Source organism: Neofelis nebulosa, chromosome 8, assembly GCF_028018385.1.
Source record: "Neofelis nebulosa isolate mNeoNeb1 chromosome 8, mNeoNeb1.pri, whole genome shotgun sequence".
In the NCBI taxonomy this organism is placed as follows: Eukaryota; Metazoa; Chordata; class Mammalia; order Carnivora; family Felidae; genus Neofelis; species Neofelis nebulosa.
The window spans coordinates 74,287,668-74,423,324 of NC_080789.1; the positions used below are offsets into that span (position 1 = coordinate 74,287,668).

The 135,657-nt window shown below is 37.2% G+C and overlaps 1 protein-coding gene and 1 non-coding gene across 2 annotated transcripts; both read right to left on the reverse strand.

Moving 5' to 3' along the window:
• Window positions 1-997: 997 nt before the first annotated feature.
• MUC19 (mucin 19, oligomeric) lies at window positions 998-109,568 on the reverse strand. Its single transcript, XM_058682238.1, has 85 exons — window positions 109,349-109,568; window positions 109,131-109,247; window positions 107,305-107,355; window positions 105,938-105,997; window positions 105,082-105,310; window positions 103,999-104,116; window positions 103,492-103,552; window positions 103,169-103,266; window positions 99,340-99,550; window positions 98,492-98,614; window positions 95,968-96,091; window positions 94,028-94,163; window positions 92,693-92,785; window positions 91,644-91,728; window positions 91,338-91,475; window positions 90,230-90,379; window positions 87,218-87,312; window positions 86,456-86,582; window positions 84,679-84,925; window positions 82,926-82,978; window positions 82,728-82,828; window positions 82,336-82,487; window positions 81,480-81,618; window positions 80,339-80,443; window positions 80,050-80,244; window positions 78,819-79,058; window positions 78,592-78,748; window positions 77,511-77,636; window positions 76,083-76,224; window positions 75,419-75,450; window positions 74,840-74,869; window positions 73,552-73,593; window positions 72,964-72,996; window positions 72,532-72,576; window positions 61,861-61,899; window positions 61,002-61,097; window positions 58,880-58,998; window positions 58,367-58,465; window positions 57,885-58,086; window positions 57,071-57,136; window positions 50,949-51,044; window positions 34,081-48,158; window positions 33,781-33,898; window positions 33,494-33,568; window positions 32,916-32,969; window positions 31,296-31,331; window positions 30,178-30,231; window positions 29,396-29,449; window positions 29,197-29,250; window positions 28,252-28,305; window positions 27,507-27,560; window positions 27,068-27,121; window positions 26,413-26,457; window positions 26,098-26,151; window positions 25,921-25,971; window positions 24,115-24,159; window positions 23,636-23,680; window positions 22,878-22,931; window positions 21,778-21,831; window positions 20,248-20,301; window positions 19,801-19,836; window positions 19,503-19,556; window positions 18,692-18,739; window positions 18,393-18,443; window positions 17,761-17,814; window positions 17,574-17,671; window positions 17,315-17,453; window positions 16,550-16,603; window positions 14,209-14,262; window positions 13,882-13,935; window positions 13,707-13,760; window positions 13,021-13,074; window positions 12,358-12,411; window positions 11,291-11,344; window positions 11,115-11,165; window positions 10,854-10,904; window positions 10,633-10,680; window positions 8,393-8,422; window positions 6,255-6,286; window positions 6,006-6,168; window positions 5,623-5,660; window positions 3,695-3,805; window positions 2,782-2,821; window positions 2,030-2,138; window positions 998-1,357 (listed from the first exon to the last, which is right to left on the reverse strand). Exons 1-85 carry the CDS (start codon window positions 109,554-109,556, stop codon window positions 1,174-1,176), a joined length of 21,582 nt encoding a protein of 7,193 aa, XP_058538221.1. The 5' UTR covers window positions 109,557-109,568; the 3' UTR covers window positions 998-1,173.
• On the reverse strand, window positions 15,104-15,210 carry LOC131484127 (U6 spliceosomal RNA). Its single transcript, XR_009248038.1, has one exon. It is a non-coding gene; the product is annotated as a U6 spliceosomal RNA (small nuclear RNA).
• Window positions 109,569-135,657: the final 26,089 nt, after the last annotated feature.

A 135,657-nucleotide genomic window follows, 5' to 3' on the forward strand; every position in this document is an offset into this window, starting at 1 on the left:
CATGATGAAACTTTGAAGAATTGAAATTTGAAGGACTGGCAAAAGTGAGGGCAAGTCAAGAGCCTTGGGAGCTCCACAAATGTAGGAGCACTATTAAAACTGATGTCACAGTGGGGCACCTAGCTGGCTTAGTAGGAATAGTGTGCAACTCTTGATCTCAGCATAGTGAGTTCGAGCCCCACATTGGGTGGAGAGATGACTTAAAAATAAAATCTTTAAAAAAATGATGTCACAAAAAAAGCGAGAAAAATGTTTTAAGTGGGAAAGAGTGATGGGTGTGTGGGTAGGTCAATAGGATAAGCGTCTGACTTGGGCTCAGGTCAGGATCTCATAGTTCATGAGTTCAAGCCCTGTCTCGGGATCTATGCTGATAGCTCAGAGCCTGGATCCTGCTTTAGATTCTGTGTCTCCTTCTCTCTTCCTCTTCCCCACTCGTGCTTTGTTTCTCACTTTATCAAAAATACATAAACATAAAAAAAAAAACTTTAAAAAAAAGAGTGAAAATAGCATCAGACCTACTTATTTATTTATTTATTTTTGAGAGAGACAGAAACAAAGTGTGAGCGGGGGAGGGGCAGAGAGAGAGGGAGTCACAGAATCTAAAGCAGGCTCCAGGCTCCAAGCTGTCAGGGCTTAAACTCATGAACCTCATGAACCGTTAGATCATGACCTGAGCCCAAGTTGGACACTTAGCTGACAGAGCCACCCAGGCGTCCCAATATCAGACCCTACTTAAAGAATTTTGAGGCTGCTGGTGTCCTAAGCAGAGAAGTTGTCATAGAATGAAAGGGGTGATTTAATTGGCATAGAAAAGTGGGGGAAGGGAACAAAAACATAGTTTCAATAAGTTTATCTGTGAAGGGAAAGGACAAAATAGGATAATGGCTTCATGAGATAAAGAGCAGAAGAAAAACATTTTGGAGAGGCATGATATGACTCAGTTTCTCATTGAGTTGTAGCATTCTTATTATTATCAATAAAAACATACGCTCATGAATTGCTTGAAAACTTGTATTTATTTTTCACATCCAGTCAACAAGAGAACAAAATGCCTCAGAATGAGAATTCACACTTTGAGTGAGATACAAATGTTTAGTTATTCTATTTTAGTGATTTTTGTGCATTTATAAAATAAATACCTGGTCTGTTATACTTGGAAAGGTGATATTGGCGTTAACTGACTGTTGGGAGTGTAGACTGTTTGCACATATCTAAGCAAGAACATGCCGTGATGTGCCTATATCTGTAAGGTATTGTACTGCCATTAGGACAGTCAAGAAAAATTTCCCGGAATTCGTACTTATCTTCTTGGCAGCAAAGACATGAATTTGCCAGCTGAAAGATATGATAATTGTACCTAAAGGAAAAGAATATTCAGCAATAAATATTTTTGGGATATCTTCTGAAACAAATTGACATCAATGCTCAAATTATAATTGTCTAAGCGATTTAGCAATCCTTCCAACCAATTATTCTTTACCTATACTTTGCATTTCCCCCTCACCATGAACTTCTGATGTGGATCAGTGATAATTGGTATGTAAGACAAAAGAAATCCAAAATGGAAATTTATAATCTTATAATTAGAATGTTATGGTGAAAAAATATAAACATATTTTTAAATATACAACTTCATACCAAATTATTATTTTCTATATATTAATCTACACATGAAAGTGTTCATGAAGGAAAAACAATATATATTATGTCTAAAATGCAAGTGACAGTTTAAAAACACATTTTTAAGCAAGACTATCTGCTTAAGTACTATCAGTAATTACTGTGTGAAAATAAATACATTTGCTATGAATGTATTAGGTTTGATTTATTTAGAAGGCTACTTTAAAACCATTCATTACTGTTGAAAATGTTTATTTTACTTCTAAGATCTTAATGTCTTAGATATTTGTTTCATCAGGTTTTGATCATTAGCTCTCACGTAAAAAATGTTCCATGTAATTTTTAAAACTTAATTTCCTCCACAATGTTACAAAATTAATGCACAGTACACATTCAAAGAAACACTCACTTGACAGTGTTCTTACATTCCCCTACACATCTTGCCATCTCAAGTTTTTTCTGGCAACCACGGTACTTAACAGTCACATTCACAAGTGAAGATCTACAATTAGTATTACCTAAAACAAAATGAAAACAGAACCAGAAATGAGGTTTAACATTAGCCATTGCTAAGTCTCTGTTTTCTGAACCTTTAGTGGAGAATCATAACAAAAAATACTTCATAGTGTTGTTGAAGGGATTAACTACTTCAGCACCCAACACAAGGTACCTGATCAGTATTCAATAATTATGTTTAATAAATGTTATCTTTTCATTAGTGCTATCATTATTATCATAGGAGAAAGAGGAGGGAGGGAACAAGGAGGAAGGGAGGAGAGAAGGGGGGAAGGGAAGATGGAGCTGAATGGATTGTTTCTGACATCCATTTCTCATTGTTGACCATTCTTATTATCTAATGTATCAGTTTACAACACAACCTGCTTATTAGAGAGCAAACTATATTTTTTTTCATGAGAATCAAATTTCTTCCTTGTAAACACCATTGTTTTTTACTGGGAAGAATGTTTCAACCAACATGAAAAAGTATAATACATAACGGAGACATATCAATTGTTAGTTTCTGCATATAGGTTAGATGACCTGTTATGTTAAAAACACAGGAGACTTTCTATTAATGATCTGACATTTTGTTTTAAAGAAACACTAAATTTTTGTCAACTGTTGACATTCCCTCTACATGTGGAACCTAATGTTACTTACATGTATAGCAACATTTGTTTGAATCATAGACTCTGTCTTCCTATAGGGGAAGAGAAATAGAAAAAAGACTTAAAAACGTAAGTATTATTTTATAAATAATATAACATTACTGAACTTACTGAAATTACAAAGGGGAAAATGGAACAGATAAATATGCTGATCTCAGATCCAGGAAGCATGGATGAGGGAGCATAATAATAAAAATGAGTCTGAATATTTACACTAAAAATTTTCAACCATAGGGAGAAAGGGAAAAAAATATCTAAAATGAAGTCTTCTTTAAAATAACATGCAAGAAAGTAAAAAAATAATCTTCCCTTATATTAATTGAAAAATACTTTAATACTGATATTACTACTAGACACTAGACTAGTTTGAACTGGTGAGCATTTATTATTAACGAATTTAATTAAGACTTAAGCTTAAAACTTAGCATTTACTAATACAAAATCCTCACCATATGGTGGGGGACAGTAAAAATGAAGACTGTGGCATAAAGAAAGATCTGAAAAGTACACTTAAATGTGATTTTATGAAAACTTTGTATTTTTATAAGAAATGATTAACCCGAATCCATGAGTCTTAAAAAAAAAACAAGGTTGGTGTGTTTTGGGTTTTTTTTTGTTTTTTTTGTTTTTTTTTGGGTTTGTTTAAAAGTAGCAAAATGCTTTCTAAAGTAACATACTTCTTCTAGAATAGCACTAGATTAAGCTTCACGGAGACTGCAAATATAACTTTGATATGAAAAATATACTTGGCAATAAAAGGTGTGAAACAGATCTGGAATGGAATCCATAAGAAATTTATGTCTGTTGGCCAGACAGACTTTTCCAAATGAGAAAGAAGACAGATTGTGTTTATATTTAACATAAGAAGTGGATGTTGTTGATCATTACTTAAGAAGATAACTTACTTCTGCACACCAGGTCTGCTTTGGGCAGTCCTGGACCACTGCGATGAAACCAGTGCTATGGCAGGAGTAGGAGATGCATGGATTGCTGGGGTCATCAAATGAAGCACCAATCTGGGAGGCAGAGAGGAAGAAAGAAGAAAGGAATTATTCATCTTGATTTCTTGTTGAGGTTGAAAATAAAAATCTGTAAAAAAAAAAAAAAATTCAAATTCAGATTGTTAAGTGAATTTCCAGAAGTACCTTCAGTCACTAACTAATATTTAAGAAAAGTGAGTTAAAAGCTGCCTACTTCCATGAATAAATCAATATGCCTCCTTGAGAGCACAGACTGTGAGTCAAGATTCTGAACCCTCAAGTGAAAATTCACATATTCTATTCACCTACTCAGTCACTGTATTATATTTTAAAAATATTTTCAAGAAAGGTTGTATTATGATAACAGGAAATCAACCAATTGTTATGCTCTAAATTTGAGGGAAAAGAAGTAATCTAAGTAGAAAAATTGGCACAAAATAGTTTTATCAGATTACTACAAATGATAAATGATAACAAATGATATATCCCACAAGACATCCTACCTCTACTTCTGCTTGTATACTTGTAAAGTTCTCTGGATTGCTTTAAAAATAATTTATGTTCGAAATTCAAATGCCAGTTTGGGAAATTGTATTTATTTCAAACTGCAAAATGAACTTTCTGATAAACTGGAATTTTATTATTTCAACTATTTTACATACAAATGGTTAGAGGTAAAACTTTTCCTTTGTTCTTTAAACATCATCATATTTTATGTTTAAAAACTTGCATAGATTCTATGGGGTGCCTAGGTGGCTCAGTTGGTTAAGCATGTGAATCTTGATCTCAACTCAGGTCACGATCTCATGGTTTGTGAGTTCAAGCCCTGCATTGGGCTCTGAGCTGACAGCCCGGAGCCTGTTTGTGATTCTGTCTCTCCCTCTTTCTGCCCCTCTTCCACGCCACTCTACTCTCTCTCTCTCTCTCTCTCTCTCTCTCTCTCAAAATAAAAATAAAACGGGGTGCCTGGGTGTCTCAGTCTGTTAAGCATCCAATCTTGATTTGGGCTCTGGTCATGATCTCATGGTTCATGAGCTCGAGCCTCATATCGGGCTCCATGCTGATGCCATAGAACCTGTTTGGTATTCTCTCTCTCTGCCCCTCCCTCCTCACACTGTCTCTCTTTCAAACCAAATAAATAAACATTTAAAATAAATAAATAAACTAAGAAAAAAACTAGAATAGATTCTCAAATCACATTACCTTTGGAAACCAAAAATTAAGAAACCAAGACAGAAATGTGAACATGATAAATAAGTTAAAACACTCATCAGCTCTGTTTTATATATTTCTTAACATACCACATAGATTTTATGCTAGACTCTTAATATTTAGTATCACCAGCTCAAAAGGATTATCAATTTGAGAACCATGTGGGTTTTATGGCTTCCTGGTACCTTTTTTAAAAAGTTAAATTACTTTCCAAAATGCCAAATCACTTGTCAAAATCTAGCCCTGAATATGTGTTGTTATATTCACATAATGGGGTTCCGGTCTTTTGGGGTTTTTCATTTGATCTCTGACAGGTTGGCCATCTGATATTTCTGGCTATAATTACAGTTTAACTCTGTTCATTGATTTGAATGTCACAGAGTGTGCCTTCTCCATCTGGTCAGACCCCTGGGAAATTTTATTCAGAAGTTAGGTAGTTAATGATCAAGTACATTTTCCTCCTTTGAAGCGAGCCATGCTGAGTGTTATATTTGACGCTCCTTTTGAAGTGAATATGGGGGGAAAAATGAACAGATTCTGCTCCACCATTACCAATGATTTTTTGAAATTATAAACTGAAAAAGCCTACATTTATTCATAATTATATAAATAAAAATATTTTAAAGTAAAAACAGCCTTACCTTATACTCAGTATTGTTAAATAAGCACGTTCTTGGTTCTGAAAAATAAATACATTCTTTTACCCTAAAATAAACATTATAATTCTGTTTTTATTTATAAACCAGAAATTGCATATGGAATCATATTTATCAACCAATTAAAATGTTTCTTCCCACAACACCATCATCTTCCTTTAATAAACTCATTATATTCATAATTATTAATTCTAGGTTTCCCCCACTCCAAAGATAGTGAGTTTTAAGAGATCAAGTATGATTCTGTTTTATTTATCACACTCCTCTAGCATGGAGTTTAACACGTATTAGAAGCTCAATGAATATCTCTTGAATATGTGAATAAGCAAACAACTATTCAATTCAAATAATGTATTGTGAATACACACCACAGTATCCAATTTCACAGCAGGAATCATTAGCTTTGAACTTTACAAGCCTCTCTCCGGTTTTGCATGTGGGTGCAGAAGGGCACTCCTTGGGTTTACAGTCTACAGCCTTTGCATCAGTACAGGTGCATTTGTGGCAATTGGCAGTCCATATATCTCCAGGCTACAGACACAAACCAAGTTCAGCCTTCTATTCAGATACAGGAATGACAGCAATTGGATTAAAGCAGAGACAAAGTGTGTACTTACAGATTTCTCTTCTCCCAGCGGACCATGACAAACTGTTAACATGAGATGATAAAAGGTAATTAAATTTGGCAAAATAGAACCATCTGTTATACATAGATAACCACCAGGTGGCCAATACAGAAAAACAGAATTACGGAGAATTGTATGGTGTCTTCAGGTAGGTAAATCACATCCACCTACTTTGAGCAAACTGTCTCTAATGAGTATAGATATTTCCTACTTTACAATCCCAGCACAGGTTAATTATTAATTTCTGCTGGCAGTGGTCAATAAATCTTATGACTGTTGTTTTACTTACTGTTTTACAGTCTGACTTCTGCTTCCATAACCCTGCAAGTCACCAAGACTTTGTAATTACCAGTCCCTAAGGCCCTTTATCAGTTTTTCAAGTTCCCTACAATTGCTGACATTTTTAACTCTAACCTTCTTGAAAATGTTCTCCTCCCTTCAAATTCAACACTCTGAAATTCCTTTCTTTATTAGCAACTTTTTCTCTTCCTTCTCATTGTCTCTGTCCTTTCCTGGTACTTTTCTTCTATCTCCAGTATCCACTGTAATGTCAAGTGGATGACTCTCAAACTTGTAGCTCCAGTACAGACATATCTTCTAGACTATGGGCCCAGGTTTCCCTTGGCCTAATAAATAGCATTGCAGACCTAATAAATGGCATTATTGAGACCCTCAAACTCAATAAGCACAAAACAGATTATATCATCTTGCCCCTAAAACCAGTTTCTCATCTAAACTGACTTCTTCCTATTGAGAACCAAAGTATTCTTTCAATTATTTGAGCTTAAAACTTAGGAGTCATTTTGATTCCTTCCATTTCATCACTTGGCACCCAATCGACTGCAAAATTCTGTATCTTCATCTTTACTTCATTCCCTTCCTTTCCTGGTTGTACTTGCTACAGTACTACTCCAGGATGTTGTTATCTTTAATCTAGCATATGTGGGCTTTTCCAGGGGTAACTCTGACTCAGATTCCTTCCTGATCCAATCAATTCTCTATACCACCGGTAGAACAGTTTTTCTAATGTCTGGTTTTCACCTCATCTTTGCCTTGGTTAAAAACTCTGGATGGCCCCTAATAGACTTATAAAATAAATACCTAATTTCAGCATTCTAGCTTCTGAGGTCTGCCACAATGTGGCTCCAATCTATCTTCTCAACTTAGTCTCATTCTCTCATTTACATGCCCTGGACTAGCCTACATGTTTCTCTCAAATTCCAATTCTGTAGTGAAATACCTAAAGGTTCCTCCAAAGTATACAATATATGTAATATATACATGACAGATAATATGTGCTCTCTATATAATACATATTTCAAGTCTTTTTTATTGTGAAATTTATTTTCAGCCTTATATGAAAACTGTTTTTCTTTAAAAAATATCCCTTCTCCCACTATGTCCTAAGATTAGAGAATGATTTTTTTTTTTTGCAAGGGGGGGGTTAACTTCTGTCACTTTCTAAAAAGCACATCACATTGGCTGGAGAACAGTGGGGACTCAAAATCCTCTAAAATTATCGAACTTTGGTTAACTTTAATTTCCCTTACTCCTCAAAAAATCTGGAATTATCTGGTTTAAAAAAAATACTATTTTTTAACCAATTTTTTGATGATAATTTTTTGATGAAGCTATCATATAATTAAATAAAACACTTTATTTAGTAAGTAAACTCTATTTTGAGTAAGTAACAAGAGGTATTTGTTTGGTTTGGCTGCATTAGTCTGTGGATGAGAAAACAGACTACCATTTGCTATGTATTTGGTGAATAAAAGCTAAATTCCTCCATTTCCAGTTTTCCTATTCTGAAACATTTCCACAGCTAGCAACTTTCAGAGGCATGACCTCTGATATTTGATTTACAAGAAGAACCATTAATGTAGAATGGTTGATTTTCAAGTAGAAGTATTCTTGTTTTTTTAAGTTTGTTTATTTATTTTGAGAGAGAGCGAATGCATGCAGGAGAGGGGCAGAGAGAGGGAGAGAGAATCCCAAACAGGTTCCACACTGTCAGTGCAGAGCCCAATGCAGGGCTTGAACTCACGAACCATGAGATCATTGCCCAAGCTGAAGTCAAAGGCTTTACTGACTAAGCCATTCAGGTGCCCCTTGAGTGGAAGTATTCTTACCTGGAAGTGGTGGAAGTGATGCTAGACATCCTGTGTGAAAACAGGCACCTCATGTTAGCTTCTAAAGTTATTGAAATTGTTTCGGGGTAAAATAGTTATCTAATAACTGAAAATAATTGGCTACATTGCTAGTCTTACAGACTTATTTCTATCTACCTTCCTGTGGGGAATAAGTTTAGGAATTCCCTGAGCCTGCACTGATGGGTTAACAAGGCATAAAGAATTACAAAGCCATAGGATGCTAGCTCACACCCAAGTTTGGGTAAACAAGATTAGGTAAATAGGTATAGAGAGGGCAGGGCAGAGGCCCCAATATAGAACAAAGGTATATGAGGTAAACAAGATTAGGTATTCAGGGTGGAAACACCCCCAATTTAGTACTATAGCAGAAAGCTGCTTTCACAGGAAGGAAGGAACAAATTAGGTAAACAGGTAAATAGGGCAAAGGGGAAGTTGCCCAGAGCGGGACTAATTAACAAAAGAAAGGTTGACCCTGAGGTTGAGTGCTCTGTCTTTCTTGTCCCCTAGACCAGTTTAGTTAAACAGAGGTGGTGCCTCACCTCTGCTGTAAACAACCTTCTGCCTGACCTCCTGGCACCAGGATTTTGTTTTGTATTAACCCAAACCCCTAACCCCGCATATTTTCAAAACCCCCTTTCCCTCATGTCCATGAGTTAATGTTGACAGTTTCATTATCCCTTTGTGCATGTCCATCACCATGTTTGTAAGCCTTCCGATCCTAATGAAAATAGATGAAGGACCCTTAATTGGGGCTCTTGTCTCCCGGACATTAGTCATCTCCCACATTTTAATCCTGTGTCCCATTTTCTTGCTAGACAAGAAAGAACTCAAGACCCAGAGTCTATGACACTTTCCTTTTCTGCTCCTCATGGCATTTCAAATTCCACCTTAGAGAAAAATCCCTTTGGACTTCAAATTTGAATGGGAGGGAATATGGGAGCCTAAAGGAGAAATGAGAAAATATCAAGGTAAACTACTCCTTGATTGTTTTTGGCAAACACCTCCTATTAAGAGGACAGTAAATATGCATTCAGAAAGGAAAAGGATAATTCAGGTATAGGAAAAGGTGTTATTAGTAATCTAGTTTTAATCCTTTAAGAACTTTTATCCTCTTTTTAACTTCCTGAAATATTTCAATCTTATTCCATCTCCACCTGCACCAGATGGCGTAAGCTGGCCATATGTTTCTTTTTAAGTCTTCACATATCACATATTTTGGTCAACCCAACAATTCACTCAAAAAGTTCAAATTGTATTTCCAAACTTCTAAAAAATCAAATTAATATTTTAATTCTACCCACCAAGCAAGAGGCCAGCCTAGAATATTTGAAAGAACTTAAAATTGTTACATGTTGAGGTAAAGGGGCCACAACAACCAATAGGGGCAGAAGAAACAGAAAGGAAATTAGTTAAAGATGTGGGAGCTTGGGGATCAAATGTCTCTTTTAACTGAGGGAGGCTAAACTAATCCCCAGTTATAAATGCTTAACAGATTAGCAGAAAACAGCAACCAGAGAAAGAAATGTCCTATTAGAGATAAATACAGCAGAAAATCTTCCCTGATCAGAATTCCAAGGGTTCATTGAAGACATTTGTAAGAGGAGCCATAAAGAAAAATCTCCTAATCTCCACATTGCTGTCAGAGTCAATTCTCTAAAACATCTTTCTGATCATCTCATTCTCTTGACAAAATCCTTAAGGGGATCCCATTTAGTATATGGATAAAGTCTCATTTAAATTTAGAAATAAGGTTTTTCTTGAACTTGCTTCTACTTTCCAATCTCATTTATCCCCTGAACCTCATGCATTCATGACCGATACCTGGCTGATTCCTGAACTCATTCATGATATCACATGTCTCCGTCTTCTCATGGCTGGTTGGCAGGAATTCCCTCTTCACCCCAGCCAATATTAAACTCAGTCATCTCCTTTCTGATGCCTTCACTCAACATTACCAACTAATAAGCAGAAATTAATATTCTATTCTCACTATACAACTGGGACCATAATGATTATACATGTTTGGGGGCTAGCTTTAAATATACTGTAATGATAGTATCTGTGCCCATCATAATCTACCTACAAATACACAAAAGTAATAAAACAGCAATGACTTTATTTTATCGATATTTTTGCTATTAGCTTCTGCTACAAGTCTAGCATATATAAAGAAATATTAGTTAGATAAGTAAAGAAATTGGGATTTGCCCCATACTGACCTGTTTTATTTTCAGTTTCTTGGTCTCTTGTTGTGACTAGAGTGGTTTCTAAAGAGAAATAAACTAATGGTATTGTCATTTTATTTATTAGGATAACACGTATGCATATCAAGTCTCTCTCTCTGTGTATATGCACAAATGACAGTGCAAAGTCATGCTCAAAGGAAGCTTTGTGTGAAATAAACAAGTCATTCCAGCACAGTTGGGTCATTTCATTTTACCTGGGTAGGATACTTTGGGTCTTGTGATTTTAGTTGACATGGAGGTGGAGCCTGCAAAAGGAAATACAAAAAAATTTCAAGAATAGCACATTTCATAATCCCATTCCCAGAGATTTCAAACTCCATAATTAAGTCTTCAGATGAGGAATTTTGGTGAAAGCCTAAACAATACTGATCATTGAGGAATTTGTACTGCCAGCAGTACAAATTTTTGCTATTTGTACCTGTTTGCTATTAGGTACAAATTTTTGCTATTTGTACCTGTTTGCATTCTAGTTCCAGAGGTTTCCTTGACTCCAATGGAAGCAGTGGCTGCTAAGGGAGTTACAAAAGCAGTAAGTATAGGGGACTGGAGAAGCTAGACTTTGTCTTCAGATAAGCTGGTCTGTCTTCTGAGATGTCACCAAGAAAAGTTCATTTATTATTATTTTACTTACCTGTGGTAGAATTTCCAGGAGCAGTGGTTGTTTCAAATACTTCCCTGGAGGTACCTAAAATAAAGACAGGAAGAACAATGCACTTTTTCTTGTCTCAGAAGAAAATGTCCTAAGACATGTCTACATGAGACAAGAGTTTTGAGCACCTAGCATGTACCAATGCATCTACTAATGCTAGGACATCCTCCTGCAATTGAAACATAAGAGGCCCCTATCTTAGAAACTCCTTGATCACAGAAATGAATTGAATATTTTCCCATGACCCAGGTAAATTTCACACTTATAGGTCTCCTTCTCTAAATGATAGAAATTTTTTTCACATCTAATTCTTTTACTTCCTATAACTTTGTTTCCTGGTTCTCTTCTATTAGTTTTTGGGACAGTGAAGTTATGAGAGTAAAAAAAAAAAAAAAAATGAGAAAACATCTGTGTTGATCAAGATGGCCTAAACATTTCCCTCAGCTTGACTAAATTTATAGACGTATCTTCTTGATTAAAGGGCCCTGGACTCTCTTTTCTTAGAGCATTTACTTTAGAAAACTTGTGGCTATAAATTCTTTCTCTGTCCTCTTGAGATACAAATCTTTCCCTAGTCTCTGGACAGTTTTACAACCCAAGAATGTCTTCCCCAAAGACCTTGGAGCCACCTCTTTGAAATATAATCACTGAGAATAACAGTAACCCTATCTCTTTGTCTCTGTGGGAAGTTGGAGCCTAACTTTATTCTATAAGCACCAATTAGCAAACTTAGGTGGCTTAATCGTATAGACCAGCCTCCCCTCCAGTACTTTTCCCACTAGCTCACCCCAGCCCTTAAAATATCCCCTGGATTTTATTTCAGAAAAGAGGAGGTAAAACTTCACTGCTATTGCAATGGGCTTTACAATAATTACAATAATCTTAAATAAAGTCTTCATTGCCATTTAAATTCCATCTGGTGCAATTTTTCTTTTCGAGTTCAAGTCTGGCATTCATTCATAGAGATAAATATTGGTTATCTGAAACACTTAGGTGTGAAAGAGAAGAATGTCAAGGATATAAACTTCATTTGAAGTCATTTCCATTACCTTGGGTGGGACTTTCTGGGACACCAGTAATTCTACTTGATGCCACACTAGTACCTACAAAGGAAAATGAAAAACATTTCATATCAGACACACCTCCTATGGCCATCCCCAAAAATTAAGTGAGAAGAGAAAGTAAGCCGGGTGAAAGTCTGGGTCAATACTGCATCCAGCCCATAGATTCCCCTTGTGAATTACAAAACACACCCTTTTTGGGCAGATGTGGCCTCATAGATTTATGCCTTTTTAGAGGAATGTTGGCTGGATTTCAGCATCTATTCCTCCTTTTAGCATTGTGTCCTGTGTACCTACCTACACAAACTTACCTGGGTGCTCTGGTCTGAGTCCAGAAACTCAGAGCAAGAAGATAACAATGGCTGAAAAAAGTACATTCCTAATGAGATTCTGCCCCATTTCCTGGCCCTTTATTTTTACTCTCAACATTCCCCTACACCGAAGTGAAGCTTTAGGAGTCTTTAATGAGAATTCAATAGATTTGAATCACTGACTCTTACTTATTTACATTCCAACTCAAGTGGTAGCCCCTAAGAGAGGCAAACAAGAATGAGGTCAGGACTGCTCTGTTGATGTTGCAACAGTTAATTCTAGAGAAAGGATTTTTTTTTTTAACTTAGATACTCTGCCACTTACTAAATATTTACTAACCTGTATTGGAGCTTCCAGGAATAACTGTTGTGCCAGAGGCTACCCCAGTGGTACCTGCAATAAGAAGGAAGGATGAGCCTCAAAAACCCTTTCTCACCCTAAGAAAAGTGTAATATTGGCAAGTGCTCCTATTTCTCTGAAGCAACAGAAAACAATTTAAAACAATTTTTCTTGTATCATGTGTTAAACCTGACATGTTTTCCAATGCACTTTCTCATGATTGAAATGTTCAAAGAAAATATGAGGAAAAGCTACAATCGTGTCAAAAATCTTATTTCTCTATATCCAGAATCATCTAGAATCTTATCAGTAAAGGAGAGAATGTCTGTCTTATATTCACATGATTTACTTCCAGTGACTTAACTCTTTGACTCTCCAGTGGAAGAAAACCCCAGAAAAACAACTGCATCTATACATATCTTGGCTGGTGGTGACTTTCACTAATTCTGGAGTATTGCCTGGCAAAACAAAGGGGGTAAAGTTTCTTTAAAAAAGGTGTGTCTAGAGAATTACATCTATGGTTATGTTTCCTAGGAAAACTCAGGGAACTAACCTAATTTTACCCTATGAGCTATTATTAAAGGAAAAGGAACCACTTCCAGTGATGTTCATTTTCATTCACAATCTGTGGATAGTGAGCTCAAATGAAAAAAACCATGGAGAATCCAAAATCCAGTAAAATTCACCTGATGAAATTCTTGCTTCCATAGTTCCAACACCTTCTTTAAAAGTTGTGGTTTCTGTAAGAGCAAAGAAGAAAAAATTGAGAAGATTAAGAATTTGAAAATACGAGAATATACGGCAGTGTGCAATTTTGTCCATAGGCCCTTAAAGGGGAATTCCTTTTATTTCCTGATTTACCTGCTTGGAAACTTCCAGGTGATGATATATTTACAGAGCCTGTCCCAGTGGTAGCTGGGATGTGAGAGAGAAGAAAGAGACAGTAATGTGAGCACTGTCTTTCTTATTGGATGGGGATGATCATTTAGGAAAAATTCATGTGTTTCTGTGAAACAACATATTCCTTCTCCAGGATTCCTTGCCCGCAAAAGTAAAATAAACATTTTTTCTTGCTCTGTTTTATCCCCTATGGTAAACTCCATTCTTCTATGATCCCTGTTTTCTGGAATTAGTATCATGGAGATAGGTGCCTTCCCCATTTCGCCTTTTTCACTTCCCCATGCTTACCTATTTTTCTTCCAGTAGACTGGCTCCCTGGAATTAGGTTGGTGACTCCTGAAGCTTAAAAAATGAAAAGAATTAAGAATCTTGACATTTTGATTATTTCAATACAGTTCTCCCTTCCTATTTCAAAGTTTTATATCTATTAGGTCAGGCCCTCTGAAAAATGAATCTTACTAAAAATTACACATGTTGTCTGAAAATTCTGTTTGCTCCTGTTTGATCTGGGATTCTGAATCCCCAGATTAGAAGCAGAACAGTCTCCTGAGTCATATCCCAGGACTCCAGCACTCTGTCTTATAGACTTGACTTAATCCATACTGGCTGAGCCCAAACTATCCCCTTTTCCAGGCTCCTCTGCCTTTACAAAGCCCTTTTTTTTGTAACACCTTTTAAATTTACTTCGAATATGTGTTTTTGTTTTAACTTTTTAAATTTGAGTATAGTTGACTCAGTTTCATTAGTCTCATGTGTACAACAGGGATTCAACATCATGCTGTGCTCACCACCAGTGTTGCTACGATCCATCACCATACAACACTGTCACGATACCATTAACTATATTCCATATGCCGTCCCTTTTATCCTCATGACATATTCACTCCATAGCCGGAAGCTTGTTATCTCTCACTCCCCTTCCCGCGTCTTTGCCCACCCTTTGAAGCCAAGGTATCATGTTTTACCTTCTTGGTCTTCTGACTATGTGTGTTTACCCTAAATAAACTCACCAGCATCCACCACTTAAATATCATTTGTAAGCAATCGGCTGACAAATGTGCATCTTCAATGTAGGCCTCTCTTCTGTACTCTAGTTGCACTTAACAGTTCTCCTGAGCATACTACTGAATACCTCAGAGCATTTTATTTTATTTTGTTTAATTTTATTTACTTGTTTGTTTATTTAAATATGGAATGCTTCTTGAATTTGCGTATCATTCTTGCGCAAGGGCCATGCTAATCTTCTCTGTATCGTTCCAATTTTAGTATATGTGCTGCTGACGCGAACACCTCAGAGCATTTTAAATTCAAACTGCCCAAATTTGTCCTCACTATATCGTCTATCAGTTATCCATTTTTTTTCCTCCTCCAGTATATTCCCAAATTTGGGGATGGCACTTCCATCCGTCTACCTAAGCATCCAAACTATGAGCTAGATTCACCCAAAACATCCTTCTCTCCTTCAGCTCTCCATCACATCATAATAAATGCCAACTTGCCGGGGCGCCTGGGTGGCGCAGTCGGTTAAGCGTCCGACTTCAGCCAGGTCATGATCTCGCGGTCTGTGAGTTCGAGCCCCGCGTCAGGCTCTGGGCTGATGGCTCGGAGCCTGGAGCCTGTTTCCGATTCTGTGTCTCCCTCTCTCTCTGCCCCTCCCCCGTTCATGCTCTGTCTCTCTCTGTCCCAAAAATAAATAAAAAACGTTGAAAAAAAAATTTAAAAAAAAAATAAAAATAAAAATAAATGCCAACTTGCCAACATATTGCACGTTCTTTGTGACCTCCATTTTCCAACATGATTGCCTCTGTAATCTCTCTGTAATCATGTCTTACCTCCAACAGTCTCAAACTGGATGACATACCTCCAACACTTGCTTTCTTACTCCCCTTTAAATCATGCCTAACTTATGCCTAGTTAATCTTCCAAAAAAGTAAATCTATGCATGACAGTCAATCTATCCAAAAACCTTTCAATTTCTCCTTATTGTCAATGGAATCACAATTTAATTTTTTTCATAACTGAATCCTATAATATTATGGAATACAAAACTGATGGGTGATCTCCTTTTTTTCCCCCTTTTCAGGACATTTCTGTCACAACTTTGACAACCAGAAATTTTGACAAACCTCCCAACATCTGCTCTTGCGATGGTTTCCCAGTATCTCAGTTGTATTCCACAAGTTTGGATTATTATAATTTCTTATTTTATACTCCCATGCTTTTTAATAAATGTTTCTTTCCTTGATCATTTTCATTGAGTAGACAAAAAATATTAATGTGAGATTTTGAAAAATGCCCTAAATTTATTTTAGTCATCTTAATTTACTTGGGTTGGAAACTTTTGAGTAACCTGTGATTTCACCTATGACCATAGTACCTATAAAGACAAGTAGGAAAATATTTTACCAAAAAGACTCCTGTTTTCATTAAGAAATGTACCACTAAGAAACTACGTCCTAATAAATGTGCATATGATGAAGTCTGTAGTCCAGGAGATTCTAGTACATTAAGATCACAACCCCAATTATCTCATAAGTCTTCAAATTAAAAGTTTTATCATCTCCTGTCACTACCAATATCCTATGAGTAATCAGTGAAATCTCAACAATTCTGCAATGCCATGACTGACCTGTTTGAATTACATGCCCAGTGGTGTCACGGCTTAGTCCCAGAGTTGTAGCCCCTGTGAATAAACAAAAATTTAAGGTGATTTTAAACAATTTTGAAATCTGGAAAAAAGTTGTATGTTATGAAATTAGAAGACATACTCTCAAAGAAGATGGCTTTTGACTGAGATACTAATAAAGAGTATTAGTCTCTTTGTAACTTTGACTAACTCATGTTGGCATTTCCAGAAATAAGTGTGGTGAAAGACAATCCTGGCGGAATTTGAAATGGACATGAAAATGAGATTTAAAAGAATGAGAAAGATACTGTGAAATTGAGAGAGAGAGAGAGAGAGAGAGAGGAGAGAGAGAGAGAGAGAGAGAGAGAGAGAGACCATAGTAATACTTTTTATGCCCTTAAAATATCATGGACAAGATAAATTCACATGTTTCTAATAAGCAATAAAGGGGCTTCATTATGCACAGACAAGCAAACACCATGCTCTCCCACAGACTCTTTCATTTCTCCAAACCAATATATGGTAAAGTTTCATTCTGGAGCCCTTTGTTCTCTGTGGTTTAATGCTTTTTGTAATAGCGTTTTTCCTCTGCTCATTTGTTTTCCCTCCTGTGACTTGGCTTCCTGATGTTTCAGTGGGGATTCAGGTGTGTGAAGGAGCATGTAAATTTTTTTTAATTTGTTGAGACCTTAGTTATGAGGAAAACCTGAGAAGAAAGGGTTTTATGTGCAAGATAAGTCTAAGACTGATGAATTAAATCCTACTAACCAGGACTAGAATTTTCTGGACCCCTGGAAACTTCAGCTGACTCTGAAGCAGTATCTGCTAAGGCAAGATGGATAAAGAATTGAGAGTGATATATCATTCTTAGCTTCATAAAATATAAAAGGCTGGTGTATAGAGAAAATCAATCTGAAGAACAAAATCCCACGTCGGATTGACCTAACATATGGTCTCTTCAAATGGAATACAAAACCCTATCTTAGCTGGTCTGCTCACTCATTCATCATCTAACACAAACTTAAACATAAAACTGTTGAGAACACAAAAGGTTGAAAGCAAACCACTCACTAGTGGCCATTCCAAATACAGTGGTAGCTTCAAATTCTGTAGAAGTTGTAGCCTCTGAGAGGAAATAGGAGAAAGCAATATGAAATGCAGAAATGTGGCTAAAGTTCATAGAAGCAGGTTTCCTCAACTTTTTCACAACTTACTTGTGTTGGAACTCCCAAGTGCGATGGTTGTACCTGTGGTTATCCCAGTGGTAACTGAGAGCACAAAAGGAGATAATCAATGTATTAATTCATTTTTACTTAAAATTAGGATTTAGTTTAGAAGACATTGATGGGTTCCTCTAATCAACTAAAAGGTTTAGATCAGGAACTTCCTTGTCTTAAGTGATATATCAATAATGGTTTCTATTATACCATTTTATTACAAGTCTACAAAATATAAGACAATTCACATGGGATAAAGAGTTAACATCCTGACAATTTGTACTCAAAGAGAGATTAAGGTAAGGTAGAATAGAATTCCCTCTAAGTTCATTACAGTCACTGTGATTGACTAAGACATAGAGAAAAATATTATTTGACTGCTCATACTCATTTATTTTAATTCCACCCTTGGTGTTTCCATCACCTCCAAAAGAAGTTGTGGTCCCTAAGTGAAAGGAATAAAGGAGAAGGAAAGTAAATTCAGAAGGATCATATAAATGAGAAATGGTGGTTTCCCAGGGAATGGTAGGGAAAGTGTGTGATTGGGAGGAGATGTTGAAGCAGGAGGCAGGGGAGTGAGTTTTCCATTACTGAAGCTCGTCACATTCCCTGTTAGGTTATTGATTTACCTGTGTTGGAACTTCCAGATGCTGTTGTGCCAGTGATTACACCTGTAGTGCCTGCAGTAGAAAAGAGAAAGACAGAATCCAAATGGTGATGCATTTACGTTTCTGAGAAGAGCATGGCCAACCAGACTGTCTGTGACTGGAAAGCAGCAGATCTTTTTTGAGCTATCCTGTCAAGATGAAGTTCATTCTCTATTTTTAAATTCAGGGCCACAATAAACATGTTGGCTTACGTTCCAACTTTGATGACTAGCTTCCCTAGGATTAAATATCAGGAGTCTCCAGGCTTTTCCAAAGCTTACCTGTTTTACTTCCAGGGCTTGGTGTCTCAGATGCACCAGCGGTAGCTCCTGATGACAAGAATAGAAACAATATTTGTGTAAATGTATTTATTTGTATTCAATGAAATAACATCTGAAATTCAAAATTTGCTACACCTAAACTTCCAGTTATTTCTGTCATCTTTGCTTCCCTAAATAGAACTACATGGACATACTGCCTCCAACTGATACTGGGGTAATATCTTCAATATCAAAAAGGGACCTTTCTGAACTCCCCTTATGGTAATAAGAATTACCATATAAGGTTTGCCCCCAGAAGAAATGAAATCATTTTCATAAATATAAACTTCCTCTAACAAATGTCCCCAAGAAAAGGCAAAGACAGAATAAATCATCAGGAACTCAAGAATTGCCAAATCCTGGGGCACCCGGGTGGTTCAGTGGGTTAAGCATCTGGCTCTTGATTTTGGCTCAGGTTCTGATATCAAGGTAGTGAGATTGAGCCCCGTGTTGGGCTCAACATGGAGCATGGAGCTTGCCTGGGATTCTCTCCTCCCTCCCTTCTCTCTCTCTCTCTGACCCTCCCCCACTCACGCCCATGCTTTCTCACTCACACTCTCTCTCTGTCTCAAAATAAATAAATATATTTTTAAAAAGGAGTTACCAATTCCACTTTCACTGGTTATACTTCCTTGTAATGGAAGTTGTAGCTTCTGACAGTGAAAAGAAAGTAGTGATGGCTAATGGAAAGTCATAAAAAAGAATCACATGCTATTCCTCCAGAGCTAGTCCCAAGAAAGAAATTATAGCACATCCTTCCTCGTTGGCTTACCTGTGTTGGAAATTCTGGGTGAGATGGTACTTTCTGGGGTCACTCCAATAGTACCTGAAAGCACAATAGAATGATATGATCATGTGAACTTTACTCCTATAAGAAAAGCATATTATAGAAAAGGGTGGGGAAGCTACACAACTTCTTTATTATGCAAAAAAGATTATTTTTGGCAATAGCTTGTTTCAGAGTTGTTTTGTGCACTTTCTAATGTTTCATTCCCAAAATAGTGGTGGGAGAGCACAATGTGGGATAGTGGTGGAGAGTCTCAAGACAAAGGTATTTTTCCTTTATTTACCTGTTTGAATGCCAGGGACTTGGCTACTGGATCCCCCTAGAAGAAGAAACAACAGGATTGATCACCAATTAAATTTACGTTTGGGTGAAGTACTGATGTTATAGAAATTTTAATGTTCTAGAAATGTTTAGACATGTGACAAAGAAATCTAGTGATATAATGTAGTAGTAATATAGTATCATGATTAAGAGGTTAGACTTCTGAACCAGACTGCCTGAGTTGAAGCCTGTTTGTTTGCTGTATGACTTTGGGCAAGTTGATTCATATCTCTAAGCCATGTTTCCTCATCTGTGAAAATGATTGTACCTCAGTTTGGGGTAAGGTTTAAAATAATAGCAAGAAGGGTGTAGGATAATGCCTGGTACATACTTAGAGCTTGAAACTGTTAATTGTTATCGCTGCGCTTGTATGTGAAAAGTGGCAAGGTTAGGAAGCTTATGAACTCACCTGTATTAATTTCAACTCCTGTGCTTCCACTGCCTCCAGGGAGTGTTGTAGCTTCTAAGACAGAGGAAAGGTAGAAAAAATGTGAGGTGAAGAGGATTTAATGTTTTTTTAAAATATAATTTATTGTCAAATTAGCTTATATAAAACACCCAGTGCTCATCCCAACAAGTGCCCTTCTCAATGCCCATCACCCACTTTCCCCTCTCCCCCACCCTCCATCATCCCTCAGTTCTCTGTATTTAAGAGTCTCTTATGGTTTGCCTCCCTCCCTCTCTATTTGTAACTGTTTTTTTCCCCTTCCCTTCCCCCATGGTCTTCTGTTAAGTTTCTCAAGATCCACATATGAGTGAAAACATATGTTTTCTGTCTTTCTCTGACTGACTTATTTTGAGGATTTAGTGTTCTGAGGCAAGTTAATTATGTACTTTTCTGGGCCACTGTACCATGAGAGATACTTTACTACTAGAAGTTTTCCTGTGGAAGACTCTCTTCAGCTGGCTGGCTCACCTGTATTTGAACTCCCTGGTGCAAGTGTAGTGCCAGAAGATACCCCAGGGGTACCTACAACAAGAAGGGTGGCTTTCCCCCTCATGGAGTTGGGGGTGGGAATTCTGCTTATCTTGTGGGCCTTTTCAACTGGTGATAAATTATTTCTGTTCTCTTATGCATAGTTTTATTCCCAAATCAAATGAAGATAGAAATTCCTCAACAGAGAAGTCCCCTTTTCTGAGATTTAATGGCAGAAAAACAAGGGTTATTCATATTCTGCCTCTTGTTCTTCTGATCCGCTTCCCACCGGAGCCACCTAATGTGCTTCCAGTTCCTTTATTTATGGATACTTCTGTAGTAGCTCCTATGAGAATGAAAATTTTTAAAACTTAAGCATGAAGATAGATAGTTACTGGGATAACCACTGCACATTTCAGTTATTTCTATGCTCAAAGAAGAACATAATGAATAGAGATAAATTTTCTGTGTTTGTTGTGGCCTTCTGTTTACCTGAAATAAAACGCTCTGCCACTATCTTTCCAGCAGCTAATATCATGGTGATACTTAAGATGACAAATAGAAAAAGAAAACTCCCTAGACAATTATCACTTTCACTCTCATATTCAGGGAGGTATATATGGAGGCTGGACCATGAAAATGAAGATATTTCAAAAATCTGCCCCAACTGATTCAAAATCAAGTAAAAAAGGAAAACACTGTTGATCTTAGATGTAAGTTCCTTAAAAGCCCTCCTCAAGAAATTATCCTACTAAGAAACAAAAAAGTAATTTATAATCAACCAAAGTCTCCCCTGCCACACAAACACACCTACACCCACACACACTAATTTCCATCTGTTTCCTAACGGACTCTAGTAGTAGTATGGCTTCTAGAAGAAAAAAAGAAGAAACAGATAAAGGTTGGGTATTTAGGAAGAAAAGAAAATATGGTGCGGTGCTCTTACATGAGAAGATCCATGTGAAAGACATTTTTTCACCTTATTTTTAGGAAAGATGCTTTCTTCCCAGCTTGTTAACCTACCACTATGGGAACTTCCAGGTGCAACAGTTGTACTCGAGGCCACACCAATGGTACCTGAAATAAGAATGTCATGGGATCATCACAGAGAATGTTCTGCATTGAGGCAATCGGAGTATAAAGTAAGTGTATATTTCCAGGGCTGTATCTTCAGTTATATTACACATGGACAACTCCAGGAAGGACCATTCATAGAGACTATTTTGTCCATATGGAAGCTCTATGAACATGCCTTTCTGCTCCTGGATTGAATCGTGTAATTTTTCCCATGTATCAATTATTTCATTCATTCAAAAATATTTATTGAGCCTGTTGAATACTAGAAATTCACCAATAAATAAAATAAATGAAGACTTTTTTTTCCCTTAAGAAGTCTATCTTCTAGTAGGCTTACTTAGCAAATATTACACTATTTTCAACTGGGAACAGAAGAGTTTTTCACCATGTTTACCTGTTTTACTTTTAGCGACTTGATTGATACTCCAGAGGTAGTTCTTAATGGTTGAAAGTAGGAAAAATATTTTGAGTATGTTATCACTTTAATCAACCTCTGAGGCAACCAGTCATTAAGCAACTTAGAGTTTAAAGTTCAAGATAAAAAGTCAAATGGGAGGCAAAAAATTTCTACTTTCATTTTAGTCATCTACTTGCCTGAGATAGAAGCTTTTGGGACAGTGTTGACTCCTGCCGATTCTGCAATAACATCAATCATGTCCAGTGGGTTAATCTTCCAGGAAATTACTACTACCACCACCCTATTCAGAAATCCACACCACATGGCCAGGCACTGGAAAAGGGTTCTCCAGAAACCAGCAGAGGAGTCTGAATCAATAGCACCATTGGCTGGGTGTGCGATGGAGGACATGCCCTTCCTGTATAACAATCTTTCTGATCCAGAGGCAAACTCATGATCGTAATCAATGGCAATGCTAACATCTGGCACTCCTAATTCTCACTGATTTCATCACAGGGTCTCTGATGCTTTCTAAGGAAGCTTTGGCCTCTGGAAACAAAAAATTAGGAAAGTAGAAAGTATGTTTGGGGTGACATATTTCTGCTTGATGTTAGACAAGGAATGATTGCCTCTGAATACATTCACTTACCAACACTGGATCTTCCAGATTTAATAGTTGTGCCAGAGACTACTCCACTGGTACCTAGAATCGCAAAAGGGAAGGGATTGATATGTTATTTCCTTTACATTAAAAGAAAAGCTAAGAAGAAAAATGTTACAAGCTTCTTTTAATTCATAGAAGGCTTATTCTAGGGTTCCTCATATATCTTTTCACAAGAACATTTCTTTCCAAAAGAAAAAAAAAAGCTGTTTCACATTATAATTCTCATTCTGAATATTGGTAAATATCAGGGAGATATTCACATTTTCTCATGCTTACATGTTTGAATGTCAGAGATCTGGCTACCTGGTATGGTAGTCTGGACTCCTGAGGAGGAGAAAAGAGATGGGGGTGGGGAGAGATATTCTGCCTTATATAAACTTAGGGATGATTAGGGTAAACCATTAACACACTGGAATTTTGAGGTTTAGATAAAGACTTCCATAGGTCAGAAATCATTCTGTGTTTATTTCAGCCAATTTAAATTACTAGAAGGAATTCACAAAAAAGGGAAAACTTTCTGGTGCTATTTGCAATACCAATGGAGAAATCCCATCATATCTTCAGACTTAGAGCAATGAAACTCAGTGCTGGAATTTATAGATTTTCAAAAAGATTTTTATCCCTACTATTAAACCTATTTTGACTCACTTGCAATACCCCTAAATTAAATGCAAACTCTCCAAAGGAAAGCCGAGACAGTCCTAAATCTGTTGACCCCCAAATCATGGGCTCTTCATGCTCACCTGTTTGGGCTCCAGTTCCAGTCATTTCTGTGGAAGTTGTGGCCTCTGAAGAAAGAAATAGGAGAATGATGAAATCTGGGAATTTGAAATATTGGGAAAATATATTGTGCTATTTCTTTATTATAACAGCCCTGAAAGCGAGATCATGACATCTGAGATTAAATAAGCGAAATTTCTTCCTTGTTAACCTATCTGTGTTAGAACTTCCAGATGTAATGGTTGTTCCAGACAATTCTCCAGTGGTACCTAAATTGCAAGAAGGTAAACAGAGTAGTAGAGCATTTCACACTCCCAGTTCATCTTAGAATCATTAATGTGGCCCTAAAGCACTGAAGCTCCTTCCTGAAGACTATGAATAAAATTGAAAATGAACAACTTCACAGCATTGTATTTCTCAGGTCAAACTGGGATGGATGTGTTGCTATGGATTTCCCTTTCACTATGTGTTAAAAAGAAGCAGGTCTTTAAATCACCCTTACCTGCCTCACTTCCAGGAACGTATCCACCTGTTGTGCCAGAGGTGCCTAAGGATGGGATTAAGCATGGTTTTAATTTTTATAAGTAGTAACCTTTGATGTAACTTGGAGCATTTTGATAATCAGTTGTCTTTATGAAGCTTTCTAGTGAAAAAGGATAGAAAATAAATAATAAGCATCATGTATACGAGAGAGATGATAGGAAGTGGCAAGCCCTGGGGAGAAGGTAAACTGGGTAAGGAGGATTAGGAGGATTGGGGGTTAGGATATATTCAATATGCACTCATACCTTTCTTCAGAAAAACAAAACAAATCAACAACAACAACAACAAAAAAAAAACACCTCTGTGAGTCAGAACATAGAGGACAGCCTAGGCCTGTAATTCCCAAGCTGAATAACTTGAATATACTCTCATTGGTATACTACAATATTGTTAGAGGAGGTCATTGAAAGGACATGAATGTCAATTGACCTATGAGCTGGACTCTGGAAATGAGAGTATGGGATGTATGTTCTGCCTACATTTCCACAGCTGGAGCCGTTTTCAAGGAAGCAGCCTTGAGAGGGAAATGTGTCATTGAGACCATCTGGATGGTATAGAGTGACTGAACCCACTTAAGATCTCCACATAAGCTTTTAAGATTCTAGTGGTGGGTGCAGAGATCTACTCATCTTGCGGCCACCCAGGACAAGGCTCGGAGGTAAGTTCCCTTATTACACCTGCCACCTACCAATCCAGAGTGGCCTGCTTCTTTCTTCCGTTCTCTCTGCTGTTTGTGTACAGGGCCAGGCTCAGACTTTACCTGGGAAACTCCCTAGTTTTGCAAACCAACAAATAGGGCCACAGGGAAAATGTAGGACCCTTTTTCACATTCCCTCCCATTTCCATGCTTAACCCAAACAGAGAAATAATGAGAGACTTAGGCCTCCACTGAAAAGCTCACTGCCTGGCAGTACTCCTTGGGTGATCTCGCTCCCTCCTGTGAAAGTTGTGGCTTCTAACAGAAGAAAAAGGAAAAAGAAAATGTAAAGGCTAGGGACACATGGGTGGTTCAGTCGGTTAAGCATCAGATTTGGCTCTGGTCATGATATGGTTGGGAGTTCAAGCCCCACCTCGGGCTCTGTGCAGACAGCTCAGAGCCTGGAGCCTGCTTTGGATTCTGTGTCTCCCTCTCTCTGCTCCTCTCACACATGACCTCTTTCCCTCTCTCTCTCTCTCTGTCTCACACACACACACACAAATAAATAAATAAACATTAAAAAAAAAAGTAAAGACTTGGCGTGTGCACAGGACATTCAGGTATAATACCTCCTAGGTATACATCCTGTGTATAACTGTCAGGTAATGGACCCCATAATGCCCTGATGAAGGCTCCTTAGAGCACAAAGAGGAAAAATTAAAGTGTCTGAACAGAACTTATTGATGTCAAATATTGAACAACTGCTAAATTTTTCACCAGTCTGCTAAATATGGAACATCCAAAGAGTTTTGATATATAATTTCTTATTCTTTTTTTAACTTTTTTAATGTTTATTTATTTTTTAGAGAGCGACAGAGCATAAGTGGGGGGGGGGGGGTTGGCAGAGAGAAGGAGACACAGAATCTGAAGCCAGCTCCAGGCTCTGAGCTGTCAGCACAGAGTCCGATGCAAGGCTCAAACTCACGAACCGTGAGATCGTGACCTGAGCCGAAGTTAGATGCTTAACCGACTGAGCTACCCAGGCACCCCAAGAGCTTTGATATATTTCAGCCAGGACCTTTTGCTGAAGTTATTAGAAAGTACCATTAGTGCCTTAACAGCACTCACCTGTGATGATCCTCATTCTTGTTCCACTTTCTCCCACAGAAGTTGTGGCTTCTGAGAGAAGAAAACAGGATAGAGTTGATTGGAAACTATTTAAGGACCACAGAAAGGAGCGTGTAGAGGAGACATCTAATTTGTGGGAGGGCATGTGGAAGATTCCCTGTTGTCTTGTTGCCTCACCTGTAATAGAACTGCCAGGGGCAACAGTTGTACCAGGGGCTACCCCAGTGGTGCCTGAAACACAAAGGTCTGAAGTCATCACAGTGATTCATGTTTATCTCCTGAATACCTGTCTCTAGAAGGAAATCTCGATGTATCTCATATCAAGGGGCCCTTTCACTGCTTCCTGATGAAAGTGAGAATCATATACCTTTCCTGTGACCTATAGCATTAAGAAAGCAATCAAAATAATAATTTTTCCAAGTTGAGGCAACCTCCTCAAACATCCCATGATTTCAAAACAGAGAATAAGGTGGCTTTCTTCCAAGTGTTCACCTGTCATACTCCCAGTTGCTTGGCCTCCCGGTACTGCGGTGGTGCCTACCGTAAGACGAAACAAAAAAAAAATGAATTTCCCAAGGAAAATACTGAGCATCAATACTGTTTCTTTGAATAAGAAAATCTTTATATAGGACAGGCCTATTTAGGAGTTCACATCATTTTCACTTCTTCCCAGGTGTATAATACTCCTCAGCTCCCCCTGACATCTTAATGATATATAAGCCATCACAGGAGAAACCTATCATACGGTTTACATCACCAGCACATCTTTAAAAAATAACCGCTGTGAGGCTAGATGCTGGTGTTAAGAGCTCTTCCATATATTAAATATGTGAAATCTAAGAAAATGCTGAAAAGAAATACAAACTACTCTGTAGGAGAGCACACCTCCCAACAGGTGACTTCAGGGAGAGCCATAATTCACACTAAACCCCAAACTGTAAGCTAATTATTCTAAATGCATCTGGATCCAGTTCCAGAAGTACCACTGCCTTCTGTTAAAGTTGTGGCCTCTGAGGGAAGAAAATGATGAACGATGAGGTCTGAGGATTTGGGATATTAGGGAAAGAATTATGTTGATATTTTTCAGAGCAGGTCTACTAACTATATTATGAGGTTAAATATGGAGATTTATTTCTTATTAACTTACCTGTGTGGGAACTTCCAGATATAATAGTTACCCCAGAGAATTCCTCTGTAAAACCTAAAAGAAGAAAAATAAAGGGGTCAACACAGCATTATCTCCCTGATCAATATGGCGTTGAACCACTGGAAGACCTTTCCTGAGGATCTTTGTTTCTGAAGGAAATGAATCATCAATTACTTCCCACAATTTCTTTTCCTGACCCACCTACTAATCCTTGTTCTACTGGAGTTGCCTTTCCATACATCCCACTGAAAGCAGAAGGAGACCTTATGTCACCCTCCCAGTTTCTCTTCCAGCCCCTGGACTCCCAGGAGTGAGAGGTGACTAAAAGAATCAAAAGGCAGATGATCAATTATTTGAGGTGTTTGGGTAGTCAGATGTTTAAAATAGCACTCCTTAACTCTAATACTCTCATATGATGAGTTTATTTAGTCCATTATACCTGGCTTGGAACTCTGTGAACTTCTACTAGCTCCAAGTGAAATCATGGTGGTACCTATTAAAGCAAATAGAGTGAAGCTTTAAAGTAAGTATACATTTTATCATTACTCTAGTATTTATAGACATCTCTTATGTGCAATATTGTTTTTGGCCCTTGAATGTATCAGTGAGCAGGATATTCAAAGATCCCTCCCTTGATGCAGCTTATATTCTAGCAACTGGAAACCATCAGTGAACAATCAACAGGACAAATAACACAGTGTGACAGATACTAGGAAGTGGTATGGGAAACAGCAAACTATGTAAAAGCTCTGGGGCTTTGGAAGGCAGGGGCTGACCAGCATGTTGCCTTCATCTCTGCTATCCAAAGACTAGCTCTGCAGCACTGGGCATCTGGAAATCCACATGGAGATATCTTGAGGGTATGGAATTTCTAAGCAGGCCCAGGTGTGTGACTCTTGGCATGTTATGTTTCCCAGATGAAATGCAAGGCCCTTTCCCAGGTCAGGTGTTCACTGTAGCCACACAAACAGATTTGATAAAACCCCCAAAGCCTCACACTAAAACAGCTCACTTCCTAGAAGTTCTGTTTGGGTGGTCCCACTTCCTCCTGTGGAATTTGTGGCCTCTGATAGGGAAAAGGAAGGAAAGAAGGAGTAAAGACTAGGGTGTGGGAAAGTACACACTGTGCTGTTGTCAGAATCTATCATCCAATGGCCCAATTTTGCATGTATTTTCAGACTTACCTGTGCTGTAATTTCCAGGTTCCACAGTTTTCTCAGGGACTATACCAGTAGTACCTAAAACAAAAAAAGGGGCAGCAGTCACTCAGTTCAATTGCTTGTCCACTATGGGATTTAAATAGGAATCTAAAGTTTCCATATAGCAGTAAACTATAACCCCGAGACTTTGAATTCCAAGAACTAATTCATATATACCCCGTGTAATATTTCTTTCTACAATAATTTTACTGAGAAAGTTCTCGACTATCATGTCCCTTTCTTTGGGAGGAGAGATAGGAAGTTTCCCTCCACATTACCTATCCATCTGTCGTTAGTTTGACTTCATGATGGTGTACTGAAGGTTCTTGTAAGCTCAGGAGATAAGGAGGCAATGTAATGACTGTCCTGTCCTTTTTTCTGAATTTGCTTAATATAACATATATAAATAGTGTAGATTTTTTTCAGAAGACTGTTTTTTATATCAATTCTTAGCATTTTATTTTTTTAATATGAAATTTATTGTCAAATTGGTTTCCATACAACACCCGGTGCTCATCCCAACAGGTGCCCTCCTCGATACTCATCACCCACCCTGTCCTCCCTCCCACCCCCCATCAGCCCTCAGATTATTCTCCATTTTTAAGAGTCTCTTACGGTTTGGCTCTCTCCCTCTCTAACTTTTCTTTTCCTTTCCCTACCCCATGGTCTTCTGTTAAGTTTCTCAGGATCCACATAAGAGTGAAAACATATGGTATCTGTCTTTCTCTGTATGACTTATTTCACTTAGCATCACACTCTCCAGTTCCATCCACATTGCTACAAATGGCCATATTTCATTCTTTCTCATTGCCAAGTAGTATTCCAATGTGTATAGAAACCACAATTTCTTTATTCATTCATCAGTTGGTGCTCAGAAGACTGTTTTAAGAAGTTATTATGAAGTGCAGGTATTAGATTAGCAGCACTCACCTGTGGCTATTCCAACTCTGGTTGTTTCATTTTCTCCTAGGAAAGTTGTGGCTTCTGATGGAGAGGAGGAAAGAGTTAATTGGAGAATATTTAGGGTCATGGAAAAGATAGCTGGTACTCCTGCAAAGATGAATACCAGAGGAAACATCTAACTTATGGGAGGACATGTGGAAAGTTCCCTACCATCTTGTTGACTCACCTGTGTTAGAATTTCCAGGGACAACAGTTACGCCAGAGGCTACCCTAGTGGTGCCTGAAACAAAGGAACAGCAGTGCTCATGTTTCTTTCCTAAAAACATGCCTCTAAAAGTAACCCAAGTATATCTTCTTTATAGCTAACTGGCTCACTCTCTGGCCCTTCTCTGATGATGAGCCCTATGTATTTTCTTTTCACCATTTTATTACCAAAGCCAGAGTCACAATGTTGTCAACCTAAGATAACTTTTCCAGAATTCTATGTCTCGTCACGCTCACCTGTTTTACTCTCAGTGACTTGACTTGCTGATGCTACAGTGGTACCTGCTGTGGAGTGGCAACAGAAGGTATGAGTGTGCTCAGAACCCCAGACATTGGGAAAATATCTCACTCTTCATTGCTTTCTTGTGAAAAGCAAACATCTATCTATATAGGGCAGACATGTCTCCAGGGTCCATGTAGCTCTTCTCCATTTCTCCACAATAGAAAATTTTCTTACCTTTCCCTCTTCAAATGCTTATAAGGTTTATAATTCCACAGGAAATAATTCTCAGAATAATTAGTACAATCATCCCATCTTCAGGGATTACAGCTAAAATGGTGGACTCTGTTATTAGTAGCTTTTCAGGAAAAAATAGTTCAAAACTGAAAAAGAATTAGTTGGCCAAATGTGCAATATTAATAAGGTAAATATGGACTGCTCCCCAGAAACCCTCTCTCTCTCTAGGCTCTCCTACAAATGCCACAATTAGTGGTAACAAGAAGACAGGAACTGGTCCCTCTCACCTGTTCTGAATCCACCTCCACTGGTGCCAACACTTTCTGTGGAAGTTGTGACCTCTTGAGGGAGGAAATGGAACAGTAAGTTCTGGGTGTTTGGGTGGGTGGAAAGAGATATTTTGTATTATTTAATCACCACAATCCTACAAAAAACTTCATGTCCAGAGTGTCCAAACAGATGGCTTTCTTATTATTTCAACTTTAACCTGTCTTGGGAATGCCTGTTTTAACAGATTTCTCTGGTGGTAGGCACTGAGTGGCTCACTGAGTGATACATGTTGAATGGTCCTTAATCAACAAAGGGAGAATCTAATGGATCAAGTGGATAAGTATTGAAATCAAACACTTCATCAGATAAGGACCCCAAAGGAATTTTATATCAGTGAATGAAATAAGACAAAAAAGCCTGTCTTCAAGGAGCTAACATTTGAACGTATGTACTGAAAGAATGTAAATGAGAGCAATTGAGAAAAAGTGAGATGTTCTAAAGATTAAACTTCTTTTAAAACTGTTAAGTCTAAAAAGAGATACCAGGATGCAATAAAAGCTAAAAATTTTCATGGAAAGGATAGGTGATAAATAACACTAATAAGCTGAGAAAAAAAGCTGCCTTTTTTTAATAAGGGGCATATTTCAGAGTTATTTTCATTTATTTGATTGATTTTGCACATTTGTACATAACTGGTGTAGAATTTAACTATTATGTAAGGGAATCAATATGACTTTGTTATGATTTAAGAAGGCATAAGAATAGAAAAATCAAAAGCCCTATGCTACCAGAATCTAATTTGAAGTTCATGTTTTATTAATCTGATAAAATTGAGATTTCTATTATATTCTCTAGTCTAGTTACTGCAATACCAATTTTTTTCCAAATGCACATTTACAATTTCATATTTTCTCACCTGTTACTGCAAGCTATTTTGACATCACTAAAACTTAAAAACAAACTATATTTATAAATGCACATTTTAAATTTTTCATGAAAAGATTAATTTATATTAGATTATAATTTGGGAAGAATATCACAGTCTCATATATTTTTCAGTGTCCAAATGGAAAACATAAAAATGCTGAAGCCACATCCTACAGAGCATATTTTTGTCATTTTAATGTTGACTTACCTACAATTAATACTGGTGGAATTCTCTTATCTGAGCCTAAAAAAGGAAAGATTAAATTCATGTTTCCATTAAAGAATATACTTGAATTCCATTTTTAAAAATCCCTTTGGCACTTCAACTGCCATCATATATAATTTTTTTATTAAAAAACAGAGGTATGGTATTTTCATACAGGCTGATCTTAGAAATTGAAGTCGGAGTGCGAGATCACTTGGGAGAGAAGCTGCGAAGTGCTCTGTAAGGAATCACCTATGAATTACAAATTATCAAACTGAAAGCAAAACCATTGCCTTTTTCCCAAGTAAAATATTTACACAATGTAATTCTTGTTTGCTGCCATTTAATTAAAGATTAAGGTCTTGAATTTGGAAAATGCAAAAGTACTATTGTCAATAACAATAAAGTACATACTATGTCCAATAGTCACATCCTAGTAGCCATGATATTAATTTATAATATAATTATGGTGTTCAATATATAATTTGAAACATTTCAATTTATTTCCATTTACATAGCCATAGATTGAATAAAGAATAATTATAAATTTAGTCTGAATCAAATTATTGAACTATTTTCTAGTGACTAGTTTGTAAAATAAATTTATACAAGCCATCTTTGTAAAAGTAGTTAGAATAAGTGTAGCATAATACTTTACAAGAAAAAAAGCATAAACAATCTTTTCCTTAAATAATGGACAATTTCATCATGAGCAGCTAGGTTCGGTGAGATAACCTACAAACAGAAATAATGCCTTTCTCAAGTACTATATTACTAGTCCAAAAATTTAAATATTAATGTGCTATCGTCTTTAATACATTTTCATTCATTTATTGTTAAGAAAAAAATTGCCCTATAAGTTGGAATGATTGTAAAAAGAAATGAAGTGATAAAGTTTTTATTTATAAAGCAATAGTATTATAGTTTTTGCCAATGTTTTAGAATTGACAAATGCCACAGTTTGTCATTATATATAAAATTTTAAACCCCTTTTTAGTACTTGCTGCTGTAGCTTGGAAATGGAGAAAATTTAAGCTTTATAAATATTAAAAGCAAGGTCTTATTGATGGATCATCAAAGACCATTTTATATTTGCCTTACAGGAGGATGGACATTGTGGGTAGGAGCACAGTCTTTGGAGTCGGTATAGAATGGATAAAAATATTGGCTCCAATATTTGATTTGCTGTAGAATATGAACAAATTTAGGTCGTATCTTTTTTTTTTTAACGTTTATTTATTTTTGAGACAGAGAGAGACAGAGCATGAACAGGGGAGGGTCAGAGAGAGAGGGAGACACAGAATCTGAAACAGGCTCCAGGCTCTGAGCAGTCAGCACAGAGCCCGACGTGGGGCTTGAACTCACGGACCTCGAGATCGTGACCTGGGCGAAGTCCTACACTTAACCGACTGAGCCACCCAGGCGCCCCTAGGTAGTATCTTTTCTAAGTTCCCCATGAGTAAAATGAGATAACAAAATTTATTCTAATAGTTAAATGAGAGAATATATTTAAGGACACTATAATTATGTAACTGGCATTATTACTAATTATTTTGCCATTTTTAATTAGACAATAAGCATGAAAAGTGTAAAAAAAAAATCTGACATCCCCTGCTTACTTACCAGTAGTGGAACTTTCTGGTGCAGTTGTTGAACCAGGGGCAGCTTCTGTAAAACCTGAAATTAAAATGAAAAGTAATGGGTCGCCTGTGTAACCCAGTCAGTTAAGCAGCTGACTCTTGATTTTGGCTCAGGTCATGATCTCACGATTGGTGAGTTCAAGCTCCTAGTCTGGCTCTGAGCTGACAGCACAGAGTCTGCTTGGGATTCTTTCTCTCCCTCTCTTTGCCCCTCCCCTGCTCATGATCACCTGTGCTCTCTCTCTTTCTCTCTCTCTCTCTCTCAAAAATAAATAAACATTTTAAAAATTAAAAAAAAAACCACCAGAAAGTCATGAGCAGTGTTCTTATTTTATGGGGACACTACCTGGACATTTAACAATGTAACTACTTTGAGTTCAGGTGTTACAGTTCCAGTACCTGGTGTAAACACACCTAACAAAATATAAGGTCCTAAATGCCAGATGACTTGGATCTGATTTTCTGATTTCTACTCAAAATACACTAATATTCATCATTAGATTTATCAGGAAACCTTATTGTGTGTTACAACCTGGGCCAATACCTTCCCTTCCCACTCACCTGATTTTCCAGGTGTGGTTAAACTGGTTATGCTTTCACCTGATTCAGTTTCTCCATATGGTTCTTCAGTTGTACCTGATTAATGAGATAATTGAAAATTATCTTTATGTGTTTCATTTTAGGAAAAACAAACCTACCACTATTTAAGTATATTTAAAATTTAGATGTTAATACTAAACCTAGAATATCTCTTAATCTTTTCTCCAAATATTTGGTGCTTGATCAATATAACAAACTCATTATCATGATGAGTCTAAGCTAACTTGCATTGGAATACCAACAGATACCCGGGTAAGTCTTGACTGCTTGTTTCCCAGCAGTGGTGGTTATAGAGCCTGATGCTCCAGCTGTGCTTCCCCTGTCTGAACCTGTTGTAGCTCCCACTGACACTCTGGTTGCACCTGGTCAAAAATAAAAGCAGGAGGGATAAAAACATAAACTTCTTAAGAAGTCTGTGGACTCACTTCAAAACAATAATGTTCTACAAAGCTCCCATCTTTAGTAAACAAGTTGAGTTCTAAATATTCTAATTCTGACAAATGTATATAGTTCAAAAGTAGAAATCTGAACAAAATTAAAATTGCTTACAATAAATGGTCTATTTTCAGTGAACTTGACTTGCCTTCAGATGTGGTAACCTCATTCCTTAACATCCCAGTGGTTATCCCAGTTGATGATCCACTTGTCCCTGATCCTTCTGGTGATGGTCCAGTTGTCCCTGAAACTTCATATGATGGTCCAGTTGTTCCTGATGCTCCAGATGATGGTTGAGTTGTCCCTAAACCTAAAATAGCTGATCTAGTTGTCCTTGATTCTCCATTTGGTGGTCCAGCTGTCACTGATCCTCCAGCTGGTGATGCAGTTGTCCTGGATCTTGCTGGCATAGCTGTATCTGAAACTAAAACAAGTAGTCTAGTTGCTCCTGCTCCTCTAGATGATATTCCAGTTACTCCTGGTGCTCCAGCTGATGGTCCAGATGTCTCTGAACCTATAACAGATGGGGCAGTTGTACCTGATCCACCAGATGTTGATCCTGTGGTCACTGAACCTTCAGCTGATGGTCCAGTCCTCTGTGATGCTACAGATGGTTCAGTTATCCTTGAATTTACAACAGGTGGTCCAATTGTCTCTGCTCTTTCAGGTAATCTTACAGTTGTCCCTGATCCTTTAGTTGATGGTCTAATTGTCCTTGAATCACTGACTGATGATATAGCTGATCCTAATATTTCAATTGATTCAGTGGTCTGTAATCCTGATGATCCAGTTTTGGCTGATCCTTTGGTCGATGGCCCAGTTGTTCCTGGTTCTATAGCTGGTGGTACAGTTGTCCCTAATCCTTCAGATGATTGTGGAGTTGTCCCTGAACCTAAAATAGATGGTCCTGTTGTTCCTGATCCTCCAAAAGATGGCTGAGTGGTCCCTGCTGCCCCAAATCCTTGTACAGTTGTTCCTGCTTCTTCAATTAATTGTCCAGTTGTCTGTGATTCTCCTATGGATGGTCCAGTAGTCTCTGACCTTACAACAGAGGTTTCAGTTGTTTCTGATAATCCAGAAAATATTCCAATTGTCCTTGATCCTTCAGCTGAAGGTCCACTTGTTCCTAACTCATGTAATGTTCTAGATGTCCCTGTAAATCCTGCTGATGGCAAAGATGTTCCTGATTCTACAACAGATGGTCCAGTTGTCCCAAATCCACCCATTGATTGTCCAGTTGTCTTTGATATACCAACTGATGATATACTTGTTCCTAATAGTTCAGATGGTGGTCCAGTGATGGATATATCTCCAGATGATGATCCACTTGTCCCAATCACTCCATATGATGGTTCAGTTGTGCCTGAACCTATAACGGATGGTCTAGTTACCCTTGATTCTTCAGATGATGGCAGGGTTGTCCCTGAACCAAAACTTGATGATCCTGTCATTCCTGACAATCCACTAGATGGTCTTGAGGTCTCTGATCCTAGGGCTGATTGTACAGTTGTCTTTGATTCTTCAGTTGATTGTTCAGTTGTCCATGATCCTACTATAGATGTTGCAGTAGTCTCTAACATTGCAACAGAGGTTTTGGTTGTTTCTGATACTCCAGCTAATGATCCAGTTGTCCTTGATCTGCTAGCTGATAGTCCTGTGGTCCCTGATCCTCTAGCTGCTGTTTCAGTTGTCCCTGATCCTAAAACTGGTGGTCCAGTTGATTCTGTCAATCCTGGTGCTGATGAAGGTATTCCTAATCCTACAACGGATGGTGCAGTTGTCCCTGATCCTCCAGCAGATGGTTGACTTGTCCTTGATATTCCAACAGAAGATCTAGTTGTTCTGAATACTTCAGTTGATGATCCAGTGGACCCAGATTCCCAGGATGACAGTCCACTTGTGACTGATCCTGTAGCAGATACTCCAGTAGAGCCCGACTTTACCGATAAAGGTCTAGTTGACCTTAATTTTTCAGAAGATGGTAAGGTCGTCCCTGAACCTAAAATAAATTGTCCTGTAGTTTCTGATCCTCCATGGAATAGTCCTGTAGTCCCTGACCCTCCAGATTCTAGACCTGTTGCCCCTGCTTCCTCAGCAGATTGTCCAGTTGTCTGTGTTCCTCCTATGGATGTACTCATAGTTGCTGAACTTACCACAGAGATTTCAGTTGTTTCTGATCTTCGAGAAAATGATTCAGTTGTCCCTGATCCTTTAGCTGATGGTCCAGTTGTTGCTAAACTAGCTGATGGTCCAGGTGTCCCTGCCAATCTTGATGGGAGAGATGTTCCTAATCCTACAGCAGATAGTCCAGTTGTCTCTAACCCACCAGATGATAGTCCAGTTGTCCTAGATATACCAGGTGATGATCTAGTTGTTCCTAATTCTCCAGCTGATGGTCCAATTGTCCCTTTCACTTCAGATGATGGTCCAGTTATACCTGTCACTCCAGATGATGCCCCAGTTGTCCCTGAACCTACAACAGGCAGTCTAGTTGTCCCTGAAACCAAAACAGATTGTCCTGTTGTTTCTGATCCTTCATGGAATTGTCCTGTGGTCCCTGAACCTCCAGCTGTTGGTCCTATTGTCCCAGCTTCTTCAACAGATTTTCCAGTTGTCTGGATTCCTCCTATGTAGGGACCACTAGTACCTGAATTTATAATAGAGACTGATGTTGTTTCTGATCTTCCAGAAAATGATCCAGTTGTCCCTGCTCCTTCAGCTGATGGCCCAGTTTTTCCTAACCCATGTGACGGGCTAGATGTCCCTACCAATCCTACTGATACAGATGTTCCTGACTCTACAACAGATGGTCCTGCTGTCATCCCAGATCCACCCATTGATAATCCAGTTGTTTCTGATATACCAGCTGATGAACTAGTTGTTACTAATTCCTCAGCTGATGGTCCAGTTATTCCTGTCATTCCAGATAATGGTCCAGTTATGCTTTCCACTCTAGATGACGGCACAGTTGTCCCTGAACCTACAACAAATCTTCCAGTTGTTCCTGACCCTCCTCGAAATGGTCCTGCTGTCCTTGCTTCTTTAGCTGACAGCCCAGTTGTCTGGATTCCTCCATTGTAGAGACCACTAGCACCTGAATTTACAGTAGAGGTTGCTGTTGTTTCTGATCTTCCAGTGAATGATCCAGTTGGCTCTGGACCAGACATCCCTGTCAATCCTACTGATGGTACAAATGTTCCTGATTCTACAAAAAATGGTCCTCTTGTCATTCTAGATCCACGTGTTGATGGTCCAGTTGTCTCTGATATACCAGCTGATGATCTGGTTGTTCCTAATACTTTAGATGATGGTCCAGTGGACTCAGATACTCCAGATGACATTCCAGTTGTGGCTGATCCAGTAGCTGATACTCCAGTTGTGCCTGTCTTTACCAACGAAGATCTAGTTGTCCTTATTTCTTTAGAAGATGGTAAGGTAATCCCTGAACCTAAAGTAGATTGTTTTGTTGTTCCTGATCGTCCATGGAATGGTCCTGTGGTCCCTGATTCTCCAGCTGTTAGTTCTGTTGTCCCTGCTTCTTTGGCTGACAGTCCAGTTGTCTGTGATCCTCCTGTAAATGGACCAATAGTCTCTGAACTTACAACAGAGGTGGAAGTTGTTTCTGATATTCCAGAATATACTCCAGTTATTCCTGATCCTTCAGCTGATGATCCAATTGTTGCTAATCCAGGTGATGGACCAGAGGTCCCTGTCAATCCTACTGATGGTACAGATATGCCTGATCCTACAAAAGATGGTCCTGTTGTAACCCCAGATCCACTCATTAATGCCCCAGTGTTCTCCGATATACCAGCTGATGATCTACTTGTTCCCAATTCCGTAGTTGATGATCCAGTTATTCCTGTCACTCCAGATGATGGTACAGTTGTTCCTGAACTGACAACAGATTTTCTTGTTGTTTCTGAACCTAAAACAGAATATACTGTTGTTCCTGATACTCCATGGAACAGTCCTATGGTCCCTGAAGCTCCACCAGCTCGTTCTGTTATACCAGTTTCCTCAGCAGGTGGTCCGGTTGTATGAGATCCTCTTGTGGACAGACCAGTAATCCCTGCACTAACAACAGAGGTTTCAGTTGTTTCTGATAGTCCAGCCAATGACTCAGTTGTCCTCAATATTACAGATGATTGTCCAGTTGTTACGAATGCAGGTGATGGACCATAGGTCCCTGTCAATCCTGTTGATGGTACAGATGTTCCTGATCCAACAACAGACATTACAGTTGTCCCTGAACCTCCAGAAAATAGACGAGTTGTACTTGATATATGGGTTGATGATCTAGTTTTACCAATTACTTCAGATGATGGTTCAGTGGACTCAGATACTCCAGATGACAGTGCAGTTGTGGCTGATCCTGTAGCCAGTACTCCAGTTGTGCTGGACTTTACCAATGAAGGTCTAGTTGTCCTTATTTCTTTAGAAGTTGGTAGAGTTTTCTCTGAACCCAAAACAGGTTGTCTTGTTGTTCCTGATCGTCCATGGAATGGTCCTGTGGTCCCTGATCCCCCAGCTGCTTGCTCTGTTGTCCCTGCCTCTTGGGCTGACAGTCTAGTTGTCTGTGATGCTCCTGTGGATGGACTGGTAGTGCCTGAACTTACAATGGAGGTCACAGTGGTTTCTGATCTTCCAGCCAATGACTCAGTTGTCCTCGACCCTACAGATGATTGTCCAGTTGTTGCTAAACCAGGTGATGGACCAGAGGTACCTGTCAATCCTGCTGATGGGACAGATGTTTCTGATCGTACAACAGATGGTCCAGTTGTCCCTGACCCACCAGGCAATGGTCCTGTTGTACTTGATATACGAGTTGATGATCTAGTTGTTCTGAATACTTCAGATGATGGCTCAGTGGACTCAATTACACTAGGTGAGTGTCCAATTGTGGCTGATCCTGTAGCTGATATTCCAGTGGTGCTGGACTTTAGCAAGGAAGGTTTAGTTCTCCTTATTTCTTCAGATGATGGCCCAGTCGTCCATGAACTTAAAACGGATCGTCCTGTTGTTCCTGAACGTCCATGGAATGGTCCTGTGGTCTCTGATCCCCCAGCTGCTTGTTCTGTTGTCCCTGCCTCTTTGGCTGACAGTCCAGTTGTCTGTGATCCTCCTGTGGATGGACTGGTAGTGCCTGAACTTACAATGGAGGTCGCAGTGGTTTCTGGTCTTTCAGCCAATGATTCAGTTGTCCACGATCCTACAGATGACTGTCCAGTTGTTGCAAACCCAGGTGATGGACCTGAGGACTCTGTCAATCCTGCTGATGGGACAGATGTTCCTGATCCTACAACAGATGGTCCAGTTGTCCATGAACCTCCAGGCAATGTTCCAGTTGTACTTGATTTTTGAGTTGATGATCTAGATGTTCCGAATACTTCAGATGATGGCTCAGGGGACTCAGATATTCCAGATGACTGTCCCGTTGTGGCTGATCCTGTAGCTGATATTCCAGTGGTGCTGGACTTTACCAATGAAGGTCTAGTTGTCCTTAATTCTTCAGATGATGGCCCAGTCGTCCATGAACTTAAAACGGATTCTCCTGTTGTTTCTGAACGTCCTTGGAATGGTCCTGTGGTCCCTGATCCCCCAGCTGCTTGTTCTGTTGTCCCTGCTTCTTTGGCTGACAGTCCAGTTGTCTGTGATCCTCCTGTGGATGGACTGGTAGTGCCTGAACTTACAATGGAGGTCGCAGTGGTTTCTGGTCTTTCAGCCAATGACTCAGGTGTCCTCGTTCCTACAGATGACTGTCCAGTCGTTGCAAACCCAGGTGATGGACCTGAGGACTCTGTCAATCCTGCTGATGGGACAGATGTTCCTGATCCTACAACAGATGGTCCAGTTTTCCCTGACCCACCAGGCAATGGTCCAGTTGTGCTTGATACACGAGTTGATGATCCAGTTGTTCTGGATACTTCAGATGATGGCTCAGGGGACTCAGATATTCCAGATGACTGTCCCGCTGTGGCTGATCCTGTAGCTGATATTCCAGTGGTGCTGGACTTTACCAATGAAGGTATAGTTGTCCTTAATTCTTCAGATGATGGCCCAGTCGTCCATGAACTTAAAACGGATCGTCCTGTGGTTCCTGAACGTCCATGGAATGGTCCTGTAGTCCCTGATATTGCAGCTGCTTGTTCGGTTGTCCCTGCTTCTTTGGCTGACAGTCCAGTTGTCTCTGATCCTCCTGTGGATGGACTGGTAGTGCCTGAACTTACAATGGAGGTCGCAGTGGTTTCTGGTCTTTCAGCCAATGACTCAGGTGTCCTCATTCCTACAGATGACTGTCTAGTCGTTGCAAACCCAGGTGATGGACCTGAGGACTCTGTCAATCCTGCTGATGGGACAGATGTTCCTGGTCCTACAACAGATGGTCCAGTTTTCCCTGACCCACCAGGCAATGGTCCAGTTGTGCTTGATGTACGAGTTGATGATCTAGTTGTTCTGGATACTTCAGATGATGGCTCAGTGGACTCAGATACTCCAGATGACTGTCCAGTTGTGGCTAATCCTGTATCTGATATTCCAGTGGTGCCTGACTTTACCAACAAAGGTCTCGTTGTCCTTATTTCTTTAGAAGTTGGTAAGGTCGTCCCTGAATGTAAAACAGGTTGTCTTGTTGTTCCTGATCGTCCATGGAATGGTCCTGTGGTCCCTGATCCTCCAGCTGCTTGTTCTGTTGTCCCTGCCTCTTTGGCTGACAGTCCAGTTGTCTCTGATCCTCCTGTGGGTGGACTGGTAGTGCCTGAACTTACAATGGAGGTCGCAGTGGTTTCTGATCTTCCAGCCAATGACTCAGTTGACCTCGATCCTACAGATGACTGTCCAGTTGTTTCAAACGCAGGTGATGGACCAGAGGTGCCTGTCAATCCTGCTGATGGGACAGATGTTCCTGGTCCTACAACAGATGGTCCAGAGGTCCCCAAACCTGCAGAAAATCGGCCAGTTGTGCTTGATATACGAGTTAATGATCTAGTTGTTCTGAATACTTCAGATGATGGTTGAGTGGGCTCAGATACTCCAAATGACTGTCCAGTTGTGGCTGATCCTGTGGCCAATACTCCAGTCGTGCCTGACTTTACCAATGAAGGTCTCGTTGTCCTTATTTCTTTAGAAGTTGGTAAGGTCGTCCCTGAATGTAAAACAGGTTGACTTGTTGTTCCTGATCGTCCATGGAATGGTCTTGTGGTCCCTGATCTTCCAGCTGCTTGTTCTGTTGTCCCTGCTTCTTTGGCTAACAGTCCAGTTGTCTGTGATCCTCCTGTAGATGGACTTGTAGTGCCTGAAGTTACAATGGGGGTTGCAGTGGTTTCTGGTCTTCCAGCCAATGACTCAGTTGTCCTTGATCCTACAGACAGTTGTCCAGTTATTGCAAAACCAGGTGATGGACCTGAGGACTCTGTCAATCCTGCTGATGGGACAGATGTTCCTGATCCTACAACAGATGGTCCAGTTGTCCCTGAACCTCCAGAAAATAGGCCAGTTGTGCTTGATGTACGAGTTGATGATCTAGTTGTTCTGAATACTTCAGATGATAGCTCAGTGGACTCAGATATTCCAAATAATGGTCCAGTTGTGGCTGATCCTATTGATGATATTCCACTTGTGCTGGACTTTACCAATGAAGGTCTAGTTGTCCTTAATTCTTCAGATGATGGCCCAGTCGTCCATGAACTTAAAACGGATCGTCCTGTGGTTCCTGAACGTCCATGGAATGGTCCTGTAGTCCCTGATATTGCAGCTGCTTGTTCGGTTGTCCCTGCTTCTTTGGCTGACAGTCCAGTTGTCTCTGATCCTCCTGTGGATGGACTGGTAGTGCCTGAACTTACAATGGAGGTTGCAGTGGTTTCTGGTCTTCCATCCAATGACTCAATTGTCCTCGATCCTACAGATGATTGCCCAGTTGTTGCAAACCCAGGAGATGGACCTGAGGACTCTGTCAATCCTGCTGATGGTACAGATGTTCCTGGTCCTACAACAGATGGTCCAGTTGTCCCAGACCCACCAGAAAATAGGCCAGGTGTGCCTGATTTTTGAGTTGATGATCTAGTTGTTCTGGATACTTCAGATGATGGCTCAATGGACTCAGATAATCCAAATGACTGTCCAGTTGTGGCTGATCCTGTATCTGATATTCCAGTGGTGCCTGACTTTACCAATGAAGGTCTCGTCCTTATATCTTTAGAAGTTGGTAAGGTCGTCTCTGAACCTAAAACAGGTTGTCTTGTTGCTCCAGTTCGTCCATGGAATGGTCCTGTGGTTCCTGCTACTCCAGCTGCTTGATCTGTTGTCCCTGCTTCTTTGGCTGACAGTCCAGTTGTCTGTGATCCTCCTGTGGATGGACTAGTAGTGCCTGAACTTACAATGGAGGTCGCAGTGGTTTCTGGTCTTCCAGCCAATGACTCATTTGTCCTCGATCCTACAGATGACTGTCCAGTTGTTGCGAACCCAGGTGATGGACCAGAGGCCTCTGTCAATCCTGCTGATGGGACAGATGTTCCTGGTCCTACAACAGATGGTCCAATTGTCCCTGAACCTCCAGGCAATGTTCCAGTTGTACTTGATTTTCGAGTTGATGATCTAGTTGTTCTGAATTTGTCAGATAATGGCTCAGTGGACTCAGATACTCCAGATGACAGTGCAGTTGTGGCTGATTCTGTGGCCAATACTCCAGTTGTGCCTGACTTTACCAACGAAGGTCTCGTCCTTATTTCTTTAGAAGTTGGTAAGGTCGTCTCTGAATGTAAAAAAGGTTGTCTTGTTGTTTCTGATCGTTCATGGAATGGTCCTGTGGTACCTGATCTTCCAGCTGCTTGTTCTGTTGCCCCTGCCTCTTTGGCTGACAATCCAGTTGTCTGTGATCCTCCTGTGGATGGACTGGTAGTGCCTGAACTTACAATGGAGGTCGCAGTGGTTTCTGGTCTTTCAGCCAATGACTCAGGTGTCCTCGTTCCTACAGATGACTGTCCAGTCGTTGCAAACCCAGGTGATGGACCTGAGGACTCTGTCAATCCTGCTGATGGGGCAGATGTTCCTGATCCTACAACAGATGGTCCAGTTTTCCCTGACCCACCAGGCAATGGTCTAGTTGTGCTTGAAGTACGAGTTGATGATCTAGTTGTTCTGGATACTTCAGATGATGGCTCAGTGGACTCAGATACTCCAAATGACTGTCCAGTTGTGGCTGATCCTGTAGCTGATATTCCAGTGGTGCTGGACTTTACCAACGAAGGTCTCGTTGTCCTTATTTCTTCAGATGATGGCCCAGTCGTCCATGAACTTAAAATGGATTCTCCTGTTGTTCCTGAACGTCCTTGGAATGGTCCTGTGGTCCCTGATCCTCCAGATGCTTGTTCTGTTGTCCCTGCTTCTTTGGCTGACAGTCCAGTTGTCTCTGATCCTCCTGTGGGTGGACTGGTAGTGCCTGAACTTACAATGGAGGTCGCAGTGGTTTCTGGTCTTTCAGCCAATGACTCAGGTGTCCTCGTTCCTACAGATGACTGTCCAGTCGTTGCAAACCCAGGTGATGGACCTGAGGACTCTGTCAATCCTGCTGATGGGACAGATGTTCCTGATCCTACAACAGATGGTCCAGTTTTCCCTGACCCACCAGGCAATGGTCCAGTTGTGCTTGATACACGAGTTGATGATCTAGTTGTTCTGGATACTTCAGATGATGGCTCAGGGGACTCAGATACTCCAAATGACTGTCCCGTTGTGGCTGATCCTGTAGCTGATATTCCAGTGGTGCTGGACTTTACCAATGAAGGTATAGTTGTCCTTAATTCTTCAGATGATGGCCCAGTCGTCCATGAACTTAAAACGGATCGTCCTGTTGTTCCTGAACGTCCATGGAATGGTCCTGTGGTCCCCGATCCCCCAGCTGCTTGTTCTGTTGTCCCTGCTTCTTTGGCTGACAGTCCAGTTGTCTCTGATCCTCCTGTGGATGGACTGGTAGTGCCTGAACTTACAATGGAGGTCGCAGTGGTTTCTGGTCTTTCAGCCAATGACTCAGGTGTCCTCGTTCCTACAGATGACTGTCCAGTCGTTGCAAACCCAGGCGATGGACCTGAGGACTCTGTCAATCCTGCTGATGGGACAGATGTTCCTGGTCCTACAACAGATGGTCCAGTTTTCCCTGACCCACCAGGCAATGGTCCAGTTGTGCTTGATGTACGAGTTGATGATCTAGTTGTTCTGGATACTTCAGATGATGGCTCAGGGAACTCAGATATTCCAGATGACTGTCCCGCTGTGGCTGATCCTGTAGCTGATATTCCAGTGGTGCCTGACTTTACCAACAAAGGTCTCGTTGTCCTTATTTCTTCAGATGATGGCCCATTCGTCCATGAACTTAAAACGGATTCTCCTGTTGTTTCTGAACGTCCTTGGAATGGTCCTGTGGTCCCCGATCCTCCAGCTGCTTGTTCTGTTGTCCCTGCTTCTTTGGCTGACAGTCCAGTTGTCTCTGATCCTCCTGTGGGTGGACTGGTAGTGCCTGAACTTACAATGGAGGTCGCAGTGGTTTCTGGTCTTTCAGCCAATGACTCAGGTGTCCTCGTTCCTACAGATGACTGTCCAGTCGTTGCAAACCCAGGTGATGGACCTAAGGACTCTGTCAATCCTGCTGATGGGACAGATGTTCCTGGTCCTACAACAGATGGTCCAGTTTTCCCTGACCCACCAGGCAATGGTCCAGTTGTGCTTGATGTACGAGTTGATGATCTAGTTGTTCTGGATACTTCAGATGATGGCTCAGGGAACTCAGATATTCCAGATGACTGTCCCGCTGTGGCTGATCCTGTAGCTGATATTCCAGTGGTGCTGGACTTTACCAATGAAGGTATAGTTGTCCTTAATTCTTCAGATGATGGCCCAGTCGTCCATGAACTTAAAACGGATCGTCCTGTGGTTCCTGAACGTCCATGGAATGGTCCTGTGGTCCCCGATCCCCCAGCTGCTTGTTCTGTTGTCCCTGCTTCTTTGGCTGACAGTCCAGTTGTCTCTGATCCTCCTGTGGATGGACTGGTAGTGCCTGAACTTACAATGGAGGTCGCAGTGGTTTCTGGTCTTCCATCCAATGACTCAATTGTCCTCGATCCTACAGATGACTGTCCAGTTGTTGCAAACCCAGATGACTGACCAGAGGTCCCTGTCAATCCTGCTGATGGGACAGATGTTCCTGGTCCTACAACAAATGGTCCAGTTTTCCCTGACCCACCGGACAATAGTCTAGTTGTGCTTGATATACCAGCTGATGATCCAGTTGTTCCTAATTCTCCAGCTGGTGGTTCAATTTTCCCTGTCACTCTAGTAGATTGTCCAGGTATACCCATCACTCCAGGTGATATTCCACTTGTTCCTGAACTTACAACTGATGGTCTAGTTGTCTCTGAACCTAAAACAGATTGTTCTGTTGTTCCTGGTACTCCAGGGAATGGTTCTGTGGTCCCTGATCCCTCAGATGTTGGTCCTATAGTCCTTGTCTCTTCAGGTGATAGTACAGTTGTATGGATTCCTCCTATGTAGGGACCACTAGTTCCTGAACTTACAATAGCAGTTGCCGTTCTTCCTGAATTTCCCGCAAATGATCCAGTTGTTTCTGCTCCTTCAGCTGATGGCCCAGTTGTTACTAACCCAGGTGATGGGCCAGATATCTTTGTCCAACCTACTGATGGTACAGATGTTTCTGACCCTACAACAGATGGTCCTTCTGTCATCCCAGATCTACCCGTTGATAGTCTAGTTGTTTCTGATATACCAGCTGGTGATCTAGTTGTCCCTAATACCTCAGCTGATGGTTCAGTGGTGTCTGAATCTCCAGATGATGATCTCATGGTCTCTGTGTGTCCAGGTAATGGTCTGGTTGTCTCTGAACCTAAAACAGATGGTCTAGTGGTCCCTGATTCTTCAGATAATGGGTGAATTGTCCTTGAAACAAAAACAGATGACACTGATGTTCCTGATCCTCCAATGAATTGCCCTGTCGTCCCTGATCCTCTAGCTTCTTGCCCAGTTGTTCCTGCATCTTTAGTTGACCATCCCATTGTCTGTGATCCTCTTACAGGTGTTTCAGTAATCCCTAATGTTATAACAAAGGTTTTTGTTGTTTCTGATCCTTCAGCTAATGTTCCAGTTTCTCCTGATGCTCCCGCTGACAGTGTTGTGGTCCCTGATCCTCTAGCTGCTGTTCCAGTTGTCTCTGGTCCCCCAATTGATGATCCAGTTGACCCTGTCAATCTTGTAGATGATGTAGATTTTACTAATCCTGCAATAGGTGCTGTAGTTGTTTGTGATACTTTTGTTGATGGTCCAGTTGTTCCTAACCCAAATGATGATCCAGATGTCCCTGTTAATCCTACTGATGTTACTGATGTTCCTGATTCTGTTCCTGAACGTCCAGTTATCCCTGACCTTCCAGTTGATGGTCCAATTGTCCTTGACATACCAGATGATGATCTAGTTGTTCCTAATTCTCCAGATGATGGTCCAATTGTCCTTTTCACTCCAGATGATGCTCTGGTTGTCCCTGAACCTACAAAAAATAGTCTACTTGAAGGTATAGTTGTTCCTGGACCTACAACAGATGGTCTGGTTGTCCCTGAACCTAAAAGAGATTGTCCTGTTTTTCCTGATCCTCCATGGAATGGTCCTGTGGTCCCTGAACCTCCAGCTGTTGGTCCTGTTGTCCCAGCTTCTTCAGCAGATTGTCCAGTCATCTGTGATTTTACTGTGTAGGGACCAGCAGTCCCTGAAATTACAACAGGGGTTACTGTTGTTCCTGAATTCCCAGCAAATGATCCAGTTGTCCCTGCTCCTTTAGCTGATGGCCCAGTTATTCCTAACCCATGTGATAAGTCAGATGTCCCAGTCAATCCTACCGATGATACAGCTGTTCCTGATTCTACAAAAAATGGTCCTGTTGCCATCCCAGATCCAACTGTTGATGGTCCAGTTGTCTCTGATATACCAGCTGATGATCTTGTTGTTCCTAATGCTTCAGATGATGGTTCAGTGGACTCAGACACTCCAGATGACAGTCCACTTGTGGCTGATCCTGGAGTCAATACTGCAGTTGTACCTGACTTTACCAATGAAGGTCTAGTTGTCCTTATTTCTTTAGAAGTTGGTAAGGTCATCCCTGAACTTAAAACAGATTGTCTTGTTGTTCTTGATCGTCCATGGAATGGTCCTGTGGTCCCTGATATTGCAGCTGCTTGTTCTGTTGTCCCTGCTTCTTTGGCTGACAGTCCAGTTGTCTGTGATCCTCCTGTGGATGGACTGGTAGTGCCTGAACTTACAATGGAGGTTGCAGTGGTTTCTGGTCTTCCAGCCAATGACTCAGTTGTCCTCGATCCTACAGATGATTGTCCAGTTGTTGCAAACCAAGGTGATAGACCAGAGGTCCCTGTCAATCCTGCTGATGGTACAGATGTTCCTGATCCTACAACAGATGGTCCAGTTGTCCCTGACCCACCAGACAATAGTCCAGTTGTGCTTGATATACCAGATGCTGATTTAGTTGTTCCTAATACTTCAGCTGTTGGTCCTGTAGTATCTGAATCTCGAGATGATGATTTAGTTGTTCTTGTCACTCCAGATGATGTTCCAATTGTCCCTGAACCTAAAACAGATGTAGTTGTTCCTAATCCTTCAGATGTTTGAGTTGTCCCTAAACCCAGAACAGGTGTTTCTGTTTTTTCTGATTCTTCAGTGGATGGTCCTGTAGTCCCTGATCCTCCAGCTGCTAGTCCACTTGTCTGGGCTTCTTCACCTGATTGTTCAGTTGTCTGTGATCCTCCTATGGATGGTCCAGTATTTCCTGACTTTAGAACAGAGCTTTCAGTTGTTTGTGATACTCCAGCAAGTAATGTAGTTGTCCCTGATCCTTCAGCTGATGGTCCAGGTGTTGTTAACCCAAGTGATGGTTCAGTTGCTCCTGTCAATCCTTCTGATGGTACAGATGTTCTTGAATCTACAACAGATGGTTCAGTTGTCTCTGATCCTTTAACTGATGATCTTGTTGTTGCTGATCCTCCCAGTGATGGTCCTGTTTTCCCTGTCACTACAGATGACAATACAGTTGTCCCTGATCCTTCAGCTGATATTCTAGTTGTCCCTGATCTTCCCTCAGATGGCCCAGTTGTTCCACCTCCTTCAACATAGTGTCCAGTTGTTCCTATAAAAATAAATAGTAAAAATACAATTTTGTTTATAAGATATATCGTGGGATTATTGTTGTTGTTGTTAAACTAGGAGCTTTCTCCACTATAGCTTTCAAGGCATCTTCATGGGCACCACCAGATTTCATACCTTTTATTCTACAGTGTAACTTCTTCCTGTTTATTCATCTAGCAGTACTTTACTGGGTATCTTGTGTGGTATTGTATAAGTTCTCAGAAACATATAAATATTACTCATTTTACCATTGGAACTACCCTATGGCATATATAGTACTACTTTCCCTTTTTATAGAGTAGAAACTAAAGCAAATATAGTTGAAATAGCTTTTCAAAAATGATGTAGCTAGTAATTAGAGAGTTCTCAGTTTCATGAAGCATTCCTAGTTGAATGGGGGAGACATACAGACACATAAATTAAGTTATATACAAACAAACAAATCCACACACAAGAAAAGTGTCAAAGCACTAACATAAAGTGAGGTAATACTGACCAACTGGGATTCTTTTTAGACTGCTTGGATAACAGACCTCTCTGAAAAAATGTCTTTTATTTTGAGATATGACAAAAACGCAGAAAACTATGTGAAACTCTAGGGAAATAGAACTCAGGCAGTGGGAACAGCTAGGGCAAAAGCCATAAGGCTGAAATGAACTATTTGTGCTAGAGAAGCAAAAGTAGAAGGTGAATGTATTTGGAAAATTGGAAGTTACAGGGAGGACATGCCAACAACTTAGCATCACCCAGAATACTCTGATATGAGACCCTTATATCAAGAATTCCACTAAGGGAACAGATGAGGTTGGAAACCTTGGATTTGTTGAGACATGGATCTACACAGTAGTGTGTGTGTATGGTGCCTATTTACATCAAAGCTTCATTACTTGGGCTAGCAGCAAATAACCTACTGCCTACCATATCTTCAATCCTTCTGGAAGGTTCTCTTTCATAGAACCTGTTGTTTTATTTTGTTAATAAAAGTAAAGCCTCTTAATCCTTTACCAGATTGGGAACTCTTATTCATCATTTCACATATTCACCGGATATCCACCAGATATTTATTAAGTCAGGCACTAAGCTAGGCACTGGGAATGCAAATGTAAACTAGCATAGGCAAGGTAACAAGACCTTTCTCTAGTTTTGATAGTAATTCACCATTGTACTAGACAGTGGCTGTCTAGTAATGGAAAATGACTGGATGAAGATTCAATCATCTAGGCCCTGTTTTAGCCTCCAAACATATTCACCTATGACTAAAGTAAACACATTGATTTTTTAATTTATAAAATGTGAATAATCACTAATATATTGTCAATTGCACTAGGTGGTTATATGATTCGAGTAAGTGAATATATGTGAAAACACTTTGTCCATCTTATACTTAGTATAATTTTATGTGATTATCATTTTTATTTTTTGCTAAAACAGGTTAAGATGACTTACAAATAATGTTATACAATAGTAAATGACTAGCTCATATCTTTATTTCATTTAATAAGTTGTATTCAATATATCCAGTAAAAAACAAAGTATAAAAACAGTTTTATTTTACCAATTAAATTTTTAAGCACTTTTTTTTCCTATTTCATGAGAAATATTTACCAGTCCCCTTTCTTTCTCTCTTTCTTTTTTTTCTCCTCTCTGGTCCGTATCTTTGATCCTTTGGAACGAGTTAAATATTATGAAACACAAACATTGTTTAGTAAGGTGTGGCTATACCCACTGCATATTGCATACTCTCATTGTATATTTTCCTGTAAGGTGAGTTTTGAGCAAATGAGGTATGTAGAGTCATGTCCTATTTGCAAATTCTAGAAAAGAAGAATTTTTTAAACCAAAGTGTGGAGATTTTAAGTAGCAAACTATTTGCTGAATGTTTAGACAATTCAGAAGGCAATGTTACTGAATATTCTTAGGAAAGGGAAAGCTGTTCATCAAGGTTCTAGATCATTTTTCTATTCAATAATGAACTTATAAAGAAATATATTAATATTTTAAATCATGACTTTTTTAATACTAAAGAACCATGACATTTTTCTAATACTAAAGATAGCGGGTTTTTGAAAATAGATTGCAAAAAGAAAAATTCTAACTTGAACATCCCTGTTGATGGCTGAGAATCATTTAATATCCAGAAGCCTATTATTCAACAAAGAAAAGAATTTATTGAACTCTTAAATATTTCTGTTATGGGAAAATCATATTATCAAGCAATGAAATGCAAAAACACTATTATTTAGTACTTTTATATTTATATTTGTTTGTTGTATAAGTGATTTTTTGTAGAGCCACTCAAACCTTAGATGAAGAAATGTAACTAACTGGATGAGGAAACATCCCTAACTCAAAAACAACATTTAAGGACCAAATATGAGATGAAATGTTAGATGGTTACTATTACATTTTTAATTAACTCAGTTATAGTTGTATCCGGTAACATTCCAGTGATTTCTGCATTGGCCATGCATTCCAGTGACATCTGCATTGGCCACATCAGATTCAAAATGCTGCATTAGTCTTGTTTAGTAACGGGGAACACCTGAACTGTCAGATCACTGTCACACTGTCATGTGTTGTTCTGAAAACCCAACAGTGCACAAATACTGAACAACAAAAAATGTAATGGCAATCTTTCTAAGTGATTCACATAATATTTGAATTGTAGTGCGCCAATTTTTAAGCAGGAAGGATTTCCAACTAAAATAAACATTCTACTGACTGGTCTTTTATAAACAAGTTTTTCTACATTGACAGATTTTTGTGACTTTTTGTATTTAGCTAATCTCACCTAGTTTATCTGAAGAGCTTGTAGTACCACTGCGGGGTGACCCAGGTTTATTTTCATCTCTACTAGTTGTAATACCGGATGTTCCAGTTGTACCTGCTATAAAGGAAAAATGGATTGGGTTCATTCCCAGAATATCTTAAGCTATGAGATCACCAAATCTGACTTAAATGAACTTCCAACAAAAGATTACCAAAATATTTGTTTTTCTTTTTAAAAAAAATGTTTTAAACATTTATTTATTTTTGAGACAGAGAAAGAGCATGAACAGGGGAGGGGCAGAGAGAGAGGGAGACACAGAATCCGAAACAGGCTCCAGGCTCTGAGCTGTCAGCACAGAGCCCGATGCGAGGCTCGAACTCATGGACCGTGAGACTATGACCTGGGCCAAAGTCGGACACTTAACTGACCGAGCCACCCAGGTGCCCCTCTGTTTTTCTAGATCAATGATATTACCCTGTATACATTTTCAAAGACGTGCTTTGACATACATTTATTTATTTTTTCACTGGATTCTCATCACAATCCCACTCAATAAATTACATTCCCATTTTTTACTGATAAGAAAACTGAAGTTACAGATGTTAAGTGATTCATTCACTTAATTGCATGAATTGCATGATACTAGTTCTAGGAAAAGTATTGACATTTGAATACTGCTCAGGCAGGCTGTTTATTCGGGATTTTTTTTCTTCCCATCTGAAATGGTTATTGAAAATTTATCAAATGTATTTTTAGCCTGTATGTAGTTTTTTTATTTCTCTTAGCTCTATTAGTATGAACCATAAATATATATAATTTTTTGAGAGAGAGAGAGAGAGCAGGGGAGGGACAGAGAGAGAGAGAGAGAGAATCCCAAGCAGGCTCCGCACTGTCAGCACAGAGCCTAACGTGGGGCTTGAGCTCAGGGGCTCAAACACATGAACAGTGAGATCATGGCCTGAGCCAAAATCAAGAATTGAATTTTTAACCAAGTGAGCCACCCAGGTGGCCTTAGTATGAACTATATCTAGCGGACTTCCTAATTTTGAAAAAAATTTCACCAAAACTTAATAGAAACTATTTTTAAACATTATTTTAGTGTGCTTTTGGATTCCAATTTCAGCCATTTGTCATTTGCTATGCACTCTTAAATTGCTCCCTTTTTTTTTTTTTTTTGCTTCTTTATTTTTATTTTGATAGGTTCTATTTTCACAGTAACACTTTTATATAATCCCATGAGCACACTCCCAATTTTCTTTCAGGTAGTATCTATTGTTTCTCAACAAATAATAATAATTATTATATACTTATTATTATGTAATTATTATTATTAATATAAGTATTATTATTTCTTCTTCCCTTCTCTTCTTCTTCTGTGCTTTCCACTTTAGATACCATTTTCTTTCTTAATATTCATTGTTTTTACTTCTTTAATAAATGTGAACTTATCTGGCTCATGGACTTTAAATAATTTGACTACTATCTAATCAATAAGACTATCTCATCTTCCTTCTTATTCCTATCTATCTATTTATTAATATGATATTTTTAGCTGGTTAAATATGTGACATTTATGTATTTTTATTCAGCCTTTCTTTCAACTTTTGTTCTAATTTTAGAGCTATAGTTAAAAATAGTGCCCTCTATAGGGGCACCTGGGTGGCTCAGTTGGTTAAGCAACTGGCTCTTGGTTTCAGCTCATGATCTCATGGTTTGTGAGTTTGAGCCCTGTGTCGGGTTCCTGGCTCTGTGCTGACAGTGAGGAGCTTGCTTGGAATTCTCTTTCTCCCTCTCTTTCTCTCTCATTCTCTCTCTCTCTCTCTCCCCCTCCCCCATGAGTATTCTCTCTCTCTCTTTCAAAATAAGTAAACTTTACAATTCTTTTTTTTTTTTTTTTTAACTTTTGTTTACTTTTGAGAGACAGAGCACAAGCAGTTGAGGGGCAGAGAGGGAGACACAGAATCCGAAGCAGGCTCCAGGCTCTGAGCTGTCAGCACAGAACCCAACAAGGGGCCTGAACTCACAAACAGCGAGATCATGACCTGAGCCGAAGTCCAATGCTTAACCAACTGAGCCACCCAGGTGCCCCAATAAATAAACTTTAAAAGGAAATAGTGCTATAACTTTTGGTCATTTTCAAAGCATCTCTTTGTTGCTTAATGCACTCACTCTACAGTGATTTTATTATGAAGGGCTCCATGGGTGTATATTTCTCTGAATTCCTTCATGTTTTCAAGTATTTCCCGATAGTTTGATACTTGAATTACATTTAGCTCGATTTAAAAACATTTAGCCTACATTTCTCTTCCTTGAGTTTCTTAATGATCCTACTTTATCTCACTAAGCCTGATACCAACCTGAATTTCTTTCATTTTAAAAGACTTTCTTTTTTTTGGGGCGCCTGGGTGGCGCAGTCGTTAAGCGTCCGACTTCAGCCAGGTCACGATCTCACGGTCCGTGAGTTCGAGCCCCGCGTCAGGCTCTGGGCTGACGGCTCGGAGCCTGGAGCCTGTTTCCGATTCTGTGTCTCCCTCTCTTTCTGCCCCTCCCCCGTTCATGCTCTGTCTCTCTCTGTCCCAAAAATAAATTAAAAAAAATAATAATAAAAAATAAATAAATAAAAGACTTTCTTTTTGCCTCAAGGTCCAGAGACTGTATCTTTCAAATCTGACAGTTTTCTAAAATAACTCACTAAATTGACCATTCAGGATTAATTCTTCCTTATATATGGAAGATCCTTTCAACATGTAAATTTAGGATTTCCCTTTTAATTACGGGACACTTGTCCTGACTTACAGTTTTACACATTGTTTCATTGTTTTTTCTTCTTCAGAAACTGAATATATATATATATATATATATATATATATATATATATATATATAGGATATTTTTTTCTCTTTCCTGCAACTATGTCTTTCTCTGATCCACTTTATTATTTTTTAAGTCTGAAATATTTTGGGGGATCTTTCCAATTCTGTCTTCTGCCTCTTCTGCTATGATTTCAATATCATGTATATTCTCTTTTGGGTAGCTTGTAACTTGGTCCGTATTTTTAAGATAATTTTTTTTCCAATATTACTCCTGAGATTTCATCAGTTCCAATTTAACCTCTTCCTACTGTTTATCTATTTTTACCCTCAAGTTTCATAATTTATAGTTCTGACACCTATATCTGCAGTTTATTTCTTAATTTAAATTCTGTTTCCTGTTTCGTGACTAGATTTTTAGAATTTGCTTGCTGTTGCTGAAAATTGTTCAAAATGTATATGAGTGAATAGCTTTATATAGATATTAGCATTTTCTTTTTCTTTTTCATGTTTTTTTGTATTGGATTTTCTTGAAACAATGATGGCAGGAGATCCTATGCAGTAGGGACAGAGAGGCTTTTGCAATGGCTCACCAGATTTTGCAGATCAGGAGCTTTGTCTTAGGTTGTTTATGGTGAAGGGAAGCTTCTTCTTTATTTATTTTTTAAAGTTTATTTATTTATTTTGAGAGAGAGAGAGAGAGAGAGAATCCCAAGCAGGCTCCATGCTGTCAGTGCAGAGCCTGATGTGGGGTTTCAACTAATGAACCATGAGATCACGACCTGAGCCAAAATCAAGAGCTGGATGTTCAACCCAGGCACCCTGAGAAACTTCTTTTTAAGTGGCTTCTTTCCTTTGTCTGTCTTCTAATTCTTTTAAAAAAAAATTTTTTTTAACGTTTATTTATTTTTGAGACAGAGAGAGACAGAGCATGAACGGGGGAGGGTCAGAGAGAGAGGGAGACACAGAATCTGAAACAGGCTCCAGGTTCTGAGCTGTCAGCACAGAGCCCGACGTGGGGCTCAAACTCACGGACTGCGAGATCATGACCTGAGCCGAAGTCGGCTGCTCAACCGAGTGAGCCACCCAGGCGCCCCTGTCTGTCTTCTAATTCTTAATTACTATCCTGTTTTCTTGAGGTTCTCGGCTTTAAATATTTCTCTTTTTTCTTTGACACCCAGGCTGCAAGGATTCTTCTACCTTCCAGTGCCCTTCCCTTGCCTTCACACAGTCTAGTGCCTTCTCATGGTTCTATGACTGCCAGTCCTCATTCCATGAACTCTCCAATCTTATTTCTTTCAACTCCACATCCACAAGAGCTCTGACTTGTGAGGTCTCAGATCTTCTCTCAGTAGTCTCCATTCAGGGTATGGCCCTTTCCCTCCAGGGATAAATCCTAGTTGATGTTCTCTATGTTCTTCCACTATTAAGCACTTCTTTATATTCCCCTTTCTTCTTGGATGCCCTGACCTGAATCTCAGCTCCACTATGAGCCCCAGAGTCATCTTTCCCAGTCATTGAAGTCTTCGTCTCCTCTCTCCTTCTAACCACTCTAGGTGTGGGCTCTGTGATATTTATGGTTTGTAGAAGGAAGTGTGTGTAGATCTAATGTATGCAGCCAACATTTTCCTGACTCCTTTTTCCCCATTGGGTCTTTGAGTGTAAATGCTACTCAATTCTAAGATCATAAAAGCAAATTAAAAACCAGGTTAGTCCAGATCACACCCTGCTGAGGAAGGTATGGTTGAACACAGCTGGAAAGTCAGGACCAGCGTTGTCTGCTTTCCCAGGACTTGGAGTTCTAGTGCCTGCTTCCCCAGGGGTGTTGTCACCTCTGGTTCTGGAAGTGGCTTTAGGCAATACCCTAGGCATGGCTTAATTTTACAATAGAAAGAAGAATTAGGTAATTAAAATATGAAATGGATAATCTTTTGAGAATGGCTTATATAAGGACAAATGAAAATTTAAAACAAAAGGCTTAATTCTTTCTGGTGAAAGTAAGGAAAGAGACTTTCCTTTTCCTTTGTTTAGAACACAAATTTGTAATTTTAGGTTTTTTTCTCTTTGAAATGTGTGTAAATCTCCAAAACATCTAAATAGGCCTAATGACCTAGGTCATTCTAGGTCTTTCTCAAGGACCCGGGGGCTCTTTGAAATGTAAACATCAAGGGAGATAGTACCTTATCTCCCACTAGTTATAAAACTTCCTCTTGTCAAGTGGCTCAGTTGGTAAGTGTCAGACTTTGGCTCAGGTCATGATCTCAGTTCTTGGGTTTGAAGCCAGTCTGGGGCTCTGTGCTGACAGCTTGGAGCCTGCTTCAGATTCTGTGTCTCCCTCTCTCTTTGCCCCTCCCTTGCTGGCGCACTCTTTCTCTCTCTCAAATAAACTCAAAAATAAATAAACATAAAAAAAAAAACCTTCCTCCTTCAAGACTGGAGTTAATTTTCTCCTGTATAAAATCAACTAACCAAATTGTCATCCCAACTACTAAGTGAATTTAAGATGAACTATGTATAATAAATGGGGTTTTAAGGTCCTCTTACTTGAGAACTAGTAATTTTTCTCAAGAATATGTATGTAAAGGGCTGTCTGCTTGGTGAGATTCCTTTCTGTTTTTACAACCTCTTAGTAAATTGTCTGTAATTTGCATCACTTTCTAGTTTAAGGCTCATTCAATTATAAAACTGTTTTCTTTCTCTACTACCTTTATGGACTGGGTCTCTGGGCTGAGAGAAGATTTTGTTTTCAAACATATTACCCCAACAACTGAAATATGACTGTTGTTATTCCCATGAAATTGAATATATCTCTAAAATTCTACCCAACTCACTTATGTTTTGAGTTTTTGCTTGTTAAAGTGTATAGATATAGTACACTGATCATAATATCATATAATGTTCAAACTAGAATAATCCTGTTGTTTTTAACCCTATCTAATCAGTTCTCTTACTAGAATTTCCTCTTGAGTTCCCATTCCAATGCTTGTCACTGAACATTTGTTTGATATTGACTATTTTCTGTCTTACATGGTATTTGCCTTTGCATGTATATAAATATTCATTTCTCCTGCTCAAAAAACAAGTTCTAAGAAAACAAGTACATTACTATTCTCCTGTGTTCTCTGGAGCATCAGTCTGATGCTCTGTGTAACATCAGTCTAATGTTACACACACAACAAATAGCTCTTGATTTATTTCTGATCTTCTTCAGTTTTGACATTACACAAATAATGATAATTAAATTCTTCAGGAAGCTTTGTCTCTGTAAAAATCGTAAGTAAAGAAATCACATTTCTCTTGTCTGGATTCATTCTGATTATGTTCATTCAGTACCTGAGGCTCGGGAAGTGTTTTCACCAACAGTTCCAGTGGTGGCTGCATTCTCCCCTTCAGTTGTTCCTAATTGAGAAGAACAATGGTGCTCAGTCCACAGTGGGGTTGCCAGATTTAGCAAATGATAACACAAGACATCCAGTTAAATTGGAATTCCAGATAAACAACAATCATCCCAATGGGACATACTTATAACAAAGTATTCTTTATTTATGTGAAATTCAAATTTAAATGACATCCTGTGTTTTCATCTGGAAATTCTAGTCTTCATCGATGGTTGTAATGAAAATGCCCAAGCTACTCATATTCATTTGTCCTAAAATAACAGCCATTAAAACTATAGCCATTGCTAAATTCATTTAAATGTCTCATAAAAACCTGAGGTCTCAGCTAAGCTCATGATGGAGCACCACCAAAATGCCCAGGTGAGCCTGTGCCTTGTCTGCTGAATTCCCAGCTGGGCTGCTATCAGTGAAAGGTCATCTAGTTGTGATGCCATCACCAGTTCCAGTGGTAGTTCCAACAGGTTCTCCTGTTACACTTGATAAACACAGTACTGGGACAGCATGTACATTACTGTAGCTTTAATCTAGTACTTTGGCATTTTTGAAGGGAAGATTTGAAGAAACCAGAAAAAAAGTATCATACTGAAAACTTAATTCTTTTTGTACCATTCAACATCCTTCTTGGGCATTCGATTAACTAAAACAAGTTAAACCAGCAGGGTTCTGACAAAAGAATCTTCTGTTTTGTTTGGGGGATTTTGTTTTGTTTTTACAAAAACCATGGTCTCTGAATGACATTCTCTACTCACCTAACTTGCCTTCAGATTGTGTCACTTCACTACTTGGGGGTCTAGTTGCATCACTAGCTGATGATCCAGTAGTCCCTTTCAAAATCAAAAATAAATATGAATCATGATCTTTGGTGAAGCAGAACAGATTGTGCTGTTCTCTACTTTCAAAATACTTTTCATATATTTGTTTACATATTGTTTCACATATTTGTTCATTTCTCTACTCAGTTCTAATTTGTAGCCAAGATTGGAAACCATGACCCTAATCCCACTCCAGACTCACAGTTTCAGAAGTCCTCAAGCAGGAATCTAGCAGTTTAAAATATATCACGTTTTACTCTATATCACATCTGAGCTGATGTTGGAGAAACACTGCCATTAGGCTCATAAAAACAGGGATACTGGATACGTGCAGTAATAATTAAAACTAATCACTCAGAAGCCACTGGCAGCTTCCCTAAGGTCGGTAAGAAGTTGCTTTAGACCTTGCACTTCCATACCTGGTCTGCCTCCCATGGTCGAGCCCGGGGCAGTTGTGTCTCCATTTGTGTTCTCATGCCCAGGTGCTGTTGTGAAGCCCTCTGAAACCTCTGGGGTCCCTGACACAACAGTGGGGAAAGGGGTTTACTTCTCGAGTTGCAGGATTCTATATATCACTCTTTTCTGATAGGACAGCATTGAGGTTTCCAAGATAAAAGAATCTTGACTCCTAGGATTTCTGCAGCTAGATATCTAATATCAGCCTAATATCATACAGAGCTTAATCTTTTTTTAAGGTTATTTATTTTGAGAGAAAGAGAGAGTGGGGGAGGAGCAGAGAGAGAGGAAAAGAGAGAGAACCCCAAGCAGGCTCTGCGATGGCATCTTGGAGCCCGATGCGAGTCTTGAACTAAAAAATTGTGAGACTGTGATCTGATCCGAAGTCAGATGCTTAACTAACTGAGCACCCAGGTGCCCCACATAGAGCTTAATCTTTAGTTCAACCTGTGGTATATTCAGTGTATTTAATAGGCGCTAAAATGTGTATCTGACTTGCCTGGTTTCCCTGGGCTTGTCGCCCCTGTGCTTGGTTCCCTGGGTGTGCTGTCTTCACCTTCTCTTGCTGGTGCAGTAGGGCTGCCTGTTGTTCCTCCTGATAAAATACAGCAGTTTCAGAAATACACTAGACCTAAATCAACTCATTTAATCTTATAGAAATCCTCCAGAGCTGGCAGTATTATCATTCCCACTGATGACGTGGTGAAGTGAAGTGCTCCAGGCCACCCAGTTATTTGGCAACAGATCCAGGAGCCAAACCCAGGCAGTCTCACCCTGGAGTTGATACTCCAAATGTGCTTCTAAAATCAACTGTGGTAAGAGAGCAATTTTGTAAAAGTTCCAATCTGCCTTATTTTGGGGGGAGGAAGGGGGAGAATGCCATAAAAGTGAAGAAATGAAAATTTAAAAAGTGAAACCAAAGAAAACATAAAATTTTATTCAATAGATACGAAATCACTGTGTCAAACTGCTGCTCAATTCTTACCACATCATGGACCAGTGAAACAAACAGTTCTGGATGGCATGCCTTTGTGGACCAAACTTGGAGCAGCCCTGCTCAAAACCATTGTACAGATTGTCTGATCCCCAAAAGAGATAGCTGATTGACTCATCATCATGACCCAGTAATTCTGATTCAAATTTTTGGAAATATAAACTAGATGGTAATTACCCTAAGAGTTCAGTAAATTCACTGATCTAACTGGAATCGACCAGTTTCTTGACTTGTGCTACTGTACATTATGTCTTTTAATATGTTATTTTTATGTAAACTGCAATTTATTATAGTATTTAAAACAAAAAATTTAAATCAAGAAATCTGCTAGAGGAAAACAAATGTAGGAAAATAAAACCAGGCCATGGATTCATTAATAAATATGTAAAGCGAAGTCCCACTGCATATACTAAAGAAATGATTTTTAATGGTATGTAAAGGAGTTTTGCTTTATCCTAAAAGCAATCAGAACAATTGTCGAATGACCTGAAGACAGTTGAATTTTTGGAAGTTCATTCTGGCGTGGTATTGACTAAAGAGTAAATTGGGACAGAAGTGGGGAAAGAGTGGAAATGTTCTCAACTTTGATATGCATCAGTCGCTTAAAGGGCTTGTTAATAGGGTTTGCTGGGCTTCACTTCAAAAGCTTCTGAATCAAAGCAGATGGGCCTGAAAATCTGCATTTCTAAAAAATTCCCAGGAGACACTGAGGCTGTTGGTCTTGGAACCACACTTTGAACACCTGTGTTAGAGGAAGATGAGCCATGTGGACAACTGCAGGTATTAAGTGGAAACTGTTTAACACCTGAGCAAAAAGCAGAGGCAAATGTGACTCAGAGGAATTTTAAGGGGTGTTTGAAATTACTGACTGATTAAGGGACAGGCTTGTTTGTTTTTAATTAATATCATCTATGCTTAAAAAAGTCAATAATATTTTATTCTTGAAACCAACAATAGTTAAAATTTAGTCAATGATGCACAATGATAAGCATATTCTCACTGGCTTTTCTTGGATGCATGCTCTTATGCACAGATCACAAAACTGTGGGGCCATTACAGAGGAGGATAAGAGTTCTGGGTTCTAATCCTGCCTCTGCCAGTTTTGAGACCTTTTATTATTTTCTTCTTTCTGGGCATAAAAATACCTAACTGCCATGGTGGTAATGTAAATTAAATTACATATTTTCCATTTGAGAATAACTCAGAAGTTTTAGTGTGCCATATAAATATTATTGAATATATAAATGCAATATAAAGTGCAAGTGGGGGATAGGCAAAGAGAGAGAGAGAGAGAGAGACAGACAGACAGACAGACAGAATCACAAATAGGATCTGCCCTGTCAGCGCAGAGCCCAGTATGGGGCTCCATGTTATAAACGGTGAGATTAGGACCTGAGGCAAAAATCAAGAGTTGGATGCTTAACTGACTGAGCCACCCAGGCACCCCCTAAAGTTCTACATTTTAATTATGTATCAAAAATACCTAAGGCTGATATTATACCTAACTCAGATATCTTTATTTTATACAATATTGTCCTGAGAAGCATTGCCTGAAACTAGTTGCTTATCTGTGGATGGTATACTTTGTTCTGAATTCAGTTTACCTGCCATGTGCCCAGGACTGGTGGGGGCGGGGTACACTACAGTCGTGCCTGCCGTGCCAGCACTGACGGTCACGGGAACGGGAGTTCCAATAACACCTGCGAAAAACATAAAATGAGCTTCTCATGTCAAGTATGCTTGGATTTTGTTTCCAATGGGTGGGTGATTTAACTATTCAGTCAGTTCCCACTCCAGAAAATGAAAGTGTGAATCCAGTGACTTTTTGTCCAGAGTTCCCTAAGATTTTGTTCTACTATAATTTCCTCAAAGATTTTGGTTTAGTTTTTACTATTTTGTTGTTGTTATTGCTTTTTTTTTTTTTTACATTTATGTTCTAGGCATCTTAAATTGGGTCATGCTAAGTCTTCATATATTTGTCTCAATGAAGTTGCTTTCAAATAAATGGAATCTTAAGCTCTAATCACACTGTCACTCAGGGATAATAACAATGATGAAATATCATGAAAGAGCTAATTGCTACTTTTACACTTAGAACGCCTAAAAGAGCAAAATACATCATTAGATATACACATGTTTTCTCTTATCCTATATATTACTTTTTAAATTTTGAGTTTGATGTTATTTATTTCTGTTATACTCTACTAATAGTTACTGATAAGGAAAAAAATAAAACTGGAAACCATATTATAGCCAGCCAATATAAACTGGTCAAAAACAAGATAAATTCAGGCTTTTTAAAGAATTTTAAATCATTGGGAAAAGCTCAATAAATTACTTGTTCGCAACGTTTTGTCAAAAGCAAAACTCTCATATAAATTCTTTCTTAAAAACCCAAAGTTACTAATAATTTTCCCTGTTAGATTTTTTTTCACATATAAAACCGGGAATTAATATACTAACCTGTAGTAAAAGGTTCACTCAGAAGAGTTAGAGTTGTCCCTGATAAGAAAAAGAGAAATGATGTAAATTTGTCTGAACTCAAGGGAAAATACTGGAAAGATTGCTGGATTGTTAGTTTTCAATATGTAGTAGTTTGTAATATATTTAGCACTGAGAGTTTGATAAAATTTGATTTCAGTTTTAAAATAATGATATCATGGGGCGCCTGGGTGGCTCAGTTGGTTAAGCGTCTGACTTCGGCTCAGGTCATGATCTCACTGTCTGTGAGTTCGAACCCCGTGTCAGGCTGTGTGCTGACAGCTCAGAGGCTGGAGCCTGCTTCAGATTCTGTGTCTCCCTCTCTCTGACCCTCCCCTGTTCATGCTCTGTCTCTCTCTGTCTCAAAAATAAAAAAACGTCAAAATTAAATAATGATATCATAATGTACTTTACAATGCATATGTGTATGGGTGAAGGGGCATGGATATGCATGTGTATACTATACACACATATGCTGAATTCCAAATACAAGGTAAATGCAATAAATGTATATCAAAAATGACAAAGTTAATTCTGTGTTAGCAGAAGCTAATGCTGAAGTTAATGACTTCTTTTACTCTATTTCTGGTGGTCAGTGCCTTCCATAGTTGTCTACCGAGTGGCATTTAGTCTATATTTGGAGTAGTGGGAAGAAGAAATATTTTTTAGGATTTGTTTTTATAATTTTATATAGGTTTATGAAGATAATATAATTATATAATTATAAAATTTTATAATTTTATAGATTATATAAAAATATATAAATTACATAAATTATAAAATTATATAAAAGTTATAAAATTATATAATTTTATAGTAGGTTTATGGAGATAAATTTGTAGTTATCAGTAAACTCCTGAAGGAAGAGGCCATATTTTTACTTTGCCTTCCCAGTGCCTGCCCCTCCAACCATTCCTGCCAGGAATACATTAGCAGTTTATTAACTGTTTATTGCCAGGGGTGCGGTGTACTCAAAATTAAGCCTTTGTTAAAATCTGGTTTTCATAAACAGCAAAATCAGCTATTTTCTGTATTTTCATCTTAGTCTCTATTGAAAAGCCCTGCAAATCTATTACTTATATGGAAATTCACACTTTACAATATTATAGTATTTTGCAACTTACAAAAGAAGAAGAAAAAGTGTCTCACACAACCTCTCTATTTGATCCTCATTCTTTGTTCAGCCACCATGGCTGCTTTTCAGCGTCTCATACCTGCGATTTGCAGTTCCCTGGCCTTGGAACACAGTTCCTTATTCTTCTCCGAGTTAAACCTTCACTGGTCAGTTCTCAACTCATCTTTTCCTCAGCCTTTCCTGACCATCTTGACTTGTTCAAATCTCTTCTCCACCTAACTCACCCCCATTTTAAGCACTTCATAGCTCTTGTCATTGACGGAAATTTCCATTTGTATTTGTAATTGCTTGATTGATATCCATCTTCCTCACTAGACTATAGGTTTTATGAACACAGGGATTGTATCTATTTTAACTCATCTTTATATCTCTAATGATAGCAGAGTGCCTAGCACCTAATAGGTGATTGATAAGTATTTGATAATAGAAGGAAAGAAGGAAAAATATTATGCTTATTCTGCATATAAAGAATTGGGCTCAGAAAAGCTATGTGATTTGTACAAGATAGATGCTAGTCAGTGACAACGCTGGGACTAAATCCAAGTCATCCAGTACCTAGGACTATAACCCAAATGGCTTTTTATATAATATAAAAATATTACGTATAAAATATCTATGTATAAAAATATCTATGTATAATGAACTACCACTTGTAGTTTTTTTAATTATCCATTCATTATATCAATGGAAATGTTATAAGTTAGACTAGAAATATATAATACCACATCAAATAAATAATAAAATATCCTTTCTTGATTACTTCAAAAATGGATATTATAAATATGTTTAGTTTGAGAGAAGGTTTATGTGAGAATTCTCAAAATTAGTGTCAAGCTTTAGTTGAGAAGAATTTTTAAATCAGTGTCAAGAAGACCACCAACAGACCAATTCAGATCTTATCTTTTCTCATGGATGAACACATTAATTGGACACTGAATTAAAATGCCTTGCTGATCTGGATGCAAGAATCACATAGAAAGACTATTATTCCATGGCCCACAGAGACTATCAAGATTATCATGATGCAGCAGGATACATCGTGATACTTCAAAAGAATATGTTGCAGATTTCATTTCCCAGTATAGATATAACCTTTAGGGAACTGCAGTGATTCCAGTTTGAGCTCTTTCAAATTGAGCACAATAACATTTAATTAAAAGCAGCATTATCACATGGAACAGAATCAAAATCTTCTCCACGGTTTCCACATTTGAATATTCTCTGATCAAATGGAGTCAAGGGGAACACAGTGGCTCACCATAGATGGTAGAGCACAGACTGCAAATATTTTTAGCGTACGAAGGAGAGAACACATTTATAGGCCTTTCCTCGCGATTGGTATGGCTAACATGGCAACAGGCTCCAAAGTGGATCTCCAGGACCCATCTTAAATCAGGGCCAGAAGATTTATCTAAACTAGTCACAGATTGGAGTACATACCAGTTGGGCTACTATATATAATATAGCAGTTATTTCCCCCCACAAATAAACTTCGGAAGATATGTCTAAAATTGTTGATATAGTGATAAAAATATGGATAAGTTTTTACTAACATGAATAGAGAAGAATCCACTTTTCTTCATGGGTTAATGACCAAAACTGATAAAGCATTACTGTTCTCATTAATTTTGGCATCCATAACCACTGCAATTACAGTTAATATTTTCCTTCACTTACAAATGAACACATATGCTTAAAGGACTTGATATTGTGAATTACTATGTATCAGCTGCTTTGTTGCCAAGAGGTAACTGCTCATAATAAGAGCTGCCAAAATATTGATAGCTCTGTGCATTATGAACTAATAATCCACTCCAAAAATTTTCAAAGTGATTGTGTTGATTTATTTTTACCTCATAAGCTTAATTAAAAAATAATTTAATTTACCTTGTTTATTTTCCACCACACAATAGACTGAATAATTAAAATAAAATCTTGCAATTAATTTTCCAGCTACTACTAAGATTTTCTGATTAAAGAATCATTTTAATTTTTATAAAAGTATTATTTTGCCATTTTCCCTGAGTGGATTCCATTTTGCTTAATATTAACTTCTGAAAGATAAGCTTAAGGAGTATCCATAATATTTTTCCTAATAAACAACAATTTTGGTACTTCAAAGTTTGCAGTTTTTCTAAAATATGATATTTCTGAAAAAAATAACCCAGGTTTTGATCCAGAAAGTAGTTGGGTTTCTGATTATAAAAAATACTAAATTCCTTTGCTAAAATCTAAGTTCATTTACACAGTAAATTATTCTTTATAAAAATGTTAACAGTAACTGGTCACCTGGGTGGCTCAGTCAGTTGAGTGTCTGACTCTTGGTTTTGGCTCAGGTCAGGAGCTCACGGTTTGTGAGTGAGAGCCCCACATCAGGCTCTGCGCTAACAGTGCAGAGCCTGCTTGGAATTCTCTCTCTCCCTCTCTTTGCCTATCCCCTACTTGCTTTCTCTGTTTCTCTCTCAAAATAAATAAACTTAAAAAAAAACTTAGTAATAATAGAGTTGATTTCACTGAGTCTTACTGTGTATTATTCTAAGCTGCACCATTACATTTACTCTTTACTCAAGTCCTGTAATAAAGATATTATATCCTTCCCACTTAATAAATGAGAAAACTAATGTTCAGAGTGTTTGAAGATTTAAACTAGGGTCATACAGCTAGTAAGTAGAACAGAAGAGATTCAAATTCTTATTTTCTGCTTCTACTTCCCACTACGCTGAGGTGACTTTCTATAATATCCCAATGTAATTATTTTCTTTCTATGATGGATACTATTTTAGAATAAGCTCCTTGTGCAAATTAGTTGTAACACTCTAAGATTTTAACTTTTTGAGAAAGTAAAAAAAAATGCATTTTAAGATATCAAATCATTATGTCACAAAACCCACTTTTTAATTATATGAACCAATATCCCATATGGTCAATGAGCTTTTTTATAGTTTAATAGAAAATTACTATATAAATCATAAATTTTAACACAACTACCAAATTGAAATTGGAATCTGAAATTATATGCAACTATTTCAATAACTAATTTATATTAAATTCAATTTTATTCTCTTTCTTAAATACACAGCAGCATTAGGACTGGAATCTAGAAAAAGATGTCCTGAATTTTAATCCTCTCTGTGCTTCTTATTAGCAGACAACCTTGGACACATAACTTAAACTTCTTGTGCTTCCATTTCCTCATTTGTAAATTGGGGAAAATAATGGCACTTACTTCACAGAGTTTTCTGTATCAAATGAGATAATATGTGTCAAATACTTAGAAAACTGCTCAGTAAATGTTAGCTCTGTGTCAAGATCTGTCAATTTCAACAGGAAAAAAACCATAATTGCATAATATTTCTTCTAAAACTAACATACTTATTGGAATGGTTGGCTAGGCATCTCTCAGGATATTTTAACCCTTTGAAAGCATTTACTGTATAGAAAAAAAAATAGATATATAATGCATGGAGAAAAGCTTAAGCTTTGCAAATTGCTTCCCTTGTGATTTTAAAGTTATCTTCAATGTTTTTCTAAATTAATTAAAAGTACAGGGGCGCCTGGGTGGCGCAGTCGGTTAAGCGTCCGACTTCAGCCAGGTCACGATCTCGCGGTCCGTGAGTTCGAGCCCCGCGTCAGGCTCTGGGCTGATGGCTCGGAGCCTGGAGCCTGTTTCCGATTCTGTGTCTCCCTCTCTCTCTGCCCCTCCCCCGTTCATGCTCTGTCTCTCTCTGTCCCAAAAATAAATAAAAATCGTTGAAAAAAAAATTATTAAAAAAAAAAAAAAAAAAGTACACTTCACTCCTATGCTACTTAACTCAAAGAAATGTGCAACAGTATAATCATACCATAACTTCTATACAAGATGCTTGAATATAAAATCAAATAAATCATCAATCCCTCTCCTGAGGACCTAGTCACTTCTCTTATCTGGCCTTCCATCCACTTGAGAAATGTCATTTAAATTTATGGAAAGAAACTTTAAAATAATTTGTTTAATATTTTCAAGTTATAGATTAAAAAATAATAATGGTCAGTAAAAAGTACTTGATTCAGGGAAGTATTTCATCTAGTACTTGATCAAAATTACTTCACCCACTGAGCAAGACAATGGCCAACAGCTGCCCTTCTGCCCAGTCTCTTTTAAAAAATAAATCTTGGGACAGATATCATATGTTTTTGCTCATATGTGGATCTTGAGAAACTTAACAGAAGACCATGGGGGAAGGGAAGGGGGAAAAAAAAGTTACAGAGAGGGAGGGAGGCAAACCACAAGAGACTCTTAATTACAGAGAACAAATTGAGGGTGGATGGGGGGGTGGGGAGAGGGAAAATGGGTGATGGACATTTAGGAGGGCACTTGTTGGGATGAGCACTGGGTGTTGTATGTAAGCCAATTTGACAATAAATTATATTCAAAAAAATAAAGTAAATTTTGGGGCGCCTGGGTGGCTCAGTCAGTTAAGTGTCTGACTTTGGCTCACTCAGGTCACGATCTTGCAGTTTGTGAGCTCGAGCCCTGCATCAGGTTCTCTGCTGTCAGTGAGGAGCCTGCTTCAGATCCTCTGTCTCCCTCTCTCAAAAATAAATGAACATGTAAAAAATCAGTCAATCAATCGTGGGGCACCTGGGTGGCTCAGTTGGTTAAGCATCCGACTTTGGCTCAGGTCATGATCTCAGGTCATGAGTTCAAGACCCACATTGGATTCTCAGCTGTCAGTGTGGCACCTGCTTTGGAACCTCTATTTCCCTCTCTCTCTGCCCCTCCTCCACTTGTATGCAAGCACACACGCTCTCTCTCAAAAATAAATAAACATTAAAAAAGATAAAAATAAGCCTTACCTATGTGTTCAAGAAATATAGGTTTTTATACCTATAAATTTTATAACTGTAAATTGAAATCTTAAGACAAAGTAGAAAATAAAAGTAGAAAAGCTTTGACTAAATTAAATCGACCCATGAATCACATTGGTTCAATTCAAACATACTAACATATTATGCAAAATGAAACTACACTTAGAACACTGAGACTATAAACCAAAATTCTGGGTGAAATGGGTTCCCATATCTAAGAATGAAATCCTTCTACCTACTTCCAAGAGTTCATGAAGAGACAGTACATATTCAAAATGATGTGTCTTCCTAGCTATAATATCTGGAAAATGTTAAACTTTTACTTTTAAGTAGCTATTTAAATATTTTAGTTGATGTATACTATATTTAGAAAGTAACAAGAAACTTTGCCAGTGATGAGGACGAAACCCATATTTCAGCACCCATTTTCTCATCACTGATCAAGCAGTTCACCCCTAGAAAGCTGAAAAACAAAAAATCATTATGTAGCTATGGATTCATCCCAGTTTGTCAAATGCTATTCAACTTTTAAACCATGGACGTCAGTAAAAGAAGTGGAATGTAGCTTTCAAGTCTACAATTTGTAAGGCAACTACTCCACAAAAAGAATGCATTTCTTTTAAAAGTGTTCAAAAGGCGAACACTATAAGCGGTTTTTACTATATTATGATGCTTATTGGATGAATTTAGAAAAAACAAGTTTAAAAAGGAAACATACGTTGGTATGTCTTAAAATGAAATGTCTTATTCTTACATGGAAAATGAAAAACAACATCACCAGGCTTGGCTTTTTTTGTTTTCCTTTTAGAACTTCAAAATAAAATGCCCGGTAAACATATGACTAGTATTTTCTAAGATTGTTCTGAGTGACATCCTCACTTCATATAGATTGTTATGATTCCTGAGTTGGGGGTAAATGGACATGTTGTCTCTTATGGTTGTTAAAATTCAGAAACTTCCATTTTATTCCGAATATTTTGTACCCAGTCCAGGAGTCTACAGCACATGCTGAGGTAGACAATTTATGATTGTCCAGTTAATCGAATCCACCAAGATGAATGAGAGGTATGAGCCAAGCCTACCAGTCACAGCTTTTTTTGGGGAAACTAAATAAGTTATTACTTGAGTAACTTCTAAATTCCTCTTGATATAAATGATATAGGCATAGTCTCAGAAAAGATATGGGACAGTGAATGAGAAGCTAAAATTTAAATCAAGTTTTACCACTACCATTCATTTAAAATTGAGATTTAATTAATAATCAAAATTTTGTCTGCCTCAGTTCATCTGGGAAAAAAGCATTTACAGATTTATTCCAGCAACAAGATAAGCTATACATACATTATTAACGAATGCTGAAAATGTCTCAATAATTTGATAACTTGATAAGCAATGTTTTCTGTGTATTGGGATTATTTGACTAAATTTATTTAAAACTCATACAATTTGTGGCACAATTGGACAATTTTAACATAAAAAATTGTTTTTGTCTCCTGATTTTAGAATAATGTTGGGGCGACCTTAATGATTTATGTCTTTGAAATGATAATTTCTGATAATAATTTCTGTATTTCATGGATGATAAGGAAAAGAAAAACAATGCTAGTTTCTCTCTGTATCACACCAGAAAATTCCTTTTCTTCTGATCTTCATAACTCTGGAAAAATTATTTAAGCTCTTTGCATCTCATTCCCTGCAAAATGATGAAGACAGAGGGGTCCACGGAATATTACTTAATCAGGCAATTGTTGAGATTTAATGAGATAATGAATGAAAAAGTGTATCTAATCACTAGAATACAGTAAACCCTCCTTTAAAGTTGTTATTATCAAAGGAAATAATCATCAAAACTAAAAGGCAACCAATAGAGTGGGAGAAGATATTTGAAAATGACATATCAGATAAAGGGCTAGTATCCAAAATCTATAAAGAACTTATCCAACTCAACACCCAAAAAACAAATAATCCAGTGAAGAAATGGACAAAAGACATGAATAGACACTTCTCCAAAGAAAACATCCAGATGGCCAACCGACACATGAAAAAATGCTCAACATCACTCATCATCAGAGAAATACAAATCAAAACCACAAGGAGATATCACCTCACGCCTGTCAGAATGGCTAAGCAACAACAGATATTGGCAAAAGATATTGGAGAAAGAGGATCTTTTTTGCACTGCTGGTGGGAATGCAAACTGGTGCAGCCACTCTGGAAAACAGTATGCAGGTTCCTCAAATATTAAAAATAGATCTACTCTATGACCCAGCAATTGCACTCCTAGGTATTTACCCAAGGAATACAGGTGTGCTCTTTCGAATGGGCACATGCACCCCAACGTGTATAGCAGCACTATCAACAATAGCCAAAGTATGGACAGAGCCCAAATATCCATCGATGGATGAATGAATAAAGAAGATGTGGTATATACATACAATGGAGTATTACTCAGCAATCAAAAATAATGCAATCTTGCCATTTGCAGCTACATGGATGGAACTAGAGGGTATTTTGCTAAGCAAAATTAGTCAGTCAAAGAAAGACAAATATCATGTGACTTCACTCATATGAGGACTATAAGATACAAAACAGATGAACATAAGGGAAGGGAAGGAAAAATGATATAAAAACAGAGAGGGGGACAAAACATAAGAGACTCTTAAATATGGAGAAGAAACAGAGGGTTTCTAGAGGGGTTGTGGGAGGGGGGGATGGGCTAAATGAATAAGGGACACTAAGGAATCTACTCCTGAAATCATTGCTGCACTATATGCTAACTAACATGGATGTAAATTAAAAAATAAATAAATTGTTTTTAAAAAGTTGTTATTAGCTATATCTTACAAAATAGTACTAAAGTGGCATTTTAGTAAATTATTAATATTATACTTCTGGAACATGAAATACCTAACTAGAAATTCAATGAAATGAAATAAAACACTAGGATTTGGGAAGGCTAAGCATAAATTATAATTAATACCTCATGAATTCTGGGGGGAAAAATCAGCCAGGTAATCTCTCCTACAATTCAACTATACATTAGATTTATGATTTTTTAAATACTATGGTGAAAATAATTAATGAAATTTTTGTAGTGTTTTAAGGTTAATTAAACATTTTACATCTACAATTTCATCCGTTGCTCACAAAAACTACTTCAGTAATCTATTCATGACCTGCTGTTTTATATAAAAATTTGCTTGCTATAATACAAAGTGTCGACAAAATGAAATTTCCATAATATTATGTTCAAAACTGAATTCTTGGGGATATAAAAACAATGAAAGGAAATACATGTATAAACTAAACAAAAATCAATCCAGTTTTCATATTTCTGAGTATAGGATACTCAGAATATCCTATCCTGTGTATATAGGATGTGATATAGGATGCAGATAACATCTTTACATTGAAATAGTTATCAAAATTGCTTATGACTCATGCACAACTGTACAATGCATCAAATCCATAGTCAAGAGTAGTTCTATTTCTTTAAATGGTCACAATATTCAAAAGTTTTAATAGCTGAATAAATGATTTTAACTAAAAGATAGCTATATAAAATGAAATTAATCTTCATGGAAACAGAAGTGGGATGAGAATTAGAAGTTTAGTCATTGCTAATGACTGAAATAATACATGGCCAGAAAAATTTTCTGCAGTATAAGAAACAACATAGAAGGACTTTGGGGATGAAATTTTTACTATGTCTTGGGAAATACACTTACACTTGTAGAATAGAGAAAAATACTTCTAAAACCTGTCAGTCTTTCCAAGATTTACACTGAGCAAGTCAGTAGTGCTTAGTGTTGCTAATAACATGCAACATGAGAGAGAGTTTGACAAAAATTAAACATGTTAGTTTAGGCATTTTTAATGATATTCCATACTATGATGGGCTGATACTTAAGAAGTATATTTGCCCTTTGAATATAAAAAATATATTAATTACCAAATAAATCAGACACTGCTGATAATTACAAAATACCCAAAATTATAGTTGTAATTCTATATCATGATATAAAATTATAATCCAAAAGTAGTCTTGATTTTGCAGTGTACATTTGCATTTTATAGAAAGAAGGTTAGCTGCAATGAATGAATGTATAAACTGTAAGAGTTTCAATACAATAATAGCTAACCAATAGTCTAACCTTCACCAGAAATTCTGTTGCCCCCCCCCCACCCCGCCCTAAAAAAATACCTGAATTATAAATTTGGGATGGGGAAAAAGAAGAGTCATTCATTTATTCTACAAATATTTAATGAATGATAACTATTACATAGCTTGGAACTAGGTGCATTTGGGAATACAGGTAGGGCAAAACATGGTCTGAGACTTTAAGGATGTAAACTAGACTTATCATGGTGATCATTTTGCAATATATATAAATACCAAGTTACTATGAGGTACACCGGCAACTAATATAATGTTATGTGTCAATTTTACCTCAAAACATATCATGCATGTAAATATATATCAATTTTTTAATAGAGAAAGTAATAAATAATAGGAGAAAGTGAAAGTATTCAGGTGGGGAAGAAAAAGTCCTAAATATAAACAAGTGGGTATATTGAGTTATAACTTAAGGCTTTAAGTTAAAAAAAATGTTTAATATATGTAAAAAAAACCCTGCATTGTCATTTTACAAGTTTTCTGATTCACCCACCTATTATTTCGCTGCTTGATGTTGTAATCACTGGAATGGAAGCTGCTGAATTAGAGAAAACAATGGAAAATAATTAGTTTTGCACAGAGGGAACATTATGTTTCTGAGAACATCTATGGTCATGTATAAAATGGGTCAACTTGAAATTAATGTTTCAAAGAAATTTAATCATATAGGTGGATAGATGTTAAAGTATAAAATTAAAGCTTTCAAATCCATAGACCACAAGTAAAAGGTCAAGAAAACATCATTTTGCATAACATTTTTTCCAATGTCTTCCTCTAAAGCATTCTTAAAAACAAACAAAACAAAACAAAAGTCCCCATAAAATGTCATTAGAAAGATATAATAGTGCAAAAAGAAGTTTTTTTGTTTGTTTGTTTGTTTTTAAATGCCCTCTTGATTAAGTTGTGGGTGAAGATTATGGCTTACCTGCACCTGAGCTCCTGGTTACCAATGTTATTGCTATACAAAGAAGGAGGCAAATATTTGGAAATGTATGTTAAAATTGTGTTAAAAGACAAAATTAAAAGTATTTATTTAGAGATGTGTTTATATATATGTCTAATGCAAATAAATGATTAAATGTAACAGTTAAATGTATTAATCAGATGTCCACACATTTCAAAACACTTTTTGTAGTCCTTAGGCTATTGCTTTACTACAAATCATTCAATTAACATTGAGATTCTTTGATATTAGTAAAGGATAAGTTGTAAATCATTTTTAAAGACTTTAACATAGAATGCTCTTCAGTAGTAGAATTTTCTTCACTTTCTCCAAATTAGTACGGAGAATGTTCTTTTTAGGATGCATAACCTCTGAATAGGGAAGATGCTCTTCATTAATATTACAACTGGATGTAGACCCTGCTATCTGGCATTTAGGAAATAAATAGAGAATGACAAATTTGAAAAAAAGGGCCAAATTGCTGCATTGCAAATTCACCTTGCTGCTGATTTAGAAGCTAAAAGGCAAACTTTTTTTTTTTTTTTTTTTTTTTTTTTTTTTTTTTTTTACCTGCTTCGGTGCTTAATATGGAGGTAGCTGTTGTAGCTGAAACTGTGTAGGGAAGAAATTATTGAAGAAAAGTAAATTACTTGGATAATTTTACCAGGAAATTTAGTTTAAAAAATCACTTACCATAAACTAAGTGAAAATTTCTAAACCTGTGTTCAGAGGTTGTGACAAAATAATCTCTCATTTAAAAAAAAAAAAAATAAACATAAATAAATCTATATATTTATTGTATGTCCCCCCCCAAAAGTAATTTTTTCTGTTTTTATCATTTAACCAAAATCTCACAGGAATTTTATAAGGCCTATTTAAGGACCAAGAAATAAAGTTCAGAACGCTGACGTGGGATACCTTAGCTGTAAGTAAGTGATCAATAATAACTAAAAATTTAAATAGCATTTTACAGACAATAACACAACTTTAAATATAGTATCAAAATATAAGGCTTCCAATTTACTTCACGATCTCTTCACTGATATCTCTGAATATCGGTCTACAGGAAATAAAATTCCCCCTGAATCACACAGAACAGGAATACGGTTAAGTGCACTGCAGCAACTCTAACTATGCTTATATTGCCAGTAAGTTGCAAGTCCCAAAGCTAAAATTAGACTGCATTCTGTCAGCGCTCTTCCTGAGTGGACGTGACTGAAACATCCTTGGAGCTTACAGCCAATATAAGAGTTAAGAAAAAGAAAGTAACTTTTTATTTCTATATTTTTAAATTACCTCCCGGTGTAATCATGATTTTAAAATTTTACTCCATGGGAGACCACATTTAACTCATTTTCATTCCACATGTTCCAATTATTATCTAAAAATGTCAAGCTTTGGATGATGATATTTAACTAATAAGCATACATTACCTAATATATGTTCTAATCATATTCCTAGCTGAATACACTAGAGTAAAATGAAATAACATTTTGACAGATTTTCTAGTAACTGTTCATTCTAATTTGAAATTTTTGTATCAGATTTACCACCATATTTTTCACTGGCATAGACTGATGTGAAACTGTAAAGGATTATCCACAAAAAGAAATCAGAGCTACACATTGAAAACCATGATGATTTGGGGCACCTGGGTGGCTCAGGTGGTTAAGCGTCAGATTTCAACTCAGGTCACGATTCATGGTTCACGAGTCCAAGCCCTGTGTCGGGCTCTGTGCTGACAGCTCAGAGCCTGGAGCCTGCTTAGCATTACGTGTCTCGCTCTCTTGCTCTCGCTCTCTCAAAAATAATAAACATTTTAAAACTTTTTAAAAAAAGAAAACCATGATGATTTTACCTGTGAATGTTGAATTTGTAGGAGCAGTTTCTGAAATAAACATAAGTTACTATTATTGAGAAGAATGAAAAAGGGTGAAAAAGTCTAAAATCTCAAATTGCCAATGAATTATTTGTATCTTGTTTATTTTATTCCCTGCAATTTGTAATACAAACCAGGGAGTAGCTCATATATTTTTTTAAAGCTTATTGAGATTCATCTTTAAGATTTGTTGCTCATGAGTGTTCCCTCAATTATTTAATTCTATCTTATCTAATCCTGACCTTTCAGCTCCATCCCTTCATGAATCTATTTTGAGTGATGTCTTACTGCCTTAATTCCCAGAGCCTACAGATAGGCAAGGGCTTCCATGCAGCAGGAGGACTACCTACTTGCTAGTTGTTGGAAATGCCTTGGCAGCATTGGTTTTGAAATGACACAACATGAACAAATACACAGCAATGGAATTGTCCAAACCACTGAGGGGGGAACAGTTTAAGCCTTAAGTACCTACTCCTTTTGCTGTTGATGATCTGAAAGGATCCCAAACCCCATACCTTGTCTTCCCTAATTCAATTAGAATAAAATGCAAAGACTCACCACTGCACTCCAACTCTCCTGCGATGCAATAGCTGAAAGTTAAATTAAAAAAAAAAAAAAATGAGGTTGAAATTTTAACTCCTACTGGCATACACCTCCCGAATTTGAAACAAAAAATAGTCTAACCATGAGAATCAAAACAATACCAAATAAGGGAACAATAAATAATCATTTCCCCAAAGGACGTTTATTTTTTGGTGTACTGTACCACTATTCCTAATCATTTCACTGCAGTGTTCTTGACACCTAAAAAAATGCTTTGCAGTCAAGCTGTACAGTTAGTTCTTACATTTTCAGCTTTAAACCTGACATCTTGGCCATGCTGCTCTTGTAGAGACTTCTCCTCTTTGCTTCCATGTCACTGTCTGAAGCCTGTAAACATGATCTTGCATTTATAGAATTAAAACTTTCTTTTTACCTAAAATTACAAGTGACATTTTCTGTTCCTGTTTTCCTCATTATAAGATTTAACAAGCCATTTGTTGACATATGGATTTACTGAAAATATGAAATAACTAGCATTACTGACAGAAAATTGAACCTAATGCTAGCCTTATCATTTAGAAATAGGAAAGCTAAAAATTATACATGTACACTTAATTTTTTTTATAAATGAAAATGCAAGGAACGGAATTGCTTCTTAGAAAGTTAATAGAGAATGTACCATGTTCTTCCACAGTTATCCTGAATCACTCCACCTGCTGGTATGATATCATTATAGAAGCAGCTGCACTCAGATAAACTGACGCATTTCATGGTGTTCTCATCCAGATAAGGAGCGCTATCTGGGCACTTAGCATAACATCCTGTATGAAAGATGACCCATGGTTCATTTCTGTTTACAGAAACTTGTCACATTGCATTATATATTTGTAAAGTTACTTAAATGCCTACATGAACTGAAGTAGATAATAGCAGCTCTTAATAAAAACATATAAATTGTACAGGATTCAGATCTTCTTGCAATGGAATATCAACCTAAGAACTGAGAACTTATACATTTTCACTGATTTATTTTTCTAAAATGTTTCCTGAAGTATTTTAAAATAATGTGCAACTTTAATGATGGTATGATGTTGAATGTAATACAACACTTTGATAAATACATATCTTGAAAAGTGAATGCCAATTCTAAATATCTATTTTTTGTAAGGATAGAGGAAGATCCAGGTGTCATAATGAAATGAGCTGAAAAGATCCCAGAGACTGGGATCTAACACAGAGGTGACTCTGGGAAGTTACTGCATCTTCTTATTTTCTTGCCACTTCTTCCTTTCCAAGATATGAAATGCTAAGAAGAAAGTGCTGTTGACGTGTGGGATATAGTTAATTGGACTATATAATACATTGCATTCTGAAACTACATTCTCAACAAACTATATTGTCTAATGAAAGGTATAAAAATTGACAATGGGACTGAAGCACTGCATTCTCCCCACTGCTTGTCTGTCTTATTAAACAGATAATATATGTCTAGAGGAAATGTTTCATTTTTTATGTTTATTTATTTTTGAGAGATAGAGAGACAGAGACAGAGCATGAGCGAGGGAGGGACAGAGAGAGAGAGAGAGAGACTCATTATCTGAAGCAGGCTCTGGGCTCTGAGCTGTCACCTGAGAGCCCAGTGCAGGGCTCCAACCCACAAACCGTGAGATCATGACCTGAGCCGAAGTTGGCCACTCAACCGACTGAGCCACCCAAGGGCCCCTAGAGAAAATGTTTCTTATGTAGAAATATTAATGTCATAACAAGTATAAATGCCTATTCGTTAAAGTACAGAATGTGAGGACCGGGGTGGCTCAGTCGGTTAAGCATCTGACTCTTGATTTCAGCTCTGGTCATGATTTCGTGGTTTGCGAGATGGAGCCCTGTGTAAGGCTCTACAGGAACAGTATCAAGCCAGGCTGGGATTCTTTGTCTCTCTCTCTCTCCCCTCACCATCAAAAATAAATAAATAAACATCAAGTAAATGAATGAATATATAAATAAATAGTAAAATGTAAGATTCTGAATTGGCAGAAATAACATTTTCAGTATTCAAATATCAATATAATTTGCACTACTTCATGGATATTACTAAAATTTACCTTACCTTCTAAAAGTGCAGAAAATTTCTGGCCAATAACTTGATCTTTGCAAGTTTTTGCAGTCACTGTACCACAAGGTTCATAGTGCCAACTGCATTCCCCAGGGGCATTGTAATAATCACAGTAGACAGCTGTAATTTAATTGTATCAAATTACTTCCATCTATTATGTAACAATTTTCACCTTTCCCTTTCCAAAGCATTTTTGAATGATATTAACAAATAAACAGACCTAAAGTATGTCATTCTATCTTATCAGTTTCCTTTGGCTTTATCCAAATTGCCAGATAAGCCAAAATAGCTCACAAAAAACGGAGGGGGAGCATATAGGATCAAAACAGCACTTTTCTTTGACACCTCACAAAGTTGGTTTGGGGTAGAAAAGTAAACACTAATTTTCCCATTTTAAGGTATTTTAGGTCATAGTCTAGATTCATAGTTTTACTGTTCAAGACTAAATTGCAAAAATAAATCTCTGGGAAAAGGAGCCTCCTTTAATGTGTAAATAACAGTTCCTGAATGAGGTAACTAAAGATTTCAATATAACACTTTGCATAATAAAGAATAAAATGTGGATTCAATGTCAATATTTCTCATTGTCATATTTTCTCTCGTAATACTTTCCATTAGAAGGGAAAGAGCTGATTTCTACTAAAATTATCACATTCCATATATATCAATATATGTATCAAGACTAGGGCTCTATAAACGTTTTTAAGATAATGTGTAAGGACTTGAACCCAAAGTAGATGAGGCAAATGTTCAAGGATATATGGCTACACCAAGTTAGGTAAACAATTCATTGTTCATCTAAGTATGAATAAGAGATACTTTCCATCAGTATTTAATTTCTCCCGTTATAAGAACTTCAGAAACTCCAACTGAATTTGATGTAGTGTGCCAGGTGCTATACTTTTAAAAAATAGGGATTTTTCCCATTCATGTTCAAAACATATTAACATGTTTTGAAAACTTTCTAGGCACAAGAGTATGTATTTTATAGAAAATATGGAAAGAAGATTGATCACCTAACAAAACAATGCTATCTAATTACCTTTTATAAGAACAACACATGGACCTCACTTACGGCAGAGCTCTGGTTTTCTCCACCTGACACAGACTCCAACCGCACTGCACGCCTCTGCGTACATAGCCACAGCTGTGCAGAATCCCAGGTACTTCCCCTCCATGTCACATGCACAGGCTTCTTCAATGCATGCATCATAGTAGGCATTGGGGTCCACCTAGAGAACACGGCCCATGAGTCTCTGGGAGCAAAGCCTGTGCAGGTCCCTGCTCTCAGAGCCATACTACCTTGCTGTGGCAGTCTCTGAAGGTGCTGTCCCGGATGATCTCACATTTCCGCACAGCCCAGACCTTACAGTACGGGTTTGAGTCACACGGGAAAGCTTGAGCTACTGTGTCTGAACATTCTTGACTGGTTTTCCAGCTATTTCCAAATTCCAGTGCTCCAGCAGCTACTGATGAATATCGTGTTGTGAAATCATCCTTGAGATCACCATTGTTATTTCCACAAAGACCACATACTTTGCCCTGTAGAGATCCGAAAGGGAAGTTAACAAGTAGGTTGTAGTAGGGATATAGATACATGAAGAGATGAGATCAGAAGGGAAAATTAACAAGTGAGTTGCACTATAGTGGTATACAGAGACAGAAACGTAAAGATGTTATGATCATTTATAGTATCATAGATCTATTTTATTTATTTTATTTTATTTTATTTTGTATTTTATTTTATTTTTGAAGAGAGAGCACGTGACAGGGGGAGGGGCACAGGGAGAGGGAGAGACAGTCTTAAGCAGGCTCCAACTCAGCATAGAGTCCATGCAGGGCTCCATCTCATGACCATGAGATCATGACCTGAGACAAAATCAAGAGTCAGACACTCAAGCCACTGACTCGCCCAGGTGCCCCCCTTTTTTTTTAAGTAGGCTCCATACCCAACATGTTGTTTAAACTCACAACCCTGAAATCAAGAGTTGACATGCTCTGCTGACCGAGTCAGCCAGGTGCCCCCACCATAAATCCATTTTAAATTCCAAATTTTAGAAGGAAATTAAAATCTGTGGATAAGATCCTGGTACTGTTTAACCCAAGATATCGTATATCACAAAATGATCTAGTATCAAATAAGATAAATGCATTAAGAATTATTAAAAAATAATTATATTCACTAGCTTCAAATCATACGTGAGTAGACTCTTAGGCTCTTAGAATTTTTGTTCTAAGAAATATATTTAATTCTATATATTCACCAGCTACCTTAAAATTGTATTATGCAATAATCTCAAGTAACCAAATATGGTTAAACTAGAACGCTTCAGGTTTATTGCATTTAGTTTTCACCAGGTCCTATCATCTTTGATTACATTTCTTATTTCATCATAATGTTGAACAGTTGTGGAAGGCTTATTCTATGAAAGAAACTACCACTCTCTCACTTTCCACTGATGAATTGTCTCTACTTCTCAGAAACAGAAATTATTTTGTTTCCCCGTTAATCACTTATTAGTGATATACATACATTCCAGTGTGGATCCAGTATAACAGAAACTCTTGTATTCTTGTCCCAAATTATGGTTATTCCATTCAAAAATTTCAGAATCAAGTACAGGCCAACAGTATGTACAGAATATGTATTTCCATTGATTTCACATTCCTTACTTTCTGTAGTTTTGGCTGCTGTTACTTTCCCATCATGCAGAACAACATTCTGATCCTATAAATTAAAAGACAGACTTATGATAACATCAGTTTTATCTGGCCACTCATAATCTGAGAGAAAAAATATATAAAGAGAAACAGTACCATACCTGAAAAGCAACTATGATTTTTCTTGAGCATGTAAGCCCATTTTCACAGCATGGGACGCTTTCAGTTAAGAGACGGAATGTGCCATTTTCACGACCACAATAATCCTTTAAAAGTAAATTATCATAATACTTTATAAATATCAGGGACGTGGAACTCAATTACAATATTTGCATCAGACAAAGAATTCTTAGACAGTGATACCTTAAACTCAATAAATTACCATATGCTGTGTTATGGAATGTCCAGAAGACAATAATTTAACTGCATATATGGAGAGGTAGCCCTCCCTGGCTGAATCCAACCTAGTTAATTTACTTTCACTCGGTCCTTTTGTAATATTTTATAAAAGTTTAGAATTATGACATATTACATAAGTATTTAAATTATATAACATGGCTTATAATCATTGATTTATTTCTAGGCTCTGTACATAACTAGATAAAGTTGTTTATTTCCCCTCACCGATTTTTATGAAATGTGCATAAATATAAAACAATATAAATTTAAAGCATAAAACAATCCAAATTTCAGGAAATTAGATATTTTTAGGAAGCAGCTTAGCAGCATGTAACAAGTGTGAACTCTGGAATCACACAGATCTGGTTTTGAATACGACATTTTCTACTTAGTTCATGTTGCTTAACCTCTCTAAGCCTCAATTTCTTCATCTGCATCATAGGAATAATAATATCAGTCTTTGAGTATTGCAGTGATTAAATGTAATCAATTTGCTTTGGCAAAGAAGCACTCATAAAGTGGTAACTGTCGTTGCTGATACCACTGTTGTTAAATATCTAGCATTCATTGAGCACTTAGTATGTGCTCCAATATTTGCCCAAATTCGGTTTCAAGGGAGCTGTTTCCATCCCCATTTTATAGATAAGGAAACGGAGACACAGAGGGCTTAAGGAATGTGCCCAAAGTCACACATCAGTGAAAGGGTAGAGCCAAGATTGAAATCTAGACCTACCGCCTCCCAAGTCAGCATGATACTGTTATATTGCACTGTCTTTGAGAAAGACTTAAGGGGCCATTTGTTTAAATTTCACATTTTGAGAATAAAATTCTCCAGAGAGCATCTGCAGATAAATAATAATTATTAAGTATAGAAGAATTGTGATAAAACACACTAGTAATTACCTCAAGAAATGAATACTGGCAGAGACCATCAAAGCTGTAACTTTTTCCATCAAAAGTTCTAACATGACCTTCCCCATAGATATGGCAGGTGGTTTGACATTCATTGTGTGTACAGCTCCAAGACCCTTTTATGCAAGTACTAAAAGAAAAAAAAATGATAGAGTGAGGTAATTATATTATGCCAAGATTCACATTCTCACACTGTTTTTGTAAAGAAGCACAAAGTCTTCTTTTGTATTGACTTAAATTTGGCAGTTGTCTTCATTATATCATGTTAACCATAGAAAATGTCAAATAAAGGTTCTATTTCATAAAATATAGCCTAGAGAATATAGTCAATAATATTGTAATAACTTCGTATGGCAACAGATGGTAACAACACTTATTGTGGTGAGTGCTGCATAGTGTATACAATTGTTGAATCACTAGGCTGTACACCTAAAACTAATAAAATATTGTATGTCAACAATACTTCAATAAAAAATAAAATAATAGTTTCTATTTAAAAAATAGCATTTTAACTCTATTTGACCATTATTCTTCAAATACCTCAAAGTATGACTTCTTTCCTATAAAATAAGAGCAGACTATACTTTCTAATATCCAAAACATATGAAATAGTCTTTTATTTTTTAAGGTTTTAATTTAAAGTTGATTGATTTTGAGAGAGACGGAGAAAGAGGCAAAGAGAGAGGGACAAAGAGAGAATTCCAAGCAGACTCTACACTGTCAGCACAGAACCCAAGCAGAACTCAAACCCACAAAATGCAAGATCATGACCTGAGCCAAAACCAAGAGTTGTCGCTTAACCAACTGAGCCACCCAGGTACCCCTATAGTAATTCTTTATTATGCACCATTTGTTGCAGCCAACCGAGGTAACACTTCCCTGGTCATACTCCTGTCCACCAAAAGAACATGGGCAGTCTTCAGGAAAGATACAGTTTCCTTTAGAATTTCGAACCATGCCAATTGGACAGTAGCACCCACGTTTGCAAGGCAAGTTCTCCTATGGGAACAAATATAAAATATACATCATCAGGTGCTGCTGTAACATGTCACATTATCAGCATCCATTTACCATGCATAAATACATACCAAGTATCCATTTAGAGCCAACATTTGACAAGTCAAAATAACACACAATAAATATGACCTTCGAATTCTTTTTCACTGATGTTTTGGTTGGCTTCTATCCTGACACAATGAAAAGTTTCAAAAAGTTTAACTGCAAAGCCATGTTCCTTACATCAAAACTAGGTATGTTCCGAGTGCTACAGGTACTGTCAACTCTTCTCTGTGCCTTCGGGTCCCTGCAGTCAACAAATTCAGTCCCTCCGGAACAATTCTCTGCAGGATGAAGGAAGTTGTTAATCAAGGGCCTCTTGATGTGCTTCGTTGAACCCAAGTAGATATTGTAAACTTAAGTTATGATTTCAACACTTACGTAGGGTTAAATCAATGGGAGTCTGGCAAAGAAGAATTCCATCCCGACAGACACTGGAAATAGAAGAAAATTACATTTAAACATCAAACTTCAATGACAACTTCTTAATACACTGTTAGAGAAACTTTTACCCCTCATTCACAAGTTTTATCCAAGTAGATGGATGAGGCACACTGCCCAGAAATAACACGCACACAGTTATAACATGCAGCCTTGTGCATATTAAAGGAATATACAAGCTAGGTTCTATGGATATCAGAGAACACATGAAAAGGATGGCTGTATCTTGATGGATGAATTAGATCCAACAGATAACTGCTCATAAGATACAAAGCTGTGATGCAGGAAACAACAAGGTATGTTCCAATGACTTGTTTGGATAGAAAGCAGTAAGCAGGATATGGAGAAGTGGTAAAAGCAAGGCAGGGCCAGATTTTGGATGGTCTTAAATGACGTGCAAGCTTACATCTATTCTTCAGGCAACTGTCACCATTAAAGCTCCTGAGCAAGTAAGTGGGACAATCAGAATGCTTCACGTTAGTCATTATAGAGGTAGTGCAAGAAATATGAGACACAGAGACAGGGCAAAGAGCAGCCAACTTAACCATCATGGTAGTGATGGGGATCTGAAATAGGGTAATGATAAAGAGACCATAATTTGGAGGCGGTAGCCCAGGTTTCACTAAAAAGGTAATCTACCTACTGATTCCTCAACATCTACAGAGAAAGTATCATGATCAAACCCCAACCAATGTCTTGTGTGCTGTAATAGAAAGAGTTTTTTACCTATGCTTTCCTTTTAAATGGCCAAGAAAAATCATCCATTTCTAAATGATAGTTTCATGGAACCAAAGAAAAGAGAGAAGGTGTATCCAAAATTTCTTGGAATGGCTACTTCATTTTTACAGCTACATTGTTAAGAATTGCTACCTCTGCCTATGGAATTAAAGATAAAGATAAATTACTTTGCCCAAAAGTGCAGAATCACAATCTCCTTAGCCATTACAAAAAGTCACAATTCTTCAACTTCTCCTGCTGCCCAGGAACTTAGTTCAAATTCTTGAGTACAGCCTGACCACAGTCTACTTTTCCAGCCCAATCCTTTCCAGCCCAACGAGAACCTACATGCACAATACTTTTCAAGCATTTCCTATGTTAGTGTGTTCTGTTTACGCTATTGAAAATCTCTCTTCCTACCCCAATTTTGTCTGGAAAAAGTTTCAAATCCTAGTAAAATTCAAGTGCTAGTCTCCTCTGAAAAGTTCTTCTTATCTGCTCAGGCACTAACTGGCTCTGCTACCATATTATAGTATACAAACCATGCAAAAGCGAGCACCCTGCTCATTCTGTGAGACAAAGGCAATGTTCCTTCATCTTTGTAATTCTAGCCCTCAGCACAAGGCCTGGAACATGGCAAATATCTATTTAATAAGTGTTTGTTGAATGGTGACTGCTGAGAGACAACTAGAAAGCATCGTTTGAATATAAAATCATTTTTGTATCTCTGTATGTAGGGCATGCTAGAATGTTTTTATATTGGTATTTGAAATCAAACAAAAGTAGAATAAATCAGTTAGAGCCATTATGATGCAGTGAGCACATCAGGTTAAAGGGAGCAATAACTAACTTTAATAAGAAATACAAATTTAAAAATGTGGTAGGTCTAAAGAAGACTTTAGGAGACGTCTATTTCTCTGGAAAGGACAGTCCCCTGATTTCAAAGTCATAACAAGTATATATGCAATTTCCATACCATTTATTGTCATCAATATGGATGAGTTTGCCTGGTTGTATGACCTCGTCATTTAGGTAGCAGTCACACTGAGATTTTGGAACACAATTCTCTTCATTATTATGGTACATTCCATCAGGGCAAGTGCATCCATCAACTGGAACATCTTCTACATCACAGCTCCTATCTCTCTCTGACAATGATCGACAAGAACTATTGCAGGCTTTTACATTGTACTTGAAAACCAGGCCACTTGGGCAAGAGTGATCTGTTGGTATAGGAATAAAAAATATTAAATATGTATTCATCCAGGAAAAGTAGCAATTCTATTTCATCTTGATGTTTATAGATATTATAGTGAATTATTCACAATTGAGGTTATGAATAGTCAAGAAAAAGTTACTTGCTGTTCACTCGTATTTTTCATTCTTTTTTTTATTTGCAGTCAATATTGAGTCCCTACTATATGTTTACATATTCTGCTGGGGATAAAGCCCATAAACAAGATAGGAAATACACTGCTATCATGTGACTTATATTTCTGGGGAAAGGACAATTGTGGCACGTGCTATAAAGAAGCAAGATGGGAAGCTCTAAGTATGTACAACTGGGAGCTTGCAGTCCATGTAGAGCAGGAAAGCTTCCTAGAGAAAGGTAATTCTATGCCTGGGGAACAGCCTATGTCAGAAGACAGGGAAATTCTTTCAAAGAGCAAGAAGAGTAGAAGGTATAAGCCCAGACACAAAATCAGTGATTAGAACTTGCAGGGCCCTCTTAGTTTGCTCTTTAGCCTTAGAGCAATGAGAAGCCATTGACTCATTTTAGACTGAAATATCAAATGATCAGGTTAGGTTTTTTTTTTTTATTTTTTTTAACATTTATTTATTTTTTAAGAGACAGAGAGAGACAGAGCATGAGCAGGGGAGGTGGAGAGAGAGGGAGACACAGAATCTGAAGCAGGCTCCCGGCTCTGAGCTATCAGCACACAGCCCAACGCGGGCTCAAACTCATGAACCGTGAGATCATGACCTGAGCCGAAGTTGGTCGCTTAACTGACTGAGTCACCCAGGCGCCCCGATCAGGTTAGTTTTAGTTGGTTTTACTTTAAAGATTATCCTGACTTCTTTGTAGAAAAAGTGGATATTAAAGGAAGCAATTGATATAACCCAGGAGAAAAAAAAAAGAGGTTTTTGTTTTTTTTTTGAAGTAGGTTGGTGGCCATAGAGATGGAGAGATGCGAATGTATTTGAGAGAAATTTCGGAAGTGAACTTGACAGACCTTTGATGGGAAATGAGCTATGAGGTATTGTGATCTACAAGACATGTATTTCTATAAAGGTTTCTTTTTTTTGGGTAAGCCAAGTATTTTTCTGAAGTCATATTCAAATACTACAATAAATATGTTTTAAAAAATGCAAGATTCAATAAATATGATAGTTGAACTTCTAATTTAGTTATTTTTATTTTCTTAAAAATGTCACTAATATTTAACACTTCAAAATGTAGTAGGAGTTGGAATATTAAATTTCAGCATATAATAACTGAACAGAAACCCATGTTAATATATAAATATGTATATATTCTGTTCTTATTTAAATCAAGATCAAAGAATCAAGAAGTAAAACTGCATGGATAACTCAAACATATTTAAAAAAAAAACAGGAAATCATCTTTGAAAGAACCAAGTACAAGTTTGTAAATACGTTTCTAAACTACACACACACACACACACACACACACACACACACACTATAGTAAAAGTGAGAAGGGAGTCATCTAAAGCCCCTGTCCTGCTTACCACATAGTCCAGTTCTCCATTCCACTATGTATGTTTCTTTCTCAGCACACGCTTTTACATAGTTGCCTAAAATCGTGCACAAACAATCTTCACTGTTGTCACAAGTGCAAGTGTATTTTTTGCATTCCTTTAAGGTAAGAAATAAATGCATATTACTTTATGAAAATTTTCACAAGAACAGGTAAACTGGGTATCTTAATTCAGTTTATAACCACTCCTCTTCCTTGAAAATAATCTGTCTTGAACTTTGGGAAATACTTCCTTTTGAAATATGCAAAGTAGTAAATCAATTATTAACTAAGTTTTCCACAAACTTAGAAAACTCAGAAAGAGGAACTTATTTATTCAAGATTTTTCTCATTCCAGGGGTGCCTGGGTGGCTCAGTAGGTTAAGTGTCCAACTTCAGCTCGGTTCATGAGCTCATTGTTCGTGGGTTCGAGCCCCACATCGTTCTCTGTGCTGACAACTCAGGGCCTGTTTCCCTATCTCTCTGCATTCCCCAGCTCACGCTCTGTCTCTCTCTCTCTCTCAAAAAAAAAATAAATAAATATTAAAAAAAAAGATTTTTCTCATTCCAACTTATTTGCCAGTAATGTTTTTTTAAATTAGTATATCTAACAACTGAATAATGTTAAGTTTAAAGCTATGTCTTAATGTACTGACAGTGCCTGTTATTTGAAAAATTTTAATGTCTACAGGCTTCTATTGATATTATCAGAATAGTTTGCAAAAAGAGCTGTTAATCTTAGACCCTCACATACCTCATGATATAGTTTAGGATTCACAATTGGATGGCAGGAAGCAAAAGGCCCACTTGAATCAAGAAGAATTCCACAGTGCTTTTCAGCATATCTTTCTGGAAGAAATTTAATGCACTCAAAATTAGTATCAGTAATGTCATAATTTTTAATTGAAAATGTGTGATTGTGTGTTTAAAGTGTTTTTGCGGGGCACCTGGGTGGCTCAGTTGGTTAAGAGCTTAACTCTTGATTCTGCTTCAGGTCATGATCTCAGGATCATGAGATAGAGCCCCATATCAGGCTCTGAGCAGAGCAGGGAGCCTGCTTGGGATTCTCTCTCTCCCTTGCTCTCTGCCCCTCGCTGCACCCCCAACCCCCGGCCACCACAAAATAAATAAACTTTAAAAAGTTAAACAGTAAAATGTTTTTGCTAGAACATATCTAACTTATTATCAATATATACAAAAATAGCATGATATAACCAGAAACACCTTAAACTAAGAGGCAAAATCTTTCTTTTTTTAAATTGAAGTACAAACACACAATATTACTCTAGTTTTAGGTGTACAACATAGGGATTGGACAACTCTATACATTATGCTGCATTCACAAGTGTAGTTACCATCTGTCACCATACAATGCTATTCCAATACCAATACCACTGAATATATTCCCTATGCTGTTCCTTTCAACCCAATGACTTACTTATTCCATAACTGGAATAAGTGGAAAAATCTTTATTAGCTTCATATATTTGTACTAAATCAGTTAACCTGTTTGCAAAATGCAATTTCTACCAAAAAAAAAATGGGACTAAGGGAACCAGATTATTTATTCAGGTACATAGCAAGTGGGTAAATGAAATCATCACAACACCAGCACCACCTCGCCCCATTGCCACAATAATCATGTCAGTTTTAGGACAAGCAGTATCAACAATTCAAACACACATTTTATTTTTTACGGGCTGAATTGATATTTGGTTGCTTCGTAAATCACTTCTTGTATTAAATTAACAGAAAATGAAGTTCACAAAAATAACATCTGAGTAACAAATGCTTTGCTCAATGATTTGCAAATACTTAAAGATGATGTCAGTGACTAGAAGAAGGATTGCTAATTTTTTTTAACCATCTTTCAATTGGCTTTTAAAAGTTACTGTCACCAGGATGCAATAAAGAAGCTGACTGAATCTATTAAGAGGACATTGAGGCCAATTGTTTCTAGGTGTGCCTGGGTCGCTCAGGCAGTTAAGCATCTGACTTTGATCTCATGATTTGTGAGTTTGAGTCTGGAGACTGCTTTGGATTCTGTGTCCCTCTCTCTCTCTCTGCTCCTCCCCTGCTTGTGCTCTCGCTCTCTCTCAAAAATAAATAAATAAACATTTAAAAAATAAATAAAAATAAAAGGACATTGAGGCCAATTATTCCTAAAATTTTGACAAACTTGTAACCAGGTATTACCATTTTTTATGTTAATATTACTAACAGCTTATTACAGCAGTTTCATTTTCTGTATTTTATTTTAAGTTAAATACAAAAGATTGAAAATAGAAACAGTTAATTTATATAGCTCTCAAAAGTGTTAATATAGTCTCCTTAACAAAAAGTGGCTTGGGTTCTTATGAGATATACATTTGTTTTCATTTATTCTCATTTTAATTATTTTCATTGCAACACCTGCAAAACAAAATAACATGAAAATTGAACCTTCAAATGCATATTACCATGTGGATGTTAATGCTTCTATCAACCCCTTTCATTAGTCAAAACAAGTAGATGAAACTTTCAAAAGAAATTGCTTTGTAATTTTTAAATATTGTCAAAAGCTGATCAGACATGTGCTTCAAATATGGAGATTAATTTAGAGACAACTGATTAACATATAAACAATATATTTTAACTTACTTTCCGTTGAATTCCATTATTTACGAAAGAAGTAACATAAAGTATTTGTTAAAATCAACAACACTAAGTATGGGAAAAATCAGAGCAAGTCTTTGATTCAAAATACTTGAATTATCAGAAACAGACCGATAAAATACAGAGGACAAACTGATGTTTGCCCGAGGGGAAGGAGATTGGGGGATGGGCAAAATGGGTGAAGGGGAATGGGAGATACAGACTTGTAGTTATGGAATGCATAAGTCCCAGGGATAAAAGGTGCAGTATAGGGGATGTAATCCGTTGTGTTGTAATGACATGGTATGGTGACAGACAGTAGCTACACTTGTGGTAAGCATGACATATTGTATAGACTCGTAGAATCACAATGCTGTGCACCTGAAATCAACGTAACATTGGGTGTCACCTGTAATTCAATAAAAATATTTTAATTAAATAAATAAAAATAAAATACTTGGGTGACAGATTCATCTTTAACCCTTATTAAGTACACTCTATCTGGAGTCCATTATCAACATCAACCTTAATGGAGATAACAACTACGTCCGTGCTCTTCATGAGTGTTTGTGGGAATAAATGGAACCAATATTTATGGAAATCTTCGGTAAGCTAAAACATGAGCTGAATCCTACAAGTGTAAAGTTCTCCTCGTAAGATCTGTATTTGGGGGTTGGTATAATCAACAGACATGATAGCAGTAGTTAGGAGATGTGGATCTAGCTACAGCTCTATTGTTAAGTAGCTGAGCAATTTGGGGGAGTCTCATTTTTTCAACCAATGATCATTTCCATGCCTAAAATAAAGGGTAAGAATAATAAATGAAATGATCTGTAAAATTTCCTCTAACCCTACTATTCTATAGCTATGGAGAAAACTGTCAAAGAAGGAAAAGAATGGGTATAGAAAAAGACAAATATGTTGATCCCTCTCCCCAATGAAAGATGTGTTTTCTAGTTGCGCTCTCAGCCAGCCAGACTGTTTCTCCGCTGTTCCCTGTAAAACAGGTACAGTAAAACAAGCACTAGCTAAAAGCAGGATTATCTGAGAGTCTCATATTATTAACAGAATAAGTATACAATTCCTAGTACCAAATATTTAATCACAGAGTTTAATGTTCAATTACCAATACCTTTTTCTATACTGATGCACGAAGTGGGGTTTCCTTTAGGACAGGGCATCATTTCCCAAGAATCAGCAAATGCCTGAGACGTTTTCTCCAATATATTCTGACTTGATATGAAATCATCCTCTGCTCTGTTGTTGTAGGAACCACAGAGTCCTGTATAGAGCACAGAACAAATTTTAACATTTCCTCACCTACTCACCTTTTTGGATTCATAGTCTCACCTCATATTCAGTTCTTCACTCAAATCAAAACACATAGAAGCTACCTGAGCGTGTATGTCTTGGTTAGTCTTTACACATACAAGCAAAATTCATGACACTTCAGGTTAATATCCCATTTTATTCAAATACCAGGAGCACTGAGACACTATTTTCCATAAATATTGTGTGTTTCCTGTTTGTCACTATAGCTTACTTAACCTCCTCTGACAAGGTGGGGGGAAACATGCTTACAAATAGGATGTTTGGGACTGCACATTTTCAGTTGTAGTGTGGAGAGTTGAATCATGTTAAGGGACATATGCATTTGATCTGGATCCAGGGATTACATTTTTTTCCCTACGTATAAAAAAGTCACCTTTTCAAGTAAAGACATGGTGCAAAAGCTTAGACTTTTGAAATTAGTAGCTGTGGGATTTGCCACTGTTTTGTTTTATCTGACATCCATGACACTATGTGGGAGCTGATTTCTATGACAGAAAACAGCAGTGAAAGATAAGAACATGTGATCTATCAGCAGGAAGACAAATTGTAATGTAGTTTGTGTTTGAAACTTGATATTCAAAAGATGTCTAAGTATAATATTTTCATCTTCTACAGGCAAAAGCTCTGATAATCTACATTAGCAAAGTGATATATATCCTATCTTATCAAACCTGACTTTAAAATGCCTTAATTTAAAAACCTTAAATTTGTGGAAAACCATTTAGGAATAGATCTTGTAATAAATAAAACCATCTTTACTGTAAGTTGAAACTGACTGCAATATTGAAAGGAATATCAAGTAAAAATGCTTTATGGCGTAATGTCAGTAATTGAGAAACAATTGAAAATTAAAATAAGTGATAGTAACATTAGAACCTTGGAAATAAAAACATATCCAGGGGACTTACCTACAGTGTCTGTGAATTGGTTGGGTGGCATGGAAACATATAATTGCATCACAGGAACAATCTGTATCTGCATCTTTACATGAAAGTTTGTTTCTACTTGAAGGTATGAGGAAGATGCTTTGAAGATCTGCATTTGGTCTGTTAAAATAGTTATTAACATTAAGAGTAATAATTTAAATAGTGAACAATTTTTAATTCATTAAAATGGTTTTATATTTTCATATGTGTTAAAAAACACACATTTGATATCCTTAAAAATTGAATAAGTGAATGCATCTTACATTTAAGTGGATTTATTAAACTTACCTGAATAATAATAACCTTGATTTCTAATCTTATCATTTGTGACTGTTCCATCTCTATTGAATATATATTTGTCAACTGAAATAGACTGATATTTAAAACAATTGTTAGTTCATGTTATTTTGTAATACTAATTCATTTTAATGCAATATATGCACCTTCATTTTTATGCCATAAAGTGTTTAATTTTACTAGATTAATTTTATTTTATTATTTTAATAATAAATAAAATACAAATAAAATAATATTACATTTTTATTATATATAATTATTATGATGATGATAAATAAATAATAATTATCATTTACTAATAATAAAAACAGATACAGAGTGCTAACGGGGGAGGGACAGAGAGATAGGGAGACACAGAATCTGAAGCAGGCTCCAGGCTCTGAGCTGTTAGCACAGAGCCTGACTCAGGTCTTGAACCCACGAACGGGGAGATCATGGCCTGAGCCGAAGTTGGATGCTGAACTGACTGAGCCACCCAGGCACTCCTTAAATTAGTTTTTAATATCTAAAATATAGAACATTTTTTAAGCACTCCTCATATGTTTTTTCATTGCTTCTTATACCAATTCTTTGAGAAGGATTGTAAGGAACTTCCATCCCTAATTTGTAGATGAGGAAACTGAAACTCAAGAAGATAACTTAAATTTCTAAATGTCAAAAGCCTTCTAAGTACCAAAGGCAAGTCTCAATGTCCTCCCTCACCATTTAGGTCTATTTCCTTTTACAATGTCACTTCCAAATACATGAAATTCTAAACAAATATAATTGCCTTTTAAATGGCCCACAGAATTTAATAATTTAATAATCACATTAGTTGATCTGTAATTAGTGCATTAGTTGTATACGTATGATAACTTTTATGTACTTAAGGATCCTTAGAAGTATCTACCTCTTCCAGGGACATTATCAATTTTCTGTACAATATCACTTGTTATTTCAATTTACAGAGTAAAGCCTCTCTTCTACCACAAAAATTCTGAATTTGTGAAGTAATTGATTTTATTTTGCTCTGGATAAACTTTAGGGAGTAGACTACTCACCGAATTCAAGAGGAGTGTAACACTATTTAAGCACGTTCCTGACTGACCATTTGGACAGGGACGAAGTTCAACGCTAATAGACCAATCTTTATCCTGTTAAAAAACGCATTTCATTGATATATTTATTAAATGTCATTGATTATATGCTATTACTGCATGATTCATTCACAATGCATGTTTGCATTTAAAACATGTACAATTCCTACATATAATCTGTCTGCTCTGAAAGTAAAACCTCGTTCAGTCCATGGGAAGTGTAGAAATGGCCACTTTACAGAAGGTCCAAGTATCTTCCATAAACTATATCTGATTGGTGGGTTATTATAGTCTGATTGGTGGGTTTTCATAGTCCTCATTTTTTTCTTTTATCTTTACTTTTTGTTATCTCCTCCAAGGGAATGTGCTGCATTGCAGAGACGAATAGGAATTAGAGATGACATAGCTTGTTTATTCTCTGGACAATCCACAATGTCTGTTTAACCCAATGTGAAAGGTATTTAATTTGTAAAACCATAATATAAGTCATGTCAAACATTGACTTCCAGTTCTCTCCGCATGATCTAGGAATCTAATATAGGAGAAGCAAATATTCCACATATTTTGGTGTTATTTCCCTTTCAGTTTGCCCGTCCCCCACCCTCACAGATTATGTGAGGAGCATAAAAGGAAGAAAGATTTGGAAAATGATCTTTTAGTAGCCAGGACAGAATTGTTCAGACTACTGGACTTGAGCCATCCCTCTCACTTTAGGAGTCACAAATTCTGCTCATCTTGGTTCCTTACCAAAAGATTAAACAAAATTATATTTTCAGGCTGGCTATAGGCACAAGATACAAGATGGAATTCCCCTTTTATTGAAATCCAGATTACTTAAAATTTTAGTACTGAACAGGATTTAAAAGTCAGGATAGCTTCTATCATACTAGGGATATTATATTATAAAAACTAAAAATAAATGTAAAGGCGTAACTATGAAAAAGGAAGATGTTTCATGGAACATAAAAGATAGCTTCAATTGAGGCACTAGTGAAAACATGCAAAGAAAAGTAGAAGAAAATATTTTTCCAGTGTACTTAGAAAATTATTAGTGATGAAGGGAATTTTGGGGTTTGTTGGTTTGTTTAGCAAGGAATTTCTAAGAAGTGCAGGTAATACTTATGGTCAATGTCAACATGTGACAGAAAACAGATACCAAAATATGTAACAAATAATTGAAGGGCTGCTTGTTATTTATTTTTTAAATAGTAATTTGAAGTGAACATTGTGTTTTAAATTGGATGAAAAACAGCTTGGCACGTGCATCAGTTTTCTCAACTGTTCCAGGCTATTACGTACGTGGATGGCCAAGAAATGACAGTTTCCAGGATGGTTATATTTAACACCGTCAAAGGTGGTGATTGAACTTCCTTCCACCTTACATCTTCCAGGACATAATGCTTCAGTGCAAGACCACTTTGCTTCTTGGCATGTGCTGGTAAAATGCAATGGTTACATTAAAGGTCATCAGCTGTGTTTTCTCTATGGCCAAAATAAATATGCCAACATTAAAAATCAAAATTTAAACTAAGACATTTACTTAAGTTTTATTAGACCATCTTTTTTTTAAGTTTTTAAGTAATCTCTACAACCCAACATGGGGTTCGAACTCATGACCCCAAGATCAAGAGTCACATGTCTTCAAACAGAGCCAGCCAGGAGCCCCTATTAGACCACCTTTGTTTCCCACTCAACATCTCAACTCTGATCAAATGTCTCATGGATGGTGGCATCCTGTTTTTTTTAAAGACTTGAATTCCATGAACTAAAATAATAGCTTCGGCCTGAATTAAACATATGAAAACTTTCAAACTGGATTTCAGGTTTGTTTAAATGGAACCCATTTCACTACTAGTACTAAGACACCTGCTAAATGCCACACTGTAGACCTGCAGTGTTCAATATAGCATAGACACATATAGCTATTGATTACTTGAAAGTGACTCATCCAGATTGAGATCTGCTGTAAACGTAAAATACACACAGACTTCTAAGACTTAATCTGAAAAACAGATCATAAAATCTCTCATTAACTTTGCATACTAATTTCATTTTTAAATTTTTTTTTCAACATTTTTTATTTATTTTTGGGACAGAGAGAGACAGAGCATGAACGGGGGAGGGGCAGAGAGAGAGGGAGACACAGAATCGGAAACAGGCTCCAGCTCCGAGCCATCGGCCCAGAGCCTGACGCGGGGCTCGAACTCACGGACCGCGAGATCGTGACCTGGCTGAAGCCGGACGCTTAACCGACTGCGCCACCCAGGCGCCCCCATTTTTAAATGATAATACTGTATTTTGGGTATATAAAATACAGAATTAAAATTCATTCTACCTCTTTCTTTTTGCTTTTTAAAAATGCATCAACTAAAAAGTGTTAAATTATATATGTGGGTCATATTTGTGACTCACGTGATATTTCTCCTGGATAGCACTGTCATAGATATTCAATAAATCATAGCTATTGTTATATACAATTATTACTAATGCATTATGACCACACTAACAAGAACATTTCTCATTTATAAAGAACATATTATAATATCAATAATAGATTAGCTTTCATTGAGTCAGATTATTTCCCTACAAGGGCATAATACATTTCTAGAAAAGTCCTCTGGACTTCTGCACAAATTTGGAGTTTCAGAGAAAAGTTGTAATGAGGAATGGGGAATTCTCTCTGATCAACATATTGCTGCTGAACTCAAATAGTCCACACTAATTTTTGGCACATTAAAATTCACTCATTAAATATATCCATAAATATTATAAATATATATAATACATAAATAAAAATATATAAATAAAGATTAAACATGCCTTCACCAATGTAGCCTCATAAATATTATTTGAAAAGTATTGGATTATTTCTGATTATACATTTTATTAAATATTCTTGGCATTTTGCACAATTATTGTTTCCTTGTTGTAACCATACTCATATTATTCTTTGCTCTATATTTGCAACCACTAATTGGCTTACTATTTGAAACACTATTTCAGTTAGTGAAAAGCATTACCTTTTAAAGATACATAGAAAGTGTATACTTTTATTTTAAAAACACACTAAACTTTCCTTAAAAGATAAAAGGCAAATATGAACACAGAAAATACAGTGAGGTTGCATTTTATTTCTGGAAAGTTTAATTTAAGGGTGTACTTAGGAATTATTTCAAATTGATTAAACTATTAGTATTATTTTGCTATTAATAAAATGTGGGCAAAAAGCATGCACATACCACTGAGAACCACAAGGACCATCTCGGACTTCTCCTGACTGATAGATCTTTCCATTTGATTCACAGGGACATTTAGCCTTTAATACACATCTCCCTTTTTCTCCAATATCGTCCAATAGGTAACCTGGAATAAATATATTGTATTAATCTCAGAATTATATAAACATCAGTAAATTCTCAAGCAGTGAATTGTGAAATCACTCTTGAGCTAGTTGTTTTTTTTTAATAAATTTTTTAAGTGTATATTTGTTTTTAAGACAGGGAGAGATGGAGCATGAGTGGAGGAGGGGTGGAGAGAGGGAAACACAGAATCCGAGGCAGGCTCCGGGCTCTGAGCCATCAGCACAGAGCTCAGTGCAAGACTCAGGTCTCAAACCCACAACTGTGGGATTATGATCTGAACCTAAGTCTGACGCTTAACTGACTGAGCCACCCAGGTGCTCCTGAACTAGTTCCTTCAAGTGTAAACATCCACTTGAAATGGTAAGTTCCATTTAAGCAATTACTCCAGTTTGAGAACTGGCAAGAGTATAATTTACTGAGCCATAGAGTATTTCTACTGAGCCCAATATAAGACTAGAGGATGATCTGTGGAGCACCATGGCCCTTAGGTACCATAGACATAGACATACACATTAACTTTGTAAGTCTCTCTCTTGCCCTCTTCTGCAGTTTGCTAGAAGGATGGATTATGAATAGATGATTTCATTAAATATCTAGTTAGAAATAAGACCCACCAGCTTTCTCCTCTAAGGTTTTGATGGTTTCCTGTCTCACATTCAGGTCCTTTATCCATTTTGAGTTTATTTTTGTGAATGGTGTGAGAAAGTGGTCTAGTTTCAACCTTCTGCATGTTGCTGTCCAGTTCTCCCAGCACCATTTGTTAAAGAGACTGTCTTTTTTCCATTGGATGTTCTTTCCTGCTTTGTCAAAGATGAGTTGGCCATACGCTTGTGGGTCTAGTTCTGGGGTTTCTATTCTATTCCATTGGTCTATGTGTCTGTTTTTATGCCAATACCATGCTGTCTTGATGATGACAGCTTTGTAGTAGAGGCTAAAGTCTGGGATTGTGATGCCTCCTGCTTTGGTCTTCTTCTTCAAAATTACTTTGGCTATTCGGGGTCTTTTGTGGTTCCATATGAATTTTAGGATTGCTTGTTCTAGTTTCGAGAAGAATGCTGGTACAATTTTGATTGGGATTGCATTGAATGTGTAGATAGCTTTGGGTAGTATTGACATTTTGACAATATTTATTCTTCCAATCCATGAGCAGGGAATGACCTCTCTGACCTCAGCCGTAGCAATCTCTTACTCAACACATCCCCAAAGGCAAGGGAATTAAAAGCAAAAGTGAATTACTGGGACCTTATGAAGATAAAAAGCCTCTGCACAGCAAAGGAAACAACCAACAAAACTAAAAGGCAACCAACGGAATGGGAAAAGATATTTGCAAATGACATATCAGAAAAAGGGCTAGTATCCAAAATCTATAAAGAGCTCACCAAACTCCACACCCGAAAAACAAATAACCCAGTGAAGAAATGGGCAGAGAACATGAATAGACACTTCTCTAAAGAAGACATCCAGATGGCCAACAGGCACATGAAAAGATGTTCAACGTCGCTCCTCATCAGGGAAATACAAATCAAAACCACACTCAGATATCACCTCACGCCAGTCAGAGTGGCCAAAATGAAGAAATCAGGAGACTGTAGATGCTGGAGAGGATGTGGAGAAACGGGAACCCTCTTGCACTGTTGGTGGGAATGCAAATTGGTGCAGCTGCTCTGGAAAGCAGTGTGGAGGTTCCTCAGAAAATTAAAAATAGACCGACCCTATGACCCAGAAATAGCACTGCTAGGAATTTACCCAAGGGATACAGGAGTACTGATGCATAGGGGCACTTGTACCCCAATGTTTATAGCAGCACTCTCAACAATAGCCAAATTATGGAAAGAGCCTAAATGTCCATCAACTGATGAATGGATAAAGAAATTGTGGTTTATATACACAATGGAATACTACGTGGCAATGAGAAAGAATGAAATATGGCCTTTTGTAGCAACGTGGATGGAACTAGAGAGTGTGATGCTAAGTGAAATAAGCCATACAGAGAAAGACAGATACCATATGTGTTCACTCTTATGTGGATCCTGAGAAACGTAACAGAAACCCATGGGGGAGGGGAAGAAAAAAAAAAAGGTTATAGTGGGAGAGAGCCAAAGCATAAGAGACTGTTAAAAACTGAGAACAAACTGAGGGTTGATGGGGGGTGGGAGGGAGGGCAGGGTGAGTGATGGGTATTGAGGAGGGCACCTTTTGGGATGAGCACTGGGTATTGTATGGAAACCAATTTGACAGTAAATTTCATATATTAAATAAATAAATATAAATTTTAAATAAATAAATAAATAAATAAAACTTTGTATTATTAAAAAAAAAAGAAAGAAAGAAATAAGACCCACCATACTAGAAGCACTGTTTTCAGTTGTTTCAGTGTAAATACTCTCATAGGGTGTATTACCTTCTGGGCAGGTGCAGCCACTCACACATTCACTGTCTTGAAAAGGAACCACATTAGAACAAGTTGCAGGGTTTGAGGGACCACATTCTTTGTAGATATGTTTTTCTGGGCATCTAGGTTTTTCTAGAGAAATACAGATATAGGTATACATGGAAATTAGAGGGAAATGAATGTGATAAATAGATAATACTTTAATGGAGATCTTTTCAAATGAGCTTCTTTGAGTCTAATGTTCAAGATATGAGTCAGTCTTTAAAAATATTCAGCACAACTAAATTTTGCCAATTTTTCATGCATTATTTTATGATACAATATTTAATCTGGAGAAAAAATAAAAAAGCAAAGACAAAAATTAGGAGGAAATTTACTTATATATATCATTGCATCTTACTTTGGAATTGATATTCTACTCATATTTTAACTTCTAAGGATTTAGCTAAACATAGGTTGAAAGTATATTTATATTTGTGTGAAACTCATCTCTATGTTTTATTAATTTTTTGAAAGGAAATCATAGTACTAATCAATATACTTTTGATAACTTTTCCACTTACTATTTTCAATTTTTACAGAATTTCTCATTTTTCCCAGTAACTTTTACTAATTGTAAAGACTATAAATTTCCTAACTGAGATCTTAACACAAAGCAGTGCAACTTACGGCAAGTCACTTCACCAATACAGGTCTCAGTTTCCTCACAAGTACCTGTGAGAGATAGGACTCTAACATCTCTAAGATCCCTTTCAGGGCTTACAGTCATTTGAAAAGATTACTTTGAAATATAGCTCAATTTTAAAGTGCTATAGACACTTTCTGGCTTGGAATCTGCAATACAATTTAAAACCTACCGCAAACCACATCAGAATCATCTCGCCAGGATACGTAGGGGCCGGGACCATCTGAGGCACAGAGGCGGGACAATTCTGTGTAAGTGTCACACGTAGAATTTTTGTCTCTATTTTGGCAGTACTCATCAATGCAGATCATTCTGTAGTCATTGGATAAAGTGGTGACCTTTCTACATTTCTCAAAGTAAGTTCCAATAATTTTGTCACAGTGCTACAAAATAAAGCATGAAGTTTTATTGAAACATTAAAAAATGGACAATCAAATAAACATTTAGGAAAAGATAAATTCAGATATGTTTGATTCTGCATGATAACCTGTAGCTTTGGCAGGAAGAGTTGTTGACTGCTGGTTGAAATGGAGAGTATTTAAAGTATTATACTCGGTACAGTGACTCCTAAAAGAACACTTCACTTCTGGCATTTTGGATTGTTGTACAACAGCTTCAAAAATTGTTGTACCTACACTCAACCAGAACTTCTCTAAAGGTGACATGAAGTTTACAACTTGAGAAAACGGAAGGGTGAGAAAAAATAAAGATTGTTGATGCCAGAGAGTGGGATGGTAAATGACTGACACCACAATAGACAGAAGGGACATTGGCCCTTTATCTATTAATCTTCTTATATTTGATGAGCAACCATGGCAGTAAAATAGAGTGAATGTGTGCTTTCTTAGTGGGGGCCATGTGAGTTGGCTCCAGAGACAACATATTTGTTCTCATGTTGGTTAAGAAAGTAAACACATATATTATTGAACCCAAAAATATTTAAATGTCTACATTTTTTAACTACCACATAGCTGTTTTCTATCTTAACATGTTTGTAACAGAGAAATATAAAAACCACTGTTAAGCAAATGTATAATTTGTACCAATTAAGCCTAAGACAACTGATAACATTCTCCAGGTTAGGTATAAGATTAAGTGAAATAAAATCTTCAAGGATTGATTTTCATTTATTATTTTTGTATAGTTTTATCACTAAATTACAGGTTCCTTTAGAGTAAAAAATAGAACTTTGCATCCTCTTGACTTACCACAATATCTTGCATGTAGCAGGTCTTTAATAAATATGCATTAGCTTTGTAATGTGTATTTATTTTGAGAGACATAGAGACAGCATGAGTGGGGAAGGGGCAGAGAGAAGGAAAGTGAGAATCCCAAGCAGGCTCTGCACTGTCAGCACAGGGCCCAATGCACAGCTCAATCTCATGAACCATGAGATCATGACCTGAGCTAAAACCAAGCATTAGAGGCTTAACCGAATGAGCCACCCAGGAGCCCCTGCATTAGCTTTAATATAAATTTATATAATCACTGAACTGACATTTTTGAGCAACCAGGAATAAGTTCTTATACATTGTGCAACTACCACAACAGATAAAACATAAGTCTTGTCCCATCATAGAATGCATAATCTTACAGGGAACATAAAAACATGGGAAATTTTTGTGGATGGTATCTTATCATAAGTAGTAAGGAGTAGCATAGGGTAACAGAGGAAAAAGAGAAGGCAATTCTAACTGAAAACCAAAGAGGGTTTCACAAGAAAGACAGCAGATGATACAGAATGTCATGGCTTAATTTGCTTTGCTAGAAGGTAACAAGATGGTTAGAAATGCAACATCCATTGTCGAGAAAACAAAAAGTCTCTTCTATCCATTCTATCCATACATCTTGATCTGGAAAATTTTGTTCTAGATTGAAACAGGAATATGTGAACATTTATTCAGTCATAAAATAAATGCAACCTATCCTAAAGGACCTGAATGTGAGACAGGAAACCATCAAAACCCTAGAGGAGAAAGCAGGAAAAGACCTCTCTGACCTCAGCCGTAGCAATCTCTTACTTGACACATCCCCAAAGGCAAGGGAATTAAGAGCAAAAATGAACTACTGGGACCTTATCAAGATAAAAATCTTCTGCACAGCAAAGGAAACAACCAACAAAACTAAAAGGCAACCAATGGAATGGGAAAAGATATTTGCAAATGACATATCGGACAAAGTGCTAGTATCCAAAATCTATAAAGAGCTCACCAAACTCCACACCTGAAAAACAAATAACCCAGTGAAGAAATGGGCAGAGAACATGAATAGACACTTCTCTAAAGAAGACATCTGGATGGCCAACAGGCACATGAAAAGATGCTCAACATCGCTCCTCATCAGGGAAATACAAATCAAAACCACACTCAGATATCACCTCACGCCAGTCAGAGTGGCCAAAATGAACAAATCAGGAGACTGTAGATGCTGGAGAGGAGGTGGAGAAATGGGAACCCTCTTGCACTGTTGGTGGGGATGTAAATTGGTGCAGCCACTCTGGAAAACAGTGTGGAGGTTCCTCAAAAAATTAAAAATAGACCTACCCTATGACCCAGCAATAGCACTGCTAGGAATTTACCCAAGGGATACAGGAGTACTGATGCATAGGGGCACTTGTACCCCAATGTTTATAGCAGCACTCTCAACAATAGCCAAATTATGGAAAGAGCCTAAATGTCCATCAACTGATGAATGGATAAAGAAATTGTGGTTTATATACACAATGGAATACTACGTGGCAATGAGAAAGAATGAAATATGGCCTTTTGTAGCAACGTGGATGGAACTAGAGAGTGTGATGCTAAGTGAAATAAGCCATACAGAGAAAGACAGATACCATATGTTTTCACTCTTATGTGGATCCTGAGAAACTTAACAGAAACCCATGGGGGAGGGGAAGGAAAAAAAAAAAAAAGAGGTTAGAGTGGAAGAGAGCCAAAGCATAAGAGACTCGTAAAAACTGAGAACAAACTGAGGGTTGATGGGGGGTGGGAGATGAATATTGAGGAGGGCACCTTTTGGGATGAGCACTGGGTGTTGTATGGAAACCAATTTGACAATAAACTTCATATATTGAAAAAAAACAAAAAACAAAAAACAAAAATAAACATTAAAAAATTAAAAAAATAAATGAAAGGTAATAAATGAATACTACAAAGAAGAAAATATTAAAAAATAATGCAACCTATCCTAAACAACAATAACACAACAACAACAGGGGACACCCGGGTTGCTCTGCCATTTAAATGTCTGACTCTTGATTTCAGCTCAGGTCATGATCTCGCATTTGTGAAATGGAGTCCTATGTCCTCTAGCTTCACACTGAGTGTGGAGCCTACTTAAGATTCTCTCTCCCTCTCCTTCTGTCTGCCCCCTCACATACGTGCACACATGTGTGCACATGTGCTCTCTCAATAAATAGATGATAGATAGATAGATAGATAGATAGATAGATAGATAGACGGATGCAACCTATCAAATTCAATGTGACAGAACTACAAAAGTGCAGAAAATTCAGAGAGGGCTATTTTCAAGTATTGTAGTCAAAATAATTACATATAACTCTTTCAAAAAGAAAGCAAAGTATACAAAGTATGACAATTCAGATTGGCTATCTGGGGCAAAAGTAAGGGAGAACAGAAAGTAGTTTTTAGGGACACAGGACATGGATTTCCACAGCATAAGAGCCCATCAATATCCATCAGCAGACTTAATGGAGAGGTGAAGCATGTCAGTTTACAGACAAACTAAAACTCTGTGCAAAAAAATCAGAATTTTACACTAATATATAGTAAATATCATAATGTTTTAGGAAAAAACTTATTTTAGCATCTACAGCTAAACTAAAGCTGAGAAATAGACTATAAGGACATTAGAGAAAAAGTAGTTGCACAATTCCAAGAATAAGGCATGAATGCTTAGAAGAGGATGTTGGGTATCTAAATTGAAACAAAGGGAAATAGTGCTGAAATTTGCTGCTAGGTGAAATATAAATCTCTTACCTGCACGCCATCTTCACAAACATCATAGGTTTTACTAACAGCTTTGGGACAATCACCAGGAATTTTACTATTGGCAATGTGTTCATTGATATCATCTCCTGAAAATGAAAACAAGGCTTAGTTCAAGAGATTCATTATGTACATATACATTATTTTCAAGCTAAATATAGCTAAGTTGACAACATAAATTTTGTTTTATTTTAATGATTTCTTATTCTTTATACAAATGCAAATTTCTGTTAGATTTATCCAAATGTGAGTAATTATTTTCTAATTTTCTTTCAGGAAGAAATTTTCTTAGACCTAATGCATTGAAATCTTACCTGGAGTGCTGTTGAAGTTACCACAGAGACCACAAGTTGGATATTTCTTGTGAAGAGTAAGCTTTTAAAAAAAATTACATGTACATGTTTATAAAATATTGAAAATACCTCAAAATGTAATTTAACCAAACCAAAGGACAGTGTCTATTCATTTTCAATTCTATCTAAGCTGGTTACTTAGGAAGTACTATAGGACGTTTTTTAAATGACCAGGATCTAGAAGTTGGAAATTTCCTGACTCCATCTCTTACTATGTGTCTTTGGGTAGATAATTTAACTTTTATTAGCCTGAATTTCCTGAGTTCTATCACCTATAAAATAAGATTAATAACAGTATGTACTTCAATGTATTTTAAATATTAAATAAGATAATGCTTAGCACGTGAATAATATATAGAGATTTCTCAGTAAACGTTAGCTCTTATTTTCCTTATAATGTATTCTTTTCGTAACTGAAAGCAAAGAACAAAAGGCCCAAGAATGTAAGAAAATCAGAGACAGACTTACTGAGAGTTTGTTATTTTTGTCCCACATTAAAGACATGATTCCTCTGCGGCTATTCAGGACATTATGTTCTCCATATTTTTTAATGTGTATCAATTTATTGTTATATGGCATCTGTACACTGAAAAGTTTAAAGCACAAGTACACATAAGGGTAAGAATAGTATATGTTTTTCTAATAATTCATGTTCTATATTTAGTATCTCAAATATAATACTGGCTAGTAAATATTGCAGCTTTGTTTTTCCTACCATTTCAGAAGAGACACAATGGCTTTGTTTTTCCAATTTTTGAAAGACTTTTAAAGAACAATGAATAAATCTTTGGGGCTTTGGAGAAATTAAAAAGAAGAAACTGGTGCAGTGTAAGGAATAAATGATCAAATAATTTGAAATGTTCACAAGGAGAATATCATGTCTCAACTTCTTATCCTGAAAACTATTCAAATATTACACCCTTCCAAATATGAATTGCTACTTCTAAAAACAATGACCTAAATTTAATCTATTGAAAAATCTCATATTTTTAACAACAAACATACAAATGAAAATTGAAATACTCTATTAACAGATGTGTTGAATATGCATGTTGTTCCAAATCTAAGTACTCAAAATAGTGAAACAACAAAACTAGTTGTTTGTCCCCACCATGTTATAGGAATAAATATAGTATCTTACAATTCTACATATAACAAAATCTTCTGTCAGACTCCTGTCCAATAGTTTAATATAATGAATGTGAGCACCAAAATAGGAAAAGAGTATCGTCTTTTCCTAGTCAATCTCTTCTCTTTTTGCTCAGGTTACTGTAAATCTTTTTAATGTTCATTTACTTTTGAGAGAGATAGAGAGACCAAGCGTGAGCAGGGGTAGTGCAGAGAGAGAGTGAGACATAGCATCGGAAGCAGGCTCCAGGCTCTGAGCTGTCAGCACAGAGCCTGATACAGGGCTTGAACCTCGGAACCAGGAGATCATGACCTGAGCTGAAGGCAGATGCCTAGCCACCTGAGCCACCCAGGCACCCCTCTTTTTGCTCAGGATAGTTTAAGTCATTCTATAGTATTTTTCCATAACACTGTGGCATTTACCTTTCTTCATTAACTAGGATGATATCACCAAAAATAGAGACGTCATTAGTGTCGATTTTAACTATTATTTTTTCAATATCACTATTATTGTTTCTTTTGATCTCAATATTGAAATCTTCTCCGGATTCCATGCAATGACGGCAGAAGGTGTATGCGCATGACGAGTCAAAGGAAAAGATGCGGCCATTGAAAGCTTTATATGCTCCTTTGCCCCAAGTAGAAGCTTCGCCTACAAAATATTTAGAGTAGAATATTCATGGTTCTGTGTTTTTTTTAAGTGTTTGTGTACCAAGATAAAACATTACTGAAAGTTTCTGTTCTTCCCAGCCACTACCTTAAATAAGTACTTTTCTTTCTCACACAGAGCAAAAACACACTAAAAGTAGTGCCTGAATCCTTGGGAATACACAAAGGTTGCTGTTCTGTCTCAAACAAAACATGAATAAAAATATCTTGTTTCCTATGGGAAAGGGAAATTGTCTCTACTGTGGGGAGGTATATATGATCGGAGTTGTGGTCTGTTTGCCTGTTTATTTTGCTTTTTGTAGAAATAGTCTTTCTAATGTTACACGAGTTGGTTACCATATATCAATTAAGTATAAAGAATATTGTTTTTCTATGTACATGTATATGTGCATATGTATGTATGTTATATACGTTCATGTATATGTGTTATGTGCATATGTGTATATATGTATCTTTGAGGAAAATAGTATGAATGTGAGTCATTCAGACATAAAATGATAAAATGGATAGGTGACCGGCAAATGTTTACAACTAGTTTCAAAATATTGGTTAGGTACTGGCTGGCTTGGACATAAAAATATGGGTAGAAATCAAAGTCCTTTTTACTTACCAATAATTGTATTTGTTTCTGAGTATTTCGGAGTTGCTTCTGGAATGTGGGATCCTTTTTCTATTTAACATAATGCATAGATTATTTAAACTTAAAAACATTACATTGATTCTAAATATACAGAATATTTGGGTTTCTACGTAGGAATTTAGAAGCTGATATTGAAGGCCATCAGTGGGTTTCTTTATCCTGATCATACAATTTGATTTTGTGAGAACTGTGATTTGCCAGTCATGTACATGATGATCTCTGAATTGTACCATATTTTTGGTACAATTAGCCATAGTATTTTCAGAAATCATTATGAGCTTATTCATTCTGAGTCATGTACAATTACTAACATATGCTGTATCCCTTACAGAACTATATTTTCAACTTCATAAACAGAACTTTGCTAGCATACTTTCATTGGGAGTCACTAGCTAAACATGCCCAAGGTAGATTTTACTAAATCAGTCTACTGTGTAATACTAATAATTCAATTATCTATATATGAAGAGAACTTCATTCTACTGATCAAAGGGGAAAATTCATATACCTTGAAACCTTCCCCTGATTATTTTTAATGCATTGACCCTTGTATGTAACCAAGTAAATTTATATGAAATCTTAGAGCAGTTAAGCAAGCAGAATAGAAAAGCAACAACAACACAAATGAATATTTTGATAGAACTATAAAATATTTTTCACGTGTTATTTATTGTGTATCTTGAGGCCACTTGCCTTTACTACAGTTGTCTTTTCTTTTTTTTTTTTTTTTTTTAAATTTTTTTTTCAACGTTTTTTATTTATTTTTGGGACAGAGAGAGACAGAGCATGAACGGGGGAGGGGCAGAGAGAGAGGGAGACACAGAATCGGAAACAGGCTCCAGGCTCCGAGCCATCAGCCCAGAGCCTGACGCGGGGCTCGAACTCACGGACCGCGAGATCGTGACCTGGCTGAAGTCGGACGCTTAACCGAATGCGCCACCCAGGCGCCCCTACAGTTGTCTTTTCTTAGGTAATATAATATAACATAATATCTTTATAAATTATTTTTAAAGCCATTTAAAAATAGTGTATCTAAAATGACAAAGGAGAAGTTGTATTATGCTTTATTTAGGTTCCCTTAAAGTATAATTTAATCTACCTTATTAATGAAATTATTTAAAATATGCAGTCGGTGATCTAAACTTTAGTACTCAAAGAGAAGCATTTAGAAGCTCAATTCAACATGGAAAATACATAATAATATCATGTCCTAGTAAATCAATAATCCACAGAACACTTAAATTTCAGAATTATGTATATATGTATAAACACACAGATACATACACATACATCATATATATGCATTGTTAAGCACTGGAAGTCATAAGTCAAACTACCTGGTGTAGAGAGTGGTGCAGAGGTACTGTGGTCGGCTGGGCTTGTGACACCTATTTTAATACGAAATAGTTAGTCTGTATATACATAATACTTGGTAAAATATGAAAAAAAAAGTTTTTAAAATCTAATGGATAAACCATGGATCCAAGTTCAGCAATACTAATGCTAGCAGATTTAGAACAATGTGAAGCTGTATATATATGTATATATATATATATGTATATATATATATATATACATATATACATATATGTACATATATATATGTGTATATATATATATGTGTGTGTGTGTATATATATATATATATATATATATATATAATCAACTTAACAACCTGTGGGAGTAACAAAATTAAATGTCTTGCCACCAAATGAAATGATCAAATTAACTTACTCCAGATCAATTGTCTTAAAATGTGTTTAGGAAAAGAGAAAGGTTTGCATAAACAGGGTCCAGGGTCTCCTATCCCAGTTTCAGTCACACTCCCACTTTGAATTGCTTTACATTTGGAAAATCTAGCTACCATTTTAAGATGTCAACTGAACAAAGGATTCTGCACTCACAGAAACTGGAAGTCTGAAAACAACTGATCTAGTTGAACTGAGAGTTCATCTCAACATGTCTAATGTTAAGACAATAATGCCAACAGATCCAGAACTTGCCACTTCAAAGCCACTAGATTTACTGCTATTAGATACACTACCGGAAAGAACACTAGTTAAAACAAGTCTGTCTCATTTGAAACACATGAAAGCAGTCAAAAGTTGGTATCCAAACAGCAGAGAAGTCTCAGATTGGTAACCACTCCACAACAGAAAGAGGAGAGACAACTATTTCTTAATACATTTTTCAGGAACACATCCTAAACTGGAATACCTGAGCTAATGGCAGCAGATCTAGGGGTTAAAAATTCAGTGTCTCTTAAACCATTTTACTAACTGGTTTTAAACAAGGTCAATGGCAATAAATAATCAGTGATCTCAAATTTCTCAGTTCCACTGAAGTGTTGACCTCAAAACTGATGTCCAAAGATTAAGAACAATCCAAAAGTGAATTATTATTTCTTTATTACCAAGCCTTTTCTGAACAGATTCATTGATAGTCAATCCTGACTGAGGTCAGCCATTACCACACTAAGTATATCTCTTGCTAACTAGACTTTACCTTTTAAGAACATATCAATCCCAAAGTTGATTTCTAAGTATGAATCCTGAATATCTTTCAGATCACTTAAGTCATTAGAAGTGAATCTACTGCCCACAGTTCTGAGATCACTTAGTCTAGTGGCACCCAAGACTTTCCAATAGAAGAATCAAAATAGTCCGCATATCACAATAAATACTACCACAAATTCTTAGACTGTTCACTCTAATGCTTCCATTAAGAAGAAATATTAAATTTTGAGATTTTCAAAAAGGATGGAATTTGTTTAGTCTTATCAGAAATAAACTTGCAAAATAATTTAAAGTCCAGATCCAGAGCACAAAGATCAAACCCAACAAATCACCTCTTCACATATGTGACTCCAAATCAATTTTGCATAAAGGCAACAAAAACAACTCCACATAAATATAATCATAGCCACAAAATTCATTCCACGCTCTACAAAAAATATTAAATGATTTTTTTCCTGATCACGTCTAAATACAGTTTATCATTTCAGGATTTTGTCTTGCTTTTTATATCATTATTGATGTTTATGATTTTCATTGTTATTTTATAACATATGTTAGAATCCTGACCCTCTAAACGCCAGACATAAATCCCAATTCTCGGCCATGGGAACCAGACCCAATAACATCCTTTCCAGTATCACAGGTACCTGTGCCACTAACGCCAGTTTCACCAAATTCATTTGGTCCAGAAGTACCAACACCAAGTCCAGCTGCACCCTTCCTTCCTCCACCACTTCCAGAACCAGAAGACCAAGTATTTTCTCCTAATGGAAAATCAATTAATTGATTAAAAGTGTGATTAAAAGAAATGAAGAAGGAAGAAACTAATTTGTATTTCTTGGGAACAGAGTCCAGGTGAAGATACCTGTGCCACTGACATCAGATCCAGGACTCAAGTATCCAGCCCCCACGATTCCACTGCCACTCTCTCCATTCCTACCAATTCCACTGATTCCAAATCCCTGCTGATCAGATGACCCCAAATTGAATCCTGAGTCTTCAGAGATACCACCAGAATATTCATCCCCATTTCTTGCATTTGAGTCACCTGCTGAATACAAAATGATGGTCATGAGAATTATTTTTTATGCATACCATGATTCAGAATTTTTCTCTGCACAGAAATTAACCATAAATACCTAGAGCCCTGGAACTATAGCCTCCAGTACCTCCTACTCTATTTCCATCCAAGTCTGTACCACCATGGCCATTGGATTTGAACCAGAATCTCCAAAACGAAATTGAGTTTCACCTTTCCTTTCTCCATTTTCAAAATTAGACAACCAAGTCCTCCCCTCTATTGGAAAATTCTTAGTGTTACTTTTAAAAATGATCAAAAAATTGAAACCCATTTCAGTTTCCCCAAGAGTCCAGGTTAGGAGAATGCCCAAGTTGTGGGCATTGGACCTGAGATTCAAGGATCCAGACAAAACACACATGGTACTGCTCATTCTGTCAATCCCCTGCCTCCAAATTCCTTTTTACCAAATACCCACATACCAAATCCTGAATATTCAAACTTTTCACCAGCATGCTCACCACCACTTCTTGCACTGGTACTTCTACCAGAATATTAAAAGTTTGCCAACAGGATATATTTAATAATTATAAATTATTAAATTCATTAATTATAAATTTTATAATTGAGAAATTTTTAAGAAAAAAATTAACCGTCAACATTCATACCACTAAAATTAGATTCTCTGGTACCTTTTATTACATTTTCACTAAGGCCAATGTCATCAAATCGATTTGAACCAGAATCTCCAAAATCAAATTTAGCTTCACGTTTCCTTTCGCCATGTTTCAAATCAAAGGATGAGGACTTTTCCACTAACAGAGAAATAAAAATGTTATAAAATAATAGATGAAAGGCTGAAATCAATTTAGATTTCACCTGAGCAGAGTCCAAGATTATTAGACTACCTGAGCCACTGACATCAGATTCCCTGCTGCTCTTACTCCAGTCAGATCCTCTGCTTCCAAATCCCTTTTGACCAAGCTTCTCAAAACCATATCTCAAATTTTCTGATATGCCATCAAAAAGACTATCTCTAATTCTTGCACTGATGCCACCTGCAGAATGTAAAATGATTGTTGTCAGAACATTTTCCAATAAATTTTATGATTCAAATATTGTTTATGCACAGAAATTAAACATCAACACCTAAAACATGGAACTAGATTCATCATTATATTTTATCCCATTTTCACTAAGGCCAATGTCACCACAGCAATTTGAACCAGAATCTCAAAAACCAAAATCAGTTCCAAATATCTTTCCCTCAAGTCCAAAATCAAAATACCCAGGCCTTCCCACTAATAGAAAATTCAAAATGATATCAAAATAAAAGAATGACTGTTTGAAATCCAATTGGATTTCTCAGGAACAGAGACTGAGTGGAATACTTGAGCTATCAGCATCTTAAACCAGCATCTTAAACCAGTTATCACCTCCAGAATATAAAATGACATCACAGAGTACATTGAAAACGTTTCATGATTCAGAAATTTTTATGCATAAAAATGAGATATCAATACCTAGATCATTGGAAATGGGTCCTCCAGAACTACCCACTTGATTTCCTTCAATTTTTATTTTGCTATTAATGCCACTGCCACCAAATGAACTCGAACCAGAAGCTCCAAAACCAAATGCATTATCGCCCTTCCTTTTTCCAAGTTCCCAACCAAAAGACCCGGTTCCAACTGACAGAAAAATTAAAATGTTATTAAAAATTAATTTTACTTAGTTAGTTGATTGTTAAATATTTAAAAAGTGTATTTTTAAACAAGTAGTTAATTAATTTTAAATTTTCTGGAATGAGTCTTAGTTGGAATACCTGGGCTACGGGCATCAAATCCAAAACCTATTGATTCACCCCCAGCAGATCGTCTGTTGCTCATTTCACTCCAGTCAGCTCTACCAATGTCCAATCCCTTTTGATCAGATGTCCCCAAACCAAATCCCAAATTCCCAGAGACACTGCTACTAAATCCATCCCTATGTCTTGTGTTGGTGTTATCTGCTGAAATGAAAAAAAAAAAAAAAAAAAAAAAAAAAAAAAAAAAAAAAAAAAAAAAAAGATTGTTACGAGGTAATAATTAAATACAACTTATGACTCTACTTTTTATGCACAAAACTTAAATAGTAATACTTAGATCACTGGAACTTGATTTTCCAGTTCCCTATTCATTTTTATGAATGTTCCCTATTTCATTTTTTTAGCAAAGTCTTTTTGTTCAAAACCACTGACACCCACTCCACATGAGCCAGAATTACCAAGACCACATACAAATTCACCCTTCTTTCCACCACCAAGACCAAAATCAAAAGGCAAGTGTAAAACTCAACAGTTGTCAAGAGCAAAACCAAAGGATGTAAATTATTTGTATTTTTTTCTTAAAAGTCTGGATCAGAATTCCTGAGCACTGATATAAGAGCCAAAACCCATGGATTTACCAACAAGCTCCTTTCTATTCTTCCGTTTTCCACCAATTACCACATCTTTTAAGACAAATTTCTCTGACACAAAAATAGCTAGATTTAATGTACTTTATTGGCCCTAACTTCTTCCACCAACTGTAATCTCCAAAATATAAAATGCTACTTATTCACACTTTTGTAATTTTTTTTTCTGGCATTCTTTTTCAAGAAACTAGTTAAAATAGGAGTGTTGAAACTTCAGAAGTTAGCATCACAAAAGTACAGAAACATGTGACCAAAATTTTTCTGTTCCTTATGACAAAACTTGGGAACAAGAGAGCTTAATTGGCTTTCCCAAAGTCCACAGAAGGTTAGCAGGAAAGATTGGGGATAGAAACTGGATCTCTCCCTACCAGATCCAAGCCCCTTCATAAAAGCATTAAATCTAATTGTCTCTTCATTAAAATGTTTAAGTTGCTGATTTCTGTTAAAGATAATACAGATCCTTTAAGAATCAAACAGAATTTAAAAATCATTTCCATGAGTTCCTCTAATATTAAAATCTGTATTGGTCAAAAGAAACACCCTGCTTTGCTAATTGACTTTTTCTGTCAAAAGCAGAAACTAAGAAACAACTTAGAATACCTGTTTCACTGGGAGCAGAATTAGAGTCAGCTAATCCACTTACTGCATTCACATCAAATCCACTTTGGCCAGATGGACCCCTACCAATGGCATTTTGATTTGAAGCAGTGCCACCAAATTCAATACCACCAGAGATACCACTGGCAAAACCACTTGCTGAACGGGTTTTCTCTACCACACAAAAATACAATCATTATCAGAGAAAAGTTGCATTCATTCATAATGTACAACAAATTAATCTATATACATTACTTGAACTAGGCCTTCATTATAGGTTCAAAAAAATCCCTCCCCTCTATACAACTTTCCATATTATAATTCCACAAAGTGTAATCAGGGGTATGCGTGACAACCAATTTACCATGAGGTTTGAGAATTCCATAAGAAAACTGAAGCACTGAGGCCATTTAAGAAAATCTCACTGTGTTCTGTAGAACATGAGCAAACAATTAACACCTCGGTATTGTAAACAAGAGCAAATATATCTGCATTAACTTATAGGTCATACTGAATTTGTCAGTCCCAAGACAGGTGACTGGACAGACAGGAAACTTTTACCCTTCCTGAAATATTTCAACTGCACCCTTGCACCCAAAGCTGTTTCTCCCTTTTCAATTATCATCACTCGGACTCAAATTTCAATATAAATATTGAAGTTATTTTCCTCATTGGATCTCTTTCTTTTCTGGTTGTTTGTTTGTTTGTTTATAGGTATGAACTATAGAGATTTCAGGGGCTAGGAAAGTAAAGTAAAAGTTGGCCAATTGGGAGAAGTATGTAGAAGCAGAGAGAACATGTCTCATCTACAGAAAGTTAATTTTCTCTCAAACAAAACAAAATTGCAGTCTATAAAATGTTTAGAAACCCTGTTTTATAGTATTACTCAGACAACTGAGTACGTAATTTAAAGAGAGAATCATGGTATTGAAAATAAACTGTGGTTGGAGACGAAAACATGTGTAGAGAAACCTTACACTAAATTTGGGTCCCAGAAGTATCTTAATTAATTTAAACAATATAAAAATGATTTATAATTATAATAATAGCACCAAGTAGAAAAATAGCATAAGAAAATTAAACCTATCAGGAAAAAAATGTAACTTAATATAAACATCTTGGCCAAAATTCTCTAAAGACAGAATTCATCAGTCTCATTGGCCCTGAAATTAGTTTTTTTTTATATTCTCCACTATTAATATTAAGGCCATGTGCTGCAAATAATACAAAAATTATCAGGTTGTCCTAAATGAAAAAAAGCACTTGTTTCCTAGGTAAGCATTTTTCTCTAACAGTACCTGCTGGAGTGTCTTTTAACACTAAACTATCAGTATCTCGATGTTTTCTCCACCGATCTTCAGCCCTTTCGCGAGCATTCAATCCAAGGTCAAGGAGTGAACCAACAAGAGATTTCTTTCTTCTGTTTGGGTCAGCAAAGTTCAAATTACTGAACAAAAAGCCACCTAATGTGAATAACAGAAGATCATGTTTGAAACCTGTATTGCTAGCACAAGAAGGTGATTTGATTGTGACGCTTTGAAAGCATGTTTTTTCCTCATTTTTCTGGCAGTCCTTGGAGTTACATACACTGCATATTGACTTCATTGCCACAACCATATCTTTTTGTCATGGTTCTAAGACTTCAACAAAGAGAGATAAATAGAGCTGTGAAGATTTCACTGTTGTGTGCTAGACATTCTTCTCACAGACAGGGCAGACACCTCTCCAGCTGTTTTCCTCGCCATTGCTAGGCCCCGAGTTCCAGTGTCCCACCTTCCCCCATCAAAATTGTCTGTTGTGTTGAAACCACACTGTCCTTGGCTTAGTAAGAGCTGGTCAAGTTAAGATAACATACCTAATTCTCTTTTCTGTTTTTCTGCAAAGAAAAAAAGGTGAAAGTATTTATTTATAAATTATAGCATTCACTTCCTTCAGGTATCAGCTTAAATGCCATCTCAATGAGGTATACTCTGACAATTTAAAATTGCCACCCCCATTCTAATGCTCCCAATTATCATTGTATTACTTTAATTTATTCCAGAGATTCTATCACCTTGTAATATACCGTGTTTACTACTTATGTTTATTGCTTATTGACTGTCTCCTTCATCTAGATTTTAAGCTCTATGAACTCAAGGTTTTTTGCCTGTTTTCGTCACTAAGGTATCCCAGGTGTCTAGATTCTGAATCTTAATATCTAAATATCTTAGTTTGATGCCAAAGCAGAGAGAAATAAGGCAGCATTCAGTCGTGGGAAACCTATAGGCTTTTGAATCAAACCCATCTGGACTCCCAGACCTGCCATCAGAATGGCCTTTGACAATGTCTCTCTTAGACTCAAGCAAGAGGGGTTCCTACTTGGAACCACTCAAGTCTCACTCTGACCTTCTTCATGCCATGGTTCTCCTTGGAGGGCAAAGAATAAAGGCAGAGGGGTCAGGGACACCTGGTGGCTTAGTCAGCTAAGCGACCAACTCTGGCTCAGGTCATGATCTCATGCCTCATGAGTTCGAACCCCTCATTGGGCTCTCTGCTGTCAGTGCAGAGCCCGCTTCAGTTCCTGACTCCCTCTCTCCCTGCCTCTCCCGAGCTCATGCTTTCTCTCTCAAAAATAAATTTAAAAAAACAAAAGGGGGACAAAAGGGCAGAGGGGTCAAGATACACCAACCCAGAGCCTGTGCCCTCCTCCGTCCCTCACTGTAGACCCTACTAAGTCCCCAGAGCCCTATAGTCCCAAGCCTGTTCTCAGGATCTTCATAAGCATCCTTCCCAAGACCATTCCCCTAAGGTGAGACCACACTGCCGTGACGAGAATCTCTAGGCCTGGGGGGAATGATCAGGGAGTGCCTGTTTGCAGAAGAAACAGATTGTGCTGAGACACGCAGGCAAGGGTATCTCTCTGTGTAGGACAAAGCCAGAAATGGAAAGAGCAGGGAGATGGACACATTGGCGAGGCCACTACCCACTTGGCTCCTGCATGGAATCCAGTGATCTGAAAACTCTGCAATTATAATCAGGCCTTCTAAGTGGTGACAAATAGATTTTTGTCAAGTTGGAAGAAAAAAAAACATTTTATTTTAAATTTTGTTCCTTTATTTATGCATGTGCTATTCTTGCTCCTGGCTATGCCCCTGGATACATTTAATACTTATGAAACAAAGTTTCTTTGTCTGTTAAATGGAGACTACATAATAAATGATAATAAGTACTCAGCATGGAGCTAGGGTGCCTGGGTCAGTTAAGCACCCAACTTTGGCTCAGTTGGCTCTGGTCATGATCTCACGGTTTGTGGATTCGAGCCCCACGTGGGGCTCTCTGCTGACAGCTCAGAGCTTGGAACCTGCTTCAGATTCTGTGTCTCCCTCTCTCTCTCTGGCCTCCGCCACTCAGGCTCTGTCTCTCTCTCTCTCTCAAAAATAGATAAACTTGTAAAAAAAATAAGTACTGGATAGAGAGACCGTATCTTTCAATGTATTTTATTCTACTCAACAAACATCACATCAAACTCATGTAGAATTTTTATTTAATTTATTAAATCATGATAAATATTCACTATACTTATACCTCTCCTGAGTTCAACCCCATAGGTATATTAGATCTTTCATTTTATTAAACCAATGTTTCCACTGAACTTATTCATTCTATTGTTGAAATGAATGGCTTGGTATCTTAGCCAGTGGGCCATGTTTGTTTCTACTAACTTATTTGTCCCTTTTTTATATACAAAACTTACTCAGAAATACATTGTCACCGGGGTGACTAGCAGTAATGGTTAGTGTGTGTTTTGTATGTACCACATCTTAGACATGTAACAGAACCTTCCATATCCTATCTCTTTAATCCTCACAGCATCCTATAAGGGTGATACTATTATCATTTCCTCACTTGTAGATAAGAAAACTGATACTTAAAAAAGGTTTCATGACTTGTCTAAGATCGCAAGGTAAAATCTGCCAAGAAATCCTTTTTTCTTATGCAAACTGTATACTGCCATCACCCCGTTTAAAGATAGATTGCTTATACAATGCTTAAAGATAAATAAAATGTTTACCTCATAGCTCAAAGATAGGTACAATTTATTCATTTATATTGCATACATTTTGCACAAATTTTTGGAAGAGTTAACTTACACTTCAGACCGCAACATGAAATAGAAAAAAGAAATAGATATAATTCTGTTCCTCTACCTTCATTCTATAGAGAAAAACTGATGGATGACAGAGGTGAATATGGATGAACTACAGAGAAGGGGAGATTTTTAAAAGGAATGGCAACAAACAAGTTACATTGTCTGAAACCAGTAAAATCTAAAAGTATCGAAAAACAAAGTCCTATACTGCCTTATGGATACTTTTCTCAAATATGTGAATCTTTGTCTCATTAAGGAATAAAGATTGTGGGGGATAACATTGCTCTGGAGTTTGACCAGTTTTATGTTGGCTGGTAGAGTGGCTGGTTGAAGCATCTTTGCTTGGCATTTTTATTCATCCAATGCAGCTCTAGCCTCAAAGATCCTCAAGTCCCTCCCAAATAATACCCAGACTTGCAACGTTCCCTGAAAGACACAGGAAAAAACTCAATTGCTAATAATTTCAGAAGATTCTCAGAGAAGTATAGAATTCCAAGTTCTCCCTCTCTTCATTCAAACTTCTTGAATAAGGACTTTCAGAAGAATGCTCAAGACTATTCTAATTAACATTCAGATTTTGTGCACTTGGAAGTAGATAAACTCTTGTTCTATCATTATAGTGAAACCTAATGAACCTGTCCATAGTTACGATGAGGTGATTTTGAGGTCTTTGAGACAACTGACCTGCTACTTATTCTCAGTTTGCCTTTACCTCAAAGAACACATTTTCCAATTGCATTTTATTGTATTTAGGTTGTAGAAAGACACAGAGATCTAAAATATCACATAATAAAAACGTATAAAAGTAGTCTTGGGCTATTTTGATTGGTATATATGTTAGACCAGAATCAAATTCAATCTATACTGACATTAGCAAAAATCCTTTTGTTAGATTTAAGAAAAAAACATAAATGCAGTCTTGATTTGTTGTGGCCAATTTTTCATATTGGTGGATAGGGAAACAAAATAATGGGTCATATTCAATGTTATTCAATGTTCTGAGGGAATCTGTAGTACCACTAATAGGACTAGGATCAATTTTAATTAAAACAATTCACTAAGAAATCAATCCTGTAATACAAAGTACTTATTTAAGGAACGTAAATCCTTAAATCTAGATCCACATTTCACTTACAGGTTTAAAAATTTTCTATTTTATTTTTATTTTTTATTTTTTTAATTTTTTTTAACATTTATTTATTTTTGAGACAGAGAGAGACAGAGCATGAACAGGGGAGGGGCAGAGAGAGAGGGAGACACAGAATCTGAAACAGGCTCCAGGCTCTGAGCTGTCAGCACAGAGCCCGACGCGGGGCTCGAACTCACAGACCGTGAGATCATGACCTGAGCCGAAGTCGGACGCTTAACCAACTGAGCCACCCAGGTGCCCCTAAAAATTTTCTATTTTAAATGTCACCACCTTTATGAGATTAATTATTAAAATATCTGGCCCAGATTCTATAAAAACACACTAGAGTATGTTTGTTTGTAACAAGGAATATTTCATTTTAAATGTTTTAGTGTTTTTTCAGAGGAGATCTATCTTCCCTCGAAATAAAAGCAGTCACTTTATTATTGTTTAGTATAAACAGTATAAGAAAAAAAAAAAGCAATTTACCTGATGTGCTTTCAGCTATTTTTCCATCTGAAGAAAAACAAGGAGAATTGCTGTCATTAGTAGTTTCTCTGACAGATTTGCCAACAGAAAGTGAATTTTGATTACAGCCATTTCTTGTCCTTGGGAAGTGTTCCCACAGATATTCTCACTGAATTCAATACTCAGGCGTGAATATAGTAATTATCCATTGACCCTCGTGTATTTATACCCCTCCAGAACACCCCCATAAAGGGTAAAGTCTCCACTGGTCCTCCAGCCGGTTTAAAATACAGCCTAGTTGGAGGAATTAGAGCATAGCAAAAACAAACAAACAAACAAACAAACAAACAAACAAACAATAATTCTGGGATGGCTGAAAAGGTGTAAAGCATTAATTACTATTCTGTTGTGAAATGCAGAAGTTTTAGTTAAAAGATTTTTTCAAAAATACTGGATATAACTAGCTAATTTGAATAAACTTCTACAATTTCTATTGTACCACTGAATATAAAAGTCATGTACATGCTACTTACGAATGATTTCTTATCATCAAGGTGAATTTTCTTCATATTTAAGTAAATGGCATGCAAATTTGCAAGCTTGTCAACTTATAGTATAACTGAGTCAAAAACTCACAATAAGAGTGAGTATAATGAATGACAATTTACATAGAAGTACACATATTATGTTATATTTAAAGATAAACCTATTTTTATCATATACATAAAAGCACTGGTTTCCCAGAGATTTTTTTCAAAAATTATGTGAAATAAAACATTTAACAATGGTGGAGTGCCTGGGTGGCTCAGTTGGTTAAGCATTGGACTTCAGCTCGGGTCATGATCTCACGGTTCATGGGTTCAAGCCCTGCAATGGGCATCTGCTGTCAGCACGGAGCTTGCTTCAGATCCTCTCTCCCTCTTTCTCTGCCCCTCCCCTGCTCATTCTCTCTCTCTCTGTCTCTGTCTCTCTCAGATATAAAAAAACATTTAACAATGGCAATAGAATTTTGCATAAATTCACATTCAAGAAACCTCAAAAAAAAAACACACATTTTTTGTATAACATTTTAATTTTGGTACTTAATGGATTGTAGATTTTTTTTATGTTTCTCTATGCTCTATAATCTTCAAAAATTTCCTAAAACCAAACTGCCTACATCATTCAAATAAGAAAAACTTGCAGAAATTGGACTGTCCAAGAAAATCCAGGACTTATGGTCAGCAAACCTATGCTAGAAACAAAGGCATAAATTAAGTCAAACCAGAAACAGAGCCAGTTATAAGATAAAGAGTTTCCCACGTGTTCTGATAAATTGTTGCCAAAACCAAGTTGTATGTAGTTACACATACAACTACATATACACATATTTAGCCAAAGGCTATGAAGAAATGGTCTGGAGATACTTAATATAAATCCTTTGAAAGAAAATTGTACAATAACATTCTCCATATAGGTTAAATACCTGGAAAATTCTAATTATTTAAAATGTAGTTTGTAGTCCAAAAGTCATTCCCAAATCCTCTTGCAATAAATAGAGGTGTTACAAAACCCATGCATGAATTTTACCCATCAGAAAGAAATCCCATGGGCCCCACTCAGCACACTTTCTCTTAAAACAGATGCAAGACTAATGAGCTTGGGTTGCCTGAGCGGCTCAGGACTCTTGATTTTGATGCAGGTCATGATCTCACCATTCTTGGGAACAGCCCCACATCAGGTCCACACTGACAGTGCAGTGCCTGCTTGAGATTCTTTCTCCCCCTCTCTGCCCCTCTCCTGCTCGTGTACTCTCTCTCTCTTAAAATAAATAAATAAACATTGGAAAAAAAAAAAAAGACTAATGAGCTTGAATCAATGGTATTATCATCCCAACAGACTGAAAGCAAGGAATAAAAATTGGAACTGGGCATAAAAAACAGACATAATAACCCTATCAAGACACAGAATTAATGGGGTGCCTGGGTGTCGCAATTGGTTAAGCATCAGACTTCAGTTCAGGGTATGATCTAATGGCTTGTGGGTTCGAGCCTCATGTGGGGCTCTGTGCTGACAGCTCAGATCCTGGAGCCTGCTTCAGATTCTGTGTCTCCCTCTTTTTCTGCCCCTCCTTTGCTCACTCTCTCTCTCTCTCTAAGATAAATAAACATTTAAAAAAAAGATACAGAGTTAAATGTTCAATAGAAATGGAAAGACAGAAAGGCAAATCAAAAGCATATACTTAGAAACCATCTTTAGGGTAGGGCCCAACTATCTTCCACACAGCATTAGATCTCAAGGGCATCATTGCATGATATATAATGTGATAATTGGCATTCACTTTTATGTCTCCCCAAAAAGATTAGGCTGTGTTCAGAAGTTCCTTGTATTCTTGGGTAAAAAGATAGAGTATCTGCAGTTCATTTCAGAAATTTTACTTTGCAAAAAGTTGGTTATTTTCATGTGGAAAATTCTTGTATGCAGAACGAACACTATAAACGATCCCAAATCATATTTCTAATTCACAACAAGTATGATCTAATTACCTGTTTCATTACAGCTACTGTTCTCAGTATTGTGAATACCCAACAAAAATCATAGACCAAAATCCTATCCATGAGGAGTTTACAATCATGTGAGATAAATGAGTAAGGAGTCATAGTATTTCATTCCCAAATCAAGTTTATACAAAACACATTGATTTCTGATTTCTATGATGGCAAGAATGTAAACTGGTTCAGCTATTGGAGTAAATGGTATGGAGGTTTTTAAAAAATAAAAATAGAATGACCATACGACCCAGAAATTCCACTTCTGGGTAAATATCCAAAAGGAAACGGAATCACTATCTCAAGGAAGTATGGACACTACCATGTTCATTCCAACATCATTGATAATAGCCAACAACCTAAGTGTCCATCGACAGACAAATGGCTAAAGAAAGTGTCGCATATATACACATGGAATACCATTCAACCATAATAAAAGAAAATTCTGCCATTTGGGACAACATGGATGGACCTTAAGACATTATGCTAAGGGAAAAAGTCAGACAAAGAAAGACAAATACTGTATAATCTCATTTGTACGTGGAATCTAAAAACATTGAACTCACAGAAACAAAGTAAAATGGTGTCTTCCAGGGATTGGGCTTTGGGACAAATGGGGTGATGTTTATCAAAGGGTGCAAACTTCTAGTTCTAAGATGAATAGGGGGCGCCTGGGTGGCACAGTCGGTTAAGCATCCGACTTCAGCCAGGTCACGATCTCGCGGTCCGTGAGTTCGAGCCCCGCGTCAGGCTCTGGGCTGATGGCTCGGAGCCTGGAGACTGTTTCCGATTCTGTGTCTCCCTCTCTCTCTGCCCCTCCCCCGTTCATGCTCTGTCTCTCTCTGTCCCAAAAATAAATAAAAAACGTTGAAAAAAAAATTTAAGATGAATAGGTTCTGGGGATCTAATTAATAGCTCTTTAACTGTAGTTAGTAATACTGTATTGTATACTTGACAGTTGCTAAGAGAATAGATCTTAAAAATTCTCACCACACATACACACAGAAAGGTGATTATGTGAGATGTTAAGGGTGTTGAATAACCGTATTGTGGTAATCATTTTACAACGTACACAGGTATCAAATCATGTTGTATATCTTAAATTTATGAAGTGTTCTATGTCAATTGTATCTCAATAAACCTGTAAAAAAAATCCCTATGTTCCAAAAGACGCAGGCTCAGAATACACCTTGATGTCTCAAAGTAAAGATAAATTTCTGGAAGATACAGACCTGATTCTTGTCTGTAAAATAGGGCTTCTCCATCTATTAAAAAAAGAAGAAGAAAAAGTATTAACAATTAGGTCATTTTATACTTCTCCCTACCATATTTTTTATAAGAAAATAATATTCTTCTTGTTTCCATTCTTTTAAGTTCAATCCAAGCAATCTACTTTTTATATCTGAAAATTATTATTTTTCAGTATTAATTTATTATTTTGGAGCTTTCTTATGTAAATGTAGGTAATTTATTTACCTATCAACATACTTAAAAATCTAAGTTTTCAATGTCAACTCACTGGAAAAACATATGGCCAAATAAATTAAAACCACAAATTTATATTAGTCAGTATTTTATATCTTTTTCACATTATCAAAGCCTTTTACTGCTGTTAATCTGAAGTATATTTTCTGATTGAAATTTCACCTGATTTGATTTTGCCCTAAATATTTCTGGTTAGTGTCTTCACAAGCAGTGAATTAGACAAAAGACGAAAAAAAAAAAAAAAAAGAAAGAAAGAAAAGGAGAAAAGAACAAGAAAGAAAAAGTAATTATATAGATTTTACTCTACTGAGAAAACAGGATAATGCAGGAAAAATAATACTCGGTCAGGGTGCCTGTGTGGCTCAGTGGGTTAAACATCCAACCCTTGATTTCAGCTTCGGTCATGATCTCACAGTTCATGGGTTCAAGCCCAACATCTGGTTCTGTACTGACAGCACAGAGCCTGCTTGGGATTCTCTGTTTCCGTCTTTCTCTGCCTCTCCCCTGCTTGCACTCTCTCACTCTCTTTCTCAAAAATAAATAAACAGGGGCGCCTGGGTGGTTCAGTTGGTTGAGTCTCCGACTTTTGATTTCCATTCAGGTCATGATCTCATGGTTCCTGAGTTCAAGCCCCATGTCGAGTCCTGCATTGGGCTCTGTGCTGGCGATGGGAGACTGCTTGGGATTCTCTCTCTCTCTCTCTCTCTCTCTCTCAATCTCTCTGTCCGTCTCCTTCTGCTCCTCCCCACACTCTCACTGTCTCTTGCTCTCTCTCAAAATAAGTAAACTTAAAAAATATAAAAACAAATAAACATTAAAAAATAATACTTGATTATACATATCTATTTCATGTCAGTTCTATAGTTCATATCACTAAAGTTTTTTTTCCACTTAGCCAGGGTACTGTTTTATTTTGTTTTGTTTTGTTTTGTTTTTTCCTTTTCTTAGTACAGTTATGGTTAAACAATGTAATTTTTTCTTTTGATTGAACACATAATGCCTCCCAAATATCTGCCTTTACCAACTTCCACTCCTGAAGTCTTTACCATTCTATAATGTAAAGAAAATAAAGGGAGTCTGTTTGGACTATGGAGCTAATTGACTAAGGAACAAAAATTCATTTCAACTAAGGCACCTGGAATTTCTGCAGAACGTTTTCTAGCTATGTTTCTTATATCTCAACATGGCTTTATTAATACATATAATCTCTTGTTTTTGTTTAAAAACAACAACAACAACAACAACAACCAGAGTGCCTGGGTGGCTCGGTTGGTTAAATGTCCAACTCTTGATTTCGGCTCAGGTCATGATCTCACGGTTCATGAGATTGAGCCCCAGGACAGGCTTTGCACTGACAGTGCAGAGCCTGCTTGGGATTCTCTTTCCCTTCCTTTCTACAATCTTCCCCACTCATGCACATGCTCGCTCTCTCTTTCAAAATAAATAAATAAACATTAAAAAAAAATCGCCAATCTATGGAAATCCTATTTAAATATTCGTAATCATTCTTAAAGCCACAATAGATATTTAAGAATTTACTTTAGAAATTCTTTCCAATTCTCCAGTGAACTTAATATACTTCACTAAATACTTTTAAAACATTTTTTGTGATACAATATCATTTAATAAATGCTTTGAAAATAATGTGTTTTGTGCATTGTTATTTAAGAAATAAACACATTTATGCAAAGTAGAAGCAAAGAATATAACAAACTGATATATAAGATTATGAAAGTCACCATTACTTGAATAGTCATTTTCTTTTTTTTTTTTTTTTTTTTTAATTTTTTTTTCAACATTTTTTATTTATTTTTGGGACAGAGAGAGACAGAGCATGAACGGGGGAGGGGCAGAGAGAGAGGGAGACACAGAATCGGAAACAGGCTCCAGGCTCCGAGCTATCAGCCCAGAGCCTGACGCGGGGCTCAAACTCACGGACCGCGAGATCGTGACCTGGCTGAAGTCGGACGCTTAACCGACTGCGCCACCCAGGCGCCCCTTGAATAGTCATTTTCTAATGGTCCATCAGATGACTTCCCAGGTAGTTGGATTAAGGATAAAAATATTTTCTCTTAATCACAACAAATAATCATAGTCCTCCACATTCTAGCTTCTCATAGAAAAGTAAATAGTACTCTACTCGCAAATTTAAAAAATAGATTTTAAATTTAGATACAGAATGAATTTTCTCCCTTTTACCGAACTTTTTTCCCTATGTTCAGATGTTGTTGCTTTTCTTCTCTGTTTATAAATAGAACTAAAGAGCAAGAAATACATTTGTTTCTAAAGATTTTTTTCCATTTTGCTCAATTTTTAATTAACAAAATTAATGATGTCCTACTTTTCGATTAATATTAGAAATTAATTAACCGACTTTGTGAAATATCCAGAAAAGTTGTTAGTTTAAGAAATATTTTCCCTACAAAAAAAATTTTTGTGACAAACCAGCCTTTTAATTGGTGATTTGTAAAAATTGCAATTACCTGTGTGGGTCTTTAGTCTAAATGCGGATTTTAAGTTCAAGATAGGGTCATCAAAAGATAAACTGTGATAAGATAAATAACAAAAGTAATACCATGTGCATCTAGAGTAACCCATTCATTAATATTTCCTTAAAATAAACTCATTAAGCCTGAGTAGGATGAAAATCTAGTTTTCTTATTATCCTACCATCCTTACCATTATCCTACTGAGGTAAAGGAAAATTTTATGATAGAGAAAAAGTTTGACACTAAACGTTTAAGCAAGTGCATAAATGGGTCTATCAAATTTGAAATGATTATTCAAATTAGTCCCTTACCTTTGCAGAAGACACAAAGGGCCACAACCAAATACAAAAAAATCAACTTCATGGTGGTGATTTGGGACCTAGAAATGGGGACCAGTCATCGTGAAGAACCAAATCTGTGAGCGACCCTGTAACCGTAGGTTTTATACCCACTATTACCTCTGTCTCTTATCATGGGCTAGGTGTGGTAAAGTTAGTGATGATAGAGCAAAGATAAATATAATAGCATGCCAAAGATGAAATCCGTTTCAAGTCAGTTTAGTGTCTTATTTCTGTGACATCTTCTATATTGGATCAGGTCCAGCTCATGACAAACCCAGACCATGCCTTCTTGCAACCCTTGTGCAAACAGCAAAGGCAGGAACAAAAAGCTCTAGGATTAAAAACCAAATATGCCAATGGTATACGTTTGTCTGTACCCTATTAATCATTGTAAAAGTCTTAATACCTCAAGAAACTCAAATAGTGTGATTCAATATTGTCATATTATCTCTCCCTTAACAACAAAATGTATTTTAAACATTAACCTACCATGAAACAAAGAACTCTTTGCCTACCAATATATTATTAGGTATTTCCTTGCATAAATATATAATTATCACATAGGTATAAGTATAGGAGTAGATATACTAAGACATACAATGCACTACTATTACTGTAATGCTTTATTACTCACAAGGACACATGATATTCCAATGATCTACATGTTTACCATGACCTTTATCATAAAGTATATAAATAACTAGAAGACATTAAAATGAGAACAAAAGAAAAAGAATGTTATAGAACAAAAATAATATTAAATAGAAAATACCACCCATGAATTATACATGTAGATATTCTAGGGTAGGAGGAGGAAGTTCAAGTCATGGTCTTGAGGTCTAGTCCATGCTGAGCAGGGTAGAGATGACTGACCATCAAAGGTGGACCTGAAACATAGAAGGGCCAACTCCAAAGCTTTGATGATGTCTCTGTTTCTCATCTGCTCCCAATCACCATCAAGGAATGGTTTCAGTACATTTGTGGGGAACATAGCATAGTGTATAAACTTGTCAAATTACTAGGTTGTAAACATGAAACTAATGTAACATTGTGTGTCCACTATCCTCAAATAAAATAAAAAAAGAAAAGGATTTCAGTAGCCAAAGGGAAAACAATTCTCAGTTAATCTCTCCAGAAAAGCAGAAAAATCCCAGGAAAAGGGGAAAACTATGGATAAGCGTCCCTTTCCTTCCCCTTTATCCACTCATTCTCAACTAACCTGAAGGAAATAAATGAGCCCTGCATTCTCAGGGGGCTTTACCAATATAGAGTGAATGCTTTTATTCATGTGTTTCCTGTCCTCATCAAATCTTAGTTTACTAAGTGATTCCTTAAGTCATTTTGAAACAGGACAGAATTCAACAGGTTTAAATATTTTAAATGCATTCTCCTGTTTAAGGTAATGCATTTACTGAAGGCCATGCATTTTTTAATCTGACATCAGTGCAGTATCAGAGTTTTCTTCATGGGGCAGGGATTTGAGGGTGGGCAAACAATAGACTTAGGAGTGCTGTGCAGAGGACGCACTCCAAGAACAGAAGAGGAGGTAACAGGTTGGAGGGGCTAAAGACCGACTTCGCTGACTTTGTCCAAACCCCAGCTCTGACCGTTTAAATACTTTGCAGATAAAGACCGTGTATTGAAGATTTTTCTCCAACACAGAAAAAAAAAAAAAAGTATAGTTAAGGGGCAACGTTTCCCTTTTGACATTTATGTGTTTGTTGTTTAATCATACATGACTGCATTGTGAAGGAGATGTGGTCTTAGAGAGCCCATTTCTCAGATTATCATTATAACATTATTATTCTGCTATGTGTCAACAGTGGCCTACATAGACCAGAAGGGAATAAACTTACTTTGAGACTTTGGGGTAACTAAGAATACATGCAAGATGGGAACTTTTCCATAAACAGAGTTCGGCTGAAATGCTATGGAAGCTCGAAGGAAGGTGGCATTCTTTTAGCTTGTGAGAATCAGGGAAAATTCCATGGAGAGGGTAGTCTAAGGACTGAACCTGAGAAAAGTAGATAAAACCTGGACATGCAGAATCACGGAGGATTCCAAGTGGAACATGCATTATGAAAAAGTCAAATGCAATTTCAAGCATTCTAATGTCTTGTCACCCACTTCTCTTTCTAGGTCACTCATTCTAGTAGTGCGATTCCAAGAATCTGCTGGTTCTCCTGGGGCCTACAATCCATTGATCCTGCTTCATTTCATTTATCCTCACTCCTCTCAACAATTCAAGTACCCTCATACTTGGTTTACATTCTACAGGGAGTTATTATCATCATTCCCTTGCATGTGCTCTTAATTCCGTTGAGTCCCCCCACCCCACCCCGCCCTGTGCTTGCTTTCTTGGCAAAACCCCAACCATGGTTTAAATGAAACTCATTTCCTTTCCCTACCTAAACCATGCAGATGAACATGACAGTACAAAAATATAGTCATGCTAATTGTCTCTCTTAAATCTATTACCCCAAATGGGCCCTTAAGATAGTCAGGCACTTATATTTTCTAGTCTATCTGCTTTCACACTCTTCATATTTTCTCTTCTCTTCTCTAATATCTAATGCCTACTTTCCATCCTCCCTCTCAGTTAATGACCCTACTTCCAATTTTACTGAGCAAATATAAGCCATCAAAGGAGAAACTCTATAAATTCCCATCCCCAAGTATATCCATCTACTGGTGTCTGGACCCTGTTCTGCCTGCCTTCTCGTTAATACACAAGAAGTCTCTGGGCCAGCATGGAAGGTCAATGCTCCCATTTGCACACTGGATTCCCTCCAAGAACATTAATGCCAGTAATTTGTTCACCTCTGTCCACATCACTAAGGCTTCTTTCTCTTTTGGATTAATTCCAACAGTATAAATACTTGCTGTTATTTGTTCTTACTAAGAAAAATAAATATAACAAAAAATTAACTTTATGGTATCTGAACTATATCTTGATGAAGCTATTTTTTAAAAAAAGTTGTTGAATTTACTTCCCTCCCTGCTCTTTTCCCACTTCTCTTCTCCCCTTAATTGTTTGACTTCACGAGTTACTGGTGTTCACTGACCCCAGTTCCTGATTTCTCATTCTCCCATGACCCATTAAGCTCTCACTCCATTATGGCACAAAAATAAAGAGCACAGGTGATCTTTTGTGAATCCAGTGGGGAGTAGTCAGTCTTCATTTTATTGATGTCTCAACATTTGATGCATGGTTGATCAATTCTTCCTTCTTAGAACGCTTTGATTTCTGCAGTTTCCATGGTTTTCCTTCTTCCTTTGCTGCTCCCTCTCATTCTCCTCTGCTGAATCCTCCTCATTTCCAGCACTTCTGAACGTGAAGGTTTGAGACTCAGTTTTGGAGCTCTTCTTTTTCTCTAGACACTTCACTCTCTTGGTGATTGTACCCAAGTTCTATGGATTTACATACCACTCAGATAGTCATGACCTCCGGGTTTATAAATCCAGCCCTGGACTATTCCCCTGCCTCCAGGCTTATTTTCCACATCTTCACCTGTGTGTCTAATAGGCAACTACACTTAATGTGCCCAGAATGAAACTCCAAACTCTCTCCTTCCACAAATGCGCTTCTCCCAGTGTCCTCTTTATCTCAGTTAATTGGGTTACCTCCCCCAATACGTATAGCCATTCTTGAATTTTCATTTTCTTTCACCATCCCTCCCACGCACACCTATTGCATCAGAAAATCCTGTTGATTCTCAATTTAAAATACATCCAGACTAAAATCTCACCCACCTCCTCTGCTTCCCCTCATTCAGGCCACCAGCACCTCTGACCTAGATTACTACCGTGGACTTCCAGCCAGTTTCCATTTTATAATCTCCGAACGTCAGCCAGCATGGTCCTGTGCAAACTGACTCGTACTGTGTATTCTTCTACTCAAAACCCTGCAGGGACCACCCCCCCTCACCAAATAAAACCAGCACTATGGTCTCCACGACCCTACTCCATCAGCCCCAATGCTGATCTCACCTCCTGCCTGCTTGCTCTCACTCTCCCTGTTCCAAACTGTGCTGTCACACTTTGCTCAGAGGCTTCTGTGCTGCCACTGTTGCTCACTAGACAGTCCTACCTCAGAGTGTCTGCATTTGCTGTCTCTGCTCCCTGGAATACGCTCCCCTCAGGTATCCACAGAATGTGCTCTTTCACCTCATTAAAACTTGCATTTTAATGACATACTTTGCGAATAGCTAGTATCCACTTCTACATGCTGTAATTATTTTTCCACCAAAATAACCTTTTTTAGGGTTATGATTAAACTTTAGCCTTAGTGAGTTAAAGCCTATCTATATATAAAAGTTCTTAAATATGGATAGTTTGCATATGTTTTAAACAGATGTCCAAAAAGATAGTTCCATAACATAATCCTTTGGCACCATCAATGTTTTATACTATTAAAACTAAATATTTTAATTTCAAAACAAATTAATGCTCTTTTAAATGTCTTCTAAGTCATTTAATATGCCTATATAATTGCTAATTCTTCCCATAGATATCACTTCCTCATCTCATTTAAGTCTTTAAAAACCAGCTTCACATGGACACCTTCTCTGAATACTTTACAAACCTCACCGAACAGCACTTCTTCCCTCTAATCTCCTTTCTTTCTTGTTTTCTTTCTTTCTTTCCTTTCTTTCCTTTTTTTCCTTCTCTTTCTTTCCTTCTTTTCCTTTCTTTTTTTTTCTGTTTCTTTCTTTCTTTTCTTTCTTTCTCTGAGAGAGAGGGGGAGAGAGCATAAGGGAGAAGCAGAGGAAGAGGGGGAGAGAATCTTAAGCAGCTTCCACACCCAGCAAGGAGCCCCATGAGGGGCTCAATCTCCCCACCATGAGATCATGACCTGTCCTCTACTCTCTGTTCTATTTTTCTCCATAGCTTTTACCACCATCTAATGTATATTTTTAATTAATCTGTTTAATACATTTAATTATTGTCCGTCTTTAGAACTAGAATTTTTTAATGTTTATTTATTTATTTTTGAGAGGGGGCGGGGAGGGGAGAGAGAGAGAGAGAGAGAGAGAGAGAGAGACAGAAACCAAAGCAGGCTCCAGACTCTGAGCTGTTGGCACAGAGTTCGATGTGGGGCTTGAATACACGGACCACGAGATCATGACCTGAGCTAAAGTCAGATGCTTAACTGACTGAGCCACCCTAGCTCAGAATCTAGAATCAGATCTAGCTCAGATCTAGAATTTAAATTCAATTAGGGCAGGGATTTTTATGTGTTTTGCTCGCTGCAGAGTCCCAGTGCCTAGAAAAGAGCTTGGAACATGTTAGGTACTCACGAAATATTGAATAAGTAATTTAAGGAATAACTTATTGTGGTCAAAAATAAAGATTACATTAAATAATAATGGCAATAATAATGATAAACACATTTTAGTATTGAAGCCCTTTATAAAGAGATTTAATTCAATATAATATATTGAGTTAGACACACTACAGTAAAACTGGGGAAATACTGATGGTTAGGAAAAAATTACCACCATTTGAAACTTCTAGTCCAGATTCACCCTCAATTATTATAAGGGGAAAATGCCCTAACAGCAGTGTTTTGTTTCATTTCACCAGCTCAGTTGCCTGTAGTAAAATAAATAGTCCAAAGTCCTAGATCTTTTTCACTATCATGTTAATAACTACCGAAGAAATTGGGTTTATAGTTGTGAGAAGGTGGAGGCGGGACAGTAAAGTATCCTCCACCCTGAGAAACTACTTTAAGACCGAGAAGTGAAGCAAGCTGCTTCGATACATTGACAGGGTCAGTCAGGGTGACTTACTGAAGTGGAAGCAGGCAACCCCAGCATTGTGCAGCTATTCTCAGCCCAGTTTGGACCGTAATCCACAGTTTTTGTAAAGCAAGGGGCATTGGGATGAAGCCAACCGGTAGTTATCTAAAATGGGAACTCCTGTGCACAGGTCATCTCTATTAGTTATCTAAAGTGGTGTTTTCTGTGCGCCACTTTAGGGAAGATCAGAACAAGCCTTCCTTCACTCAGGTCAGGGCACACATTAATCTCCAAGGGGCCTGGAACACGTAGCCCCAGGGAGATCATTGTGAGGGCATGAACAAGATGGAGTCAGTGTTGTCTGCACTCCCAAAACCATGTCCCTGAAAGTCAAGAAGACAATAAAATGCCAATATACTAGATTCATATTGATTGCCTCTCCATGAGTTTTTTTTAACGTTTTTTAATATTTATTGATTTTTGAGAGAGAGACAGAGCATGAGCTGGGTAGGGGAAGACAGACAGAGAGAGAGAGACAGAGAGAGACAGAGAGAGAGAGAGACAGAGAGACAGAATCCGAAGGAGGCTCCAGCCTCTGAGCTGTCAGCACAGAGCCCATCATGGGGCTTGAACCCACAGACCAAGAGATCATGGCCTGAGCCAAAGTCGAATGCTTAACCGATAGAACCACACAGGCGCCCCAGTTTTATTTATTTTTGGGAGAGCGCAAGCTGGGGTGGGGCAGAGAGAGGGGGACAGAGGATCCTTCAGGCTCTGTGGTGACAGCTACAAATGACGTTTTCTGGATTCTAGTGCTTCTGTCCTCCCCAAGCCACTCCTTTCAAGACTACACTGCAGGTTTTCTTTTTTGCCTTCTAAAATTTTAAAGTATCCATGATTGATATTACTATAAGAGAACAGTTTTAAAATGAATTAAAACTACCAACTTGGCAAATGTTGAAGAGGATTCTTAGAAAGAAATTAAGTTTTCCAGGAGGCTGGCTCATTTTAGTTCTGGAATTTTTCATTAGTTAGCTTGTATTTTATAAGGAAATTAAACACTTTAACTCTTTTGTAACAACATACCCATCAGATAAAACCATCTAATAATATTAAAACATGTATTGCATAACAACTGTACATAGTGCAAAAGCATATCCACCAAAAAGAACAATAGTCAAATGTTTCCTTCTTGATTTAAAAGGATGTGGCTTAAGTGTCCGTACACTTAATGATAGGCTGTCAAAGGAAAAGTCAACAGTTGAAAGAACAATAGCATCAGTATGGGCAAGACAGCTTATTTTTTTTAACTAACAGTTGTACCAGAAGCAAATACAGAAAATGTTAAACAGCATTTATTTGGATTATGGGACAAGAAGTTCCTTACTTTCATATATATTATGGTCTGATATTATATTGGAAAGTTGAGCGTCTGGAAATTTGAAAATTGTTGTTATAAGGGAAGTTTCACACCAAGAAAAATAAAAATACAATTAAATTCTTGAATAAATATTATTTAAATTAATATAATTATTTAACGTACATTGTGCTTAACATCAGATATTGATAATAAACAATTTTTCATAGTAAATTACCGCCTTCAATTTAACACCTCAAAATTGTGTATAGTAATAGTTAGCAGGCAGACGAAACTGGTAATATCAGAACAGATTTTCTTTTTATTTTTAATGTTTATTTATTTATTTTGAGGGAGGGACAGAGAGAGCGCATACAAGTGGGAGAGGGGCAGAGAGGTAAAGGGAGAGAGAGAGTCCTAAGCAGGCTCTGCACTGGAGGTTTCCAATGTGGGTCTCGAACTCATCAACTGTTGAGATTATGACCTGAGCTGAAAAAAAGAGTTGGATGCCTAACTGAGCCACCCAGGTGCCCCAGAACAAATGTTCAAATATTGATTTTATAAGAGAGTAAAAAATTATGTCAGGGTTCTGAGTAGGATATGATATTGGCATTGATACAGCTATAGCATCCGCTTTCCTGAGTAAAATTTTAAGAAGAATTTGGACACTGGCCTTCTCTTGATAAGGTGGTCCATAGTAAGTCATATTCCAGACAGTTTTATTATCTGTGTTTTCTCTCTGCATTAGTATCACTGAAACGCTTTCCTGTGCTCAACCTAAAGCCCTATTTTTAAACATCACCCTATCATTTGTCCTGCACAATTACCCCCATGGTTATTATATCAATTCCTTCTTTCCAGCTTTCTTCTACTTCTTAACATTCATGGCTGTATTTTCATCTTCATTGTGCCTTCATAGTTACACATTCTTCTCTACCCACTTCAGTTAGCTTTTCATTCTATAAACTGTCTCTAAATGATCATCACATAATGGCTTCATCACGCTCATTTACTTTATTCAGCCCAGATGGATCCTCAGGGACTATCCCCCCACTTTCGATTCCACTGATCATCTCCTTCTTTAAACTATCTATGTCTCTGTCTATCTCTTTCTGTTGTTTCTGAATATGGATGTTTTCCAGAGCCTTTTTCCCCAATATGTTCTCTGCCATCTCATCCTCTTCCCCATTTTGAAATGATGGTGTTAAGAGCTGAATTGCATCCCCTCAAAAATTCAGATGTTGAAGTTCAATTCTATAGCACCTCAAAATGTAGCTATAGTTGGAGATAGGGTCTTTAAAGAGGCAATTAAAATAAAATGAGGTCATTGAAGTAGACTCTAACCCACTATCACTTGTGTTCTTATAAGAAGAGGAAATTTGAGGCACTCCTGCATGGTTCAGTCGGTTAAGCGTCTGACTTCTCAGGTCAAGATCTCATGGTTCATGAGTTCGAGCCCCATGTCAGGTTCTGTGCTGACAGCTCAGAGCCTGGAACCTGATTCAGATTCTGTGTCTCCATCTCTCTCAGTCCCTCCCCCACTCACCCCTGTCTGTATCTCTCTCTTTCTCTCAAAAAAAATAAACATTTAAAAAAAAATAAGAAAAATAAAGAAGAGGAAATTTGAACACAGGCACATACACAGGAAAGATGGTCAGAGATACAAGGAGAAGATGACAATTTGCAAGCCAAATCTCCTGTCATACTTACAGTTTCCTACACCCTATATATATTTTCACATTTGTTATTATCTCAGATTTTATGTTTCACTATTCACATATTTAAACTTTTAGCTGGTCTCCTGCTCTGAGATGATCCTGAATCTTCTCTCTCATGTCTTATTTCTTGTAGCCTTTGTTTATTTGGACTATAATACTGCTTATTGTCTTTAAAAACTTATTTATATTAATTGGCTGATAGAATAAGTGTATATTCCTTCAGAGAAAATGCCAGTTTTCCTCTTCCAGGTGCCTAACACCACCGGTGGAACTACTTTCGGCAGCAAATCTTCTGATATTTTTTGGAAACACATGTGATGTAAATCTGGTTTATAAATCTATTATGACTTCAGAGTTACAATGGCTCTGATTGTTTTATCACCACCTTGCTATGCTCAACATCAACACGATTTTACATGGAGGGAAGGGCTGTAAACGTGTGGGGTGAGTAGGATCTGGTTTACCTGAGAGTTGACTTCTTTGGGGTTGCAGCTTTGAGGAACGAATCTTTAATTCGACCCCCACGTTTGCTAGATCCTCATTTATGTCTTCTGTCCCATATGCTCCATAAGTCCTACAAAACCTCATCCCAATCATACTGGAATGAACAGATGCATTCAAAGCAATTGGTGACGGATATATGTGTTGTATTACTTTAGAGATGTATAGTGACTTTGGTTATCTCCCATAGCCACCCAGAACTGAAAGACACCTTTCCTCGTTGGCTGGGAGCTGGTCAACTTGTCTTAATCCCTTTCCTACAGATGTCTCTGCTCAGAGTGTTGTCATGCTCAAGTTCATTCTGCCCTCTCCAGGCATCCCACATAATGCCTGGTCTACGTGGGTACAAATTTCTTCATGAAGTTAACAGAGGTCCTGTCATGTGTGTGGCACACCCAACTTCTTCCTCTGCCCCATCCTGCTTCCTTTCTACCCACCCCCCATCCATATGTGGACCCGTAAAGTACTCCCTGAAAAACTTCCTGCACAAATTCCTATATCAGAGTTGGCTTGCCAACCTGTGACACATTTTCGCAATTGACTTTTATCTTAATTACGTTCTGGTGAGAGAATAAACTTGTATGATCTCAGCCCTTTAAAATTAAATGATTAAATTAATGGCTTGTGAGCCAGTTTATGGTAAGTTTTTATAAATGTTCTTTGTATGGTTGAAAAAAAAACACATATGGTAAAGATATAGTTTGCAATATTCTTTTTTATTTCCATCATGTCAAAATCGCTCATCGTGCTATTCAAACCTCTGTCCTGATTTGTTCTTCTGTCTAGTTGCTCTATCAATTACTGAGAGAAGTTTGTTAAAATTTCTCATTCTTATGTGTCTAGTTATTTTGTGCAGTTTTGCTAATTTTACTTTATGTATTTGAAAATGTGTGATTATATAAATTCAAATGCATATTTTGCATATATATTTAAAAGTTGCATCTTCAAAATGAATTAAACACTTTGTATCATGAAGTGATCCTCTTTACTTCTAGTAATGATATTTGCCTTAGTGTTTAGTTTGTCTATTAATATAGCTTCCTTGGTTTCATTTTGGTTACCATTTGTGTGTGTGTATTTCTATTATTTTATTTTCAACATTTATGTATTTTTTTATTTTTAATGTTTATTTATTTTGAGAGTGGGAGAGAGTGAGAGAGAGAGAGAAAATGAGCGAGGGAGGGGCAGAGGGAGAGGGCAACACAGAATCTGAAGCAGG

Excerpts from the sequence above, each read along its gene's own strand:
- MUC19 (XM_058682238.1), bottom strand. The coding sequence starts at position 109,556 with ATGACCATCATTTTGTATTCAGCAGGTGACTCAAATGCAAGAAATGGG. Across the intron at positions 27,561-28,251 it reads ACCTGGAAATTACAGCACAG|GTACCACCATGATTTCACTT; the intron begins GTAAGTCTGAAA and ends TTGCTTTAATAG. Across the intron at positions 8,423-10,632 it reads AGAAACTGAAAATAAAACAG|GATGTCTAGCATCACTTCCA; the intron begins GTCAGTATGGGG and ends GTTTTCACACAG.